Raw genomic sequence first — 127,500 nt, forward strand, 5'->3', positions numbered from 1 at the left:
GTTAAAGTTGTTCTGTAGCATCTCAGTGTGGTTTGGAAGCTGCACAGCCATGGACGTAAGGCCCTACGCAGTGTGGTCAGATCCGCTGAATTCATCATCGGCAGGAAACTCCCCATCCCTTCAGGACATCTACCTCACAAGATGCCTCAGAAGAGCTGGCAGGATCCTAAAAGACTTTCATCACCCATCCTTCAGACTGTTCACCCTCGCTTCCTTCTGGTAGGCGGTTCCGAAGTATCCGGTCTTGCACCCGCAGACTGGAGAACAGTTTCTACCCTAAGGCCATCAGACTCCTTAATGAACAATAATGCACTCCTCACTTTACACTCGCCACTTTACTCTACACAGGCTCACTTTTAGGGAGCGCTACATGTGGCTTGACTATTAACAATCAGTATAATAACCAGTGTGGGTAGAATATTAATGACTTTATTAACCAAGAGTGAGGTTATCTCGGGAAACGTATCGACTGAGCTATAGTGAGGTTGATACGCCAAAGCTGAAGTTTGAAATTTTCCAGCATGACAGAACGATCTAGGTTAGTAAGTTGTTTATTATATGGCTTTAATGGAACTCTGCCGCTGTCTGTTCCTACTGGAATCTGTTTAATTGTGTATGGACTGCCTATTTGTGTGCTGAACACAAAACAGTAAAGAATTTCAATTGCACATACCTTTGGCCACTGAAATCATTACATACCTAAAGGCATGCAAAAACCCTGCAAACATCACCAACAACCACCACCAACAACCCTTTTGTCACTGATAGAAGTTTGCCAACACACTAACTGGTGTCTTTGCCAGCTTTACTGCCAAATATCATGAAAGTGTGGTCAAAATTACTTACAGACAACTGGAGTGGTACTGCAGATTTATTAACGATACCGGGAGCATTGTTACAAGCAACCCATGTTCATGAAATGTCTCTGGGCAAACTCATGTCTTATACCTAACACCCCTCCCTCGGACTAATACAATGTGGCCACCTCTTCTCCCCAGAGATAAGACTATTTACATAGGATCCCCCTACCTCCAAGAGAGACACGCCCTTTCTAATCTGATGATTGTACGACTCACCTCTACCTGCATGGTTCTACGAGGGGATGTGGAGATTACCATCGGTTTATTATGATGTTACAAGGCCATTACATCAACAACAAACTATAAAATAAGAAATTGTTTGTTTTTATCCCGTGTATTTTCAGTTAATGATCAGAGGCTGTTGTTGTGAAATGAATTACTAACGACAATGACCAAGCTCGCGGTTATTGCCGAATATTTTCTATTATTATACCACACAAACAGTTCTGCTTTTTTACGTCTACAATTCAGGTTATTTTACAATTTAATCATTTACACTGCATGCTCTGCTAACTCAAACACAAAGAGGCTGTTCGAAAACCAAGAAATGTTTTATTATTGCTGTTATTAGACGACGTCTCCCTATGCTTTATATGCGGCGAGAGCCACGATAGAGCAAGGAAGAAGGGAGATGTCGGTTTTCCTCCTGCATCGCCGCTGGTGCCCTTCATAGTTTTTTTCATTTTTACAAACTTGTCCCTGATCTTCCTCCAACTCCTAATGCACTCCTAGACCTCCCAGCGATCTCTCAGCGATTTTTTTTAAAACGGAAAGCTGTCATATAGGGAACGAAACAGGAAACGTCATTTTAGCCAGGGGTGTCGGACAGCTCGGATCGGATAGTGAGAAAATTCAAGCGGTGCTCCAGAGGCCATCCGAGCCCGATCGGATAAGCATGTGGGCGCCTTAACTCTCTTAGCTCATCAAACCTTTCACAACAGGTCAGACAGAATACATGGCTAAGTTACCAATTCAATTTGTGTTATACTATGGAATCCTATACTAACCTACTTAATTAAAAGTGAAACATATATTTTTTTTTATCCCACAAAAAGTTTTCAACCTGATACACAGAACAACATAGGGTGTATCCTGGATGGCTAGTGGAAAAGATACAGATGTTTAGGGTGTGAGGGACCTTATTTTGTGTGGATGTTTTATTTCATGTGAAGATTCATGTTCACTATGATGCACAGTTTGCTTCATCTCCATTGTCTGCACCATATTATGAATTGAACATTATTAAACATGAAATGTATCAAGTGAATACAGGTTCTGTCTCTTTTACATCTTTTGGCTACAGCTGTGTCATGTTCAGACTACTCTGTCAATATGCCTTCAACTTTGGAAACAACCCATGGCTCCTGCAGGTTCATCCCGTGCTCCTTCACGGCCAAGGACTCAAGTGTGAGCAGTCCTGCCTCAGCAGTGGGGAGAAACGGCTCCCAGTGGTTCCAAGACGTGCTGATGTGTTCAGTTTGTCTAAAAGTCAAAACAAACTTCACTGTAAGATACTTGTCGACTTCACCCGGGGGAACTGCACCTCACAAATACTTCTTCAGACTGGAGTAGGGAGACGAAAAAGTAACTTTTCCTGAAAATGTTTAGATGAAAGTCAATGGTAAGAAAAATTATTTAACTTCAATAATAAGATCCGAGAAGACTTCTCCATCTTGCTAGGAGTTCTAAAATGAAATAATTGCTGTTTAGGCCTACCTATTTTTAATTCTGCAAAAAAATATATATATATATATATATAGAGAGAGAGAGGAATGGTCAACACATTTTGAATAATCCTATCTTCTGTTTAGTTTTCTTTAAACAATAATATTAGAAGATTACTCGTGATTATTGTTCCAAATACATTTTGAAATTGAGTTGAACGGTTCAATGCAAGAGATGACATTTTATTTAAACTTAATTACAATAACATTTTTGAAGCGAGGAAATTAACCAATTTTTGTCTATTTGCTGTGATTTTTTCTTTTAAATTCTCATTAGTTTGTTTTCTGTGAATTTGAAGTTTAAGTGGGGAGTCAAAAGAAACAAAAATTGCAAAATTTCTCATTTTTTTTCTGGAAAATCAGCACCAACTAACGCTGCAATTTGGATAAAAAAATCTCATACAAATTCTGGAGGGACTGACCAATGTTTCACACTGGCACCCTCTGGTGGGCATAGTTGTCCTGTGCGCAAGGTGTGACTGACGGGTATAAATAGTTTCTTAAAAACACCTTTATTTATCCATTTCAAAGCAGCACACAGCACCTAGTGAGCACTGAGAAAGCATATCTTTGCAAGTTAATAAATAATTGCCTGCTGCATATCTGTATCTACTGTATTTATTTTGCCATATTCTTCATATGGGTACATTATGCAATGCGTTTCACACACTCCATTTGCCTGTCTCATAGATAAAAGGTGATTCAAATAAGCTATAAAGTTATATATGGAAAAATGTCTGGGAGTCGTTTAGACGATTATCAGCGTATGCGATGAATGGATGGACAGCTTTTTAACGTGTAAATCACAGAAACAAAGTCGGATTCATTTTTTTCTTCATGCGACGTCTAGTTGGCATCTATTAAACATCCCTGTGCAATTTCACTCGATTCCACCAAGAGGCGACCGATGTACAGTACATACTGGATGTATCTGTGTGCAGGCAATGCTCGTAATCATAACTGTCATTATTCTATGCCACATACACATAATATGCATATCCAGGCGTGTAGCTTAATTCCCAGAGTCGAATGAAACCTTTCGCAATCATGTGCGATGCTCCTTTGATTTTAAATATTTTTTGTTTTGTTTTAAGCCTTGTAACGACCTTTGTATCCTCATATGCGCTGAAACACCATTAATTGCTTGAAAAACAAGGGAAAAGGCTGCATATTTATTTGTAGAAATGACATATGGCTGTAATTTACACCAAGAAAACTGTTTATTTTATAGTAGGATTATGCATATTTCTTTGTAGAAATTACATATGGCTCTAATTTACACAAAGGAAAACTGTAATACTAGAAGCAATAGTTTAAATGACAACAAGGTGGTGTTAAAATAACATTTTCTGTAAGGTCCATTCTTTCTATAAAATAAACAAAGATCATACCATTATATCGCTCACCATATTCATATGTTAAACTTATTAGCTATTTTTCAACTTCTATTGAGTCAGTGAATCCCCAAATGTATGCAAATTAAAGCCATGTGATAACCAATCAGTTTAGCCTGTGATATAGTAGTTTGGTGTCTATTAAGGCCTAAATACGGACAGACGGAGACACTTTTTAATTTATGGTTCTCTGAAGGTTGTAGGTGCTAAAACAATTTACCACCAGAACAGAAGATTCAATCCCATAGAACTTCTGTTTTCTGAGTCTTTTCTTACCTTGCACGGGAAACTGCCGTAACTAGTTCTAAATGGATGGTTGCTATGGCCAAAGTCCAGTCGTTAGTTCCCTTCCTCTCGCTGCCCAGCTAGCATATCCCAGGATTCTGTTGAGCCTTAGCTTTCTAAAATGGCCAGATTTAACGATACTAAAAGCTATTTCAAACATATGGAACATATTGCTACTTTCTGCACTCCCATCCGTCTGCTTATTTGAAACTTTGAAAACTGCATCCATTTTCCTCCGTTCTATTAACAAAATATTTGACCTTGTCCAAGTACATCAAGTCTTTGATATGACGGGGATACCTGAAAAGTCTGAAATGTTAACCCTTCTTATTCAGACATAAGGTTGAAGGTGTTGGAAACCGGCCTGATCGCGGCCAGTTTTCACCACAGGTTTCCTCCCCTTTCGCACTGAAGTTTGTGGTTATAGCCTATGTGGTGTCTGTGCTGTGTTGGCGATGTAACTAGGACTGGTGCCTTACACCAGCATCTAATGTGTTTGCACAGAGCTGGGTAACTTGAAAAGATGAGAAACATATGAACTGATCTTAAACCCAGTTCACCCTGACACACCATACCCTATTGTACTGTAACGGGTCCCCATGTTCTATGCACCATACACCACATAGTGTAATGATATCTGCTGACACCATAATTAGATAAGTCAAAAAGTAAATAAGAAAAATAGCTGTTTGCACTGAAAGTCGGAGGGCTACTGCAGACCACCACCTCAAACATTTAAACCGACTCCACAATACGAAAGGAATGCTCTGCTGCTCATGGACTTCTGTAATACATTGTCATCTCTAACACAAACGGCATCTTCAGAGTGTGGCCACTAGATGGCCTCAGTCTTCAGTTTGGGCAGGCTTTGCCATCCACTAACAAACATAATCACACACATAAACTGCCTACATCAGTAGCCCCTTATACATGCGTCAATGTAAAGCTGTTACATCACGTCTACCACGATAGAAACTCGCGAACGTGTTACAATTGCCTCATGTATAAGGGGTCTAGATGTGAACTTTTCGTTTTTCCGCCGATCGTCTGAAGCTTTCGAGAGAGGTGGTTTATCACGATCGTTCGGCTTAGAAAAAGGCGTGTCAAATCAGGCCGATGTGTCATGGGGGAGTCGGTGCGTGACTGGGGGGAGACGGTGACAGGAGGCTAGAAAGTTAGAGGCTAGAAAGTTCACTCCATCATCTATTTGAAATTCCTTATTCCACGAGTGGTAGACTACAATGACTGACTGGCTGTTTTAAAATATAACTAATAGCCTAATGAAACAAAATAACCCAAGCAGTTTCATCTTCGAGACGTTAAGGCTTCTTCCAATACTGACAGCTGACTCATAGCTTGCAGGTTTGCGGAAGACGCGACATTTGAGGGATGTCACTTAATTTAAACCTTTTTTGCTTCCGTTTGTGTGTGTGTGTGTGTGTGTGTGTGTGTGATAGAGACAGAGAGGACTCAATAAAACATCGGAAAACACCGTGTCTCGTAAGCCTTAAGCTATCAATCACCCCCACAATGAAATATGCCATTACAGTCGCGACAAACTTCTTGGCATTGTGGTGCGCCCAAAACGCAAGCTATAAACGTAGCCATCCTAATGTAAACAAAATATACCTCTGCTGATATGCCTAACCTTCGTTCTATTTAGAATTTGTCTTAGCACTATGCAGGAATAAAATAGCATCTACAGTGTCAGGATTCAGGTGACTCAGATTCAGTGTCAACTACATAAGCCCTGTTGTCTGTATTGCGTAAAAGACACGTATGTCTTTTCTTCCTGAGCCTCATACATCCCCTCAGCTAGGACAGGTGGTATGCTTTGAACTCTATCTCTTTGCTATTAAGCACCTTGAGCTGCATTGTTTTGCATGAAAGGTGCTTTACAAATAAAGTTTATCATTATTATTATTATTATAGCTCATACATCACTTGTGGAGTGACTGACAGAGCCATGTGTATTTTTTTTTTTTTATTGTTATTCCTTTGATATAAAAAACATAGAGGAAATAGCAATGTAAAAATCCCACTTTTGAAAAGGCACAAGAGATGTCAAGCTACAGAGTGCATCAGTACAACATCACATGAGTTTCCCCAGGAGAGGTATCTGGGGCTTTATAGTGGAACTGAGCAGATATTCTTTGCAGCATTAAGAGATGGCCTACTTGAATCACCTTCTCAAGCTAGGTGAGCAGAGCAAAATCTAATTAGGCTACACCTCTATGAAAAGCAAATTATTCAGGTTAATAATGTCATAGTTCAAGATGTTTCTTGTTTCCACAGCTTGGTTTAAGAAGTATATTTGCATGCTGTGATAAACGGTCTCATTCTTAACTTTAAAAGGCATGTCTCAGTTATTGCATCTCACCTCTGCTACAATCAGATATATGATCAGAATGAGAAGTTGATCAAGTACATGAAAAAAGAATCCACACCAAGTTCAGTGGAAGAGGGAGAAAAAGTCAGACACTTTTCCATCTTCGTTCGCCTCCATCTTGGCGTCCATGCAAAATGGTGGTGGAATGAACACATTGGGGTCCTCCACACCAAGGACGTTGTCGTAGTAGCTGTGGAAAAGAAGATGCAGACAAATGAAGGATTAGTGTTTAAAGACATTTGAGATGCTGTAGAACGCTCACTTTGGGTTGAAATGGGGACCTCTGTTACACAGCTAGAAACATGGTCAGTGTGCTGAAGAAGCTGTCTGCGATTCTGGCGAAAGGTTGTTGATATTTGAGCCCCGTCTTGATCAGGAAACAACATGTTGATTGGCTAGAATTGTGTATGTCTTGGTCCTTTGCTTTTGTTTGTTTCCCAGGACTGTGTATGAACACCAGAGATTGCTTGAGTGCACACGCAAAATGGACAGTTAAAGGACCGTGTGTTGGATGTAGATTAGATTGGATTAGAATTGCAGACTGCACCTTTAACAAATGTAGAAAACAACCTCTGATTTTCACTGACCTCAAACTGACCCATCCCATGTTCTTGTACTTGAAAAAAGCAGAGACGGGCAGGCAACCAAACTCAGTGAAGGACACCATGTTGTCTAGAGAGAAAAGAGAGAAAATTAGAAACGAGGGGAAAAGGGAAAAGGGAGCCTCTCTTCAGTGTCGCTTGAGGAAATAATGTTTTTTATTTGAAAATGTGTTCCTTTTTTCTTACTTTCATTTATGCCGTAGCCTTACTACAGTATTGGTTTGGTACAGAAAGACAGTCACTATATTTAAAACACAGAGGTTGTGTTTACACTGCAGGGTATTTAAAACACAGAGGTCGTGTTTACACTGCAGGGTATTTAAAACACAGAGGTTGTGTTTACACTGCATGGTATTTAAAACACAGAGGTCGTGTTTACACTGCATGGTATTTAAAACACAGAGGTCGTGTTTACACTGCATGGTAAATGTGGCCCATTTCAATTTGAGTTTTTGTCTTATAAGTGGCACAGATCAGATATGTGTCAGGTGTCATGCCACTCTGAAAAGGACAGAAGTGTCAGGTACTAAAGCTAAATATTTGCTAAATAACTAGCATGTCTGATTTGGATTATCGTGCAGGACACAAATCTACACTACAAATCTATGTGTAACCAGACTTGATACAGCATCTGTGTAGATAGTGTGAACAGGGCATCAAGTTCTGTAGAGAAATACTCAATAAAGTAACCAATGTGCACCAATATGAAAATGTAGGGTAAGAATCAAATGCCATTGCAGTCAGGGCTTTTTAAGCGATTTTGGTGCCATGTTTCAAGATTATTTCAGTAATTTCTCAACACTCAAAACCGTAACACTCTCAGATTCTGTGAACAAATTCATATTTTACTATTATATATACTAATATAATATACTATTATTATATTCATAGTTTACTATTTAATGCATTGACTGATGATTTTCTCATCTTTGAGATTGTGCTGTGCACAGGCTCAGGCAAAGCGCTTAAACATGCAGCCTTGCCACTCCTTCACTAGAATACGGCTTTCAATATCACATGGAAACCAGTAATGTCAGTGCCGCTCTAAACAGGTCATGTAAGTCCTAAGACAAAGTAAAAGTCCTGATTTGATACAGGTCTTAATCTGCCTTATCACCTCAGTTCAGTTATATTAGTCATATGTAGATTAACACAAGGGCAAAGATCAATGAAAGGTCAAAGGCACAACGAAAGGATCAACACCAGGCAGGGCCAGATCTTGTCTCACCTTGCCTGTCAGGCATGTCTCCCAACCAGCTGTTGACCAGGAGGCCTTGTCCAGGGCTGGAGGAGGTTCCCAGAACCACCTGATTCACAAAGACGGCCCCCTTAGGAACCTCCATTGTGTGGAAGTCAGACTGCAGGGCCTTCTTCACACAGGTTTTGTTGTGGTGGTAGATCTCGTACATGAGGCCCTTTACAATGTGAAGCGCAAAAGATAATGTGGATTTATATAAGATCGCTTTTCAATGTGGGTTACAGAAGGGAGATGGTTAGCAAAATAGAGTGTGTGTGTGTGTGTGTGTGTGTGTGTGTGTGTGTGTGGTGGGGGTGTATACGTGATTGTTTGTGTGTGTGTGTGCACTTTTGTGTTTGTGAGTGGTGCGGTGTGCAGTTTGCATTTGTTTGAGTGTTTGCTTGTATAGATGGGTTTAGGTAGCCTACCTCTTGATAGAGCAATAGAGCGTTGTAGGTGAAGCTTGCATTGTTAAAAGTTCCTTCTTCTTCCACATGGATGCGCTGGTTAAAGGCATCATAATAATACTTTGTAACAATCCACCACTGTTCATTCTGGGTTCCCTGTAGAGGATGGGTTGGGCGGAAGGGAAATGACGGCAAATCACTTTTTATTGTTTATGGTCATAACTTTGCAACTACATTGATGTACATTGAACACCTTTAGGGAAAGGGGTTCATATGTATTTCAATCAGTTCTACTTTTTTTTAAATCCAAATAAAACTCATATCTTACACCCAAAGAAGTATCTATATAATCAAACACAGATAATGAAATGGGGTTTTACGGTTTGGTATTATGTGAAGATTGTGAAGCTTACCATAGTTAACCTTCCAGTGTAGAGATGTGGAGCCTCTTCACAACGACAGGAATAAAAGTATTTCATTAACTGGAATAGTGAGTCTCAAAAATTGAAATGCACACCACAGAAAGACTCATACACAAATGTACATGCATACACACGCACACACACACTCATTTTCACTCCTCTAAGTCTCTATATCAGACACACACACACACACAAACACACACACATACACACACACATACACACACCTCTCACTCACACACTTCCTCACACACACACCCTCTCTCTCTCTCACACACACACACACTCATTCTCACTCATCTAACTCTCTCACACACACATTCTCACTCCTCTCTCTCACACACTTCCTCACACAGACTCTCGCTCACTGACTAACACTCTCCATTTGAACACTTACGGCAACGCTGGGGTTTCCGTGGCATGCTGAAGCCTGTAGCCAGGCACATCGCCCCCACTGTAATCCAGAATACCGCCTGCATGGTTTAAACCCTTAAACTTGATTCAGAACACTTTCACACCACACAGATCTCTCCCCTCTGCCTCAGCTGTCTGGCTCTCTCCTGCTCGGCTCGCAGCACTACAGGGTAAACAATGACACAGGGACACCGGCAGCCAATCTCTGACACCTGTCCTCCCTCTTACTTTCTTATTTATACAGTCCAAGTCCCTTCCAGAGTGTCACATTGGCAGGTTTTCCCTTTGTCAGTCTTCCCACACGAACCTTGACCCTAGAAGCGTTTTATTGTAAAGTAAGGCTGATGATTGATCATTCTCTTTGAGTTCCCACATTTATTTGTTTTTTGGCATCTCAGTTTATTGTATGTGTATAATACTATCATAGGACACCAAACGATGGAAATAAACTGTGCAACTACTGAATATGAGGCTATGTTTCTCCCTTGTGCTGTAGGGTGGTTTCCTTGTCTCTCTCAGGTTATTGTAGCTGTACAATAAACACTTGAAAATAAAATATAAATAACAATGATATAAAAACTTAAGAAATAAACTCTTCAACTCAGCATTGAAGTTACTTTACTCTGTGTGGTCATAAAAATATGAGGAATGAAACTATAAAACACATTTATGTTCAGAATGTTTGTCCATCAGATTACTCACATCAGGAACATCTGCCTTGCAGTATATTAATATTTATTTGTCCACATTATTTGTTAATTCACCTTGTCTAGTATGGTTTAAAGAAGTGCAAAGTTATCCCATTACATGATTCATTCTCATCCTCCCCCAAACACACAGGGTGCATAGCTATTTTTCCATAACACGGTGAACACAACAGTGTCTTACTCTGTTGCTATTAAACACGTGGCTTAAATGCTCTCTGATCATTCACAAGACCCTATCCTTGAAAACATTCAATTCCACTTCTCATGAAATTACTCTCAAATCAGATCATTCAAAAGACCCTATCCTTGAAAACATTCAATTCCCTTTCTTATGAAATTACTCTCAAATCAGATCATTCAAAAGACCCTATCCTTGAAAACATTCAATTCCCTTTCTTATGAAATTACTCTCAAATCAGAACCTCTGGAGTACAAGACCGTCTAAATAGGACACATGACATCATTCTCCCAAAGGTAACCCCTGGCAACATTTAACTGCTTTAGGCAATAACCTCAAGGTCTTGTAATTGTGTGTGTGTGTGTGTGTGTGTGTGTGTGTGTGTGTGTGTGTGTGTGTGTGTGTGTGTGTGTGTGTGTGTGTGTGTGTGTGTATGTGTGGACAGTTGAAAGCCTCACAAGAGTCACATGAGTGAGTATTGTGTCACTGTCACATGATTGATATCACCTGACCTTCACATATGCACGAGGTCTACTGTGTGTGTTGAGGTAATGATAATAGTCAAGTGGCACTTAGGTCAACTCTTTTATTCAGTTCTCACACATCTTTCTCACCTCCTTCAAGGAGAGGCCCACCCATATAAGCTGTATATACTGTATAAGAGTGTGCAGTCAGGCAAGCTAATGAATGAACTAAATAAACATATTCTCTCATTTTGCCAAGTGGTGTAAACGCAATGAATTCCGTTGTGAAGTTCTTTGCCTCCGCCTCGTCCATTAATGATCCCTTAATTAGTTTAGTTTATTAGTCATAAAGGCAAAATAAATATGTCTTATGCTCTGATATCTTGGAATGCTTCAATGCTTAAACAGACTTGAGAGTATCATTTGGCTTTGAGGGAATTCTTATTCAAAGGAGGAGCACCCCGGTTTTGAGATATTCCTGTCTTGATAAAGGGGGGCCAGTTTACTCCCGTTTACTTATATTGTAAGGCAGGATGGGAATCTTCCGATTGTAAAAACACAAATGGCCATCTTCTAGTCACAATTACTCATACGGTGTGCGTTAGTTGTTGTAAGATTGTGCCTCTAACAACATTCCAGAACTGTACTGTTCCATTTGGTTTGTTTGAAAGTTGTGCTTTGAATTTAACGTTATACTGACAATTATTCTTGGTTATTGTATACATCTGATTGGTGCTTAGGTCCTGTCATTTATGCAGCTTTGTGAGACCGGTGTTTAAATTTAGTAGGTATTTAAATATGGGGGCAGTTTTGTGAGACCGGTGTTTAAATGTAGTAGGTATTTAAATATAGGGGCAGTTCGGTTAGACCGGTGTTTAGATGTACTAGGTATTTAAATATAGGGGCAGTTTTGTGAGACCTGTGTTTAAATGTAGTAGGTATTTAAATATAGGGGCAGTTTTGTGAGACCGGTGTTTAGATGAACTTTGTATTTAAATGTGGGGGCAACAGAGGCTCTTGACTTACTAAGAGGGGAACGTAATTCAATTTAATCCAATTTAATCCAAATCAATTTAATTTATATAGTGCCAAAACAATACAATGGTCTTAAGGCGCTTTACAGAGCCCAGAAGTAGAGGTAGAGGTAGAGATAGAGGGGGCCATCTGCATGGGCCAGGTAGAGAGGTAGAGATAGAGGGGGCCATCTGCATGGGCCAGGTAGAGATAGAGGGTCCATCTGCATGGGCCAGGTAGAGAGGTAGAGATAGAGGGGGCCATCTGCATGGGCCAGGTAGAGATAGAGGGGGCCATCTGCATGGGCCCGGTACAGAGTTAGAGATAGAGGGGGCCATCTGCATGGGCCAGGTAGAGAGGTAGAGATAGAGGGGGGCCATCTGCATGGAGCAGGCCAGGTAGAGAGGTAGAGATAGAGGGGACCATCTGCTGGGGCCAGGTAGAGAGGTAGAGATAGAGGGGGCCATCTGCATGGGCCAGGTAGAGAGGTAGAGATAGAGGGGACCATCTGCTGGGGCCAGGTAGAGAGGTAGAGATAGAGGGGGCCATCTGCATGGGCCAGGTAGAGAGGTAGAGATAGAGGGGACCATCTGCATGGGCCAGGTAGAGAGGTAGAGATAGAGGGGGCCATCTGCTGGGGCCAGGTAGAGAGGTAGAGATAGAGGGGGCCATCTGCATGGGCCAGGTAGAGAGATAGAGATAGAGGGGGCCATCTGCATGGGCCAGGTAGAGAGGTAGAGATAGAGGGGACCATCTGCTGGGGCCAGGTAGAGAGGTAGAGATAGAGGGGGCCATCTGCATGGGCCAGGTAGAGAGGTAGAGATAGAGGGGGCCATCTGCATGGGCCAGGTAGAGAGGTAGAGATAGAGGGGACCATCTGCATGGGCCAGGTAGAGAGATAGAGATAGAGGGGACCATCTGCATGGGCCAGGTAGAGAGGTAGAGATAGAGGGGGCCATCTGCTGGGGCCAGGTAGAGAGGTAGAGATAGAGGGGGCCATCTGCATGGGCCAGGTAGAGAGGTAGAGATAGAGGGGGCCATCTGCATGGGCCAGGTAGAGATAGAGGGGGCCATCTGCATGGGCCCGGTACAGAGTTAGAGATAGAGGGGGCCATCTGCATGGGCCAGGTAGAGAGGTAGAGATAGAGGGGGGTCATCTGCATGGAGCAGGCCAGGTAGAGAGGTAGAGATAGAGGGGACCATCTGCTGGGGCCAGGTAGAGAGGTAGAGATAGAGGGGCCATCTGCATGGGCCAGGTAGAGAGGTAGAGATAGAGGGGACCATCTGCTGGGGCCAGGTAGAGAGGTAGAGATAGAGGGGGCCATCTGCATGGGCCAGGTAGAGAGGTAGAGATAGAGGGGACCATCTGCATGGGCCAGGTAGAGAGGTAGAGATAGAGGGGGCCATCTGCTGGGGCCAGGTAGAGAGGTAGAGATAGAGGGGGCCATCTGCATGGGCCAGGTAGAGAGGTAGAGATAGAGGGGACCATCTGCATGGGCCAGGTAGAGAGGTAGAGATAGAGGGGGCCATCTGCATGGGCCAGGTAGAGAGGTAGAGATAGAGGGGACCATCTGCTGGGGCCAGGTAGAGAGGTAGAGATAGAGGGGGCCATCTGCATGGGCCAGGTAGAGAGGTAGAGATAGAGGGGACCATCTGCATGGGCCAGGTAGAGAGGTAGAGATAGAGGGGGCCATCTGCTGGGGCCAGGTAGAGAGGTAGAGATAGAGGGGGCCATCTGCATGGGCCAGGTAGAGAGATAGAGATAGAGGGGGCCATCTGCATGGGCCAGGTAGAGAGGTAGAGATAGAGGGGGCCATCTGCATGGGCCAGGTAGAGAGGTAGAGATAGAGGGGACCATCTGCTGGGGCCAGGTAGAGAGGTAGAGATAGAGGGGGCCATCTGCATGGGCCAGGTAGAGAGGTAGAGATAGAGGGGACCATCTGCATGGGCCAGGTAGAGAGGTAGAGATAGAGGGGGCCATCTGCTGGGGCCAGGTAGAGAGGTAGAGATAGAGGGGCCATCTGCATGGGCCAGGTAGAGAGGTAGATATAGAGGGGGCCATCTGCATGGGCCAGGTAGAGATAGAGGGGGCCATCTGCATGGGCCAGGTAGAGAGGTAGAGATAGAGGGGGCCATCTGCATGGGCCAGGTAGAGAGGTAGAGATAGAGGGGACCATCTGCTGGGGCCAGGTAGAGAGGTAGAGATAGAGGGGGCCATCTGCATGGGCCAGGTAGAGAGGTAGAGATAGAGGGGGGCCATCTGCATGGAGCAGGCCAGGTAGAGAGGTAGAGATAGAGGGGACCATCTGCTGGGGCCAGGTAGAGAGGTAGAGATAGAGGGGGCCATCTGCATGGGCCAGGTAGAGAGGTAGAGATAGAGGGGGCCATCTGCATGGGCCAGGTAGAGATAGAGGGGGCCATCTGCATGGGCCAGGTAGAGAGGTAGAGATAGAGGGGGGCCATCTGCATGGGCCAGGTAGAGAGGTAGAGATAGAGGGGACCATCTGCATGGGACAGGTAGAGAGATAGAGATAGAGGGGACCATCTGCTGGGGCCAGGTAGAGAGGTAGAGATAGAGGGGGCCATCTGCATGGGCCAGGTAGAGAGGTAGAGATAGAGGGGACCATCTGCATGGGCCAGGTAGAGAGGTAGAGATAGAGGGGGCCATCTGCTGGGGCCAGGTAGAGAGGTAGAGATAGAGGGGGCCATCTGCATGGGCCAGGTAGAGAGATAGAGATAGAGGGGGCCATCTGCATGGGCCAGGTAGAGAGGTAGAGATAGAGGGGGCCATCTGCTGGGGCCAGGTAGAGAGGTAGAGATAGAGGGGGCCATCTGCATGGGCCAGGTAGAGAGATAGAGATAGAGGGGGCCATCTGCATGGGCCAGGTAGAGATAGAGATAGAGGGGGCCATCTGCATGGGCCAGGTAGAGATAGAGGGGGCCATCTGCATGGGCCAGGTAGAGATAGAGGGGGCCATCTGCATGGGCCAGGTAGAGAGGTAGAGATAGAGGGGGGCCATCTGCTGGGGCCAGGTAGAGATAGAGGGGGCCATCTGCATGGGCCAGGTAGAGATAGAGGGGGCCATCTGCATGGGCCAGGTAGAGATAGAGGGGGCCATCTGCATGGGCCAGGTAGAGATAGAGGGGGCCATCTGCATGGGCCAGGTAGAGATAGAGGGGGCCATCTGCGTGGGCCAGGTAGAGAGGTAGAGCTAGAGGGGGGCCATCTGCATGGGCCAGGTAGAGAGGTAGAGATAGAGGGGGCCATCTGCTGGGGCCAGGTAGAGATAGAGGGGGGCCATCTGCTGGGGCCAGGTAGAGAGGTAGAGATAGAGGGGGCCATCTGCTGGGGCCAGGTAGAGAGGTAGAGATAGAGGGGGCCATCTGCATGGGCCAGGTAGAGATAGAGGGGGCCATCTGCATGGGCCAGGTAGAGAGATAGAGATAGAGGGGGCCATCTGCATGGGCCAGGTAGAGATAGAGATAGAGGGGGCCATCTGCTGGGGCCAGGTAGAGAGGTAGAGATAGAGGGGGCCATCTGCATGGGCCAGGTAGAGATAGAGATAGAGGGGGCCATCTGCTGGGGCCAGGTAGAGAGGTAGAGATAGAGGGGGCCATCTGCATGGGCCAGGTAGAGATAGAGGGGGCCATCTGCATGGGCCAGGTAGAGATAGAGGGGGCCATCTGCATGGGCCAGGTAGAGATAGAGGGGGCCATCTGCATGGGCCAGGTAGAGAGGTAGAGATAGAGGGGGCCATCTGCATGGGCCAGGTAGAGATAGAGGGGGCCATCTGCATGGGCCAGGTAGAGAGATAGAGATAGAGGGGGCCATCTGCATGGGCCAGGTAGAGAGGTAGAGATAGAGGGGGCCATCTGCATGGGCCAGGTAGAGATAGAGGGGGCCATCTGCATGGGCCAGGTAGAGAGGTAGAGATAGAGGGGGCCATCTGCATGGGCCAGGTAGAGATAGAGGGGGCCATCTGCATGGGCCAGGTAGAGAGATAGAGATAGAGGGGGCCATCTGCATGGGCCAGGTAGAGAGGTAGAGATAGAGGGGGCCATCTGCTGGGGCCAGGTAGAGAGGTAGAGATAGAGGGGGCCATCTGCATGGGCCAGGTAGAGATAGAGGGGGCCATCTGCATGGGCCAGGTAGAGATAGAGGGGGGCCATCTGCATGGGCCAGGTAGAGATAGAGGGGGCCATCTGCATGGGCCAGGTAGAGAGGTAGAGATAGAGGGGGGCCATCTGCTGGGGCCAGGTAGAGATAGAGGGGGCCATCTGCATGGGCCAGGTAGAGATAGAGGGGGCCATCTGCATGGGCCAGGTAGAGAGGTAGAGATAGAGGGGGCCATCTGAGGTGAACACTCCCTAGGGTTGCACACTGCCTCACATGTTCTGCTTCTCAGAGAGAGGGAGAGGGGGGGATAGAGAGAGAGAGAGAGCGCCACCAAGTTTTACACCTTAGGGTGGCTTTACACGACAACGCTCCCGGGTGAAAACGACAAAATATTTTATCAGATGTGCCTTTCGTTTAGATGGCGACAGCGTTTTGGGGACTTAAAAACGCAAAAAAATGAACCCACCCTCCAGAGTGGAAATCTTTAAAACGCTCCACCGTTGCGTTCCCGTCTAAAGGGTTGAAAACGCAAAAGTGTGCTCTGAGCTGCTCACGCTGGCTATCCTCGCATACGCGTTGACATCATATCCATGTGCAGTACAGCCAAACAACAACAAACATGTCGGATTATTTCCATTACTCGGAGATTCAAGCTGCCTTGATATCTATCCAGGAGTCATTTCAGCAAATAAGCCGAGTAATCACAGATAAAACAGAACAGAGAAGGCGCATTAATTACACTAGGTCTCGTAGCTAGACTGTTCTATCCCTTGTAGCCTACGTCGCTTTGGCCAAAGGCGTCTGCTAATTTAAATGACTAAATGTAAATGTACACGAACACTGCAAATGTAAGTGAATGAATACATAAATAAGCTCCCAATCGCGTTAAAATAGCCATAGTGGAATAGAATGGACACATATACATCCTGCAGTACCTCCACGTCTACACCGGTTAAGTTCAATTTCACACACTTTTGCGTCACCGTCTGCATGCAGATTTCCACCCAAAGACTCTCGTCTAAACGCGAAATTAAAAGTGGGAACGCAACGCCACTTTTGCGGTTTGTGTTCGGATCGTTGTCATGTAAAGCTAGCCTTAGACACTCTGGGCTCCTCCTTACAGGTCTGACATAAAGGTAAGGGCAGAAATAATCAAAGTTCACTTTACAGACTCCATTTTCACAGGAGGAAGAAGATATCTACTTTTAGCTACGCTCAATTTGTAACCTTAAGCTTGGTTATGTTTGATAGAAACATGAGTCTTATCTTGAGAAACATGTTCTGATGTGTGGCTAGTCCACATCCGTGCCGTGATTGATTTATTTAGAAAAGGTTGTATCCCCAGGGGACGTTATACTACAAAATGGCGAAATAGTGAACAGGTCAGTTATTCATCTATCCACACTACTATTCTACTAAAATAATATGTTGTGTTTTCAGTAGTTGTCTTATAGGCCAAATGTCTTGAAAGTTTTGTTTTGAATTTTAGGTGCACACTGACTATTATTCTTGCAAACATTGTTTTTTTAAGTAAGGTAAAATTAAATGCCTTCAGGACGTATTTCTGTCTTTAGAGCGGATATAGAAACAAAACCTTCCACGAAGAGATATATTTAAAAAAATAATTATACACGTCATTGGTGCCTATGACCCCAGGTTCTTTAATGTTGGGGTAGTTTTATCAGACAGGTGTTTTAATGTAGTTCGTATTTAAATGTAAGGGCCATTTTATCAGACAGGTGTTTAAATGTAGTGCGTATTTCACTGTAGGGGCAGTTTTATCAGACAGGTGTTTAAATGTAGTGCGTATTTAAATCCATAATAATCATAATCATTCAATCTTATATAAAGCTTCTCTAAATACCCGAAGTCGCTTTACAGAGTCCAGTAGTAATTCATACACAGTCATACCGGTGGTGCTAAGCTACATCAGTAGACACGTCTGCCATGGGGCAGACTGATAGAAGCGTGGCTGCCAATCAGCGCCTACGGCCCCTCCGACCACCACTAACATTCATACGATGAGATGTATGTCTTTATAATGATAGTGGGGGACATGCAAACTCCTCACAGAAAGGACCTGCAACGACCGGGAGTGGAACCCATGGCCTTCTTGCTATGAGGCGATAGTGCTAACCACTGAGCCACCGTGCTGCCAGCACAGCCCCACGACTTACTAAGAGGGGCAGCAGAATTAAATTCTATTTTATTTACTTAGCACCAAATGACACTTTTGGTAAATACTCCCCAAGGTGGGATACTGCCCCATGTGTTGAGAGAGAGAGAGAGACAGAGACAGAGATAGAGATAGAGATAGAGCTAGAGAGAGAGAGAGAGAGAGAGAGAGAGAGAGAGAGATATGAGTGTGTGTGTTTTTGTGTGTGTGTGTGTGTGTGTGTGTGTGTAAGAAAAAGAGAGAGACAGAATCCTGTGAGTGTATTGAAACTTTATGCTACTGCTCATACTGCTAATCAGTGGTGTCAAAAGTGTCACATTCGTTACTCAAGTAGAAGTATGGCACTTGGCAATGGCACTTTTGGCAAACACAAACAGAGAGAGAGACAGAGAGAAAGAGATGAGTGTGTGTGTGTGTGTGTGTGTGTGTGAAAGATAAAGAGAGAGACAGAATCCTGTGACTGATATCTGAAGTGTTGCTTTAATTACATGATGTCCCTTAAAGGCTCCGATCCCCAGGTAGCAGGTGCATGCAGTGGCTGATATGTTATATTCACAGCATTTTATTCAAACATCGGCCAGTTAGCAAATCCAAATCCATCCATAAGAATGCTAATGTATTGACACTTTATGCTACTGCTCACACTGCCAATGCTACTGGATGGAGAGAGATGGAAATCTCACCTAACCTTTTACTCTGGTACCTTCTTCGTCAGTACGTCTGAGAGATGATGAATGATGCCAGATTAGATCAACAGTGAGGATTTTACGATACCAGCCCTCCCGTAAGGATGGAGGAAACAGCAGCCAAAACAAGACTTTCAGAAGGAGGGAAGGTGAAGGGCTCCTCTTCAAGGTAACTTTGATAAAACTGCATTGCAATTCAGGTAAAGCATGCTCTCCCTTTTATCCAAAGACACATACAGTTCAGGTAAAGCATGCCCTCTCTGGGAGTGACAACATGAGATTGGTGATGTTCATACCTTTCTCTTTCTAACTCAGCATAGGAACACACATTTTGAAATACACATTTGATATAAACTGTGAATTCATAATGTTCTTTACAGGAGCCCATTGCATCAGGGGAGACCTCCATCACCTGCGCCCACTTGTGTGTCCATGAAGAGTGACTAGTCAGAGGGTCGTGGCATCAACTTCCAACATGGAGATGTCACCGATGGATCAATGACTGGAGGGGTAAAAAGGTAAATTCTATCAGCTTACAGCATGATGTAATGAAGGAGTGAATTAAGAGCAAACAGCATAAAGAACGTGACAAGACAAGCAAACTGCATCTCCTTGAGGGAGGATTTTACGCTACTCATCAGGTTCCAGTTTGGAGAAAGAGCGCATAAGATATTCAGTAGGCCTAAATATTGTAGACTAACAAGAGGCTGGATAACTAATCAAAGCTCTGCAATGATAAAAGCCTAACTGGAAATAAGAACAACCTGGATCATCAGTATGTGTCAGGGTTTAGCAGGAAAGGATCCAATGGCAGACCAGATACAGTTGAACTCAGGATTTATTTCCAAAAGGTTAACGCACAGAAGATCCAAGGCAAAAAACTCACAGGGGATCAAAATAGGCAAGACTCAAAAAACAGCAAAGAGACACAACAAGGAAGCTAGGCAGAGAAGGAATACATATAACAGAATCTCTCACCATGCTACTAGAAACTGGGACCACAAGACTTGGACTGACATTGAGTAACGACTCAAAAAAGGACACAGGACACACTGAACTTAAATAGCAGAGGACAACGAGAAACAGGTGAAACAAATCAAGCCGAACAAACAGGGTGATATAGGGAACAGGTGAGGGATGGAGACAGACAACAAGGGAGCACATGGCAACATACACAAACAGGAGGAAGCACATGGACAAGACACAGGAAGTAAACAATGGCACATGTACAAACAAAACACAGGCAGCACAAGTAAAAACTCCAGTTGGCGGCCTCTAGAGGCCCGGAGGTCCCAACTGGTGACACAGGGTGTCAAGTCGTGACAGTATGTATTAAACTAACTTGAGGCTGGGTAACTAATCAAAGCTTATAATGAATAGCTGTGGCACAAAGCTTGACTGGAAAGAATAACCAATGCCAATAAAATGGAGACACTTGTGTGACAGCTTATGATGATCATCACATCTCAGAGTACTATGTAAACAAATAGGAGATGTAGATTATGAAAATAAAACATGGTGTAGAATAACTACAAATCAACACGTATAACATGCCATCTCCCTAGGAAATAATGTATGCTTTTTATACCACAGCCCAATCTATCAGGGGAGACCTCCATCACCTGTGCCCACTTGGGTGTCCATGAAGAGTGACTGGTCAGAGGGTCGTGGCATCAACTTCCAACATGGAGATGACACAGATGGATCAATGACTGGAGGGGTGAAAAGGTAAATTCTATCAGCTTACAGCATGATGTAATGAAGGAGTGGATGTAAGGTGAACATTCTCTCAAGTTATCTCAGGTCTCCGGAGTTGTAGATCAGCATATTTATTCAGTAACAATTGCTATCGGGCTCACTCATAGCACAAGATAGAGTGAAGCAATTTCACAAACATTGCACAAGGTTTATAAAGTTAACATTTATCAAACTCTGACGCCAAAAATGTTTAACTTGTCAGTCAAAAGAATCTTGCTGAGCAGCGTGAGGAATCGTCAAAGCTGTTGGGTTGCAAGTCCATTGTCGGACGAGGCCAGACACCGAGTGAAGGGAGTGAGGGCTTTAAATGTGTGAGTGACAGGTGCTGGTCATCAGTACTCTCAGTGAAGGGAGTGACAGGTAATGGCCATCAGTACTCTCAGTGAAGGGAGTGACAGGTGCTGGTCATCAGTACTCTCAGTGAAGGGAGTAAGTGTGTGAGTGTGTGAGTGACAGGTAATGGCCATCAGTACTCTCAGTGAAGGGAGTGACAGGTGCTGGTCATCAGTACTCTCAGTGAAGGGAGTGAGGGGTTTAAGTGTGTGAGTGACAGGTGCTGGTCATCAGTACTCTCAGTGAAGGGAGTGAGGGGTTTAAGTGTGTGAGTGACAGGTGCTGGCCATCAGTACTCTCAGTGAAGGGAGTGAGTGGTTTAAGTGTGTGAGTGACAGGTGCTGGTCATCAGTACTCTCAGTGAAGGGAGGGAGGGGTTTAAGTGTGTGAGTGACAGGTGCTGGCCATCAGTACTCTCAGTGAAGGGAGTGACAGGTGCTGGTCATCAGTACTCTCAGTGAAGGGAGTGAGGGGTTTAAGTGTGTGAGTGACAGGTGCTGGTCATCAGTACTCTCAGTGAAGGGAGTGAGTGTGTGAGTGTGTGAGTGACAGGTGCTGGTCATCAGTACTCTCAGTGAAGGGAGTGAGTGTGTGAGTGACAGGTGCTGGTCATCAGTACTCTCAGTGAAGGGAGTGACAGGTGCTGGCCATCAGTACTCTCAGTGAAGGGAGTGAGGGGTTTAAGTGTGTGAGTGACAGGTGCTGGTCATCAGTACTCTCAGTGAAGGGAGTAAGTGTGTGAGTGTGTGAGTGACAGGTGCTGGTCATCAGTACTCTCAGTGAAGGGAGTGACAGGTGCTGGCCATCAGTACTCTCAGTGAAGGGAGTGAGGGGTTTAAGTGTGTGAGTGACAGGTGCTGGTCATCAGTACTCTCAGTGAAGGGAGTGACAGGTGCTGGCCATCAGTACTCTCAGTGAAGGGAGTGAGTGTGTGAGTGACAGGTGCTGGTCATCAGTACTCTCAGTGAAGGGAGTGAGTGTGTGAGTGTGTGAGTGACAGGTGCTGGCCATCAGTACTCTCAGTGAAGGGAGTGAGGGGTTTAAGTGTGTGAGTGACAGGTGCTGGCCATCAGTACTCTCAGTGAAGGGAGTGACAGGTGCTGGCCATCAGTACTCTCAGTGAAGGGAGTGACAGGTGCTGGTCATCAGTACTCTCAGTGAAGGGAGTGAGTGTGTGAGTGTGTGAGTGACAGGTGCTGGCCATCAGTACTCTCAGTGAAGGGAGTGAGGGGTTTAGGTGTGTGAGTGACAGGTGCTGGTCATCAGTACTCTCAGTGAAGGGAGTAAGTGTGTGAGTGTGTGAGTGACAGGTGCTGGCCATCAGTACTCTCAGTGTGTGAGTGACAGGTGCTGGTCATCAGTACTCTCAGTGAAGGGAGTGAGGGGTTTAAGTGTGTGAGTGACAGGTGCTGGCCATCAGTACTCTCAGTGAAGGGAGTGACAGGTGCTGGCCATCAGTACTCTCAGTGAAGGGAGTGACAGGTGCTGGTCATCAGTACTCTCAGTGAAGGGAGTGAGTGTGTGAGTGTGTGAGTGACAGGTGCTGGCCATCAGTACTCTCAGTGAAGGGAGTGAGGGGTTTAAGTGTGTGAGTGACAGGTGCTGGTCATCAGTACTCTCAGTGAAGGGAGGGAGGGGTTTAAGTGTGTGAGTGACAGGTGCTGGTCATCAGTACTCTCAGTGAAGGGAGTGAGGGGTTTAAGTGTGTGAGTGACAGGTGCTGGCCATCAGTACTCTCAGTGAAGGGAGTGACAGGTGCTGGTCATCAGTACTCTCAGTGAAGGGAGTGACAGGTGCTGGCCATCAGTACTCTCAGTGAAGGGAGTGAGGGGTTTAAGTGTGTGAGTGACAGGTGCTGGTCATCAGTACTCTCAGTGAAGGGAGGGAGGGGTTTAAGTGTGTGAGTGACAGGTGCTGGTCATCAGTACTCTCAGTGAAGGGAGTGAGGGGTTTAAGTGTGTGAGTGACAGGTGCTGGCCATCAGTACTCTCAGTGAAGGGAGTGACAGGTGCTGGTCATCAGTACTCTCAGTGAAGGGAGTGACAGGTGCTGGCCATCAGTACTCTCAGTGAAGGGAGTGACAGGTGCTGGCCATCAGTACTCTCAGTGAAGGGAGTGAGTGTGTGAGTGTGTGAGTGACAGGTGCCGGCCATCAGTACTCTCAGTGAAGGGAGTGAGGGGTTTAAGTGTGTGAGTGACAGGTGCTGGCCATCAGTACTCTCAGTGAAGGGAGTGACAGGTGCTGGTCATCAGTACTCTCAGTGAAGGGAGTGACAGGTGCTGGCCATCAGTACTCTCAGTGAAGGGAGTGACAGGTGCTGGCCATCAGTACTCTCAGTGAAGGGAGTGAGGGGTTTAAGTGTGTGAGTGACAGGTGCTGGTCATCAGTACTCTCAGTGAAGGGAGTGAGGGGTTTAAGTGTGTGAGTGACAGGTGCTGGCCATCAGTACTCTCAGTGAAGGGAGTGACAGGTGCTGGTCATCAGTACTCTCAGTGAAGGGAGTGACAGGTGCTGGCCATCAGTACTCTCAGTGAAGGGAGTGAGGGGTTTAAGTGTGTGAGTGACAGGTGCTGGTCATCAGTACTCTCAGTGAAGGGAGTAAGGGGTTTAAGTGTGTGAGTGACAGGTGCTGGTCATCAGTACTCTCAGTGAAGGGAGTGACAGGTGCTGGTCATCAGTACTCTCAGTGAAGGGAGTGAGTGTGTGAGTGTGTGAGTGACAGGTGCTGGTCATCAGTACTCTCAGTGAAGGGAGTGAGTGTGTGAGTGACAGGTGCTGGCCATCAGTACTCTCAGTGAAGGGAGTGAGTGGTTTAAGTGTGTGAGTGACAGGTGCTGGTCATCAGTACTCTCAGTGAAGGGAGTGACAGGTGCTGGTCATCAGTACTCTCAGTGAAGGGAGTGAGTGTGTGAGTGTGTGAGTGACAGGTGCTGGTCATCAGTACTCTCAGTGAAGGGAGTGAGTGTGTGAGTGACAGGTGCTGGCCATCAGTACTCTCAATTAAGGGAGGGAGGGGTTTAAGTGTGTGAGTGACAGGTGCTGGTCATCAGTACTCTCAGTGAAGGGAGTGAGTGTGTGAGTGACAGGTGCTGGTCATCAGTACTCTCAGTGAAGGGAGTGACAGGTGCTGGCCATCAGTACTCTCAGTGAAGGGAGTGACAGGTGCTGGTCATCAGTACTCTCAGTGAAGGGAGTGACAGGTGCTGGCCATCAGTACTCTCAGTGAAGGGAGTGACAGGTGCTGGTCATCAGTACTCTCAGTGAAGGGAGTGACAGGTGCTGGCCATCAGTACTCTCAGTGAAGGGAGTGAGGGGTTTAAGTGTGTGAGTGACAGGTGCTGGCCATCAGTACTCTCAGTGAAGGGAGTGACAGGTGCTGGTCATCAGTACTCTCAGTGAAGGGAGTGAGTGTGTGAGTGTGTGAGTGACAGGTGCTGGTCATCAGTACTCTCAGTGAAGGGAGTGAGTGTGTGAGTGTGTGAGTGACAGGTGCTGGTCATCAGTACTCTCAGTGAAGGGAGTGAGTGTGTGAGTGACAGGTGCTGGCCATCAGTACTCTCAGTGAAGGGAGTGAGTGGTTTAAGTGTGTGAGTGACAGGTGCTGGTCATCAGTACTCTCAGTGAAGGGAGTGACAGGTGCTGGTCATCAGTACTCTCAGTGAAGGGAGTGAGTGTGTGAGTGTGTGAGTGACAGGTGCTGGTCATCAGTACTCTCAGTGAAGGGAGTGAGTGTGTGAGTGACAGGTGCTGGCCATCAGTACTCTCAATTAAGGGAGGGAGGGGTTTAAGTGTGTGAGTGACAGGTGCTGGTCATCAGTACTCTCAGTGAAGGGAGTGAGTGTGTGAGTGACAGGTGCTGGTCATCAGTACTCTCAGTGAAGGGAGTGACAGGTGCTGGCCATCAGTACTCTCAGTGAAGGGAGTGACAGCCCCGCAAACAGGGAACGTCCCCAGGACGTTAACAGGACATTCGCAAGGTCCCCAATCGTCCCCAATTGGTCCCCGCCACAACGTTCGCTAGAGGACGTTACCAGAACGTTTTTGACGTTCGTAGCAAGTCTACGTTTGGTCCTTCTGCGACGTTCGCATGAGTCTTAAATCGGACTTTTAGGGAACCTTATAAATTGGTCTGTCAGCACACCTCCCCAGGACGTCATTTAAAAACGTCCCCATAACCTTTACCTGCAGGTCCTCTGCGTAACGTTCGCATGAGCCTTAAAACGGACTATTAAGGAACGTTATAATTTGGTCACTCAGCACACGTCCCCAGGACGTCATTTAAAAACGTCCCGTAACCTTTACCTGCAGGTCCTCTGCGTGACGTTCGCATGAGCCTTAAAACGGACTATTAAGGAACGTTATAATTTGGTCACTTAGCACACGTCCCCAGGACGTCATTTAAAAACGTCCCGTAACCTTTACCTGCAGGTCCTCTGCGTGACGTTCGCATGAGCCTTAAAACGGACTATTAAGGAACGTTATAATTTGGTCACTCAGCACACGTCCCCAGGACGTCATTTAAAAACGTCCCGTAACCTTTACCTGCAGGTCCTCTGCGTGACGTTCGCATGAGCCTTAAAACGGACTATTAAGGAACGTTATAATTTGGTCACTTAGCACACGTCCCCAGGACGTCATTTAAAAACGTCCCGTAACCTTTACCTGCAGGTCCTCTGCGTGACGTTCGCATGAGCCTTAAAACGGACTATTAAGGAACGTTATAATTTGGTAACTCAGCACACATCCCCAGGGCGTCATTTAAAAACGTCCCGTAACCTTTACCTGCAGGTCCTCTGCGTGACGTTCGCATGAGCCTTAAAACGGACTTTTAGGGACCGTTCTTATTTGGTCCTCTGATGGTCCTCTCTGAACCAGAAGTTCCGCTAGAGAAAAATGATTTTCATTTGCCCGACATTTTAATGATAAGCCGGCCAAATATCTAGCCTATTTCTGCTTCTAAATTAGCCAATTGAAGAAAACTGACGGCCTGCATAGCTTAAATAATAACATAATCAGGTAGTTTAGAATGCAACATGTTTATTTTCCTAAGTTTACAATGGGAAACAAAAACATTTATGTCTGATGCGCGTCAATAAGCGCAACCTGCTGTGGCGTTAAAATGAGCGCTGCAACATGGTCATTGCTCTGTTCAATGAGAGCAGAGATTCTTAAATTATTCGACCCTCTTGTGAATCCTTTGCACATTTTACTGTGACTATCAATTACCTCGCACCTGAGCCAAGAGAACTTGTCACTCCATAACGACATAAACGCCCGACATTTCAGCTTTTTCTTTGGTGATGCTGTTCGAACATCTAGGGCTTCAGGTATTCAGTGTTTGGAAAGTTCACTTTCTACATGAACTTGCTCAGTTCATTGTTGATAATTCATAATTTTGAACTACGTTCACAGCTCCAATTTTCAATATGAGGCGAGTGCTATAATTTTTCAAAATCTCTGTCTGCAATACCGCTCTCGGCTCTTCCGCGCGCTCACGCACGGTAATAAAAGGAAACGCGCAACACTGCAGGTATTACAGGTTCATCCTCGTCAGAAGGTTTACCCTCATCAGATGTTTTTGGCCTCTGAAAAAAAGCTTTTAAGGCTAGTCTGCTTGGCCATGTTGGATCCTTCTCACTCAGTTCGCTCCTCGTTTGAAACCGAGGGTTTGCGCTTTAAAATGCAGCATATGCGTGTTGTTAAATAACTTTCTAACGGCAGATTAGCCTGTTCCTTTTAAACATAATAAGGGCAGTGCACGTTTGCTTTATAGGCCTTACGTAATATTAGGATTGTTGTCAAAATTGTGTTTGCGAGACGGGATTTTTAAAGAAATTCCAATCAGACAATTTGACCGGTGAGCTCTTCGTTCTGTTGCACCATCTTTGAAGGCCTGTGGAAAGCTCAATATGTTAAAGCTAGACACTTGGTCACCTTCCTATGTATGCATTGTATTGGAATCATGCAGACATTACATTTATAGCACAGATCAGTACAGAAGCATTCATATTTATTTTATTTCATCATTCTTAGTTTGGCTAGTTATTCTGCCTCCCTGCCCGCACGTCCGTGATGTGCCATGGATGTTAATTAAAAAAGGAATCATTACGGAAAACCCTCAATGCGTAGTGACTGAGATTGCTACAATATGCTTTTCCTCAAAAAAGACTAAGTTTGTTGGCTGTCTCACACTGTGATAAACCTGTTAAAGTGGCACTATAGTAATCAGACAGTGTTAGGACAGTAGGTAGCGATCTCGTTTAGTAATAGGAAGGTTTACGGTTCAATTCCCATGCCCGCAATCAAGTTTGTAATCGTGTGTGTCTGTGTCTATGCATATCATATGAAATGTGTAATATAAATGAACTTGAACTTGTGTGTGTGCGCACTGTAAGCAAAATGACGGCTCCGCGATCTATTATTATTTTATTTTCTTCATTTAGCTCAGCAAAAACGGTCGTGCCTGCTACGTCCGCGGTGCATCCTTGAATAACGTACCCAGGACGTCTAAAATAGGTTTTGTAGATGTCACCACAATGCCCTCAGGACGTTCTTGCAACTTCCTGCAGAACGTCCCCAGGACCTATAGAAACACGTTCCCCAGACGTAACCACAATGCCCTCGGGAGGTGCTTGCAACGTCCTGCATAACGTCCCCAGGACCTATAGAAAACGTTTCTCAGTTGTCACCGCAACGTCCTCGGGACGGTCTTGGAACGTCGTGCAAAACGTCCTAAAGTTGTCACGGGAACCATACACATTTACGTTTTTAGAACGTTCAGAGAGACCATTACGGGACGTCTAGGGGACGTCATTTTGCTTACAGGGAGGTGCTGGTCATCAGTACTCTCAGTGAAGGGAGTGACAGGTGCTGGCCATCAGTACTCTCAGTGAAGGGAGTGACAGGTGCTGGCCATCAGTACTCTCAGTGAAGGGAGTGAGGGGTTTAAGTGTGTGAGTGACAGGTGCTGGCCATCAGTACTCTCAGTGAAGGGAGTGAGGGGTTTAAGTGTGTGAGTGACAGGTGCTGGCCATCAGTACTCTCAGTGAAGGGAGTGAGGGGTTTAAGTGTGTGAGTGACAGGTGCTGGTCATCAGTACTCTCAGTGAAGGGAGTGACAGGTGCTGGCCATCAGTACTCTCAGTGAAGGGAGTGAGGGGTTTAAGTGTGTGAGTGACAGGTGCTGGCCATCAGTACTCTCAGTGAAGGGAGTGAGGGGTTTAAGTGTGTGAGTGACAGGTGCTGGCCATCAGTACTCTCAGTGAAGGGAGTGACAGGTGCTGGCCATCAGTACTCTCAGTGAAGGGAGTGAGGGGTTTAAGTGTGTGAGTGACAGGTGCTGGTCATCAGTACTCTCAGTGAAGGGAGTAAGGGGTTTAAGTGTGTGAGTGACAGGTGCTGGTCATCAGTACTCTCAGTGAAGGGAGTGAGGGGTTTAAGTGTGTGAGTGACAGGTGCTGGTCATCAGTACTCTCAGTGAAGGGAGTAAGGGGTTTAAGTGTGTGAGTGACAGGTGCTGGCCATCAGTACTCTCAGTGAAGGGAGTGACAGGTGCTGGTCATCAGTACTCTCAGTGAAGGGAGTGAGTGTGTGAGTGTGTGAGTGACAGGTGCTGGTCATCAGTACTCTCAGTGAAGGGAGTGAGTGTGTGAGTGACAGGTGCTGGTCATCAGTACTCTCAGTGAAGGGAGTGAGGGGTTTAAGTGTGTGAGTGACAGGTGCTGGCCATCAGTACTCTCAGTGAAGGGAGTGAGGGGTTTAAGTGTGTGAGTGACAGGTGCTGGTCATCAGTACTCTCAGTGAAGGGAGTGAGTGTGTGAGTGACAGGTGCTGGCCATCAGTACTCTCAGTGAAGGGAGTGAGTGTGTGAGTGTGTGAGTGACAGGTGCTGGCCATCAGTACTCTCAGTGAAGGGAGTGAGGGGTTTAAGTGTGTGAGTGACAGGTGCTGGTCATCAGTACTCTCAGTGAAGGGAGTGAGTGGTTTAAGTGTGTGAGTGACAGGTGCTGGCCATCAGTACTCTCAGTGAAGGGAGTAAGGGGTTTAAGTGTGTGAGTGACAGGTGCTGGTCATCAGTACTCTCAGTGAAGGGAGTGACAGGTGCTGGCCATCAGTACTCTCAGTGAAGGGAGTGACAGGTGCTGGCCATCAGTACTCTCATTGAAGGGAGTGACAGGTGCTGGCCATCAGTACTCTCAGTGAAGGGAGTAAGGGGTTTAAGTGTGTGAGTGACAGGTGCTGGCCATCAGTACTCTCAGTGAAGGGAGTGAGTGTGTGAGTGACAGGTGCTGGCCATCAGTACTCTCAGTGAAGGGAGTGAGGGGTTTAAGTGTGTGAGTGACAGGTGCTGGCCATCAGTACTCTCAGTGAAGGGAGTGAGGGGTTTAAGTGTGTGAGTGACAGGTGCTGGCCATCAGTACTCTCATTGAAGGGAGTGACAGGTGCTGGCCATCAGTACTCTCAGTGAAGGGAGTAAGGGGTTTAAGTGTGTGAGTGACAGGTGCTGGTCATCAGTACTCTCAGTGAAGGGAGTGACAGGTGCTGGCCATCAGTACTCTCAGTGAAGGGAGTGACAGGTGCTGGCCATCAGTACTCTCAGTGAAGGGAGTAAGGGGTTTAAGTGTGTGAGTGACAGGTGCTGGCCATCAGTACTCTCAGTGAAGGGAGTGAGTGTGTGAGTGTGTGAGTGACAGGTGCTGGCCATCAGTACTCTCAGTGAAGGGAGTGAGTGTGTGAGTGACAGGTGCTGGCCATCAGTACTCTCAGTGAAGGGAGTGAGGGGTTTAAGTGTGTGAGTGACAGGTGCTGGCCATCAGTACTCTCAGTGAAGGGAGTGAGGGGTTTAAGTGTGTGAGTGACAGGTGCTGGCCATCAGTACTCTCAGTGAAGGGAGTGACAGGTGCTGGCCATCAGTACTCTCAGTGAAGGGAGTGACAGGTGCTGGCCATCAGTACTCTCAGTGAAGGGAGTGACAGGTGCTGGTCATCAGTACTCTCAGTGAAGGGAGTGAGTGTGTGAGTGTGTGAGTGACAGGTGCTGGCCATCAGTACTCTCAGTGAAGGGAGTGAGGGGTTTAAGTGTGTGAGTGACAGGTGCTGGTCATCAGTACTCTCAGTGAAGGGAGTGACAGGTGCTGGCCATCAGTACTCTCAGTGAAGGGAGTGAGGGGTTTAAGTGTGTGAGTGACAGGTGCTGGCCATCAGTACTCTCAGTGAAGGGAGTGACAGGTGCTGGCCATCAGTACTCTCAGTGAAGGGAGTGAGGGGTTTAAGTGTGTGAGTGACAGGTGCTGGCCATCAGTACTCTCAGTGAAGGGAGTGAGTGGTTTAAGTGTGTGAGTGACAGGTGCTGGCCATCAGTACTCTCAGTGAAGGGAGTGACAGGTGCTGGCCATCAGTACTCTCAGTGAAGGGAGTGAGGGGTTTAAGTGTGTGAGTGACAGGTGCTGGCCATCAGTACTCTCAGTGAAGGGAGTGAGGGGTTTAAGTGTGTGAGTGACAGGTGCTGGCCATCAGTACTCTCAGTGAAGGGAGTAAGGGGTTTAAGTGTGTGAGTGACAGGTGCTGGCCATCAGTACTCTCAGTGAAGGGAGTGACAGGTGCTGGCCATCAGTACTCTCAGTGAAGGGAGTGAGTGTGTGAGTGTGTGAGTGACAGGTGCTGAACATCAGTACTCTCAGTGTGTGAGTGACAGGTGCCGGCCATCAGTACTCTCAGTGAAGGGAGTGAGTGGTTTAAGTGTGTGAGTGACAGGTGCTGGCCATCAGTACTCTCAGTGAAGGGAGTGAGGGGTTTAAGTGTGTGAGTGACAGGTGCTGGTCATCAGTACTCTCAGTGAAGGGAGTGAGTGGTTTAAGTGTGTGAGTGAAAGGTGCTGGTCATCAGTACTCTCAGTGAAGGGAGTGAGTGTGTGAGTGTGTGAGTGACAGGTGCTGAACATCAGTACTCTCAGTGTGTGAGTGACAGGTGCCGGCCATCAGTACTCTCAGTGAAGGGAGTGAGTGGTTTAAGTGTGTGAGTGACAGGTGCTGGCCATCAGTACTCTCAGTGAAGGGAGTGAGGGGTTTAAGTGTGTGAGTGACAGGTGCTGGCCATCAGTACTCTCAGTGAAGGGAGTGAGGGGTTTAAGTGTGTGAGTGACAGGTGCTGGTCATCAGTACTCTCAGTGAAGGGAGTGACAGGTGCTGGCCATCAGTACTCTCAGTGAAGGGAGTGAGTGTGTGAGTGTGTGAGTGACAGGTGCTGGCCATCAGTACTCTCAGTGAAGGGAGTGAGTGTGTGAGTGTGTGAGTGACAGGTGCTGAACATCAGTACTCTCAGTGAAGGGAGTGAGGGGTTTAAGTGTGTGAGTGACAGGTGCTGGTCATCAGTACTCTCAGTGAAGGGAGTGAGTGTGTGAGTGACAGGTGCTGGTCATCAGTACTCTCAGTGAAGGGAGTGAGTGTGTGAGTGACAGGTGCTGGTCATCAGTACTCTCAGTGAAGGGAGTGAGTGTGTGAGTGTGTGAGTGACAGGTGCTGAACATCAGTACTCTCAGTGAAGTGAGTGAGGGGTTTAAATGTGGGAGTGACAGGTGCTGGCCATCAGTACTCTCAGTGAAGGGAGTGACAGGTGCTGGCCATCAGTACTCTCAATTAAGGGAGGGAGGGGTTTAAGTGTGTGAGTGACAGGTGCTGGTCATCAGTACTCTCAGTGAAGGGAGTGAGTGTGTGAGTGACAGGTGCTGGTCATCAGTACTCTCAGTGAAGGGAGTGACAGGTGCTGGCCATCAGTACTCTCAGTGAAGGGAGTGAGTGTGTGAGTGTGTGAGTGACAGGTGCTGGCCATCAGTACTCTCAGTGAAGGGAGTGAGTGTGTGAGTGTGTGAGTGACAGGTGCTGGTCATCAGTACTCTCAGTGAAGGGAGTGAGTGTGTGAGTGTGTGAGTGACAGGTGCTGGTCATCAGTACTCTCAGTGAAGGGAGTGAGTATGTGAGTGACAGGTGCCGGCCATCAGTACTCTCAGTGTGTGAGTGACAGGTGCTGGTCATCAGTACTCTCAGTGAAGGGAGTGAGTGGTTTAAGTGTGTGAGTGACAGGTGCTGGCCATCAGTACTCTCAGTGAAGGGAGTGACAGGTGCTGGCCATCAGTACTCTCAGTGAAGGGAGTGACAGGTGCTGGCTATCAGTACTCTCAGTGAAGGGAGTGACAGGTGCTGGCCATCAGTACTCTCAGTGAAGGGAGTAAGTGTGTGAGTGTGTGAGTGACAGGTGCTGGTCATCAGTACTCTCAGTGAAGGGAGTGAGTGTGTGAGTGTGGGAGTGACAGGTGCTGGTCATCAGTACTCTCAGTGAAGGGAGTAAGTGTGTGAGTGTGTGAGTGACAGGTGCTGGTCATCAGTACTCTCAGTGAAGGGAGTGAGTGTGTGAGTGTGGGAGTGACAGGTGCTGGCCATCAGTACTCTCAGTGAAGGGAGTGACAGGTGCTGGTCATCAGTACTCTCAGTGAAGGGAGTGAGTGTGTGAGTGTGTGAGTGACAGGTGATGGTCATCAGTACTCTCAGTGAAGGGAGTGACAGGTGCTGGTCATCAGTACTCTCAGTGAAGGGAGTGAGTGTGTGAGTGTGTGAGTGACAGGTGCTGGTCATCAGTACTCTCAGTGAAGGGAGTGAGTGTGTGAGTGTGTGAGTGACAGGTGCTGGTCATCAGTACTCTCAGTGAAGGGAGTGACAGGTGCTGGTCATCAGTACTCTCAGTGAAGGGAGTGAGTGTGTGAGTGACAGGTGCTGGTCATCAGTACTCTCAGTGAAGGGAGTGAGTGTGTGAGTGTGTGAGTGACAGGTGCTGAACATCAGTACTCTCAGTGAAGGGAGTGAGGGGTTTAAATGTGGGAGTGACAGGTGCTGGCCATCAGTACTCTCAGTGAAGGGAGTGACAGGTGCTGGCCATCAGTACTCTCAATTAAGGGAGGGAGGGGTTTAAGTGTGTGAGTGACAGGTGCTGGTCATCAGTACTCTCAGTGAAGGGAGTGAGTGTGTGAGTGACAGGTGCTGGTCATCAGTACTCTCAGTGAAGGGAGTGACAGGTGCTGGCCATCAGTACTCTCAGTGAAGGGAGTGAGTGTGTGAGTGTGTGAGTGACAGGTGCTGGCCATCAGTACTCTCAGTGAAGGGAGTGAGTGTGTGAGTGTGTGAGTGACAGGTGCTGGTCATCAGTACTCTCAGTGAAGGGAGTGAGTGTGTGAGTGTGTGAGTGACAGGTGCTGGTCATCAGTACTCTCAGTGAAGGGAGTGAGTATGTGAGTGACAGGTGCCGGCCATCAGTACTCTCAGTGTGTGAGTGACAGGTGCTGGCCATCAGTACTCTCAATTAAGGGAGGGAGGGGTTTAAGTGTGTGAGTGACAGGTGCTGGTCATCAGTACTCTCAGTGAAGGGAGTGAGTGTGTGAGTGACAGGTGCTGGTCATCAGTACTCTCAGTGAAGGGAGTGACAGGTGCTGGCCATCAGTACTCTCAATTAAGGGAGGGAGGGGTTTAAGTGTGTGAGTGACAGGTGCTGGTCATCAGTACTCTCAGTGAAGGGAGTGAGTGTGTGAGTGACAGGTGCTGGCCATCAGTACTCTCAGTGAAGGGAGTGACAGGTGCTGGCCATCAGTACTCTCAATTAAGGGAGGGAGGGGTTTAACCTGTTACTGCAGTGGGATATTTCGCCTTAATTTGGAACGATTTGTACTAACACACAATAACACTCAATATCTGAAGTTGTACACATGATACAAAGATCATTCATATCTCAAATTGAAGAAGACAAATGGGCCAAGACATACATTCACCTCCTGACTTTTATTTTCATCATTAAGTATCAATTTCAAAGCATCATATACAGAACAAAATGTAAAAAATGTAAAAAACGCCTTTCATTTTTATGTTTGACAGTGTGTGGATGGTTTCAAGGGAAGAGAATCCTGTCATGTCCTATATTTCCTGATTCACCATGTTCCTGAGAAACCAAGTAAAAATTTTGGAGCAGATATCTAAAAATTTCAAGGTGTTGCACAGCAATATCTAAATGGTGCATTCAGGCGTCTCCAAGTGTCCAAAACCTCTCCAAGCTCTCCAAATGCATACAAAATGTTGTCATTGTATATCATTGTATATCATTGTTTTTTTTCGTTGTACAGACATATATAACTCCATTTTAGACTAATATTATAATTTCTTTTGAGATACTAACATGATGGCTCATTTCAAGGTGTTGCACAGCAATATCTAAATGGTGCATTCAGGCGTCTCCAAGTGTCCAAAACCTCTCCAAGCTCTCCAAATGCATAAAAAATGTTGTCATTGTATATCATTGTATATCATTGTTTTTTTTCGTTGTACAGACATATATAACTCCATTTTAGACTAATATTATGATTTCTTTTGAGATACTAACATGATGGCTCATTGCCTATCCAGGTGTCCAAAACCTCAAAAATGCTGTCACTGTGCATCAGTGTGTGTGTGTGTGTGTGTGTGTTTTGTCATTGTACAGACAATAATAACTCCATCTAAGACATTTCTTTCAAGGAAACCAATATGATGGCTACAAAACAGTCCATACCAGAGCCCCGTTCGCCAGAACATCTGCAAATATGTTTATGCAATGTGCTGTTACCACCTCCTACGACATGGACGAGGGGTTGGATTTTAGGAGGCAAAAACGGAACTGAACAAAAACGGAACTGAACAAGGAACACAGGAAACTATTTACAAATATGTACAAAAGGTGTGCCTCAATGTGTGCTGTTTAGGTCATGCCACTCTGTGAAGCACAGTCTGTCAACAATGATGCAGAGTGGCACTCTGCAAGACCTGCACATGTATATTGTCTTCTGCTTGCAGTGCACACATTTCCTCCTCCCTTGCGAGGCCTTCTGAGACCCGTCAGTGGACACCTCACACACTGGGACAGGGAAGCAGCCCAGTGGTCTGTCCTCCAGGGCAGGACGAGATGAGGAAGATGCCCCACCGGTGAACTCAGATGAGCGAGCAGATGTGGATGCCTCACTCTCTGCAGATGCCTCGCTCACTGGTCGGCCAGCGTCGGCCAGCTCCAGACACAGGAGCTCTCTGAAGCGCTTCTGGGTAAGCGGCTTCTCCCCCCTTGTGATCGCCATCTCTTTGTGGATTATGTAGCTGTTGACCACTGCAATATCCACGAAGTGGAGAAACAGCTTTACATACCACCGCCTGGTCTTCTGTGTTACGGAGTAGTATTTGATGAGGGCGTCCGACAAGTCCACTCCCCCCATGAACTTGTTGTAAGCCCTCACAGGCTCCGGCACACGGATCTGCACAGTGGACCACACCCTCGTTTGCTTGTCTCTGACACGGCGCTGCACAGAATTCCCACTGAAGGCTTTGTGAATTGTGGAGCAGAGAGTGACGTCTCTGGTGTCTCTCCACTTCACAAACAACAATGGGTCATCCCGGATCCACCTTATTTCACCCCGCGGTGAATTCTTGGGCATCGCGTTCACCTCTGCCTTCGGAAAGCCCAGCCTACTCTCACGGATGGTTCCACACGCCCCATAGCCAATGCTGTGGAGATGGCTGAATAGCTTTGAGCTGGTGTAAAAGTTGTCAACGTACACCTTGTACCCTTTGCCCAGATAGGGCACATTGAGCAGATTGACAACAGCATCAAAGCTGAAGCCTTGTCCTGAAGGAGTCCTTGCCTTGCCCTCATAGATGCTGAAATCGCAGGTGTAGCCATTGGAGCTGTCGGCTAGGACGAAGAGCTTGTACCCCCACTTCGTGGGTTTGTCTTTCATGTATTGCTTCATCCCGATTCTCGCTTTGGTGGCCACCATGCGCTCATCTATGGCAAGGTTCTCGTGTGGATGGTACAAGGCCCGGCAGGCGTTCAGAATCTGGTCCTGGAGTGGCTTCAGGCGGCAGAGGCCATCAAACCCAGGCTGACCCCGAAGTTGATCGTTTACTGCATCTGCTGCTGGGTCACTCACATGAAGGTAGGCCATGATGGCCTCAAATCGATGCCCAGGCATCACAGTTGCAGGGAATGGATGGCAATGAAGGCGGTCCTTCCTCCACATATCCCGAATAGCTGAGGACTTCACCAGACCCAGGTAGATGACTAGGCTGAGATACCGGTACATCTCGTCAGCATTGATGTCAGCCCACTGCCTCTTCATGCCTTCTGCCGTCCTCCGTGCAGCATATCGGTTGGTGTTACTGCATAAAGTGCGGATCACCTGCTTGCTGAAGAACATCTGGAACACATCGAGTGGTTTGTAGACCACTTGAAGGTCCAGCTGAGCTCCTGGGGTTCTCCTGGGGTGAAACGGCAGTGAAGGAGGCTGTTCATCCTCTTCCTCTAAGTCATACCATCTATCCTCCGGTCCTGCAACTGGTAGTGGTGGCGACGGGGGTGGGGTTGAGGCTGAAGCTGGAGCTGGACCTTTTTGCCTACGGCCTCTGGCCCTGGATCGCATCACCGTTGGAGGCTGTGCAGATGGTAGTGGTGGCGACGGGGGTGGGGGTGGGGTTGAGGCTGAAGCTGGAGCTGGACCTTTTTGCCCACGGCCTCTGGCCCTGGATCGCGTCGCCGTTGGAGGCTGTGCAGATGGTAGTGGTGGCGACGGGGGTGGGGGTGGGGTTGAGGCTGAAGCTGGAGCTGGACCTTTTTGCCCACGGCCTCTGGCCCTGGATCGCGTCGCCGTTGGAGGCTGTGCAGATGGTAGTGGTGGCGACGGGGGTGGGGATGGGGTTGGGGTTGAGGCTGAAGCTGAAGCTGGACCTGGACCTTTTTGCCTACGGCCTCTGGCCCTGGATCGCGCCACCGTTGGAGGCTGTGCAGATGGTAGTGGTGGTGGCGACGGGGGTGGGGGTGAGGGTGAGTGTGATTCTGGAGCTGGAGCTTGAGCTGGAGCTGGGGCTGGGTCACTGCAAGATAAAAACGTTGGACAATATAAATATTTTGACTGGGTCATGCCTTACAATTAATTTTGCTTCATGTTATTTACTAAGCTAATGCACAAATATGTAAAATGTAAACATATGTAAAAAACACCATAGTCAAGTTGAAGTGTGATAATAACATAGGCATTATGCATTTAGCAGATGTTTTCATTTATATGAGCTTAGCAGTGCAACATTCAAGTAATGAAATATAAATGAGGATGTAGGCAGACTACAACTGAGAAAAGCTACAGAAGCAGAGCTCCTTGCACACCCACAAAGCCCTGCTCTGCATGTTTGAGCAACAGGTGAAATAGAAGAAACCAAAACGGAAAATGTATGCGAGCAATTCTGAAAACAGAATTGAGGACAAATGTTTGTTGAGAGTAGACAAACGATTGGTAACTGATGGCTGATATTGTATGCACAACTTTGATTGTTAGTCACGTTTTGGAGAGCTAGTCGACAGACTGGCTGAAGCAAGCCTGGCTGACTACCGTCATATTAGACTGTGAACGCACATTATTACCAATCAGCCCCTGACTGTATGGAACATCTAGAATCACGATAACCTATATTACAACCATTACTGATAGGCTAGACTAATGTTCTGTATTAAATAAAACATTTCTATGCGTTTTGAGGAAAGAAGCAGGTTGTGCTATGTTAATGCTATGCTAATATGTGTTATGCTACTACAGCAGCAGCATACTAACCACTATCCATTACTAACTACATCCCACAATGATAAAAAAAATAAAGCACTAAAGAGAATAAGGCATATGCATAGCTTACTGGTATGCACTAAAAAGTAGTTGATTTAAATTACTTACGCATCGAGGATGGCATCAATTCCATTCACCAATGCATCCTCTTCCGCTGAGTCCATGCTAGCAGCCATGGATCCAGATTCACTGGCTTCCCCGAAGTCATCGTCATCTTCATCGAAAATCATTCCATGTATCTCACTCATCTGCAATCCTCGTCTTGCCATGATGAATGAGTACAATGATATGCACAAAAATATGCCCTCAGGATCGTGTGTACCAAACCACTTGCTGTGCGCATTTGAATGTAAACAAAATGGCCAATTTACGCACTGGGAGCGCAGAAGAGACACTTGGGTTGCGCATTCAAAAATCTAAACTCCAGGACTGAGCAATCAGGGCAAATGACCTACCTACTTTTTCGTTAGACTCTCTATTATTCGGTAAAACAGGTGTCAATCACTATTGAGAAGACTTACAAGAAGTGTGAAGTGATATGATAGGACATGCCTGAGCAGCTTCAAGATTGAGAGCTGATGCCATTGGTGGTAATGCCTGTCACTCATGACAAACATGTGTTCAACAGCCAATAAAATCCAAAAATTCTGAAAGAGGGGGTCTTAATCTTTGTAACCATATGTGATTCACGTGATAACTTCGTGTAGTGTTTTCAGGAAGAGAGCGAGGAGATCGTCATCAGAAACATACAAGAAAGTGAACGTTTTTTCTCAATGTCGTGAGCAAGTGAATAAACAACTTTATGGACATAACCATGCAGTTCAAGTCTGTTTTTTTAGATGTTTTGAAGGTAAATGAATGTTCTATAACGTTATTTAAGGTACGGATAATGCAGAAACACATTTAAATGGCTTAGTTATGGGAGGAGGCTGCTCCATATGTAAAAAATGAGGATGTGTCATGGTGTGTTTAAAATTTTATTTATTTGTAACGGATGCATGTAGACAACTGAAAATCGGTTTACACATAGTTGGATTACCACAGAAAAATATTAAATGGGAGTTTGAATCATATTTTCAGAAATAGAATTTTCAGGATTTGTTTTGGCGATTTATCCAGTACGGGCCCGCCCCCGGGTCCATTAGGGGGCGTTAAAGCAGTAACAGGTTAAGTGTGTGAGTGACAGGTGCTGGTCATCAGTACTCTCAGTGAAGGGAGTGAGTGTGTGAGTGACAGGTGCTGGTCATCAGTACTCTCAGTGAAGGGAGTGACAGGTGCTGGCCATCAGTACTCTCAGTGAAGGGAGTGAGTGTGTGAGTGACAGGTGCTGGTCATCAGTACTCTCAGTGAAGGGAGTGACAGGTGCTGGCCATCAGTACTCTCAGTGAAGGGAGTGAGTGTGTGAGTGTGTGAGTGACAGGTGCTGGCCATCAGTACTCTCAGTGAAGGGAGTGAGTGTGTGAGTGTGTGAGTGACAGGTGCTGGTCATCAGTACTCTCAGTGAAGGGAGTGAGTGTGTGAGTGTGTGAGTGACAGGTGCTGGTCATCAGTACTCTCAGTGAAGGGAGTGAGTGTGTGAGTGACAGGTGCTGGTCATCAGTACTCTCAGTGAAGGGAGTGAGTGGTTTAAGTGTGTGAGTGACAGGTGCTGGCCATCAGTACTCTCAGTGAAGGGAGTGACAGGTGCTGGCCATCAGTACTCTCAGTGAAGGGAGTGACAGGTGCTGGCTATCAGTACTCTCAGTGAAGGGAGTGACAGGTGCTGGCCATCAGTACTCTCAGTGAAGGGAGTAAGTGTGTGAGTGTGTGAGTGACAGGTGCTGGTCATCAGTACTCTCAGTGAAGGGAGTGAGTGTGTGAGTGTGGGAGTGACAGGTGCTGGTCATCAGTACTCTCAGTGAAGGGAGTAAGTGTGTGAGTGTGTGAGTGACAGGTGCTGGTCATCAGTACTCTCAGTGAAGGGAGTGAGTGTGTGAGTGTGGGAGTGACAGGTGCTGGCCATCAGTACTCTCAGTGAAGGGAGTGACAGGTGCTGGTCATCAGTACTCTCAGTGAAGGGAGTGAGTGTGTGAGTGTGTGAGTGACAGGTGCTGGTCATCAGTACTCTCAGTGAAGGGAGTGACAGGTGCTGGTCATCAGTACTCTCAGTGAAGGGAGTGAGTGTGTGAGTGTGTGAGTGACAGGTGCTGGTCATCAGTACTCTCAGTGAAGGGAGTGAGTGTGTGAGTGTGTGAGTGACAGGTGCCGGCCATCAGTACTCTCAGTGAAGGGAGTGAGGGGTTTAAGTGTGTGAGTGACAGGTGCTGGTCATCAGTACTCTCAGTGAAGGGAGTGAGTGTGTGAGTGACAGGTGCTGGTCATCAGTACTCTCAGTGAAGGGAGTGACAGGTGCTGGTCATCAGTACTCTCAGTGAAGGGAGTGAGTGTGTGAGTGTGTGAGTGACAGGTGCTGGTCATCAGTACTCTCAGTGAAGGGAGTGAGTGTGTGAGTGTGTGAGTGACAGGTGCTGGTCATCAGTACTCTCAGTGAAGGGAGTGAGTATGTGAGTGACAGGTGCCGGCCATCAGTACTCTCAGTGAAGGGAGTGAGGGGTTTAAGTGTGTGAGTGACAGGTGCTGGCCATCAGTACTCTCAGTGTGTGAGTGACAGGTGCTGGCCATCAGTACTCTCAGTGAAGGGAGTGAGGGGTTTAAGTGTGTGAGTGACAGGTGCTGGTCATCAGTACTCTCAGTGAAGGGAGTGACAGGTGCTGGCCATCAGTACTCTCAGTGAAGGGAGTGAGTGGTTTAAGTGTGTGAGTGACAGGTGCTGGCCATCATTACTCTCAGTGAAGGGAGTGACAGGTGCTGGTCATCAGTACTCTCAGTGAAGGGAGTGAGTGTGTGAGTGTGTGAGTGACAGGTGCCGGCCATCAGTACTCTCAGTGAAGGGAGTGAGGGGTTTAAGTGTGTGAGTGACAGGTGCTGGTCATCAGTACTCTCAGTGAAGGGAGTGAGTGGTTTAAGTGTGTGAGTGACAGGTGCTGGCCATCAGTACTCTCAGTGAAGGGAGTGAGGGGTTTAAGTGTGTGAGTGACAGGTGCTGAACATCAGTACTCTCAGTGAAGGGAGTGACAGGTGCTGGCCATCAGTACTCTCAGTGAAGGGAGTAAGGGGTTTAAGTGTGTGAGTGACAGGTGCTGAACATCAGTACTCTCAGTGAAGGGAGTGACAGGTGCTGGCCATCAGTACTCTCAGTGAAGGGAGTGAGTGTGTGAGTGTGTGAGTGACAGGTGCTGGTCATCAGTACTCTCAGTGAAGGGAGTGAGTGTGTGAGTGTGTGAGTGACAGGTGCCGGCCATCAGTACTCTCAGTGAAGGGAGTGAGTGTGTGAGTGACAGGTGCTGGCCATCAGTACTCTCAGTGAAGGGAGTGAGGGGTTTAAGTGTGTGAGTGACAGGTGCTGGTCATCAGTACTCTCAGTGAAGGGAGTGAGTGGTTTAAGTGTGTGAGTGACAGGTGCTGGCCATCAGTACTCTCAGTGAAGGGAGTGAGTGGTTTAAGTGTGTGAGTGACAGGTGCTGGCCATCAGTACTCTCAGTGAAGGGAGTGAGGGGTTTAAGTGTGTGAGTGACAGGTGCTGGCCATCAGTACTCTCAGTGAAGGGAGTGAGTGTGTGAGTGTGTGAGTGACAGGTGCCGGCCATCAGTACTCTCAGTGAAGGGAGTGAGTGTGTGAGTGACAGGTGCTGGCCATCAGTACTCTCAGTGAAGGGAGTGAGGGGTTTAAGTGTGTGAGTGACAGGTGCTGGCCATCAGTACTCTCAGTGAAGGGAGTGAGTGTGTGAGTGACAGGTGCTGGCCATCAGTACTCTCAGTTAAGGGAGTGACAGGTGCTGGTCATCAGTACTCTCAGTGAAGGGAGTGAGTGTGTGAGTGTGTGAGTGACAGGTGCTGGTCATCAGTACTCTCAGTGAAGGGAGTGAGTATGTGAGTGACAGGTGCCGGCCATCAGTACTCTCAGTGTGTGAGTGACAGGTGCTGGTCATCAGTACTCTCAGTGAAGGGAGTGAGTATGTGAGTGACAGGTGCCGGCCATCAGTACTCTCAGTGTGTGAGTGACAGGTGCTGGTCATCAGTACTCTCAGTGAAGGGAGTGAGTGTGTGAGTGTGTGAGTGACAGGTGCTGGTCATCAGTACTCTCAGTGAAGGGAGTGAGTGTGTGAGTGTGTGAGTGACAGGTGCTGGTCATCAGTACTCTCAGTGAAGGGAGTGAGTGTGTGAGTGTGTGAGTGACAGGTGCTGGTCATCAGTACTCTCAGTGAAGGGAGTGTGATAGAGATTATTTCCAAACACTGTTAATGACTTAAGAATATAATAATCAAGTGACTTGTATTAATATATTCCTTGTATGAATTATGTGCTTATGAAAGCAGGAGCATGGCTTTTCTCTCTGTGTGTGTAACTAGAATATTAGGTGCCACTAAGTCTGCATATGAACAAGAGCATGTTTAGACCAGAGGAGATAAGAAAGGAACTGTGCTTCTTCTGACCTTGTGCAAAACTGCCATCCTTGCTAGACAGGGAGCCTCGGACGTGAGAAATCTACCACGTGATCATCCCTGCTCAAAGCTAAACTTCTGACTATATAAACTTGGTGCGAAGAGTTTATCATTGCTTCACTGTCAGCCTCGGCTGGGAGGGGAGCCCAATTGCAATTGTTGTTGTTTGTCTGTCTAATAAATGTACTTTCATGCAGCTACGGAGTCCTGAGGTAACTAGGGTGATTTTTCACCTATCAGAGTGAGTGTGTGAGTCTGTGAGTGACAGGTGCCGGCCATCAGTACTCTCAGTGAAGGGAGTGAGTGTGTGAGTGACAGGTGCTGGTCATCAGTACTCTCAGTGAAGGGAGTGAGTGTGTGAGTGACAGGTGCTGGTCATCAGTACTCTCAGTGAAGGGAGTGACAGGTGCTGGTCATCAGTACTCTCAGTGAAGGGAGTGAGTGTGTGAGTGTGTGAGTGACAGGTGCCGGCCATCAGTACTCTCAGTGAAGGGAGTGAGTGTGTGAGTGACAGGTGCTGGTCATCAGTACTCTCAGTGAAGGGAGTAAGTGTGTGAGTGTGTGAGTGACAGGTGCTGGCCATCAGTACTCTCAGTGAAGGGAGTGACAGGTGCTGGCCATCAGTACTCTCAGTGAAGGGAGTGAGGGGTTTAAGTGTGTGAGTGACAGGTGCTGGTCATCAGTACTCTCAGTGAAGGGAGTGACAGGTGCTGGCCATCAGTACTCTCAGTGAAGGGAGTGAGTGTGTGAGTGTGTGAGTGACAGGTGCTGGTCATCAGTACTCTCAGTGAAGGGAGTGAGTGTGTGAGTGTGTGAGTGACAGGTGCCGGCCATCAGTACTCTCAGTGAAGGGAGTGAGGGGTTTAAGTGTGTGAGTGACAGGTGCTGGTCATCAGTACTCTCAGTGAAGGGAGTGAGTGTGTGAGTGTGTGAGTGACAGGTGCTGGCCATCAGTACTCTCAGTGAAGGGAGTAAGGGGTTTAAGTGTGTGAGTGACAGGTGCTGGTCATCAGTACTCTCAGTGAAGGGAGTGAGTGTGTGAGTGTGTGAGTGACAGGTGCTGGTCATCAGTACTCTCAGTGAAGGGAGTAAGGGGTTTAAGTGTGTGAGTGACAGGTGCTGGCCATCAGTACTCTCAGTGAAGGGAGGGAGGGGTTTAAGTGTGTGAGTGACAGGTGCTGGTCATCAGTACTCTCAGTGAAGGGAGTGAGTGTGTGAGTGTGTGAGTGACAGGTGCTGGTCATCAGTACTCTCAGTGAAGGGAGTGAGGGGTTTAAGTGTGTGAGTGACAGGTGCTGGTCATCAGTACTCTCAGTGAAGGGAGTGAGTGTGTGAGTGTGTGAGTGACAGGTGCTGGCCATCAGTACTCTCAGTGAAGGGAGTAAGGGGTTTAAGTGTGTGAGTGACAGGTGCTGGTCATCAGTACTCTCAGTGAAGGGAGTGAGTGTGTGAGTGTGTGAGTGACAGGTGCTGGTCATCAGTACTCTCAGTGAAGGGAGTGAGTGTGTGAGTGACAGGTGCTGGTCATCAGTACTCTCAGTGAAGGGAGTGAGTGGTTTAAGTGTGTGAGTGACAGGTGCTGGCCATCAGTACTCTCAGTGAAGGGAGTGAGGGGTTTAAGTGTGTGAGTGACAGGTGCTGGTCATCAGTACTCTCAGTGAAGGGAGTGACAGGTGCTGGCCATCAGTACTCTCAGTGAAGGGAGTGAGGGGTTTAAGTGTGTGAGTGACAGGTGCTGGTCATCAGTACTCTCAGTGAAGGGAGTGACAGGTGCTGGTCATCAGTACTCTCAGTGAAGGGAGTGAGGGGTTTAAGTGTGTGAGTGACAGGTGCTGGTCATCAGTACTCTCAGTGAAGGGAGTGACAGGTGCTGGCCATCAGTACTCTCAGTGAAGGGAGTGAGTGTGTGAGTGTGTGAGTGACAGGTGCTGGTCATCAGTACTCTCAGTGAAGGGAGTGAGGGGTTTAAGTGTGTGAGTGACAGGTGCTGGTCATCAGTACTCTCAGTGAAGGGAGTGACAGGTGCTGGCCATCAGTACTCTCAGTGAAGGGAGTGACAGGTGCTGGCCATCAGTACTCTCAGTGAAGGGAGTGAGGGGTTTAAGTTTGGGAGTGACAGGTGCTGGTCATCAGTACTCTCAGTGAAGGGAGTGACAGGTGCTGGCCATCAGTACTCTCAGTGAAGGGAGTGACAGGTGCTGGCCATCAGCACTCTCAGTGAGGGGAGTGAGTGTGTGAGTGACAGGTGCTGGTCATCAGTACTCTCAGTGAAGGGAGTGAGTGGTTTAAGTGTGTGAGTGACAGGTGCTGGTCATCAGTACTCTCAGTGAAGGGAGTGACAGGTGCTGGCCATCAGTACTCTCAGTGAAGGGAGTGACAGGTGCTGGTCATCAGTACTCTCAGTGAAGGGAGTGACAGGTGCTGGTCATCAGTACTCTCAGTGAAGGGAGTGAGTGTGTGAGTGACAGGTGCTGGCCATCAGTACTCTCAGTGTGTGAGTGACAGGTGCTGGCCATCAGTACTCTCAGTGAAGGGAGTGACAGGTGCTGGTCATCAGTACTCTCAGTGAAGGGAGTGACAGGTGCTGGTCATCAGTACTCTCAGTGAAGGGAGTGAGTGTGTGAGTGACAGGTGCTGGCCATCAGTACTCTCAGTGAAGGGAGTGACAGGTGCTGGTCATCAGTACTCTCAGTGAAGGGAGTGAGGGGTTTAAGTGTGTGAGTGACAGGTGCTGGTCATCAGTACTCTCAGTGAAGGGAGTGAGTGTGTGAGTGTGTGAGTGACAGGTGCTGGCCATCAGTACTCTCAGTGAAGGGAGTGAGTGTGTGAGTGTGTGAGTGACAGGTGCTGAACATCAGTACTCTCAGTGAAGGGAGTGAGGGGTTTAAGTGTGTGAGTGACAGGTGCTGGCCATCAGTACTCTCAGTGAAGGGAGTGACAGGTGCTGGCCATCAGTACTCTCAGTGAAGGGAGTGACAGGTGCTGGCCATCAGTACTCTCAGTGAAGGGAGTGACAGGTGCTGGCTATCAGTACTCTCAGTGAAGGGAGTGAGTGTGTGAGTGACAGGTGCTGGCTATCAGTACTCTCAGTGAAGGGAGTGAGTGTGTGAGTGACAGGTGCCGGCCATCAGTACTCTCAGTGAAGGGAGTGACAGGTGCTGGTCATCAGTACTCTCAGTGAAGGGAGTGAGGGGTTTAAGTGTGTGAGTGACAGGTGCTGGCCATCAGTACTCTCAGTGAAGGGAGTGAGTGTGTGAGTGTGTGAGTGACAGGTGCCGGCCATCAGTACTCTCAGTGAAGGGAGTGAGTGTGTGAGTGACAGGTGCCGGTCATCAGTACTCTCAGTGAAGGGAGTGACAGGTGCTGGCCATCAGTACTCTCAGTGAAGGGAGTGAGGGGTTTAAGTGTGTGAGTGACAGGTGCTGGTCATCAGTACTCTCAGTGAAGGGAGTGAGTGTGTGAGTGACAGGTGCCGGCCATCAGTACTCTCAGTGAAGGGAGTGAGTGTGTGAGTGACAGGTGCCGGCCATCAGTACTCTCAGTGAAGGGAGTGAGGGGTTTAAGTGTGTGAGTGACAGGTGCTGGTCATCAGTACTCTCAGTGAAGGGAGTGAGTGTGTGAGTGACAGGTGCTGGTCATCAGTACTCTCAGTGAAGGGAGTGACAGGTGCTGGCTATCAGTACTCTCAGTGAAGGGAGTGAGGGGTTTAAGTGTGTGAGTGACAGGTGCTGGTCATCAGTACTCTCAGTGAAGGGAGTGAGTGTGTGAGTGTGTGAGTGACAGGTGCTGGCCATCAGTACTCTCAGTGAAGGGAGTGAGTGTGTGAGTGACAGGTGCTGGCCATCAGTACTCTCAGTGAAGGGAGTGACAGGTGCTGGCCATCAGTACTCTCAGTGAAGGGAGTGAGTGTGTGAGTGTGTGAGTGACAGGTGCCGGCCATCAGTACTCTCAGTGAAGGGAGTGACAGGTGCTGGTCATCAGTACTCTCAGTGAAGGGAGTGAGTGTGTGAGTGACAGGTGCTGAACATCAGTACTCTCAGTGTGGGAGTGACAGGTGCTGGCCATCAGTACTCTCAGTGAAGGGAGTGACAGGTGCTGGTCATCAGTACTCTCAGTGAAGGGAGTGACAGGTGCTGGCCATCAGTACTCTCAGTGAAGGGAGTGAGTGTGTGAGTGTGTGAGTGACAGGTGCCGGCCATCAGTACTGTCAGGAAAAAATCCTGAACTCTGCTAAGTTGTTAGAATAACTTAGAATAAAATGACACCACAAACCACAGCAAAGTTTATAACAGATCTATTACGCTAAGGCCTTTAGCGGAGAGCAACGGTGTTACACTGCAGTGCAGTGTTACCACTCGTGTCAACTCTGAGCTCTTGCTCCTGGCGCAAGACCATTTATTAGAATTCACAGCATAGGTTACAAAATACATTTTAACCCCTCCTCTGTCCGGAGTTGCCATCTGGCCTCTGTCCTACTAAGATAAGGAACCTTGCTTAATTAAAACAAACAATCACGAAAAGTTTAACAGAACACCTGGCCTCATCAATCGCCATTGCAATCTCAATGTAAACATTCATGACATTAGTTTCAGTTTCAACATAGTTGGTTTTCCCAGGGTTGGAGACGGAAGTTGTAAATACCTTAACTAAACAATGCCTTTCTAAGATAACTTCAACCCCCTCTCTCAAGAGACAGCATTCCATTGAACAAGACAGAGAAACAGGGCACATAACCAACAGCACAGAACACTTTAGAAAATAGCAGTTATAAGAATTTCCTTTAAGTCTAACACTTCATGATAATATTTAATAATTTCCTTCACATTTCCCTCCTTTTTATCATGATGATAACTCTAATAAAGAAATAACCCTATCTCCTTCAGTTGTCTTCATAGGCATCATGACACTAAACATCATCCTCCTGATAAGTCAATGGAGCATCAAATTCCTGTGATAGCATCACACTCTGTACAGAATTACATACTACACTAGAAATGAGAATTTTTACACATGTAGAAATACACCTCATTAAAATACAAAACATACAAAAAATGCAATAACAGTTAACAGACCTTTCAACATAATTTGCAACCATGTACCAAAAGTAAGCAACCCAAATTAAACCACCCAAAAACATCAACCACTTTATAGCATCACAAACAGCCCTCATTTGCTGTAAGGCTTCAGCTACAGATGGATCTCATCAGATATCCAGGTATCATTCAGCACAACACAAACCCCTTCCACTAGCAGCAGTAAGTAAATCTAGCAGTAATCTATTTTTTTCCCTCACCATCAGCAGACTTTGAGAAACCTTGTCCTTAAGGCCTTCCCCGCTGACTAAGGTCAGTCCCGCACATGATGTCATGGTTCTCAACAGCAAATCTCTCCTTACGAGATAACCCTGCCTGTGAGATCGCACTAACACATAAACATGGTCCGTGACCTGAGCGGGGGCGCGTACGCCCCACCAATGTGAAGAGATCTGACTGTACCATCTTTAACCACACACCCACATTACCTCTCCCAACGTAGGAATACCCTTGTATATTCCCATTTACTGACTCTGGATGAGGAAGTGGTGCTTGAGGACACAGTATCCGTAATAATGACACTGTCTCTGTCTCTCATTGTTCCATTATTTGGAACACATAATGGCTATACAGAATAGACTATCACTTAAGGTGACATCAAAAATATAGTATTTAGCTCTACTAGTGGTTGGGTCGTGTTAAACACATCCTGCACCTGGATACCGTTTGCATCACAAGATGTAGTATTGCAGCCCCAGCTGTCTGGGCCACACTTCTCTCCAACACAGATCTTGGCTTGATATGAAAGTGGTCTAACCTTAAGTCTAGGTTGATAGGAAGAATTTGCATTAAGGTACATAATTAGAAATTAGTCTATTACGTCTGCTCGCTTGCATAGATGCATATCTATCCCATGAATCAGTAGACTACACAGGTGAGTAACATTCTCCAGTGCCATATATTCTCTCAATTACACTTGTGGAGGACTATAAACCCAAAAGTACACCTGTAATAATCACTAATAGCAACAGTCTAGACATTGTTGTAACCGAATTACACTATTTATGCAATTTACAGAAAAACAATAAACCATATAAACAAGAAACACAGTAAAACAAAAAATGGATACACCAATACTATATTGAGTAAAATTTCGAATTTGGCACGAATCCGGCACGAATTCGGTGACTATCAGACGGTCAAGAGCTAAATATCTCAACCCCCGGGAGGGAACCACTAAACCTTACTCAAAGCTAGTGGTGTATCCTACTAATAATCTAAGTTAACAGTGTGACAGGTGAATACAGGTGAATACAGGTGGAGCGTTGGCGTTGGCTGTTGGTGTGGCCAGTAGCACTTGGTATGGTCACTCCCACCTTCACCTGGCCTTGTTCCTGTGGGGACACAGAAAAAACTCGAACAGTATGTTGCACTTAACAGTTGGAGTGAGATCTATATTCTGTATAAGTATATCAAAGATTGAGAATGGTAGACCTTGAGCAGGGGTAATGTGCATACTTAAAACTACCAAATCTAAACAATCAGGCCATTGTATACCTCATTCACAAAATGTCAGACCTTATCATTTCACATTGCTTGACTAAAAGACTAAAACAAATTTTTTTTATAGTTTATTAATACATAATAGTTATTATGTATGCACCTCCCCCCTGTTGAGACATGTAAAGTCACATGACTCAAAATTGCTTCCCATTTATATCTATATTTATATCCAAATTGATAGGTAATTGAATTGCTTCAAGTAACACTTGTAACAACTTTTATATTTTAACTAAAATGTGTGAAGCAGCAAAAGCCTTTGCTGTCCATGTATACATTTCCTGCCATTTGAGATAACAGACATGCCCTGATCAATGCAACTATCTCTCTGCTTAAACAAACAAGCTAGACATCAATCACTTCCATTGACAACCTAGAATCTCTGAGCAGAGACCCCTGATATTACCCTGTAGCAGCATTTCCATGCAGTGTATGCCAGCTACGCAAAACTATGGGCTGAAAATCAACAATGAACTCTTTGATTTTCAATCACCCCAAATAAAAAAATAACAGAAAGAATGAAAAACGCGATTTCTCCTAAACCAAAACATCTCTAGACAAAAACAATCGATCCTCAGATAATGGATCAGACAAAACAACTAGAACAAACACACACACAGCCTTCTGCTGCACTATTCCATGGTGTAATATGACCACATACAGCCAGTCACTTAAACAACCTGCATGGGCCTAGATAATACGTCTATAATGTTTCTTATGTTTTTCCCAAAAAAGTATCTTCTTTCCATATAGGCTACCTTAAAAACATACACCCAGGACGAAGACTTTGTCCCATAACAACATGCTCACAATTAGGCCTACTCGTAATTGTAACAACACACACTGATCTTATCTTTTAAAATAAATCATGTAGGCTCAATCTTATATCTCAAGTATTCAGTCCTACTCCATGGCTATTAGGACACCTTACGTGTGAACTAAATGTATGGATCAGATAATACGATTTAATCTTGCGTTTTCGCTTCTGACAGACAAAAGTACCGATTTTAAGAATCTCACTATTAATTTTTACTTGGTTAACCTTCTGGTAATTTAATTTGTTTTGAGAATTTTCCGACAGCGTCGAGTATTTAATTCGGAAAGTAAATGTTGCTAACTTTCCTTCAAGTCAGTCAGCTTTATCCCTGTGTTACTTCTACACAGCCAAGATACTTGGCAGTACCGTCAGCCTGTAGATTAGTCGAAGGTATAGTGATAATTTATCCTTAGTTGTCCCTTTGCTTTATCACTTGTTTGGTGGCGTTGATCAGGGGAATTGTTGACGCTTGAAAGAAAGGTAATCCAGCGAGGTCCGTTTAAAGCTGTTTGCTTTATTAACAAAATGATGGTACAACTTGTTTTGCAAATAAATAAATAAAGTTTAAACACAGAGCAACGAGGCCTATCCTCGCCATCACCGTTGCCAGATACCACAGCCCAAGTTCAAAAAGCTTTGTGCTCCCAATCAGCCGCGTCTACCACCGGGTCACGCTCCTATTTATCCTCCTTTTCACCTGTAGAGGGCACAAATCCTCGCAAAAATAGAAACATTAAAATAACATAAAATGAATACCAAAATGGCTCCTACATAACCGGCCCCTAATTGTATTTGGTGAGCAAAACAATTACTAAATTAAATCAAAATAGGAGCCTTAAAATCATTACGTTTCTATGCATCAAATCAAGCATATTACAGACAAGATAGTGAGAGTACTTGACCATTTTCATCTTGACTCTTCAAGCTTTGTCTTCACCACCCTCAAACAGAGCTTTGTCATGGGTCTTTTATGATGCTGCTTTGGGTCTTGATTGTCACGGTGCACACAAGCCCTTTCTGGTCAGGGAAAACTTCAATTATTCTTCCTACAACGCAGGAGCCTCCTTGTGCAGTTGGGTCCACCCGTAAAGCAACACTGGATCTCCACACTGGAAGTTCCTCCTTTTGGTATTCCACTTTTGGCACTCTGTAGACCCCTCTGGTCATGATTAGACCCCTCTGGTCAGCAGTGATGTGTAGACCCCTCTGGTCAGTGATGTGTAGACCCCTCTGGTCGGTGATGTGTAGACCCCTTTGGTCGATAGTGATGAGACCCCTCTGGTCCGTGCGTAGACCCCTCTGGTCAGTGCGTAGACCCCTCTGGTCAGTGACGAGTAGACCCCTCTGGTCAGTGACGAATAGACCCCTCTGGTCCGTGCGTAGACCCCTCTGGTCCGTGCGTAGACCCCTCTGGTCCGTGCGTAGACCCCTCTGGTCAGTGAGTAGACCCCTCTGGTCAGTGAGTAGACCCCTCTGGTCCGTGCGTAAACCCCTCTGGTCAGTGAGTAGACCCCTCTGGTCCGTGCGTAGACCCCTCTGGTCAGTAATGGTGAGCAGACCCCTCTGTTCAGTAATGATGTGTAGACCCCTATGGTCTATGTCCGCCATTCGTCCTTTTCGTCCTATTGGTTCCTGACGCAAGCTGTTGAGCACATCTACAAGACTGTTGGTTAAGTCAGGCCCTTTGAGCACTTCTGCATTCAATGCTCTTCCACAAAATGATGCTCCACAATCAAACACAACCTTTAATTTTCGTTTCTTTGGGTGGTAAACTTCATGGTGGGACAGGTTCCACACCTTTCTATCCATTCTGGTCAGTTGCCCCTTTGGCACAATTTCTGATTGTCCTTTGCTGGTTGTGTCATTCAAAGCAGCATACACTCCATTCATGACTGACTGTTTCCTGAATTTGAATTTCCTTTTCCGGCTTTGGAGACGTTGTTCTGCAAGGCTACAGTTATTAGGCAATGTACCATGATCCTTCCTAAATGGTAACTTTAGACTGTAATGTCCATCCACAATTTTAGAAGATTCATCTGTGTTTTTCAAAAACTGTTTGTCTTCAATGGACATTTCCTTCACCTCTTCGCACAAATTCGCTGAAATTCGGTTGACTGTATGAGACTGAATTTCATTGGTAGATCCTTTCCCTACTGGGCCATTCACTACCCATCCAAGAAGTGTTTTCATTGCATATGGGCCATCTCCTTCGCTGTTTATGACTTGCCAGGGCTCTATTGCTTTTGGTGCGTTTGTGCCTATCAGCAATTCAATGCCTGCATCAATGGTGGAAAGTTTGACATCTTTAAGATAAGGCCACTTTGATAGAGACTTCTGGTTGGGTATGTTACTCTTTGATACAGGAATCTTTGTTTGTGTGAATGTCTCTGGCAGAGTTATGAACCCATTGTCATGAAGTCCACTTACTTCCAGTCCTGTGATGATGTTAGTAGACATATTTTTCTCCTGGCCCATTGTGCGCAGCATGATGCTTGTTCTTTTTCCTTGTACCTTTAGTTGCCGCATTAATCTATCAGTACAAAATGTGGCAGAGCTGCCGGGGTCAAGAAATGCATAAGCTTTTACAACTGTGCTGCCCTTGTTTGATTTTACCTTTACGGGTACGATGGACATCAGACACCGTTCCTCACCGGCCCCAGTTTGACTGCATGTTTCGAGGGAAACAAGGCCTGTGTTCACCCTGTTGGGTTCCTTGGCGGTTTCCTTATTTGTTTCCTGTTTTCCTGCTCCTTTGTTCTGCTCCACTTGTCCTATGTGCAGTACAGTAGGATGCGCCCTCTTGCAAATGGTGCATGACTGACGCTTGTTGCAGTCCTTACTCATATGGCCTGTTAAGAGACATGCAAAACAGATACCTCTTTCTTTCAAGAATGCAATTTTGTCAGTGTGACGTTTCTTTTTAAACCAAGAGCAGCTTGCCATTAAATGTTCTCCTGCGCAAAACAGACAGTATGGCCTATGTTGGCCTGGTGATGGGCTATTCCACTGTTTGTGATGAGTGGGGATAACATCAATGGTTGCTGCATTGGTTGTGAAGCCCTTGTCACTGAATTTGGTTTTCACGGAACTTGAGTGAATGGGCCTTGGACCTTGTGCTTTTGGTGAGGGATCTTGTATATCACCAAAGACAGGATCTGTCAAGATTTTGACTTCTCTTTCGATAAACTCAACTAAGGTTCCGAATGTGGCTCTGCGGTTTGTAGTTTCTTGAAGCTTGCATACTTCTACTCTCCATCCCCCTCTCAACTTGTAGGGCAATTTGCTGACTAACAACTTCAAATTAGAAGCCAGATTTAGTTCATCCATGTAGGCAATTTCATTCATGCCATTCAAGCAACCTCTGAGGTACAGAGCATAGGATTTCAGGGTTTGCGAATCCTCAGATCGAATGGAGGGCCAGGTCAATGCCTTTTGAATGTATGCATTGGAGACTAAATACTCATTTCCAAAGTGCTCTTGGAGCAATTCTTTGGCTCTTGCAAATCCAATATTTGCGTCTAAGAAGAGACATGTCTTAACTAGCTCTCTGGCCTGTCCAGATGTGTATTGCTCTAGATAAAACAATTTATCCTTTGCATTGTCAATTTTGCTCTCTATAATATGTTCAAATGAACTGATAAAGGATCTGTAGTCAATTGGATCATTACTAAAAACCTTCATCTCCTTTCGTGGCAAGAATGCTTTGTCCTGTTGCCTAATCAAAGATGCTGTGATGTCATTTTGCCTCTGCAGAATTTCATAGACAGCAGTGTCTTGTTCTCCAAGAGAGATCCTAGGTTCATCCCCTTGGGACTGTCGTCCGGAGTGGGGTGCTAAGTGGGGCTGTGATGGACCTTGGGGGTGCAGAGTGGTTTGATGAGAGGACCTATGGTGTGAAGGCTCATAAGTATGGCTTAGGAGTTGTGGCTGAGACTGTCGTTGACTTGGCTGGGCAGTGGATCTGTACAGAGATGGGTCTGGCCAGACAGGGGGCCGCAAAGAAGGAAGGAAATACGGCTCTTTGGCTCTGGCATGAAGTAGCATTGGTTGAGGCGGAAGGGCACTCGATTTAAGTCTAACACTGGCATCTTGCATTCCTTTGCTATGCCCCTGTAATTTAAGCGTTTTCTCCAAATGCTCATTCATTCCATCTCTCTGTGAAACACTGCTTTTTCGATCACTTAATACATCAAGTTTGGCATTGGCTGCATCTAATTCACTTTGGACAGCTAACATTTCCTTTTGTTTTCTCAATTTTTCTTGTCCTTCAGCCAATTCTGCTTGTCTTTGGGCTAATTCTGCTTCCTCGCTCTCTATGGCGTGCTTTTCTTTAAGAGCCGCCAATCTAACTTCTAGCGCAGCCTTGTCCGGTGCTGCGCGACTCAAGGCTGAGGAGGTTGAAGAGACCTTTGATCCCGTATCGTCTACTTTCCTCGCCTGAGTTGCAGAAACACTGTCCTCAGGTCTTATTTCCTCATCATCATCATTATCATCGCACCGTTTGTGTTCAACTAGCCATGCATTCGCCTCCAACAGGAACGATTTATTAATCTCTCCTTTAGGTTGATACCACACGTCATCAGATTCGCGTTCCTTTTCTGCCAATACATGCTGATAATCGTTGTGACTAGCTTCAAATTCACCCAATAAATCATCATATTGTGCTACATTTTCCATCACTTGTTCTACATTTGACGGAACAGTCATCAATTTTTTAATAAAGTTCATCTTGCGTGTAAGCATTCCGAGTTTTATCTTTCTCGCTTTACGCAAATCTTTTGCGGCTTCATTTTCATCCAGCTCAGTTGGCACATTTGTGTCTTCTGGCTTACCGTGTTCACCAGCCATTGTGTAACAAAAAGGGAATTATCTTCACAAAAATCAAAGTATCCTTTCCAAAAATGTTTATGCTCCGTTGCAATTAATCAATCCAGCAAGGGGGCAAATGCGCGCATAAATGAACAAGTAGCGCTTAACTTTCCTCTAGTAACTTAAAGTCTTATCAAACTTGCTCCAAAGGCAATCCATAATTCAAACAAAAATATTATCTAACTAATAAATCCAATCTTCGGCTCCTAGAGCTCTTTGTCCATGAAAACTGTACTTTTTAAAGTTCAGAGGCCTACCGCACTTTCGGGCTTTGTTTGCATCGGCTTTCCTTTGTTCCTTTGCGGCCTGTTCCTGGCGTAGCTTTGGAAATCCAATCCTCGTCGTAATCCAAAGGGTTATCCAGATCCAAAAGCAAGCTTTTTGACTAATATAGTGATAATTTATCCTTAGTTGTCCCTTTGCTTTATCACTTGTTTGGTGGCGTTGATCAGGGGAATTGTTGACGCTTGAAAGAAAGGTAATCCAGCGAGGTCCGTTTAAAGCTGTTTGCTTTATTAACAAAATGATGGTACAACTTGTTTTGCAAATAAATAAATAAAGTTTAAACACAGAGCAACGAGGCCTATCCTCGCCATCACCGTTGCCAGATACCACAGCCCAAGTTCAAAAAGCTTTGTGCTCCCAATCAGCCGCGTCTACCACCGGGTCACGCTCCTATTTATCCTCCTTTTCACCTGTAGAGGGCACAAATCCTCGCAAAAATAGAAACATTAAAATAACATAAAATGAATACCAAAATGGCTCCTACAGAAGGGGAGAACACCCCTTTACCCTGCAAACACGGTCATAGCTTTACCATTAAGGGGACCGCATACTTTGTTTGACTATTAATGCTATAGGTATTTAACCAATTAGATGACTATAGAAGTGACTTTCTAACCTCTACGCTGAGTTTTAAGACAGATCATTCAAATTATGTGTCCATGTGAGTGAAAACACATACCACAAAACCCAGCCATGTAAATAAATTAACCCATGTATAGAAAGTCTCTGAACTTTCCTTTTGCCCTTCTTATATTAATACACGTGCTGTTTAACTATCACATAGCCTTGCCGTCTTACCTACCTACTCCGTGGTATATGGCTAAGCTTAGTTTAGTCATTACATCTTATTCAAGAAGATTTAAACGGACAGAGGATGAACCCGACTTGTGCTTTTAAAAAGTATCCTGTTAGCGAATTATTTATCTGTTGACATTGTTGCCACTGTTATAGTTTCTTTTTTGGATGTTAACTAATGCTGACCTTCTTTTAACTAATTCTCGTGACTATTCGTATTCTCTTTGGCATAAAGACTCATAGTTATTGCTCTTTCAACTCTGACTAAGTTCAATTCATAACTTCTTTACGCTAATAGCTATCCTGAATTCTCTAGTAGGCTATCCACACCCTTTAAGGGATGCGGCACCTCTTATACTAACTTTATCATTTCTGCACTATATTAGGCAAATCCATTATGGAATAGAGACATTTCGGTTGATCAGACCGAAATTCCTAATTCTGTAATCGATCTGCACTTATATTATTTATATCATGTATCAAATAGCATATAGATTTAGCGTCATCATTATCATAATACTCCATACAATTATTGTATGCCTTTTTAATGCTGCGATGATGATGTTCTCTCCCTCGCCTGCGTCTCTATAAGGAGACGGACTTTAGTATTATTTTTACTTTCTTTTATTTCTAGTCCCTACATACTCATCACCCTCTTCAGAGCTTATCAAACTTGCTTTTTCTTTTCTCCCTTCTTCTTTCTCTCCTTCTCCAGCTTTCTATTTAACCTGCTATGTTTCTTTCTTTGCTCTTATAATCCACACTTCTACCTTTCTTATTCTCCCAATAGGGCTTTTTTCAACCGGTGCTCAAATTCTAGGCTTTGGGCTTCAGCGAAGTCTTCTCATACGCTATGATTTCTGAAGACACGTTAGAACCTTTCTCCAAAACTTATTATAATTAGGACGAGCTGTAAACGTATTGCGAACTATAAACATTTGTCATACATTCATTTAAGTAATACATAAGTATGACTTTTCACGGATCGTGGTCAATTTAAATTGTCTGTTAGTGATGACGTCATAACTGCTCGACCAGACCATGTCAATGAAACGAGACACAGTTTTTTTCCGCTCAACGTTTTTCTCTATCCAACCTTCTACGTACTTTGTATGGCTAATTTGGCTATTAGTATGTTTCCTTAACCATGTACTTCTTATTGCCACTACAACATTACTATGGTGAGTTTTTTGGATTAAACAGAATATATCAAATGAATCAGTAAAAGCGTCGGAACACAAAACTCTGCGGTGCCCGGCTTTTCACTGTTTTAATTCTGCTTAATCACTAAACTCCACTCACACACAACATTCATACAGACGTCCATTCACACCGATGCAAATCACTCTACACCATTCAAGTCCCAGACTTGTTAAAAACATGTTTTTGATGTCCCAGACATCGTTAGATTCCCAGAATCTCTTTATAGCTATTGTCTGTTTTTTAATTAAGCAGCCCCAGGCAATGCTTTAACTACTACTCTGTTAGTAAATGACCAGTACACTTACTTATATGTGGGTCAAAGCTGATTCCAGATCCCGTCAGATCCACCTCCCAGGTGCAGAACCGTCAGCTGGCCTATGCAGAATTTCACTACACAGGTCTTTCTGCCGAACCTAGTCGTGGCAGGCGTTGCGCAACGTCGTCAGCTTCCAGGGTCTGCATCTCGGCGGCGATCTTGAGGGATCCAGCTCGTAAGGACCAAGATGTCAGGAAAAAATCCTGAACTCTGCTAAGTTGTTAGAATAACTTAGAATAAAATGACACCACAAACCACAGCAAAGTTTATAACAGATCTATTACGCTAAGGCCTTTAGCGGAGAGCAACGGTGTTACACTGCAGTGCAGTGTTACCACTCGTGTCAACTCTGAGCTCTTGCTCCTGGCGCAAGACCATTTATTAGAATTCACAGCATAGGTTACAAAATACATTTTAACCCCTCCTCTGTCCGGAGTTGCCATCTGGCCTCTGTCCTACTAAGATAAGGAACCTTGCTTAATTAAAACAAACAATCACGAAAAGTTTAACAGAACACCTGGCCTCATCAATCGCCATTGCAATCTCAATGTAAACATTCATGACATTAGTTTCAGTTTCAACATAGTTGGTTTTCCCAGGGTTGGAGACGGAAGTTGTAAATACCTTAACTAAACAATGCCTTTCTAAGATAACTTCAACCCCCTCTCTCAAGAGACAGCATTCCATTGAACAAGACAGAGAAACAGGGCACATAACCAACAGCACAGAACACTTTAGAAAATAGCAGTTATAAGAATTTCCTTTAAGTCTAACACTTCATGATAATATTTAATAATTTCCTTCACAAGTACTCTCAGTGAAGGGAGTGAGTGTGTGAGTGACAGGTGCCGGCCATCAGTACTCTCAGTGAAGGGAGTGACAGGTGCTGGCCATCAGTACTCTCAGTGAAGGGAGTGAGTGTGTGAGTGTGTGAGTGACAGGTGCTGGTCATCAGTACTCTCAGTGAAGGGAGTGACAGGTGCCGGCCATCAGTACTCTCAGTGAAGGGAGTGAGGGGTTTAAGTGTGGGAGTGACAGGTGCTGGTCATCAGTACTCTCAGTGAAGGGAGTGAGTGTGTGAGTGTGTGAGTGACAGGTGCCGGCCATCAGTACTCTCAGTGAAGGGAGTGAGTGTGTGAGTGTGTGAGTGACAGGTGCCGGCCATCAGTACTCTCAGTGAAGGGAGTGAGTGTGTGAGTGTGTGAGTGACAGGTGCTGGTCATCAGTACTCTCAGTGAAGGGAGTGAGTGTGTGAGTGTGTGAGAGACAGGTGCTGGTCATCAGTACTCTCAGTGAAGGGAGTGAGTGTGTGAGTGTGTGAGTGACAGGTGCTGGTCATCAGTACTCTCAGTGAAGGGAGTGAGTGTGTGAGTGTGTGAGTGACAGGTGCTGGTCATCAGTACTCTCAGTGAAGGGAGTGAGTGTGTGAGTGACAGGTGCTGGTCATCAGTACTCTCAGTGAAGGGAGTGAGTGTGTGAGTGTGTGAGTGACAGGTGCTGGTCATCAGTACTCTCAGTGAAGGGAGTGAGTGTGTGAGTGTGTGAGTGACAGGTGCTGGTCATCAGTACTCTCAGTGAAGGGAGTGAGTGTGTGAGTGACAGGTGCCGGCCATCAGTACTCTCAGTGAAGGGAGTGAGTGTGTGAGTGACAGGTGCTGGTCATCAGTACTCTCAGTGAAGGGAGTGACAGGTGCTGGTCATCAGTACTCTCAGTGAAGGGAGTGAGTGTGTGAGTGACAGGTGCCGGCCATCAGTACTCTCAGTGAAGGGAGTGAGTGTGTGAGTGTGTGAGTGACAGGTGCTGGTCATCAGTACTCTCAGTGAAGGGAGTGAGTGTGTGAGTGTGTGAGTGACAGGTGCCGGCCATCAGTACTCTCAGTGAAGGGAGTGAGTGTGTGAGTGTGTGAGTGACAGGTGCCGGCCATCAGTACTCTCAGTGAAGGGAGTGAGTGTGTGAGTGTGTGAGTGACAGGTGCTGGTCATCAGTACTCTCAGTGAAGGGAGTGAGTGTGTGAGTGTGTGAGTGACAGGTGCTGGTCATCAGTACTCTCAGTGAAGGGAGTGAGTGTGTGAGTGTGTGAGTGACAGGTGCTGGTCATCAGTACTCTCAGTGAAGGGAGTGAGTGTGTGAGTGTGTGAGTGACAGGTGCTGGTCATCAGTACTCTCAGTGAAGGGAGTGAGTGTGTGAGTGACAGGTGCTGGTCATCAGTACTCTCAGTGAAGGGAGTGAGTGTGTGAGTGTGTGAGTGACAGGTGCTGGTCATCAGTACTCTCAGTGAAGGGAGTGAGTGTGTGAGTGTGTGAGTGACAGGTGCTGGTCATCAGTACTCTCAGTGAAGGGAGTGAGTGTGTGAGTGACAGGTGCCGGCCATCAGTACTCTCAGTGAAGGGAGTGAGTGTGTGAGTGACAGGTGCTGGTCATCAGTACTCTCAGTGAAGGGAGTGAGTGTGTGAGTGTGTGAGTGACAGGTGCTGGTCATCAGTACTCTCAGTGAAGGGAGTGAGTATGTGAGTGACAGGTGCTGGTCATCAGTACTCTCAGTGTGTGAGTGACAGGTGCTGGTCATCAGTACTCTCAGTGAAGGGAGTGAGTGGTTTAAGTGTGTGAGTGACAGGTGCTGGTCATCAGTACTCTCAGTGAAGGGAGTGACAGGTGCTGGCCATCAGTACTCTCAGTGAAGGGAGTGAGTGGTTTAAGTGTGTGAGTGACAGGTGCTGGTCATCAGTACTCTCAGTGAAGGGAGTGAGTGGTTTAAGTGTGTGAGTGACAGGTGCTGGTCATCAGTACTCTCAGTGAAGGGAGTAAGGGGTTTAGGTGTGTGAGTGACAGGTGCTGGTCATCAGTACTCTCAGTGAAGGGAGTGAGTGTGTGAGTGTGTGAGTGACAGGTGCTGGTCATCAGTACTCTCAGTGAAGGGAGTGAGGGGTTTAGGTGTGTGAGTGACAGGTGCTGGTCATCAGTACTCTCAGTGAAGGGAGTGAGTGTGTGAGTGTGTGAGTGACAGGTGCTGGTCATCAGTACTCTCAGTGAAGGGAGTGACAGGTGCTGGTCATCAGTACTCTCAGTGAAGGGAGTGAGGGGTTTAAGTGTGGGAGTGACAGGTGCTGGTCATCAGTACTCTCAGTGAAGGGAGTGAGTGTGTGAGTGACAGGTGCTGGTCATCAGTACTCTCAGTGAAGGGAGTGAGTGTGTGAGTGACAGGTGCTGGCCATCAGTACTCTCAGTGAAGGGAGTGAGTGTGTGAGTGACAGGTGCCGGCCATCAGTACTCTCAGTGAAGGGAGTGAGGGGTTTAAGTGTGTGAGTGACAGGTGCTGGCCATCAGTACTCTCAGTGAAGGGAGTGACAGGTGCTGGCCATCAGTACTCTCAGTGAAGGGAGTGAGTGTGTGAGTGTGTGAGTGACAGGTGCTGGCCATCAGTACTCTCAGTGAAGGGAGTGACAGGTGCTGGCCATCAGTACTCTCAGTGAAGGGAGTGAGTGGTTTAAGTGTGTGAGTGACAGGTGCTGGCCATCAGTACTCTCAGTGAAGGGAGTGAGGGGTTTAAGTGTGTGAGTGACAGGTGCTGGCCATCAGTACTCTCAGTGAAGGGAGTGACAGGTGCTGGCCATCAGTACTCTCAGTGAAGGGAGTGAGTGTGTGAGTGACAGGTGCTGGTCATCAGTACTCTCAGTGAAGGGAGTGACAGGTGCTGGCCATCAGTACTCTCAGTGAAGGGAGGGAGGGGTTTAAGTGTGTGAGTGACAGGTGCCGGTCATCAGTACTCTCAGTGAAGGGAGTGAGTGGTTTAAGTGTGTGAGTGACAGGTGCTGGTCATCAGTACTCTCAGTGAAGGGAGTGAGGGGTTTAGGTGTGTGAGTGACAGGTGCTGGTCATCATTACTCTCAGTGAAGGGAGTGAGTGTGTGAGTGACAGGTGCTGGCCATCAGTACTCTCAGTGAAGGGAGTGACAGGTGCTGGCCATCAGTACTCTCAGTGAAGGGAGTGAGGGGTTTAAGTGTGTGAGTGACAGGTGCTGGTCATCAGTACTCTCAGTGAAGGGAGTGACAGGTGCTGGTCATCAGTACTCTCAGTGAAGGGAGTGACAGGTGCTGGCCATCAGTACTCTCAGTGAAGGGAGTGAGGGGTTTAAGTGTGTGAGTGACAGGTGCTGGCCATCAGTACTCTCAGTGAAGGGAGTGACAGGTGCTGGCCATCAGTACTCTCAGTGAAGGGAGTGAGGGGTTTAAGTGTGTGAGTGACAGGTGCTGGCCATCAGTACTCTCAGTGAAGGGAGTGACAGGTGCTGGTCATCAGTACTCTCAGTGAAGGGAGTGAGTGTGTGAGTGTGTGAGTGACAGGTGCTGGTCATCAGTACTCTCAGTGAAGGGAGTGAGTGTGTGAGTGTGTGAGTGACAGGTGCTGGTCATCAGTACTCTCAGTGAAGGGAGTGAGTGTGTGAGTGACAGTAGGTCACAGGATCACGCTCTGGTGTGACACCATGACTCTTATCTAATACACCTTTTGTCAAATTCAGAAAATTGCTTTGCACGGTCTTGTAGTTGTCCGTTCTGTGTCTGCGTTCACAAAAGCTCCAGTGTAAGAACACAATGAATGTCAATCAAACACAGGGGTTTGTACAGAGCCATAAATCATTCACGAGACATTTTGCCAGAATTGCTGACTCATTGTCACATAAATGACACATCAATTTGTGTAATATATTCAACATGATAGTTTCAATGATGGAATATGAAATATCACTCGTTGGAAACATTATGCACCAAAGCATTTACTGTAATCCCTAGCTTCCCATTCACTTTGTGGAGTCTCACTAGTAACCTTGTTTTAATGATGGACACAAGCAGTGATCGTGCAATCCATTTTTGCTTTGTCTTTACACCTTGGTTTTCTTTCAACGCACCTGTGAAAACCAAACGCGAGAACTGAGCCATGCACCTGTTGAACCCTTTGTATTGCCCTCACCATATTTGAAGCACTATCTGTCACACCACATTTCACTGCAAATGTCTCATCAGACTCCATAAAACATTATGTATTCTAGGGTTAAATGAATCAGACTCCATAGAACATTATGAATCCTAGGGTTAAATAAATCAGCACAAAGAATGTTGAGAGACTAATTTGACTACAACTAAATTTGATTTAATTTTGCTTTTTAAACAAGGCACCGTACACAGCAGCACTGAATTAACATGGGGCTTGTTGTGCACCTAATGTATCCCACTTTCAGGCTTTAATGCTGTTATCCACTCAATGCTTTATACACAGAGGCCAGATGCAGGAATGGGACCCAGATGCTGTCAGTGACCCGTTTACCAAGTCTCAACAGGAAGACCTCAAACACATATTCCAGGTTTGGATAACAACATACTGCCCACTCTGATCTGAAGTGGGCCAGACCAGTTAAATCATAGCACAATAAGGCATACAAAACAACAATATTTCTCCATGTTTAAATCAGTTGCGAAAGTTTTTGGATGATAAACCCTATTTTAAGTTCATTCTACAATAAACTAGAAACATAAAGACCAAAAACTCAGACATCAGCTGATGGTATCTAATTTTCCACCATATGTTGGAAGACTCAGTTTGTGGATTTGTCAGTCATGTTTCAGGTTTATTCTTGAAACAATGGCGGCCTACCATTGTGAGACAGAGCTTGAGTTCCACTCACCAGCTTCACCTCAAGATTATCTGTCTACTCCTTCTGAGAGAGTTAGCTGTATACACTAATTTTAAGGGGTGTTACCATCTTTTCAAAATAGGCCATTGGGAGAAGGTCCCTTTGTCTCTACCTGGAGGGGGAGGGTGAGAGCAGTCTCACACCTTCCCCCCCAGGTCAAGCCCAAGCAAATTCACCCAAGAAATGCTGGCATTCTAGAAAAGTACAAATAAAATCTTATTTATACTAGATATAAATAAGATGGAATTATTGACTATGGCATATCATTATTAAATATGAATAATACATTACCGGTCCCTTAACAGCCCACTGTTCATCTGCCTGGGCTTTCCTCTGCAGATTCCCTCGCTTTGTGATGCGTTTGACGTCAGAAACGTCACAACGTGATCCGGAGCAGACATCTAATTTACGCTGTTTTTGAAGCAATTACTGGATCGATTCAAAACAATTAAAAAACTTTTGTTCTCATAAACCTCCATATTCTTAAGAGACATTCTGACTCACAACCCTTAAAATGCATTAGGAAAAACAAATGCAATTAGGTTATTATGTTTGACCCCCTGTGCTTTACTGAATATGCCCAGAGTTGACAATACTGAATATAACTGAAGTGATGGGGAATTCAGGGTGTCCGCGGGGTCTTAAAGGCACCCAGTGCAACTTTATGTAAACATTCAATGAAAAATAAACATTCAATTTCTAGTCTTTTTTACACGTAGTAAGTTTCAATAACTCCATACCATTACATATCGACATTCAAGGAGCAAAGATGAGACGTCGTTGTGTGGTGAGAACTGATAGAAAATCGTAAACAACAACAATCGCCGGTGGGGAGAAGCCATTTTTCCATTGACTGGAAGCCTGCTTTATTTATTGCAGGTTAAAAAAAATAAAGAAAATGGCAGCGATGTTGTTGTTATCGATTTTCTATCAGTTCTCACCACACAACGACGTCTCATGTTTGCTGTATGAATGTCGGTATGTAATGGTATGGAGATATTGAAACTTACTACGTGTAAAAAAGACTAGAAATTGAATGTTTATTTTTAAGCCTCGAAAGTTGCACTGGGTGCCTTTAAAAAGTCTTAAAAAGTCTAAAATTACACATTTTCCATTTTAGGCCTTAAAAAGTCTAAAATATAGCGATTTTTTGCACTATATGTCTAAAATTGAGTTGGAGTAATTTAAGACCTACGTTTCAATGCAAAATATCGACCCAAAAAAATTTTTTTTTTACGTCCTTTTCCACGACGTTCTGTTTTTTCTTTTCCTGTAATGGGCGCAGTTATGGTCCGTGTAGTTCTACATGACATGTTGCTGTTAGTGGAACGTAATAAGAAAACTACGGATGTGAAACGGAAATGTACTCTCGTCACTTGCAGTAGCAAGTATTTTGATTCCCTGTGTGCGAGCAAGGCGGGAAGTTATGAAGTAGAAGACAACTAAATGGCAGAAGAAGATGGGGAAATGCAAACTCAATGATAACTGGCTCTCGCGACCGGAATTTTCGGACTGGTTGAAACGCGTTCCCAACGACAGTGAGGCTTACTGCATTCTCTGCAAAAGAACTCTAAAACTCGTCACCCTGGGCATTAAGGCACTGGAATCGCACACAAAGTCAAGTAAGCACCAGGACTCGGCAAATGCGGCGCGACATGGTATAGCCCAGTTTTGTTCTGCAGCTAGCATAAATAATAGCTCTACCGGTAGTACTAGTTCTAGTGCTGCGTCCAGCATTCGCGAACAATTGGGCTCATCTGACACTATGGGCAAGGCTGGCAGCAAAATGGCAGAGCTCCTCTCAAAATCCAATGCTCTGAGGAGGGCTGCTAAAGACAAACTCTCCCAGCTTAAGGTTCTGGAGGATGAAATTGCCACCAAAAGTGCACAGCTTAGAAGCATGTAAAATAATGGATGTATATACAGCCGCGGAAAAAATTAAGAGACCACTTCAAAATTATCAGTTTCCATGCTATTTTGACCAATTGTCATTTTTCTGCAAATAAATGATCTAAATGACAATATTTTTATTTGAAATTTGATAGGAATGTTGCCAGTAGGTTATAGAATAAAACTAAAATGTACGTTTTACTTTAACACATACCAATAAATAGTAAAACCAGAGAAACTGATAATTTTGAAGTGGTCTCTTAATTTTTTCCGCGGCTGTATGTTTGTTTCATTGACAATAAATGTCAATTGGCCGCAGTCTGGCTTTGTTATTTCTTTTTTTTGATACGCCGTGAAGGTCTTAAATTGAACCCATGATGGTCTAAAAAAGGTCTAAAAAAGTCTAAAATTGCACTTGTTAAAACCTGCAGACACCCTGGGAATTGCATGCTGGGAGAAAGAATACAGTTCATATGCAGCAAACGCAGACGTACTCATCAATAATGATAATGAATACAGTTCATATGCAGCAAACACAGACATACTCATCAATAATGATAATGAACACAGTTCATATGCAGCAAACACAGACATACTCATCAATAATGATAATGAACACAGTTCATATGCAGCAAACACAGACATACACTCAGCAATAATGATAATGAATACAGTTCATATGCAGCAAGCACAGACATACTCATCAATAATGATAATGAATACAGTTCATATGCAGCAAGCACAGACATACTCATCAATAATGATAATCAATACAGTTCATATGCAGCAAACACAGACATACACTCATCAATAATGATAATGAATACAGTTCATATGCAGCAAACACAGACATCAGTAGTAGTGATAATGAATACAGTTCATCTGCAGCAAGCACAGACATACTCATCAATAATGATAATGAATACAGTTCATATGCAGCAAACACAGACATACTCATCAATAATGATAATCAATACAGTTCATATGCAGCAAACACAGACATCAGTAGTAATGATAATGAATACAGTTCATATGCAGCAAGCACAGACATACTCATCAATAATGATAATGAATACAGTTCATATGCAGCAAACACAGACATACTCATCAATAATGATAATGAATACAGTTCATATGCAGCAAACACAGACATACTCATCAATAATGATAATCAATACAGTTCATATGCAGCAAACACAGACATCAGTAGTAATGATAATGAATACAGTTCATATGCAGCAAGCACAGACATACTCATCAATAATGATAATGAATACAGTTCATATGCAGCAAACACAGACATACTCATCAATAATGATAATGAATACAGTTCATATGCAGCAAACACAGACATACACTCATCAATAATGATAATGAATACAGTTCATATGCAGCAAACACAGACATACTCATCAATAATGATAATGAATACAGTTCATATGCAGCAAACACAGACATACACTCATCAATAATGATAATGAATACAGTTCATATGCAGCAAACACAGACATACTCATCAATAATGATAATGAATATAGTTCATATGCAGCAAACACAGACATACACTCAGCAATAATGATAATGAACACAGTTCATATGCAGCAAACACAGACATACTCATCAATAATGATAATCAATACAGTTCATCTGCAGCAAACACAGACATACTCATCAATAATGATAATCAATATAGTTCATATGCAGCAAACACAGACATACTCATCAATAATGATAATGAATACAGTTCATATGCAGCAAACACAGACATACTCATCAATAATGATAATGAATATAGTTCATATGCAGCAAACACAGACATACTCATCAATAATGATAATGAATACAGTTCATATGCAGCAAACACAGACATACTCATCAATAATGGTAATGAATACAGTTCATATGCAGCAAACACAGACATACTCATCAATAATGATAATGAATACAGTTCATCTGCAGCAAACACAGACATACTCATCAATAATGATAATGAATACAGTTCATATGCAGCAAACACAGACATACTCATCAATAATGGTAATGAATACAGTTCATATGCAGCAAACACAGACATACTCATCAATAATGATAATGAATACAGTTCATCTGCAGCAAACACAGACATACTCATCAATAATGATAATGAATACAGTTCATATGCAGCAAGCACAGACATACTCATCAATAATGATAATCAATACAGTTCATATGCAGCAAACACAGACATCAGTAGTAATGATAATGAATACAGTTCATATGCAGCAAGCACAGACATACTCATCAATAATGATAATGAATACAGTTCATATGCAGCAAACACAGACATACACTAATCAATAATGATAATGAATACAGTTCATATGCAGCAAACACAGACATACTCATCAATAATGATAATGAATACAGTTCATATGCAGCAAACACAGACATACACTCAGCAATAATGATAATGAATACAGTTCATATGCAGCAAACACAGACATACACTCATCAATAATGATAATCAATACAGTTCATATGCAGCAAACACAGACATACTCATCAATAATGATAATGAATACAGTTCATATGCAGCAAACACAGACATACTCATCAATAATGATAATGAATACAGTTCATATGCAGCAAACACAGACATACTCATCAATAATGATAATGAATACAGTTCATATGCAGCAAACACAGACATACTCATCAATAATGATAATGAATACAGTTCATATGCAGCAAACACAGACATCAGTAGTAATGGTAATGAATACAGTTCATATGCAGCAAACACAGACATACTCATCAATAATGATAATGAATATAGTTCATATGCAGCAAACACAGACATACTCATCAATAATGATAATGAATATAGTTCATATGCAGCAAACACAGACATACTCATCAATAATGATAATGAATACAGTTCATATGCAGCAAACACAGGAATACTCATCAATAATGATAATGAATACAGTTCATATGCAGCAAACACAGACATACACTCATCAATAATGATAATGAATACAGTTCATATGCAGCAAACACAGACATACTCATCAATAATGATAATGAATACAGTTCATATGCAGCAAACACAGACATACACTCATCAATAATGATAATGAATACAGTTCATATGCAGCAAACACAGACATACTCATCAATAATGATAATGAATACAGTTCATATGCAGCAAACACAGACATACACTCATCAATAATGATAATGAATACAGTTCATATGCAGCAAACACAGACATACTCATCAATAATGATAATGAATACAGTTCATATGCAGCAAACACAGACATACACTCATCAATAATGATAATGAATACAGTTCATATGCAGCAAACACAGACATACACTCATCAATAATGATAATGAATACAGTTCATTTGCAGCAAACACAGACATACACTCATCAATAATGATAATGAATACAGTTCATATGCAGCAAACACAGACATACTCAGCAATAATGATAATGAATACAGTTCATATGCAGCAAACACAGACATACACTCAGCAATAATGATAATCAATACAGTTCATATGCAGCAAACACAGACGTACTCATCAATAATGATAATAAATGAAAAATGTAATATGTATATGTGGATGGATACATTAATGAAATAGATATGTTAATATAAAATGTTCCCTTACTGTACACTCATATTTACATATTTACCCTTATCCTTTCCATTTAAGAAGGGTTAAGTCATGTTGTGCAGTTAAAGCACACTTATCTCACATTAAACCCAATGGCTAGTGCTACATCATGTCTCCACTACAAGTCAACCTCTAGAGTAAAAGCAGCAGTTAAAGCAGACTTATCTCACATTTAACCCAATGGCTACTGCTACAGCATAGCATAGATCAATCCCAGTAAAAAGTTGCTTCGCTCTTTACAGAAGCCTTCTAACATTGTAGCAACACTACAAAAGAGCAGTGTTGTATAATTTATCATACTGAGTATCAATTAGTTATAACAACGATACTTATAAACCACAATAACACTTTAGTTGAAGGGTAATTAAATGAGGAATTTAAATCACCTTCATAAACACTGCAAAAATATGTGTTTATGACATTTATATTTACATTTACATTTAGTCATTTGGCAGACGCTTTCATCCAAAGTAACGTATAAAGGAGAGAACAATCAAGCTTCGAGCAATAGAGACCTAGTGAAACAATAAATACTATTTTACTATCTCCACCCGGCCGACCTCAAGCAGATGGGTCCCCCCTTATGTGCCGTGGTTCTGCTTAAGGTTTCTTCCTGCCTAACAGGGAGTTTTTTCTTGCCCCTGTTGCCATTGTGCATGCACTAAGGGGGTCTAGGCTCTGGGCTCTGTTAAGCGCCTAGAGGCAATTGTATTGTTATGGCGTTATACAAATCAAATTGAATTGAATTGAATAAGAAAATGAAAAAAGTGCAGGAATGGAGTTACTGTAAGTGAGAGTTAACTACTAGTTAGAGGAGATAGCATTAGAGGAAAGGGAGAGGAATAGGAAAGGAGGTGCTCTCTGAAGAGTTGTGTCTTCAAGAGCTTCTTAAGGGTAGAGAGGGACGCCCCTGCTCTGGTATTGCTAGGCAGCTTGTTCCACCAACGTGGAACTACGAATGAGAATAGTCTGGATTGTCGTACTTGCACAGCCAGCAGTGCTCAACAACGCTCATTAGACGAGCGCAGCATCCTGGGGGTAACATTTATGAAAAGCATATGTCAGTATTCACTAGGTGTGTGATGATTACCTGTGTGTACTGATGAAACCATAACATGAGTAGATCTTGCTGTCATATTGTCCCCCTTACACAGGCGCGTCGCACCCGTGGGGGATGTGGGTGTTTTAACACCCACACTTTTCCCGGTGAGAGGGTTCAACACCCACACTTTTTCTGCAGTTTTTCCACAGTTTTGCACACTCTAAAGTGTCACACATTGAGCGTGAGAGTCACTAATTTTGGTCTTTAACCACGCACTCCCGCCACACATCGTATTTCTCACGCTGAAAAACAAACTCAGGAATCAAGCACGTCTCCCCGAATCCGGTGCCACTTATCAGCCAATCCAAAAAAACAAATGGGCTAAACAATAGCCAATCAGAAAAGCGTATCTGTTGTATCTGGGTAAGATTTTAACCAGCAACCAATGAAAATAAAGCATCCTGGCATTGCGCGCGACTGATCTTCTGAAAATTTCGTTCACCTGAGGAAACCACTGGAGCGCTGAGCATCTGTCTTCTACAAGGAGTAAGTCGTCTCCTGTTTTAATGTTACGACAAATTCACAATGGTTTGATACAAGCAATGACAACTTGACTGCAGTTGGATAATTTTCCAAGATAATTAGCATCAGTTTGTAATGAGTGTTTGTAGCCAACAGCCTGCCTTTTCAGTAGCCTATAGCTGTCATGGCCCGTCCTGGTTCACGCCCTCTGTGACCTGTATCAGTGCTGTTCCAGGTGCTCTGTGCCAGGTTTTCCCTCTGCCCTGTCTCCTGACTGACAAGCAAGGCACCCAATCACTGGTGAATGCTCTGCCACACCTGACTCCACTCCTCTCGTTTGCACGGCTTTAAAAGCACACCAGGACTGACATTCAGTGTCAGATTGTCGCGTCGTTATCCTGAGCCTTGTTGGAGAGACTACCACTGGACTATCAACCAAGCCTGTTCTCGACCCATGCCTGTTTTTGGACTCTGTTCTTTGCCTAGTGTTTTGGAGACTTTTGCCCATCTGCCTATCTGTTGCTAACCTCTTTTGTAATACCACGTGAGTCAAGTCAAGTCCCTTTTGTACCTCTGCCTGTGTTTTTGCCTACCTGTGTACCAACCTCTCTGCCTGTTTTTGACGACTGGATTTTGCCTGAACCTTACCTGTACCTCTGCTGTGTAGTTTGGATTTTTGCATTCCCTTTTGACTTTTCTGTTGCCTGCTGCTCCTCATTAAATACTCCTCTAACGTTCCTTTGTCTGCTGTTGAGTTCACTTCTTTTACCTGGCCTCACCGGCCCTGACAATAGCTTTGACTCCGAACTTCGTTAATAGGCTATAATAAATTCGATTAGGCCTATTAAAAATATATATAGCCTATAATTCGAACGAATATTAGGCAGACCTTATATTCAATTATTATTATTTTGAAAATGTGTTTGCTTGAGCATTACATTCAGATTCCGAGGCTTCTTCACGCCTGGTGAAGTTGTGAATCGCGAACTCATTAGGCATACTAGCATGTTATAAATATCCTGGCCATGGATGCATTCATCATAGCATCTGTCTTTCAATGATGTCAGTATCACTCATTTAAATGGGATGCTTTTTATATCTTGTATGTTATACATGTTGTACACCTCTGTCATTGTATCCATCGTTTCTATTGTTAACAAAAATGGGAGCATTCAGAGAATGCAAACCTCCGCCTTGTGAACTTGACCTTTGACCTTGACATCTGAAAATCTAATCAATTATTGCCATTATATTAACCAATCTCCCCACAAAGTTTGATGGAAATCGGTCCATGCGTTTCTGCGTAATCCTGCTGACAAACAATCAGACAAACAAACAAACACACAGGGGCGAAAACACAACCTCCTTGGCGGAGGTAGGCTAATAAACAAATCACATCCATCCCCCTCACTTTTGAAAAGCTTGCTACGCCCCTGCCCTTACAGTTACAGTGTAATTTCTTCCATTTAAACATTCAGGGCCCTATCTTGCCGATCAGAAACGCAAGTAGGATGGCGCCAAACGCAAGTAGCTGTGTGGGCGGCTCTATGGCGCAGTTGCTATTTTAACGGCGGAAAAAACAAAGGGTTGGTCCAAAGGAGGTTACTTAGCCATAGGTGTGGTTTGGGCGTAATATGCAATAAACCAATCAGAGCGTCTTCTCACATTCCCTTTAAGAGCGAGGAGCGCATATTGCAAAGCGGCTTGTTATCGTGATGGCGGAATTACCGGGAGGAAGACCGTGAGGCCACCAGAACGGCAATATTTTCCCATGCTTTTTTGGAGAAATGGTTCTACTTTTCATTTCTTGTTTGTATTTTTTCAGTTACTAGCATTCGTTTTTTGGTGGCAACATATTTGAAATAAACGTCACAAAAACATACTTTCCGATGTTTTGGGTTCACCCTCACTGAATCACTAGGTTATGTATGCGTGGTAATAATATTGCACCCATCGGCACATGCAGTTCAACCTCACGTCTTCTAAAGTCCTCTAATCTATCCTCAATTATGTCATTGACACATCCATGATTCATGGCAATGTTGTGTAAAACACTGGGGGGGGGGGGGGGGCGGGGGGGGGGGACGTCTGTGAATATGGGTACAGTCTATAGCGCCAAGGACGCCAGGGATCCCATACTTCAGCACCCTCGCTTGATCGGAAAGGAAACCAGTTCGCCTAAACAAATGCAGGGAAAAATACTATACTACGATTATTTGTGAAAGAGATGGAAGAGAAGAACACAAGTTATTACAGTCTTTAGAACTGTTCTAAAGAGTACAAACAACCGATGTTTTTCTTCCAACAACCTCGGATAATAGCGAACGCAAAAGAACACCTTTTTGTTTGCGTTTCACAAGACTAAATATCGAGGGGGTGCATCTGCTGAATCGGGTACAACACTGCCATTACAATTAACTTGAATCATTTGGGGCAATGTGTACGCTAGATGTATGCCTATTTTTAAAATATCTTGGATATGGATATCACAATGATTTCCTCATGTGGTAAATACTTTATTTTCCTTGTAATTATATATGGCTTGCCAAATAATTGGTATAAATCTCTCGTGTAGACGACAGAAGTAAAGTGTAGCCTATAGGTCCTATACTGTGCGGGCAAGCACATGCGCCCTTAAAATAGCGTTCTGAATACACGTTACAGACTTAAGACATTGCGCCTCTGACATTAGACCAGCTTTTTTTTGGTCAATGGCGCACGGCGCACAGCGTTGTTTTGAAACTGCAAAATACCGCTTGCGCCAGAGAAACGCCTTCTCTGTTCCGCCCCCGCCCATGTCGACGCAAGTTCATTTCGAAGCGCGCCTCTGGAGGGAAAATCGCGCTGTGCGCCAGGTGCAAGATAGGAACGATACATGCGTCGGTGACAATGTCAATTGCGCTGGGTGCAAGATAGGGCCCTCAGTGCTTATGAATGAATTCCTGAATGCTTTTAAGGGAACCTTTTAACTAAAGTGTTCCCATAAGAGTTTAGGTAAACATAAGTGCAGTCAATGTAAGTAGATGTTGTGGTACTTAGGATTTATGGCATAATTACGTTCAAACGTGACCAGATATTTGAACTTTAGGTGTTAGAGGAGAAGATCATCACCTTTGTGAAGAATGAGCTGAAGAGATTCAAGAGGATGCTGAGTCCAGATTACCAAGAGAACTTTGAGAGTAAAGAGGACGATGAGAGTGAAGCCAGAGAAGGGGCTCTGAAGATGGCACTGCACTTCCTTAGGAATATGAAGCGGAGCAATATCGCTGACAAACTGCAACAAAGTAAGACTTCTTCATATTCATTTTCATCAATATGCTTCATCACAAAAAAGAAGCATACACATGATTTTACCTCATTGTTGGTTTCTTAAAAACATGATTATGTGTTTCTTACATAGGGGGGCTGGTTGTTTATCAGACCAAGCTGAAAAGACATCTCAAGAACAAGTACCAGAGTGTTTTTGAAGGTATACCCAAGCAAGGAGGCTCTGCTCTTCTAGAAAAGATCTACACAGAGGTCTACATCACAGAGGGAGGAAGTGGAAAAGTAAATGAAGAGCATGAAGTCAGACAGATTGAGTCAAGATCCAAGAGACCAGCTGGACAGGACACATCAATCAAATGCAGTGACATCTTTAAACCATTACCTGACCAGGTCAAACCAATCAGAAGTGTTGTCACAAAAGGAGTTGCTGGCATTGGTAAAACTTTCTCAGTTCAGAAGTTCATCCTGGACTGGGCAGAGGGAAGGGAAAACCAGGATATCCACTTCATATTTCCACTACTTTTTAGGGAGCTTAACCTCATTAAAACAGACCAGCTCTCTTTGATGGATCTCCTCCACCACTTTTTCACAGAAATAAAGCAGTTCACTTTTCCCAGTCAAGGGAAGTACAAAGCGTTGTTCATCTTTGATGGTCTGGATGAATGTCGACTCCAACTAGACTTTCAGACAAATGAAAGTTTGACTGATGTGACACAGGTTACCTCCTTGGACGTACTCCTGACAAATGTCATCAAGGGTAACCTGCTCCCTTCTGCTTTACTTTGGATTACCTCTCGACCAGCAGCAGCCAATCAAATCCCACCTGAATGTGTTGACCGGGTCACAGAGGTACAAGGGTTCAATGACCCACAGAAGGAGGAGTACTTCACGAAGAGGATCAGTGATCAGAATCTTGCCAGCAATGTCATCTCTCACATCAAATCATCAAGGAGCCTCCACATTATGTGCCACATACCAGTGTTCTGCTGGATTGCTGCTACTGTTCTTGGGGTAATTCTTGGCTCTTCAGGAGGTAGGCAGATTCCAAAGACTTTGACAGAGATGTATACCTATTTCCTCATTTTCCAGACCAAACAGAGAAGTAGCAAGTTTGAAAATGTGCATGACCTTGATCCACAGTGGAACCAGGAAGTTATCCTTGGTCTTGGGAAGTTGGCTTATGAACAGTTAGTGAAGGGAAATCTTATTTTCTATGAAGAAGACCTAAAAGAGTCTGGCATTGATGTCAGAGAGGCAGCAGTATGCTCTGGCATCTGCTCCCAAATCTTTCGAGAAGAATCAGGGCTTTATCAAGGAAAGGTGTTCTGCTTTGTGCATTTAAGTGTCCAGGAGTATCTTGCAGCTTTGTATGTGTTTTTGATGAAAGCAGTTGAAGGGAAAGACATTATATCCAGACACCAAGCTCCTGAAAAATCCCAAAAGCTTTGGAAAAGAATATTGAATGTGTCTTCTTCAATGGAGGAATCCATGATCATCTTACAGAAGAGTGCAGTGGACAAAGCTTTGGAGCATGAAGATGGACGCTTTGACCTATTCCTCCGTTTCCTTCTTGGCCTCTCTCTGGAGTCTAACCAGACACTCCTGCATGGCTTACTACAGAGAGGACGAATTCAGATGGGCAATGAAAAAACAATCAGTTACATTAAAGCAAACACCAGGGAGGTTCCTTCATCAGAAAGAGTCATCAACCTCTTCCACTGTCTGAATGAACTCAATGATCACTCCTTAGTGGAAGAGGTCCAGAGTTTGCTCAGTGCTGGGGCTCTTTCTGGAGCTGAAATCTCACCTGCCCAGTGGTCAGCTCTAGTGTTTGTGCTGCTGACATCAGAACAGAATGTGGATGTGTTTGACTTGAAGAAGTACATCAGATCTGATGAATGTTTCCTAAGGCTGCAGCCAGTAGTGGAGGAATCTCAGAAGGCTCAGTAAGTATGGTGGCAGTGTGTATTCTCAGGATGGGAGGGGTTAATGACACTGTGTTTCCATCCAACTTTTTAATGCACATTTTGACCATTTGAATAATAGAACAACTGAAATTTCTATAAAATCCTTGAATGCAAATTAACATGTGATTGACTAGATGGGATGGATTATCTCACTATTCGCATAGAGTATAATGTGACTACGTTTGAAACAGCATTAAAAACTTTTATCACGTTTTCCTGTGAAAGTTGCCCACAGCTTTTCACAACTCCTGACTGTCCATTTTGAATTCTGATATGTGGAGAAATATTTAATATGATTTTTGAATTGGTTTAGAAGCACAACACTAATATACAGACAGCAGCAGTGTCCTTTTCATTGAGCTTATAGTTACTGGTGGCTGTTTTCCCCTAAAGGCTCAATAGCTGTGGGCTCACTGAAAGGAGCTGTACAGCACTGGCATGTATCCTCAGCAAAGCATCTTCAAAACTGAAAAATGTGGATCTCAGTGTCAACAGTATTGGAGATATTGGGGTCCAAGAACTCTGTAGCGGACTGTAGAACCCAAACTGTGCACTGGAGACACTCAGGTAAGACATTTAGGGCCTGATTTACTAACATGCGACCGCTGCTTAATCTGCGATCGCACATAACGCACAGTGTTTTTGCGCATTTTCCGTGGTCAAACCACATCCGCGCTGGGCAAACTGTGCTTACTCCGCCCTGTAAAGGGCCTGATTTACTAACATTGATTTGCGACCGCAGCTTAATCAGCGCCTTTACCAGGCGCACATTAACGCACAGTGTTTCCCCGCATTTTCCGTGATATTTATCAAGCCAGAATCGCGCTGGGCAATCATTATTTAGGGCACCGTTAAAAGACTGGAGAAATTGCCTGCAAGTTACTGCCACCATGGAGATTCAAGGAAGAAAAAACTAAGGTTCAGCGAAGAGAATATACAGGTGCATCTCAATATATTAGAATATCATCGAAAAGTAGATTTATTTCAGTAATTCTATTCAAAAAGTGAAACTCGTATTTTATATAGACTCATTTCACACAGACTGATATATTTCAAGTGATTATTTCTTTTAAATTTGATGATTATAACTTACAGCTTATGAAAACCCAAAATTTAGTATCTCAGAAAATTAGAATATTACTGTAGACCATGGGTCGGGAACCTGTGGCTCGCGAGCCACCACTGGCTCTTTTGCTGACGGCCGGGGCTCTCGGACGAAATGGGTTGGAGAAAAATACGGGGAAAAAACGTGTAATCAAGGGATCAGCCGAGGCTAAAAGCACAGTCAATACTACTTATATTAAAATAACAAGGCTTTGTGCCAAATACGTAGGTCTATCTGAGTGATTTAATTTAACTTTCCACCTCACTTAACTCTCGTAACGTAACCATAGCCTGCACAATATTGTTACATTCGCGGCAGGTTGCCATGCCAATATCAAACAAAATCACAGATTTCCGTACAGTTTCGTCAACAAGAAAACTTTCAATGTTGAAGTTGAAAGGCTAGAGAAAAATGTCATAAAGGGAAAAAACCTATCGTGCATCCCTGGTGTTTCTATCGGCAATTTCGAAATGGAGGGTGCCAAACTGACCTCATCTGACATAGATGGGCAAGTTCAAAACACTAAACGATCAGCTGGAAGGAATCGCACGTCAGCGAGCACAGCTTGCAAGCGAACACAAGTGGACTAACATGGGAAAGCTTCCATCCGAAGACGAACTGATTCTAAAATCTTGGAATGAACTGCCCATAACATATCGCACATTGCAACGTGTTAGTATTACTGTGTTAACCATGTTCGGTTCCACTTATGCATGTGAGAAATCTATCTTTAAATCTTTCTCACATATGAAAAATATAAAGACGAACCTGCGCTCGCGTTTAAATGATGAAAGCCTCAATGCTTGCATGAAGCTTCACCTCACTGAATATGAGCCAGACTACAAGCCCATCAGCAAGTCTTTGCAGCACCCGAGGTCGCATTAATCTCTGGGTAGGCCTAATTTTCAATTTTGAGTGTTGTGTTGTTAACGTTGTTAATTTCATGTCGTTGTTACATTGTAACGTTGTTAACTTCTGTAATTTCCCATTGCCATTTACATTTCAAGTTACTAGTACCATAACTTTTAAAACAAGTAGAAAATGTATTAAAAACAACTGTGTTGAATAAAAGTAACGGTTAGTTAAATATCCAAACTTTTTCTTGTAACCGTCTTTTTGTGGCTCTTCTAAAATAAAAAAAAAATAAAAAATGGTAAAAGTGGCTCTTCAGGCAAAAAAGGTTCCCGACCCCTGGTATAGTGTGTGTGTAGTGCAGATCAGCATAGTGTGTGTGTAGTGCAGATCAGCATAGTGTGTGTGTAGTGTAAAATGGCAGAAAGGGAGCTGAGGAAGAAATGTGCTGCAGCCAGCCCCAGTAGCTGCAGGACCAGAGCAAGCAGAGAAGAGAGTGAGTTCAACATCAGGAACTGTTTTAAAGTGTCCCGCGAAACGGCTGCCATCTAGCCAAATTGGCCAGACCAGACAGCTCCCCCTGCAGAGCGGAGGGGAGAGAGACAGCTCAAAGGCTAACTATGACAAGGGTTTGAGTGAGGCAGACCCTTCACGGCAAAGCTGGGCATGACACACTCACATATTTACAATTACACACACACACAAACATTCCACACTCACATACTCACAAATACACACTCAGTAAAACACCCACTTCCACATACACACACATGCACACACGTGTGACTCACACACAGAACCTGCACTGCCAAGCCAGGCGTGACACTCTCACACACTTACAAATACACACACACACACACACACACACACACACACACACAGACACACACACACACACACACACACACACACACACACACACACACACGCAGACTTACAAATACATACACTGGTGTGTGTCTGCAAAGCAGACTGTGTATAGATAAATACAGCATTAAACCACTTCTTACCACACTCCCTTCCCATCTTTATCATACACAAATACACATACACACAATATCAAGAAAAAACATTGACCGTAACATTTTATTATCTAAAAGGAAACACAGAATATGTGTAATTTTCTCTTTACTGTCTGTCATGCTAAACTAAAGTGAGTACCACAAGACCAAGTACTGACTGCTGACAGGCAATTTTCATATTCCCTCTCATACGCACACACACACACATGCAACATATCATTTAGAGACACACACACATTTCACATAATTTTGAAACCCAAAAGCATTAACTGTATAACACTCACATACTGTACTTTGTACATTTATACTCTCCCCTTTCACAAATATGGATGTGGTTTACTTTGATGTCTTACATGTCCAGCATGCACAGAACACATGAGGTAATATCTGCTTCTCTCTTTGTCCTCATGTGTGTCCCTCAGCTGATCTAATCAAGTCTTTCCTTCTTTCTCTCTACAGCCTGAGAGACTGCAGTATTACAGATGAAGGCCTCAGATCTTTACTATCAGCAGTGAGATCAAACCCATCAGCCCTCAGAGTGCTTTATCTGGGTGGGAATCATCCTGGACCCTCAACACTGCAGCTGATCTCTGAACTTCAGAAAGATCCAAACTGTAAACATATCAGCATATACAGTATGTACTATGATTAATCCATTCACATTTTGTTCCAAATTAAATATTCCTTAACATTGTGTATAAACCAATTAATTCAATCTGATACAAACATCACTGGAATGATTAGTGACATTATTAAGTCACTGCATGTGTGATATATATTAGTTGTCCAAAAGCTCCTTTCCACTGTACATGTCTTTATTTAGGAAGAAATTATGTTACTCCTATATCTGTACTCATCTTGACTGTAAATATATTTCCCTCTCCCTTGTATACTACTTGCATCACAATACCATTCGAAGCAATATGTATGTTTTTTAAAGTAACCAAACTAATAGTGATTTATAAAGAATGTTTTCATTCATATTCCCTTAATTCTAATATTGATAATAAACATAACCAATAAGAACAGATTAATGTTTAATGTTCAATGACTCTATATTTGTGGTCATTTGGAGTTCACATTGAAAATAGTCTGCGTGTGATTCCACTGTGTGCTCTTCAGCACCGCCTGCAGGACACCCGAGGTAAGTGCACTTACAGAGGGTAAAGTTTTGGAGTCAGTGGAACAAGCATTTCACTACATTTATAGGCTACCTATACTGTATATGTAAGTGACAAATAAAAATACTTTGACTTTGGTGTATGTCTGCAAAGCAGACTGTGTGTAGAGCAGTACAAACAGCAGTAAAACACTTCTTACCACACTCCCTTCCCATCTTTATCATACATACATACATACACATACACACAATATGAAAAAAAAACATTGACCTAACTTTTTATAACTGGAATTTTTATGTTCCCTCTCTCAAACTCACACACACACATGCAACATATAATTTAGAGACACACACACATTTCACATAATTATGAAACCCAAAAGCATTAACTGTATAACACTCACATACTGTACTTTGTACATTTATACTCTCCCCTTTCACAAATATGGATGTGGTTTATTTTGATGTCTTACATGTCCAGCATGCACAGAACACATGAGGTAATATCTGCTTCTCTCTTTGTCCTCATGTGTGTCCCTCAGCTGATCTAATCAAGTCTTTCCTTCTTTCTCTCTACAGCCTGAGAGACTGCAGTATTACAGATGAAGGCCTCAGATCTTTACTATCAGCAGTGAGATCAAACCCATCAGCCCTCAGAGAGCTTTTTCTGGTTGGGAATCATCCTGGACACGCAGCACGGCAGCTGTTCTCTGAACTTCAGAAAGATCCAAACTGTAAACATATCTACATACATATCTAGACTTCACATTGAATATTCCTCTACATTATGTATAAAACAAATACTTCAATCTTATTAACAATGATTTCTATTTAGTTCCTGGAATGATTAGTGACATGTTGTAGTCACTGCATATATGATATATAGTAGATGTCTAACAGCTCCTTTCCATTGAACCTGTCTTTGTTTAGGAAGAAATTATGTTACTCCTATATCTGTACTCCACTGGACTGTAAATATATTTTCCTCACGATACTATTTGAAGCAATATGTTTGTTTTTTAAAGTAACCAAAGGAATCTAGAAAAATATATTGTCCGTAGTGTTTTATAAAGAACGCTTTAATTAATATTCCCTTAATTATAATATTGGTAATAAACATAACCAATGAGAACAGATTAATGTTTATTGTTGTTAATGATTATATATTTGTGGTCATTTGGAGTTCACAATGAAAATAGATCACGCTAGTTCACGCTCTTCAGCACCGCCTGCAGGAGACCAGAGGTAAGTGCACTTACATAGGGTAAAGCAGCAGGGCAGTGCAATACCAACAATGTACACCAGAGGGCATAAAAGAGCAAAAAGGAATTGTGGAGTAAATGAGGCACCACCTTTGCCTGCAACATCACCAGTTCAATGAGATAAATGTGGAATAAACAAACAAAAAAAGGGTTGAGATACAATCGAAGCCATGCAAACAAGCAACACCAAGTCAAACTACTGGATGTAATGCTAAAATTGTAGGCTTCATGATACAATACATACTTAACAAAAGTGTCGGATAACCTTTTAGCACACAATATAGATGTAGGCAACAGACTTCAGTTTTTATCTGACAATCCTAACCCTAACCCTGGCAGACGCCCTGTGACCGCGGTGGTCTTACCCTCCGGTAACTTGAAGGCGTCAGTGTTTTCCATTACTGCAGAGAGCCTTAGTCAGAACCATACGGCCTACGTGCTTTGTGTTCTATCGCACTGGAACCAAGGATCCATCCGCTGGTAGAACACCACATCCCTGTTCACCTGAGGGTCACAGCTTATTCTGAGTGCAATCAGTATTAGTGGTTTAGCACCTCAGTGTTTGGCAGTGTTAGGCACACTAGAATGGAACTAGTAATGTTGGTACACAATGGAAATGCCTTTGGCTAAGACTAACCCATGTGTCTTGAAAATGACTTGTGAAATGTGGGCTAATGTTTAAGAATGTTTTAAGCTGAAGTGATCTAGATGTGTTCTTACCTCTGCAGACTAAAAAGGGGAGTCAAATGGGTAGCAGATCATGCCGTGTTTAAGGAGTTCATATACACAAACACAAACACAAACACACACACAGGACCACACACACACACATACAAAGGACCACAGCAGGGGGCAGGGTCTTGCGTATTTGTTTGTGTGTGATTACATGTGCGTGTCTGAGTGTGTGTGTGTGTTACCATCACTAGTCTCCAGAGGTGTGGCATCCATCACCTTCCAGCCCCAAAGCCATCAGGGAGGTCAGGCCGGGATAGTTCTTGACAACACACTCACACTCACACTCACACACACACACACACACACACACACACACACACACACACACACACACACACACACACACACACACACACACACAGACACACAGAGATTTCCTTTAAACTTAGAAACACAGAGCAAGCTGGTCTGGAATAGAGATGATAAGTGTGTTGTCACTCTGTTGTCATCTTTATCATGAAGCAACACTGCCTCATATGTTATTGCCTCTCAGAATATGATGGACGTCAGGCAAGACACAGACCTAACGATGATGGAGTTTAGTCAGGCTAGACACAGACTTAACGATGATGGAGTTTAGTCAGGCTAGACACAGACCTAACGATGATGGAGTTTAGTCAGGCTAGACACAGACCTAACGATGATGGAGTTTAGTCAGGCTAGACACAGACTTAACGATGATGGAGTTTAGTCAGGCTAGACACAGACCTAACGATGATGGAGTTTAGTCAGGCTAGACACAGACCTAACGATGATGGAGTTTAGTCAGGCTAGACACAGACCTAACGATGATGGAGTTTAGTCAGGCTAGACACAGACCTAACGATGATGGAGTTTAGTCAGGCTAGACACAGACTTAAATATGATAGAGTTTAGTCAGGATGGACACAGACCTAACGATGATGGAGTTTAATGAGGCTAGACACAGACTTAACGATGACGGAGTTTAGTCAGGCTAGACACAAACCTAACGATGATGGAGTTTAATGAGGCTAGACACAGACTTAACGATGACGGAGTTTAGTCAAGCTAGACACAGACCTAACGATGATGGAGTTTAGTCAGGCTAGACACAGACCTAACGATGATGGAGTTTAGTCAGGATGGACACAGACCTAACGATGATGGAGTTTAGTCAGGATGGACACAGACCTAACGATGATGGAGTTTAGTCAGGCTAAACACAGACCTAACGATGATGGAGTTTAGTCAGGCTAGACACAGACTTAAATATGATGGAGTTTAGTCAGGCTAGACACAGACCTAACGATGATGGAGTTTAGTCAGGCTAGACACAGACCTAACGATGATGGAGTTTAGTCAGGATGGACACAGACCTAACGATGATGGAGTTTAGTCAGGCTAAACACAGACCTAACGATGATGGAGTTTAGTCAGGCTAGACACAGACCTAACGATGATGGAGTTTAGTCAGGCTAGACACAGACCTAACGATGATGGAGTTTAGTCAGGCTAGACACAGACCTAACGATGATGGAGTTTAGTCAGGCTAGACACAGACTTAAATATGATGGAGTTTAGTCAGGCTAGACACCAGGCCCGGCGCCACGGGGGGGCGAAAGGGGGCGGCGCCCCCTCTAGGTGACATCCCCGCCCCCTCTGCTGAGACTCAGTGATCACTCCAATTTTTTAATTTTTTTAATGATTTATTGCCTATTAGACACATTTATAATTCGTTAATTCATGTGAAATATGAACAGGTATCCATACTTCTACATTGGCATGGTATTCTTGGCTACATTTCAAATCTGATTGATTGTCTCAGTCAGCGGGAGCAAGCTGTCATAACGTCGATTGTTGTGTTGCACATTGTTACTCTTGTTGTGCACACTGCACAGGCTAACGTTTTTTTTCCGGGAGAGTGTTAGCTAGTAGCTAGTCTGTATCCTACTTTAAAATGGACAGCTTTAGACACTGGCAGTGATGATTTTCTAAATCCTGAAAAAGTTAAACCATTACTGGATTTAACCAAGACCGAAATTATTGAGGCCCAGTTCACTTTTGCGTGTCACTTTGTGAAGAGCCTGGATTGCGAGAAAGTGACATTAAGCCAACTTGTCTCCAGCCATAAAGATGTGTTGAGTGCGATGCCTGTGGTTCTGAGTGCGTTTAAACATGCGCTGTCATTCGGGGCATCAACTGCCATGTGTGAGCATAGTTTCTCAACATTAAAAAATGTGTTCAGTGAGCACCGACGCAGCATGTTGCACGGACGAAAAGCGAACCTGATCAGGCTGGCGTTCGAGAATGACCTGACCAGAAAATGTTCAGGAGAATGGAGGGATCGCCTTCTTAGGAGATTCAACGCAACCCCCAATCGAATACTTCAGCTGTATTAAGGTAGGATTATTTAAAATAGTTTTTGAAGTGGTGAGCGTATAGGTTATAGCCTTCGTTTAATATTAACCATGTGAAAGAGGTTTTGCAACGTTATGGATTTCTGGACCTGGTGATGTTTCATGGCCTATGCCACATGTTGGCAACCTTATTGACTGTTGAAATCGAGCTCGGTGTGTTGTGTGATGTGTTTGGACAGTCTGGGCTGATTTTGTTGATCTTCTTTTATATGTGGGCTTTGTATGTGTAATGTAGGCTATGTAGTAGGCTACGTGTTGGCCTTATTGCAAGTGCGTTTTTATTTATTTTTTGTCACCGCCCCCTCTCTGCACGTCTTTCGCCCCCTGAGTCATTTAATGCTGGCGCCGGGCCTGCTAGACACAGACCTAACGATGATGGAGTTTAGTCAGGCTAGACACAGACTTAAATATGATGGAGTTTAGTCAGGCTAGACACAGACCTAATGATGATGGAGTTTAGTGAGGTTAGACACAGACCTAACGATGATGGAGTTTAGTCAGGCTAGACACAGACTTAAATATGATGGAGTTTAGTCAGGCTAGACACAGACCTAACGATGATGGAGTTTAGTCAGGCTAGACACAGACCTAACGATGATGGAGTTTAGTCAGGCTAAACACAGACTTAAATATGATGGAGTTTAGTCAGGCTAGACACAGACTTAAATATGATGAAGTTTAGTCAGGCTAGACACAGACCTAACGATGATGGAGTTTAGTCAGGCTAGACACAGACCTAACGATGATGGAGTTTAGTCAGGATGGACACAGACCTAACGATGATGGAGTTTAGTCAGGCTAAACACAGACCTAACGATGATGGAGTTTAGTCAGGATGGACACAGACCTAACGATGATGGAGTTTAGTCAGGCTAGACACAGACCTAACGATGATGGAGTTTAGTCAGGATGGACACAGACCTAACGATGATGGAGTTTAGTCAGGCTAAACACAGACCTAACGATGATGGAGTTTAGTCAGGCTAGACACAGACCTAACGATGATGGAGTTTAGTGAGGTTAGACACAGACCTAACGATGATGGAGTTTAGTCAGGCTAAACACAGACTTAACGATGACGGAGTTTAGTCAGGCTAGACACAGACTTAATGATGATGAAGTTTAGTCAGGCTAAACACAGACTTAATGATGATGAAGTTTAGTCAGGCTAGACACAGACCTAACGATGATGGAGTTAAGTCAGGCTAGACACAGACCTAACGATGATGGAGTTTAGTCAGGCTAGACACAGACTTAAATATGATGGAGTTTAGTCAGGCTAGACACAGACCTAACGATGATGGAGTTTAGTGAGGTTAGACACAGACCTAACGATGATGGAGTTTAGTCAGGCTAGACACAGACTTAAATATGATGGAGTTTAGTCAGGATGGACATAGACCTAACGATGATGGAGTTTAGTCAGGCTAGACACAGACCTAACGATGATGGAGTTTAGTCAGGCTAAACACAGACCTAACGATGATGGAGTTTAGTCAGGCTAGACACAGACTTAAATATGATGGAGTTTAGTCAGGCTAGACACAGACCTAACGATGATGGAGTTTAGTGAGGTTAGACACAGACCTAACGATGATGGAGTTTAGTCAGGCTAGACACAGACTTAAATATGATGGAGTTTAGTCAGGATGGACATAGACCTAACGATGATGGAGTTTAGTCAGGCTAGACACAGACCTAACGATGATGGAGTTTAGTCAGGCTAAACACAGACCTAACGATGATGGAGTTTAGTCAGGCTAGACACAGACCTAACGATGATGGAGTTTAGTCAGGCTAAACACAGACTTAAATATGATGGAGTTTAGTCAGGCTAAACACAGACCTAACGATGATGGAGTTTAGTCAGGCTAGTCACAGACCTAACGATGATGGAGTTTAGTCAGGCTAGACACAGACTTAAATATGATGGAGTTTAGTCAGGCTAGACACAGACCTAACGATGATGGAGTTTAGTCAGGCTAGACACAGACTTAATGATGATGAAGTTTAGTCAGGCTAAACACAGACTTAATGATGATGAAGTTTAGTCAGGTTAGACACAGACCTAACGATGATGGAGTTTAGTCAGGCTAGACACAGACCTAACGATGATGGAGTTTAGTCAGGATGGACACAGACCTAACGATGATGGAGTTTAGTCAGGATGGACACAGACCTAACGATGATGGAGTTTAGTCAGGTTAGACACAGACCTAACGATGATGGAGTTTAGTCAGGCTAGACACAGACCTAGAGTCAAGATTCAAATGGCCCCGCCCCTTCAGGGCGATCTTGGACGAAATGAAAATCGCCCCAGACCTCTCCCATTGACTCCCATGTTAAATGCGTTTTTTTCACAAAACAGAGCTCTCAATGCATTCTCTATGGCTTCCGGGAGGGCTCGCCCCTCCAAGTCTAGTCATAAGTAAGCGACGCAAAAGCCTATGGTAAACGCTAATGAGGACGTCACGCAGCTTCGACAAAGGCATGTCAAGATGGCACCTGTTCAGCACAACAATTCCATCCGCTCTTTGACAGAAACTTCTTTTTAGTCAGCGAGCGTAATAATGAAGATAAATTGACCAAAAAAACAATTAGGACTTCCTAGACCAAAAGTATCCATTCAACAGTTTTCTACAAAGGGAGGGAAATTGGAACAAAAGAAAATCGCGGTCGTGAAGTGGCTAACGCGGTCTGTATTTCTATTTACCACTGTCACTTTTCATAGGTTTCACAGTGTGAACTATCTTTGAATAATTTTTTATGTGATGACTTATTTTGCTTTTGTAAGCCAATACTTTCAAGATCAGTCAATAAATATTGTTGGTTTTGACTTATGTTGCCCCCTTCTTTATGTTGTTAGTGGACATATCATGTGTCCTGTTCAGCTATGTTACAACATACAACATTTGAGACGTGTGGATAATGAAAAAGTGGGATCATTTAATGTGGAGCCACATCATGTTTGCTTATGAAGGCTCCTGAATGTAACTTTCTTCCATAGCGTTCCACTTGTATCTTGCTACTCTAGCTATGTAGAAAGAGGGGAGATATTACTGTTGGTTGCTGCCAATAGTGGACAAAGAGGTATTGCTGCATGAGTAAATCGGATAACTTAATGTACCTACTGAATGGGTCGCCTTAATCATCAAAAAAAATTGCCCCCCCTGAGAATTTTTTCAGAAGCCGCCACTGGTGTTAATACTGTAAGCCAATCACTTTAACTACATTGGGCCTAATGTAGAAAAAAAAAAAAAAAACAGTTAAATGACTGAGACAGTTATTTTGTGTTAAGTTAAGTGTTAAAAGGGACTTTTGTACTACTGCTTGATTTGAAGGCATGTTGCCCTGTTGTTTAAAATAATTAGGTAAAAAATATATATGTTTATTGGGTTTGACTGTTCAGTACTGTTCATATTCATTGTATTAAACGCAGATATAAAAGTAACTTAAAAGTTACTTTCCCTAGTAACTAATTACTTTTGATATACAGTAACTGGGAAGTAATTCAATTACCTTTAAAAGAAGTAACTAGTAACTGTAACTAAGTACTAATTTTCAGTAACTTGCCCAACACTGGCTAACAGTGAATAAATGATAAGGGATCGTGTGGTGTTCAGAGTACATTCACATAAAGTTCATGTTATCTCAGTCACTCGTTCTGTGTGAATGAGTGTATAGTTATCTCGGTCACCCCTTCAGTGTGCATGAGTGTAGATAGTTATCTCGGTCACCCCTTCAGTGTGCATGAGTGTAGATAGTTATCTCGGTCACCCCTTCAGTGTGCATGAGTGTAGATAGTTATCTCGGTCACCCCTTCAGTGGGCATGACTGTAGATAGTTATCTCGGTCACCCCTTCAGTGTGCATGACTGTAGATAGTTATCTCGGTCACCCCTTCAGTGTGCATGAGTGTAGATAGTTATCTCGGTCACCCCTTCAGTGTGCATGACTGTAGATAGTTATCTCGGTCACCCCTTCAGTGGGCATGACTGTAGATAGTTAACTCGGTCACTCCTTCAGTGTGCATGACTGTAGATAGTTAACTCGGTCACCCCTTCACTGGGCATGACTGTAGATAGTTATCTCGGTCACCCCTTCATGACTGTAGATAGTTATCTCGGTCACTCCTTCAGCGTGCATGAGTGTAGATAGTTATTTCGGTCACTCCTTCAGTGTGCATGAGTGTAGATAGTTATCTCGGTCGCCCCTAAGGCCCCTCACATATCCCTAGGCCCAGGCTTGATGCATATTTAAACAGAGAAAAAAGTAACTCATATCAATAGTGTCAATCATTTTTTAGTAGTAGTACAGTAGTCTTAATAGCTTGTTATCATGAATATCCTAGTGTTTATCCTGATTGTTAATATTCTACCCACACTGGTTATTATACTGATTGTATATAGTCAAGCCACAGAAGCCCTTCCAGCTCCATAAACTAATATGAGACTACGGCAGGGGTAACGTGCCTGTATGACCGGCCCGATTGTGACAGGCACAGTTTGGTCAGTCTGTTGGCAAAGGGCTAACCGATGATGACACTCTGTGTTGAAGTAAAACTGGTGAAAATGCCTAATGTCTTTCTCCACTGGTGACCAGAAGAAAATCCACATAAAACAAAATGGTCAACAGACACTGGGTTAAAAACTCCTTGATTTACTATTGAATTTATAAAGTGCATAAAAATACATAATCAGTTGCAGTAAAACATTACGAAGCTGATATTTTCTTCATTATTTGACATTCCTGAAAATAAAACATATGAATTTCTTTGGAAAGAGGCCTGAGCAAATAAATGTTAATTCAGATATAAAGAGTCACTGGCGTTTCAAACTTCTCAAACAACTTCTCTTTATCCATCTGCTGGGGCCATTTTTATATTTGTATGACAAATCTATACACAGTTGCCGCTAATATAATTGCTTGGATAATGAAAATCTGCGTGGATAACAGATCTGCTTTAAGCATATCAGGGAAATCAGAGTTAGCAATCTCAGTCACAATCCTTATAATGCACAAAACAGTGCGGAAGAATAAGATACGAATAACCCGGAACATGACAACATGACTCTGGGCTGGTTCAGAGGTCAGGGAAGATCTCTGACAGCTTGGAAGAGTCTCTATGGTGATGAGCGGGAGTGGTATTGGGGCGGTTCAGAGGTCAGGGAAGATCTGACAGCTTGGAAGAGTGTCTCTGGTGTTGAGCAGGGGTGGTGTTGGGGTGGTTCAGAGGTCAGGGAAGATCTCTGACAGCTTGTAAGACTGTCGCTGCTCTGTGGGCTCTTCATCATCCTTACAATACTTCAGCTCCTCCTCCAGCTGTGGCAGGGTCTTCTCGTACAGGAAATCAATGATGTCTGCCATCAGAGACAGAGGGAGGTTAGAGAAGGGGACAGACAGAGAGACAATGCCATCAGAGACAGAGGGAGGTTAGAGAAGGGGACAGACAGAGAGACAATGCCATCATAGACAGAGGGAGGTTAGAGAAGGGGACAGACAGAGAGACAATGCAGCAGAGGAAAAAAAGCAAAACAGAAGAAAGGAGAAGATGGAGAAGCAGAGGACAAGGGAAGACATTGTGAAATTGTTGTTTTCGTGATGTAGTGCTTTTCTCAAACCAGAGGTCACTTTTGCAAACTCCACCAGAAAACAGACTACAGTATTAACACTTCCAACCCAGAGGGCTTTTTTTTACTCTGTTAGGTAGTCTGCCATACCTGATATTTTTGTATATTTCACCTAACTAAAAACCATTAGGCAAAAGTGGAATTTATGATTATATTCTAGAACAACTCAGCAATAATAAAATGAGAGTAAAAGAAATGTAGTAAAAAAAGTTTTGTATTAAAATTAAATCTAAAGACACTCAAATTAACTCTAGCTTTAGAGGTGCTCAGACTTTTTACAAAAAACACATTCTGAATATTTTGGAAGTTTTCTTTTTTACTCTGAACCTTGTAAACATATGTGTTTGCTCCACATAGGTGAGTTTAGCATTCAGAAAGTGTGTGTGATTTCTACACTAATTATAAGAATTTTACAAGGTGGCACTTTTTTCCACCTAGACCACTATGCATATTGATGAAAGAGGTGTAAACTGCCCTGTGAGTGCCCCTCCCCAGTATGGCTCACCTGTCAATGGCCCTGGACTGTCATTGTGGCTATCTCTCCCCCACAACCATCAGCTTTGAAAGTACATACAAGAAATTGCAAACAAGTTTGGTGCATAAGAAGGTGAATTTAATAAGGTGCATAAAAGTAAAGGCATAGTAGGTACATAAAATAAGGTGCATAAAAGTAGGAACATAAAGGTAGGCATCATTCACCATGTCCTCGCTTGGGTCACTCATGTGCACATTCCATGATATGGTTTGGTACCGGTCTCTTACCATCACATCTGCCACAAAAGGGATGGACAAGATGGTGTTTCTCCTCCAGTAGTCAGAAATGTGATCCAGCTTGATCATGCACATGTAGAAACCAGTCCAATGTATCTGTAGAATTCAGCAACTCCAACATCCACCCATTTGTACTTTACACCTCTGGCAATGCTCCTAGCAGCTTGCTTGTTGGTGTTCTGGCAGAGGGTTTCCACAGCATCCTCTGAAAAGAACAACTTGAAGAGGTCTAGAGGAGTGTGGTTGTCTGCTGCATTCAGTGCTGATGGAGTTGCATCATTGTCACCCTCTGACTTCCATGACAACAGATCTGGGTTAGGCTGACAGCGTGCTCTCTTCCTTGGCGGTGTAGGTGCAATGTTCTCCAAGTTTCTGTAATAAAGTAAAATAAAATTAACTGTTGCTCTTTCATTTTATGTTCGGGCATTGTAACACATAATCACTTTAGCGCTCTAACAACTACAGTTTCGATCACAAACACCTCCTAGTTTTGATTCACACCTACCATACGCGTCATAATAACACTAACGACTACCCACAGTAGTAAGACACGTTTTTAGCGATTGCAATTTATATCATCCGCTGCAATATAGTCACCATGTAGTTCTATGTTTTACTAATCTCAGAACAGACAACAATCGTTTATATGTGTAGCCTGTTATCATTTACCCAACTCTGTTAATTAAATATGTTTTCTACTACAATAGTCTTAGCGACATAAAGTGATTGAATCGCTCTGCAAATAGTAGCATACTAAACATTCCATTCAACTCATAGCATACCGACGTGCATTTTACTCACTATAACAGTAAGACACGTTTGCATTTTTACATCAATGGCTGCAATATAGTCACCAAGTATGTTTTACTTATCAGCACAGACAACCAACTCGAAACGTCAACAACAATCGTTGATATAGCCTAACATCATTAACGCAACTCTGAGAATTATATCCATACATAGTCTTAGAAGCATAAAGTAATTTATTCACTATGCAAACAGTAGCATACTAAAATATTTCGTTCAACTCAGAGGAGCATTTTACTCCTGATGGATTGTAACAATTAAGTAAGAAGAAATATAGCAAATCATTGAATTAGTTCAAGGGGTTTTTAGTCACACACACACAGCAAACGGTTTAAGATGAGTGAGAAGGGGAGGGTCGTTAGACTTAGGTTATAAGCCTTCTGATTGGTTGGAGTTAGAGTACAGGAGGTCATTTTATTGGGTGAGGAGTTCAACCACTCCTGAGGAAGATGGGAGTGTCGTTCATGTTTTTAAATATGAGCCCGCGAACGCAGCACTGCAGAATTGCTGCCGGTGGTATTTCTCTAATTGTGGCTTAAAGATCTGCAATTAAACCGCACTGAAACCAGCATTTGTAATCCATCTTCTTATTGTGAATTAGTTTATAATACTAAGAATTGGCCACAAAATATTGGTGACGGCCCGATGTGATAGCAAAAAGATTGAAAACTGTGAGTTTCAGCCTTGATTCAACTTTGTCCGAGAGGCCTCGTATAAAAAAGTAAGTGAATTCTGCTTATTAATGGATGTAAGTTGAGTCGGAACTGAACTCTCTTCTGTTAGTCTTTGCTAAAACGAACACAGATTGGATTGTAGATGGGAAGTTTCAGTGGGGTTGTAGTTTTTTATTCTTGGGTTTGTTTTGTTTGACGGTAAAAAGGGAAAGTAATAGGCCTACAGCCACGGAGGCTGGTAGTAAGTCCTAAGCCAGGAAGGCTAAATCTCACGGGAGATAGGATTTTTTTTATTATCTACGCGTTGTGTGAGTGTGTGACTGCGAGGGTTGAAAAAGGAACGTTTGTTTGGGATTTGTGTGATAGGGATATTTCACTGTTATGAGATAATTAAAGATCTCTGTAAAAAGCAGTGCTTAAAACGGAGTATTTAGGGATTGCTCCATAGTGTGCATGTGTGTGAATGATAGTTAATTGTATTCCTAGCTTGCAGTTAAGATCTAGCAGCCTACTCGTGTGGATGACGAACGCTGTGAAAATCTTTCTGGTAATTATATTAATATCACATCGCCATATTTTGCATTTAACTTGATAAACTTACTGAAGGGATTCAGGAGCCAAGTCATTTTGAATTGTTATTAGAATATTTTGACAGTATATGAACGCAACGAGATTTCAGTTCATTCCAGGTAAAAATCTGGGTGGATGGCTAGTTGTAATGAGCTTGTAAATTGCCGTTGTAATCCTTATTGAAACCATAGAACACAGTTCGGGTTAATTCGTCTTGTTTATGGGTAGGAATTGGTTGATTTCGTGATTATTCAGGACGAAGGCTTGAATTTGTGGTATTAAAACACGAGCGACGTACTGTTTAACGTGTTTATTATTCTAATACATTGATATTAGTACCGGCGACGCATATTGACACTTTGTAGACACGAAGGAGATTTGTGTTGTTGGATTATAACAATACTAAGGCTGGCTTTCATTGTTTGGTGAGGAGGTAAGCATTTTGTACACACGTGGGGTTAAAAACGGAGACTCGACTTGTAATGTTGGCTGAAGGCTTGATTTAGATTGGAATACTGTGAATAGTGTGGTTGGATTATTATTAGGAGACGTGGTAACTATATGTACTTTAAAAACGAAAGTTCATAGTTATATAAACTTTGTAGTTGGAGAATATATATTATTGCGAAGTGGGGTGTATTTGCATTTCTTTGTTGTCCACGTGGAGGTGTGTTGTATACTCCTTTGTTTAGGAAAGGTGGGATTTTGAATCCAAGGAAGCATTTCTTTGTGAGTCTGTGTTTCTGTAAGGGGGGAAGGTGGTTCCTCAGATCTCACGTGCAGTTGTTAAAAGTTCAATTGATAGTTTTATTTTGAGATGGCTTCAGTGGAAGTAAAACATACGCCTTTAGAGGTAGTAATTGAATTATATCCATTAGATGGAAAGTTGGTAAGGCATCACTGTAAAAAATGGTCAAAGAGAACTGAAAATCACAACATTTCATGGCCTAATCAGGGTTCATTTGATATAAAGCTTTTAACTCAGATGGAGGGTAAAATCTTGGATTACAAAATTAAGGATAAAAGTAGAAAGAGGAAAATGAAAAGACAGAAGGAGTTATATACTTTAACATTGTTTATGACAGTTGCTAAAGAAAAGGAAATTAAGCACAGGCAAGATTTATCACAATCTACAGAAGGGACTGAAAGAGCTGAAGGTGATATGGGGGCTGGAGAAGAGTGGATGACCCGGGAATTGTTTGATCTGGAGGAATGCGTGAGCAAGACAGAGGACAGTTTGCCAGGCCACATGTCTGAGAGGAGTGAAAATGTTAATTTAGAAGTGGGGGTAGTTCCTCTGTTATCAGAAGATGTGGAGGGAGATGAGGATGATGGTCAGTTAACAGCAGGGGCACAGGAGATGCTTAGAATGGAATTGCATTTGGAGAAACAAATGGCCGAAATGAGGAAGATCAAACACAAGGTTAAACAGTTAGAACATTTGGTGATGGAGAAGGAGAAGGAAGAAAGGGAGAGAGATTGTATGAAGTCACCAGTCAGGAAAGTGGATTTGATTATGCCTTTAATTACAAAGGGAACTGGTTCTCAGTACCAGCCATTCGGGCACACAGATTTGGACGGTTTACTATTACGGCTTCCTACTTTACAAGAGGGAGCGGGGATGTGGATAAGAAAGTTTGAAGCGGAGATGATTGGGAAGCGTTTAGCTATAGGAGACATTAAGATGTTACTAAATCAGATTCTCAATAAAAAGACGGCTACCGAGGTGTTGGATAGAGTGGGACTAGGAAGCATTATGGGGGACTCACTGGTGAATGAGGCATCATTCGATAATTACAGAAACAATGTGTGGAGAGCTCTGAGAGTGGCGTACCCGAATAAGTTGTCTCTGTCAAGTTTGTCTATTAACAGGTTAAGATCAGATGAAACTCCCGCTGCATTTTTGGAAGGGGCTGAGGCGTACTGGCGTGTGCAAATGGAGACAGACGTACATATTGATAAGGGGATGCAGCAATTAATGAGGAAGGCCATTATTGAAGCACTTCCAGTGTTGGTGAGAGAAAAACTGGAGAAAAACGATCGGATTGCAATTATGTCAAAGGCTGAATTTAGAGATACTGTTACTCATTTTGTTAATGCACAGAGGAAGATTGATGCTGAGTTGAAAAAACAAGCTGGTGAAAGACAGAGGAAGTGGGTTCAGAACCAGTTGAAAGAGGAGGAAGGGATAAAAAAGGGTCAAGTACAGGCACTGCGAATAGGCATATTTGCCCAGGCACAGCGGACAACACCATTTTCACAAATAGTACATGATCCATCACCGCAAATACATAGGCAGCCATATTGGGAACGGCCACCTCAGCCTCATCTTAAGAATCAGGCCAAAGAGTGGGGAGATAGTCAGGTAAGACACAGAGGGGGTGGAGCAGGCAGCAGCAGCAGGCCAGGCATTGGAATGGGACAGAGAAAAAGAGATGAGCCCCGGAAGTGTTGGGTTTGTGGCCAAATGGGACATATTTCTAGACATTGTGTTAACAGACAGGAGGTGGGAGAACAGAGAGACATTAAGCCACAGGTGGGTAAACCCGGTGGTTTTGGCTCCATGTATTAAGGGTCATTGTTAAATTCAGGTTTAATTCAGTTTGATGGGAGAGAGAAACAACACCAGGTTATTGATTTGAAAGAACCCATTTCATCTGAAGTTAAATAGATTTATTGGATAGGTTTGTTTGGCTTAGAATGGGAAGAAAAGAATGAGTGGGGACCTGTTATTTATAAGTGGCATGGGAGTCTCAGAAATCCTTGTGTTCAAATACATTGTGCTGTTATGGTAAAGGATGTTATGGATACAGGAGGGAATGATGAGTACAATGAGAAATGGAGAGAGGCGTTATATGGAAGGACAGTGGTTTGGCTAAAGGTTAAGTGTATAGTTGTGGGACCTGAAGGCGTGGCAGCATTGGTAAGATTGGACCCATCGTTGTACACTTTAGCCCGTGATGTTGGAAACATAACACCACACGTTACACTTAAAGTGGGTCTTGGGTTTAAGGAGAGCGATGTTGGTAAAATGATGAAGAGAGCCATTGCCAGCATGTGGCTGCCTTTGAATGGATTAGGAAAAGGTGACGTGAAAGTGTCACAGGATAACACCTTAATGCAAATCAGACATTCAGGTCGCTTAACGGGGGAGCCTCAAGAAGTCAGAGTGATTGAGTGAGAGAGTCGGGGGAGGAATATACAATGAGTGAACTTTGCAGGAATCTATACTGTATATATGATGGTTATGAAGGAATAGGTTTTAGTTATTAAAATGTTAATTACATGGGTGTTGATTGAGGATTGTAGATTGGTAGAATGAAAGTAGGGGTTTATCTTAAGGTATAGTGATTGGAATTGGATTATGAATAGGACTTAGTGGGAATAAATAATTGAATAGTTGGATAAAGTATGGCTATATGAATATTGGATAATGAACTATAAGGGTTGGTGATTGCTCCTTGCTAGTGGTATGTATTGAGTTTCACACATGGGATTATTAACAGTTTAAGAATATGAAATTAGGTTTACTGGGGAAATACATTTCAATGATGAAATGCATATTGGGTTGAAAAATGGATTTTATATTGGATAAATGCTGGAAGTTGGATAGTTGCAGCTAGAATACAAGAATGTGATTCTAATTACAATATAAATATTGTGGTATATAGTTAGTTAGGTTAGGGGTTCTGGTTTAAAACTGTTTGATAATGATCTGTGTTGAAATCTCTTTGTTGCAGGCCAAACAGCAGGAGAGAGAGTGAAGGAGATTAGAATATGCGAGGGCATCGGGGGTTGTAGAAGAATGCTGTGGAAATGATTGATGAGACAGAAGGGTTTAATTATAAGCAAGGATAGGAATTATATGAATTATGCTATGGTGTAAGAAGTTGATGTTAGAATATGAACTAGGAATAAAAGATGTAATAAATAAGGGGGTAACACATAAGATAAATCCTGAAATAACATTAAGAACAGGGAAATTAGATGTGCATTTAAAGATAGAAGAAAGTGGACAATGGGTAGACGAAGAAAGTAAGAATGAGAGGGTAATGTAAAGTAAGAATGGGAAGGTAAATGGAAAGTTAAAAGAGATATAGAGAAAGAGGAATAGGAGATGTAATGTTTCGCTTAGTTTTCACATACAGATGAGAGGAGTGACAGAGAGAGAAGCTGTGCGCAAGCACAGTGGAACCTGGAACCAGGTTGCGGGATGGATTGAAAATATTTAAGGTTGTTGTGAGGAAATATGTATGTGAAAATAACAGTGATTTTAAGTGTCTTACAGGATTGGTGAAAAGAATCTCAAGAAAGTGGAGAGACATGGTTTGTGTTTTCGTTGGTTGATGGGAAGTAGGGAAGAAATGGTTTGATTATTGATCCAGGTGTGAGTGGGGTACTTTAGTATTCGAGCCTACCAACGTCAGCCTTTGTAATTATAATGTAACTAAGGGGGGTGTGCCTTCATGCTTTGAAAGGCCATGTGTGCATGATGTCTTGCTAAAACAGTGTCCTCAACAATTCAGTTAAAGCCAAGCTTAGTAGTAAATGATATTGGTACGTATGTGATGACATTAGGTCAGGGGAATAGACCAAACATATTTCAAAAGGGTTAAAAAAGCAGGCGTGTTAAAATATGGAGTTGCTATTGTGGCCACATGGCAACTTCATACATGTTATCTGCCTTGTCTATTTACACACTTTTAGTTTTAAGTGTGTAAGGGGGGAGGATACAGAAAATTAGATTTATGGGTTTTTGGTCATTCATGTATGGGAAGTAAAATTTTGCATAATGCTACGGTTGTAGCATCTATATTGATGAATAAAGGAGTAAAGATCGACCTTGGGGCATGTTATGGGGTGTGAGTACAGGTAATACTCACTGATATGCTTCTTTATTCTTTTTATGGTTCAGGAATTTGATTACCTGAGCTCAGCGGTAAAATAAAGGTGAAAGCCCTGGATTGGGCCGCTGAATTTCATTGTTTCCTGGATGTATTATACTGAAAGGTATAAGTGTACAGGTAGTGTACTATATATGATAAGGTATAACTAACATAGACATTACAGAAGAGTGATGGATATATTTATATGATGGGTAAAGGTATGTCTGATGACAGAACTGAAGCCAAGAGATGGTAAGTGTCATGAGCTGTGGGGGAGATACTGTAGCTAAACTGATGGTAGTTTATTTGAGGAACTGAAGTTATGGTGAGTAGAGAATAATTATGGATAAGATGAAATGGTTTATATTTATATGTAAGGTAACTAGGTAAACTACTGGGAAGTTTTTCAGTCTACACGGAGCAGTCATGCTGGGACACGAGAGTTAATTGAAGGAGCATGTGAGTGGATGAACTGAATGTTTGTCAGCTGCATATAACAGAAGTGTGAATGGAGAGGAAATGCAGCTGGAAGTGTGAATGTCAAGGAAGGAATGGGGGTGTGAGTGTGCGAAGGGAGTTACTGAAGAATGGTTCAGCACACTTGCAGGTAAGTATATGTTTTATGTGAAATCTTTGTTTGTGGAATCTTTGTTTTATTCAAGCAGTTTGGGAATATTATAGTATAGCAATAATACATTTATGGGAAATATGCAGTAAAGTAATGCAAGCTCTGGATATTGTACAACACACTTTTGAAGTATGTCTAGGAAATATGTGAAAATAATGTGTATAGATTGTTTTTAATCTTTGAAATTATGTATACACAGGTGGACGCATATGGACTGGTCCAGTCGGGAGACTGTTTATGGGTTAGGGTTCTTAAAACCGTGGAGCCTCCAGCCAATAGGGCTGGGAGGTAGAAGGATTAATTGTGTTGTACTGTGTCAACTGTTTTGCAGGGCGTAGGATCACTAGGCGGTGGGACGACCACGATTCAAAGGAGCTGATGCTCTATTGGGGACCATTTGGATGCAACTCGACCTGGCTGAGAGGTTGCCAAGGTCATGGATATGCTGCAGAAGATGGATGGGTCCCATCCTTGAGGGAAGGAGCCTGATGGGACATCTTCAGAGAATGCTCTCTGGCGGAATCAGATGGAAGGCCTCATCAGTGGAACTTGAAGGAGATGCTTGTTGTGGGACATCTACAACAATTCTACAACGGCGCAGAACATACATACATATTAGGACGGATCATCTGCATAATATTGCATTCACAACTGGAGCTGAATTGTTTATTCCTATATGTTTTTAAGTTTTGTTTGTATTGGTTTAATGAAGGATATTCTATAGACTTCGTGATACTGGTGTAGTTTTTTTCTGTTTGGTTTTCAGAAAAGTAGCAGAGAGAGGACAAGGAACGCAAGGGAGCCAGTGACATGATGCAAGGACCAGGCCATCATCATCATCGCCGTTGAGATTCATCTTACCGGTTGGACGGCAGTGACAGCAAGACATGAATGGGACTTTCATGTTATACACAACTGTATCAGAAATGAGAATAAGAGATGCATGATGTCACTCACAGCTCGCGAAAAGGGGTGTCGTCGTACGAAGACGAGGCAGCAAGAGAATTTCCCCAAGATATAAATTTGAAGATTGAAGAAAAAGGGGTTTTCGCTCTTGCCTGTGAGGTCAAGGAAATGCCATCTAGGATGTCAAGAATACCAGAAAGGACATTCATACACATAAGGACTGTTTCAAAGGCACAACACTGCATACATGACTGGATGTTTATTGTTTTGTATTGTATGTTTTTATGTGAACGTATATTGCCCACCTGAGACTGTAAACATTACTGTGTGCTCATTTAGGACTGCCCTAATGAGACTGTGGTATAGTATAGGGGGTTTTAGTTAAATTTTGTTTAGAGGGAGTGAATGGACTGTTTAAAATAATGCTAAAAATGGGTTTTGATTTATAGGTAATTGTTTCATCATATAGGGGATTGATAGTGTGTATTTGATAGAGTAATGAAGATTATGTTTAGTGTGTCTGGTCAGACACAAAGGGGGGAATTATGATGGATTGTAACAATTAAGTAAGAAGAAATATAGCAAATCATTGAATTAGTTCAAGGGGTTTTTAGTCACACACACACAGCAAACGGTTTAAGATGAGTGAGAAGGGGAGGGTCGTTAGACTTAGGTTATAAGCCTTCTGATTGGTTGGAGTTAGAGTACAGGAGGTCATTTTATTGGGTGAGGAGTTCAACCACTCCTGAGGAAGATGGGAGTGTCGTTCATGTTTTTAAATATGAGCCCGCGAACGCAGCACTGCAGAATTGCTGCCGGTGGTATTTCTCTAATTGTGGCTTAAAGATCTGCAATTAAACCGCACTGAAACCAGCATTTGTAATCCATCTTCTTATTGTGAATTAGTTTATAATACTAAGAATTGGCCACAAAATTCCCTATAAGTTAATCAACAGCATTCATTACAAGAGCTAGGTGAACAAATAAACAAATAAAACTTACTCAACAGGGATATCTTCAACGGGGTAAAGACGAAGCTCAAAGTGCATGTGTTCATCTTCCATATCGTCATCGCTCTCATCCGAGGATGTGGTTTCCTCCTCGCTGACTAGGTCTTCTTGAATTTGGCGCAAGGCTTCGGCAGCAGAGAAGGAGTTCGCCATCACGTATCTCTTCAGTCCAAATGTAAACATCCTTACATGCTGCCTTGTTTATACGGAAAAATGGGGCGTTTTCTCACGTTTTACTGCAACGCCATTACCCAATAGCGATCGGAGATTTACCATGATCTTATCATATGAATAGCCCTAATCTGCTAATGGGTGGGCAATCACCGGTTGCTTATACACTCTGAGAGAGAAATATGCAAGGCTTTACCTGTATTCTCCTTACAAAGTGCTCATTCATTTGTTTGTTTCAAACTGGATATATTTGAAAACTAGAAGATTCAAGCTCTCAGGGTGTTAGTTTTATGTTTGGAGGACAAAAACTCGCGGAGATTTTACATTCTATTAATAGAAATACCACCAAACGACCCACGGGCGCACATCGTTTTGGAAGGGTTAAACATGACCGAGAGAGATACATGAACCAGCAGGGGGCAGTACTCACCACAGAAAGACTTCCTGTTCCAGTGTGGAACATTGGTCACCTTAAGCTGGTGGAACTTCATTTGGAGGTAGTAAGGTGGGCTGTTGCTTCATAGAGAAATCACAGGAAACTTTCACTCAACATCACACTTACACACAACTCACTAAAATATCACACTAACACACAACTCACTCAAATATCATACTTACACACAATTCACTCAAATATCACACTAACACACAACTCACTCAAATATCACACTAACACACAATCACTCAAATATCACACTAACACACAACTCACTCAAATATCACACTAACACACAACTCACTCAAATATCACACTAACACACAATCACTCAAATATCACACTAATACACTATTCTTGTGACTAACAGCCAGGTGAAACAGTAGGTCCAATACCAATAGGCCAACTCATATTGATTATGACCTTAGCAGGACGGAAAGTAATCAGCACTCAAGAACAGAAGCGTTGTACTTGTCAGTCTCCCATGTACTTGCTAACATGAGCCCCTTACCCAAAAAGATGAGTGAGGTCATCCCAGACTATGTCTGAAGATTCCTCCACAGCCATGTCATTGATCCTGGTCGGGGCACACAGAAACTGGGTTAATTTGGTTAAAATTCTCACACAAGTGGGATTTCTTGAATGTTCAGACGGAGATATTTCAATAGAAAATCAAATCTTGAGTATTACTTAAAGCAGCTGTTTGGAAAACAGAGTGAAGTTAGAGAGAGACAGGTGAAGCTTGAGAAGTGAGGCTTAAGGAAGTTGCCATTTGGATGAGAGGTAGTGGTTATCTGTCTTTGCCTACCAGACAGAGGCAAGGAGGGAGAGGCAGAGGACCAGGACAAGATGGCAGACAGGTAACCATAGTAACAGTCTAAAACATTCACTTTGATCAGCTGATCTACACGTAACCATAGTTACAGTATTAAACATACGCTTTGATCAGCTGGATCTACACGTAACCAGAGTTACAGTCTGAAATATACGCTTTGATCAGCTGGTTCTACACGTAACCATAGTAACAGTCTGAAACCTACGCTTTGATCAGCTGGATCTACACGTAACCATAGTTACAGTCTGAAATATACGCTTTGATCAGCTGGTTCTACACGTAACCAGAGTTACAGTCTGAAACATACGCTTTGATCAGCTGGATCTACACGTAACCATAGTTACAGTATGAAACATACGCTTTGATCAGCTGGATCTACACGTAACCATAGTAACAGTATGAAACATACGCTTTGATCAGCTGGATCTTCCCTTCTATGTTCTTCCTCCCGTTGATCTTTCCACCGGTCTTCATTTTACCATTTAGGTAAGTAAACCTACAAAAGACAGGCAGGGAGAGCATCAACACGGTTTCTCTTAGTTCACAAAGGCAAGGCTACATACAGACAAACACACAGACACAGACACACACACACACACACACATCAAAGCTGTGACAAACAGAAGCAGGATCTGCATATGGTCTCTGTGTTGAAGGAAAACTCTTCCCTGCTAGTGTTGTCTATGTTCTGATGGATTATTCAGCCGGTCAGAGAAAAATGTACCTTAACTGAACATGTTTTGTGTGCAATGTGATGTGACTGTCACATGAACTCACCACTTCTTCCTGCACTGCGTCCAGCTGCGAGTCTTGACCTGCTTGGCCACACGAATCCAGGGCAGTTTGTTATACAAGTCCATCTTCTGGATGACCGCAGACCCATCACCCCCCTCTCCTCCAGGCTCAGCCTCCTTCAGCAGCTGCTGGTGTAAACATGTCAGGAGGACCTTCAACTCTGGCTCTGACCATGCCCCATAATTCTCAGCTAAGGGACAGAAGGTGTCAAAGCATAAAACAAGACTGGGTCAGTATTCACAGACCTCATTCGTCTGCATTAGTTTTAATGGCTACCTACCCTGTGTCTTTCAGTTTATGTACTGTCCATCTAGCTGGCTGCCAATCACACAATTAGCCTAAAGGTACAAATACAATTCTGGAAAATATTAAATTAATATTTAAGCTTAACCGCCAGTCACATTACACCCCTCCCTTTCAGCCTAACCCTGAAGTAATGGATTGATTGCCTGGAAATGATTTATGGCTGGAATTCAGTTTGCCACAAATTACTCTGTACAAACATCACATTTCTTTTCAGAGCAAACACTGAAAGGACAGCTATTGGACCATGAAGAGCAATTAACTGAAATTGACAATAGGTGTATGGGATTAGATTTCGCGGACTGAACCTTTATCACTATGCATGTTCTGGTGTGCATATGATCACTCACACATCATGACAAAGCGATTCCTCACGGCTCTACAACTGCGGCCCATCTTGTCTGATATGGTCGTCCAGTTTGGCCCATGCTGCCTATACAGTTTCTTCAAGTCCTTGTTTTCATCTTCTGTAAACCTGCAGATGAGGGACAGTCATAACACTGAAAATACCCCTAACATGATGCTACACACACACACACACACACACACACACACACGCACTGAACCCCACTGTGCTGCTCACCTGGTGGTGGAACTTTAAGTTACCTTGGGCCACAGTAAAATGTCTGTCTGGGCACATTTCTTTATAAAGAGAACCAGTTGTTAAGAAGCTTGTGTTTACCTCCCCTTGTAACTCTCCCTGTTGCAGTACCTCCTGGCTCTTTCGAGTATATTACTCCAGGAACGAGGGATCCCAGCACCTGTTCAGGCACAGGACACCATTCACTGCTGCACTGCAGGCTGCACTGATGTACACGTCTATGTTCCAGTCACTTGATACAATTTGACAAATCACATAATTTTTTTTTTTTTATGTCGGCATGCCAGCAAACTCAGCCTGTGTCACTCACTCACATGTCTCATGCTCATACATGTCATGACATCATATATCTATACTCACATATACTCCTGACGAAGTGGAACTTCCTCTTCAGCCTTTTGATGGTAACCATCTCATCTGGGAAGCGTTGGGGTCTGAAAAGCTTGATCTCGCTGTCGATCCCGGAAACGTCCAGGAAGTCCTTCACGTTCTGTTTCAGCTGCTTGTTCTCGGCTGAGGTGAACCGCCCCATTCGCAGAGGGAACCCTGTGGCATGGTGGGGGCAGAGGGAAAGCAGTAAACCCAAAAACCCTGGATCACATGACTGAAGTTATCCATGAAGTGGTCAGTGGTCCTTCAACTTCTCAAACACAGTCTACCAAAAAATCTAAATGATGATGGACAACACATGAACCCAGTATGACATGTTTAACTCAGGATGTCATAACATACCATACCAGAATCATGCAACTATGACAGGGTACCCCCAGGATTTTTCATCTCAAATTTAAGACCTTTTCAAGACCACTTTAAATAAAATTTAAGACCAACATCGCACCTTTCCTGATATGCATATGAATAAAATATTTTTTTTTTTATCATAAGACAGAACCATTTAAAACAATAACTGTGAGGGGTGGACGTGTGAGTGTGTGTTTGTGTACGTGTGTGTGTGTGTGTGTGTGTGCATGCGTGTCTGTGGGTGAACCTGTGTGCACTTGTAATACAACAGATCCTACAGCCTTTGGACCTCTGCGCTTTTGGCAGCAATCTGTTCATCCAGTTTGATGAGTTCAGCCAACTTATTATAGCGGGAGCTTTTCCATAAAAGTTGCTGTGTTTTTTAGGTGTTTGTTGCAATTACAGTACCTTGCGTAAGTATTCACCCCCTTGGATGTTTTACCCTTTTATGGCTTTTATAAATCAGTCATGGTCAATATAAGTTGGCTTTTTGGACAAAAAAAAATCACAAAATAGCTCTCTTTAATGTCAAAGTGAAAATATATTTCTACACAGTAATGTAAATTAAATACAAATATGTAATGAAAATAAGTGCTTGCATAAGTATTCACCCCCTTTATCACCCCCTTTGTATAGACTGACCTAATTCAACAGAGGTCCAGCCAATTGGTGCTAGAAGTCTCACAATTTGTGTAATGGGGGTCAGTGTGCAGTGAATGTGTCTCAAGTGATTGTAGTATAACGACACCTGTGTCTGGAAGGTCCATTCACTGGTCAGTATTCAGTAATCAGTATTACTGGCTATTGTTAAACCATTAAGACCCAAGATCACTCTAAGCAACTCAGAGAAAAGGTTGTTGAAAAGTATAAGTCAGGAGAAGGATACAAAAAAATGTCCAAGGCACTAAACATCCCCTGGAATTCTGTTCAATCCATCATCAAGAAATGGATGGATTGTGGCACATGTGTAAATCTGCCTAGATCAGGCCGTCCTCACAAACTGAGGGGCCGTTCAAGAAGGAGACTAGTAAGATAAGCCACCAATAGACCTATGACTACTCTGAAGAAGTTTCAAGCTTCAGCAGTTGAGATTGGAGAAACTCTGCATACCACCACTGTTGCCTTGGTTCTTCACCAATCTAAGCTTTATGGAAGAGAGCCACTGTTGAAAAAAAGGATCGACTACAGTTCGCCAAAAGGCATGTGGAAGTCTCCATGGTCAAGTGGAAGAAGGTTCTGTGGTTTGATGAGACCAAAGTGGAGCATTTTTTCAACAGTGGCTCTCTTCAATGAAGCTTTGATTGGTGAAGAACCAAGGCAACAGTGGTGGTATGCAGGGTCTCTCCCATACCAGCTGCTGAAGCTTGAAACTTCTTCAGAGTAGTCATAGGTGTCTTGGTGGCCTCTCTTACTAGTTTCCTTCTTGCATGGTCACTCAGTTTGTAAGGACGGCCTGATCTAGGCAGATTTACACATGTGCCATATTCCTTCCATTTCTTGATGATGGATTGAACAGAATTTCAGGGGATGTTAAGTGCCTTGGACATTTTTTTGTATCCTTCCCCTGACCTGTACTTTTCAATAACCTTTTCTCTGAGTTTCTTAGGGTGATCTGTGGTCTTCATGTTGTAACAGTAGCCAGGAATACTGACCAGTGAATAGACCTTCCAGACACAGGTGTCGTTATACTACAATCACTTGAGACACATTTACTGAACACTGATCCCCATATCACTAATTGTGAGACTTCTAGCACCAATTGGCTGGACCTCTGTTGAATTAGGTCAGTCTATATAAAGGGGGTGAATACTTATGCAATCACTTATTTTCATTACATATTTGTATTTAATTTACATGACTGTAGAAATATATTTTCACTTTGACATTAAAGAGAGCTATTTTGTGATTTTTTTTGTCCAAAAAGCCAACTTATATTGACCATGACTGATTTATAAAAGCCATAAAAGGGTAAAACATCCAAGGGGGTGAATACTTATGCAAGGCACTGTAAATTGCGGGAGCAAGTGGAAGTTGTGATAGAGTTGCTAATTTCCCTCTTTGTAATTATAATTGAGTTATTTGTTAAAAATAAGTTATAAATAAACAAACATTCATTAAATAACAAAACCATTGAGAAATGGTCCTCTAAATAACCTCACCAACATGCCAAATAAAAGATTACCGGGACTACAAAAATGTAGCAAAATAAGCAGAGGCCAGAACAGCCTATTCAGGTCAGTAAATGTATATTACTTGTATTGTTGTTATGGAAACAAACACCGTTTAGTATTGGACTTTTACTTTGACATCATTCAAATGTTCCTCTCGTGGAAATGGCAGCAGCTGTTATCAAGAAACAGTTATGCGATGTGATGCTAAACACGTAGTGAGAACAGTACATAGGCAACAACGAAGTGCCCCTGTTGGTATTACAAAAGGACCACCAGTAAGACTGAATAAAGTGTTATGAATATCTCAGCTTTCACATATAATGGGAAAAAAACAGCCTGTGTCACTGTGATCTGACGTCCTGTCCTGCACGCCTTTCTTCCGTTATCAATCGGTTTTGGTATCCATGTTAATTTATTTTATCTGTATAGGTGTTTATGTTGTTCAATCTCATATATTAATTTTAAAAAGTTAAAATCTCAATTTCAACAGCTTTCGAGGAAATGGGAAATAATCGCTGCTGATTTGCTGACTTCTTATTTACATGTTTGTTGGAGTCAATCCAGAATTAGTGTTGATGAAATTATAATCAAGTAACCCAAACTGCCGTGAAAACAACGGGAGTCGCCGAAACTGTTGTTGCATCCCTGTACAACAGTGTGTTCTTTAATGTTAGACGTTTCAATTTCTTTCTTCACCCAAAAGCCCCGCTCAACTGCTGCCTGTGATATCAGAAGCTTATTAACTAGCATTACCCTGTCCCTGACAGGGCAGTGTCCTAGATAACTGTCTAGCTAGCTAGCGCAGTTAGTGAATAGCTAATGTTAGCTAGTTTTATCCTTTATATCGTGTCAGCATCTCAGCCAGTTCAGAGCCATATACAGGTTTGCCTGGTATTTTGGATGCGACGTTTGGGTGTACTAAGATTCGTTGTCACAACGAACAATAAACAAATGTGGACTTGATGAACTAAATTTAAGACCTGTTGACGAAATTTAAGACCTGTTGACAAAATATAATACCTTTTCAAGGCCTTAAATTATGAACACTAAATTTAAGTCTTTTTCAAGTTTTTAAGACCTCGCGGGTACCCTGTATGAACTGAGAAAACATCCTGGGCAACATATACATAACACTGCTGCAGGCCTCACATATTCCCTATGGCCTGAATGGAGATAAACTCATTCGCCCCAAAATGTAAACTTAATCACCCTGTTTCACAGTGGACAGCAGGCTTTGGATACTCCCAATGGCTAAAATAAAGCTTGCTTACTCACCTTGCTTCTTGTATACCCTGAAGCGGGGCAGGTCGTACCAGATGACCCTCTGAACCATGTCGGTGTTGCGAAACGTGAAATGAGGCAGGAACTCTAGGATCTCCTGCCGGATGGCATCGTGCCTTTCCATCACATGCGCTTCAGGCACATAATCTGGGTGAAGCTGTGCGTCTGTGGGAGAGTGTGTGTCTGCAGCAGGCTGTGTGTGTGTCTTTCTGACCTTTGCCTTGCGCTTCACTCGTTTCTGGGGGACTGGTTCACGGTTGGTTAGCACTGCTGTGAGTGCCGCCTCTGCTTCTGTCGTCTCTCCAGGACGGTCTGGCTCTTCAATTCCCCCCTTCTTCTTTTTCTTCACCTCTCTCTCCAGAGCAGCAGCAGCATCTGCAGCCTCTGACACACTTACGTTCTCTGCATCGTGCTTTCTTTTCTTTTTGTTTTGCCCTTCTCTTGTGTCACACTGGCCCTCGACGGGTCTACAGTCATCTTTCTCACTCTTTGTTTTCTTCTTTTTGTGTTTATGTTTCTTATGAGAGTCGACTTCCGTAGTGGTTGTCTCTGGCATCGCCTCTAAAAGTTGTTTCTTGCTCTTGTTCTTCTTTTTATGGAAGACCAGCTCTTCCTCCATCATGGTCACCTCAAGTAGGTTTTCCCCCTTTAACAGCGTGAATAAAGGAACATGGACATGCATGTGTCTTCACTGAATCTTTGTGCCACTTAAAACGGATCTGTATTTTACTTCAAAATATAGAGGAAAAATCATCTGAAAATGTATTTCATTGTGAGAATACGTATCTTATATGAAAATTAAATACATTAAATTAATTAAATCAGTATTTCGATGAAATCTACACATATGTTTTTTCTCCTCGAGCAACATATGCTTGTTCAATGGCTGGGCATGTACAGTAATTTGAACGTAGCTAGCTAGCTAATGTTCAGGCTAAAGTTAAACCAGTTTGGAATTTACAGACAGTAGGTAGGCATATGTTAACGCACACAATGTAAGCGTCATTTTACAATGTTGTAAACTAAACTAGCATAGCCAGTGTGTTGTTAAATATATAAAGCATTGTTGTTTTGCCCAGACAACCTAAACAGACCAATAGAACTTAACCCATGTAAATTTGTGTTTCTCGGCGATGACTCTGAATTGGCACATTTTCACAAAGATGTATCTTACCGCCATCTCGTGGTTTGGAGTTGGTCCTGGGGCACAAAGAATCAAAAGGAAGCAGATTCATATCATCAGTCATCAGCGGCTCAGACATATGTATATGGTTTAGACCCTTAAGTACCATTTCAACAATGTAACAAAGTTAAAGTCCTGAATGAAAAAGCCTAGTTAAGTCAAAGTATATTAGCCTCAAAATGTAGTTTCGGAATTAAAAATTATTAGTGAAAGTACTAGTTTGGTCGCTCTGAGCGATATGATAATAAACAACATTTTAGATTATGATACTGAAGCACCAGTGTGTAAGCAGCATGTTAATGTTGTAGCTTTTGGTCTCAGCAGTGGGGAGAATGTTTTTGTATTTAGTCATGGCACTGAACGGTCAGGAGGGGTTGCAATTTTACTAAATAACTGCTCTGGGAAATCAACTGAAGTTAAGGTAGACGACCATGAACACTGGCTGGTAGCTGTAATGAATTTTAACAACTCACATTTGATTTTGATGAATGTATATGGGTACAATAGCCAAAAGAATATAGATTTACTGGAAGGCATTACACAGGAAATTCAAAGATGTAAACTGTTATATCAATGTGAAGATGTAGTAGGAGGTTTATATGAACTTGGTGAATGATGATTGGTTTGACAGATTTCCTCCAAGATGACAGAACCACAACCCCAATAAGCTATTTCATCAATTGTGTCATAAACATGACATACAAGATGCATTGGGACATTATAATAATAATTAATCAAGATATGCGTTACCTGTAGCAAAACAGACAAAAAGATGTGTGCCTGTATAGCAGAATCACATCTTTCCCGCCATCTTGGATGAGCGCGCGCACGGGTGCACGACCACAAGTCTTTTTTTCTGTTTTGCTACTTAAAGGGACATTTGTTTAAACTAGTGCAAATCAAAATCAAAACAGGAAAACACAAACATGCATAAATAACTGCTTTATTACTTTGGTAAGCATTTCTAGGCAAAATGACCGTTTTGAAAATCGTACCACAGGTAACGCATATCTTGATTTAGGTCAAAACTTAAAATGTCATTAAAACGAAAAAATGAGCAGTTTCACTTGGGCATAGGGGTGGGCGATATAAGCTAAAATTCATATCACGATATTTTCCACTGTTCAGACGATATCGATATGATATATGAGGGTAAAACTTTTTTTTATAACATTTTAATAGCCATTATTAGCTTAATGTCTAGTTAAGACAAAATATGTCATCATGAAAAGTAAAAATCGAATAATGATCAAATACAATCTATATTTATCTACTGATATACTACAGCTGTAATTTATGTATGATCATTTCAAGCAATTGTATTATCAGAAATTGCCGAATTTGCGCATTTATTGTTCAAACAGAGGGGAGGACATGTGAGGTGAGGCAGCGACGAGCAGTGCCTCATCTCAGATTGTGCAATCCCTCACTAACTGGGTTGAGCGCATGCCTTTTGATTTCTCATTGTTTGTCATCACTGTAGTATTTGTGGACACTTGTATTATATGTCCTTTCTATCCATAGAATAGGTAATGTATTACACGTAATAGATTTGGCTTTGGACGAATAGCTGGGCCTAAATATTAGCATGAGCAATATTTTCTTATATAAATATCATTTCACATAAGGAGATCTTACTGGTTGTTTATCATGGTTAAAGAAATATATTTCAAGTGGTGACGCAGACTTCGATAGCGCGTTGTCGTGTCCCTATACTTTTAACAGCAAGGGGAAGTTTTTAATTTCAACCCAATACCAGATATGTCTAATTCGGGGGAAAAAACACATAGTGTTGCCACTAGCCAGGTAGCAACACAATAACGTACTAAATACTAATTGCATAAGGTAACTTAGGTAGCCCATGCATCGCTGTCACGCCAAATTCGAAAATGGCCAACTACCTTTTTTTGTTCGACAAATCTAAACATATCCTGCTAATTGCATAACCTAAGCTAACTTAGATGTGCATGCTTGTCAGCGTTTGATGGACAACACACCCTACCGAATAGCTAACACTGATGCCTAGTATCTGCTCCCAAAACTAGCTGATAACGAATATCAAGCGGCCAACTGACTATCGGAGTCAGCGGCATGGACATGTCGGTCCATCCTAAAAATGATCGATTTCGATTAAAAACCGTAAGTTCATTACCTGGTGAGGTCTTGCCAACTTCTTTTGATTAGGCTCCTTCAGTATTATGCTATGGTTCCATGTGCAGGAAAGCAACTGTTTGTTAGCTATGAGCACATGTCGCCTACGTCTACCCACACCATTTTAATACAGCACTTTTACAAGACACTTTGTGGCTAAGATATATTAGCATACACAGTTAACTAAGAAAATATGTCGACGGACTCCATGTATTACCTTTCTTTCCTATGACTGTTTTTTCCCCAATGCTGTCCACTCTTCACCTCTCAGCGAGTTACAGAGGAAAGGTTGTGGCAGTTGAGCGCAATCAAACTATTCTAAGCGTTGCTGTGTGGGAGGTTTGAAAAAGGAACGTGACATGGGCCAAAAATCTGACCAATCGGAATTTCCGGAGTTAATCACTTCCAACCAGAGAGAAAGACGTCAATTGTAGTTAGGTGAAATGCCACTAAACAGGTGTTCTTAATGTTTTAGTTTTTCAGCCAAAGGGTTTGTCTGTACCACCTGGTCCACAGTGCTGTTTGGAGTGGTACACCACATTAGAGTTAGAATAGAAATAATTGCATTGCATTGCTGGTAGCTTTATGTGTGTTATTATGTCAGCTGTCCAAGCCATCCATCCATTTATGTGTGAATAGGTGAACATGTGCCATTCCAAATAAAACAGCTGGAGTACTACACAAGTACTATAAGAGTGTATTACGTGGGGAATGTGTTACAAGCAGTGAAATTTAAGTGTTTATTCAAATTCAAACAATGTGCTTTTACATTGTTTTCAATGCTATACAGGTCAAAGTGAATTACAAATAACTTTTTTTTCTTTTTTTTTATTGCGAGTGAAGATGCCAGAATCTTGAGCAGCCTACGGATGCTTTAATCTCCGTTGTCTCAAAACGAGAAGCATTGGGATCACCTTTCACGTGTAAGATATTACAATATATTGACACAAGGCTTTTTTAGAACATGTTTGTTTACACCCCCAAAAATATGATAATTTAGGTGTGTATTTGTGTCCTTACCCTTAATGTAAATGGACATACGTTGAAAATGTTGACAATAATTTACATTTTTGGGTACATTTCTCACTTTTTTAAGGTTTTCCAAAAACAGTGAGAGGAGGAGGACGTGGGAAGTTGCCCTAAGAAGGGACGGTTTTGCTGCCTCTGACTGTTCACTGCTCTGCAGTGAGCACTTCAGGAGTGAGGACTTTAGATAGATTTGGTCTATTCTTTGACCACAGCATCTAAATACACTGTTTTTAGCACAGGGCTAGATTATCAGCTTGGGCTTGGACCTAAAATAAACGGTTTGTTCTTTTGAATTTTGAAAACAATCCTATTTGATAGAGTGTGTCATTTCATCTCAAACATCAACATCATCTTGTCTGTCTTTTCGTCTGACTAGTATACTACATTACTGGTCAAAGTGTTTTTGAACACCCCCATTTTCCCAGTTTTATTGCCTTATTTGGGCAATATTCCCTGTAGGAAGTAGTATTATTGCCATCATAATGGCAAGAAAAAAGGCAATTAGCAAAGGAAGACAGACAGAGCATTCTAACCCTTAAAAGTGTATGTATTTCCTGTAGTGAAATTGCAAAGAAAGACAAATTGTCAGTGAGAAGAGTTCCCTACACTTTTGTCACCTCAGTTCAAAGTCAAAACAGACGTTTCTGAGAGTCTACAGCTCTTGTGGCAAGTGGTTCACAGGACAACAGCTTCAAACACAACTTAACACTGATCAAAGTAAGGACCTCTCATTTTAAACTGTGGAGAGAAGATCACGGAATGGTGTGCCGTTTCCAGACTTCAAAAGATTATACCTATGAGATAGGCAAATGGAGTGTGTGAAACAGAAAAATTCCATTATTTATTTTTATATCCAATTGTGTTTTTTACGCATTGCATAATGTACCCATATGAAGAATATGGCAAAATAAATAAAGTAGATACAGATATGCAGCAGGCAATTATTTATTAACTTGCAAAGATATGCTTTCTCAATGCTCACTAGGTGCTGTGTGCTGCTTTGAAATGGATAAATAAAGGTGTTTTTAAGAAACTATTTATACCCGTCAGTCACACATTGCACACAGGACAACTATGCCCACCAGAGGGTGCCAGTGTGAAGCCCTCCAGAATTTTTAAGAGATTTTTTAATATAAAATGGCAGCGTTAGCTGGTGCTGATTTTCCAGGAAAAAATTAGAAATTTTGCAATTTTTGTTTCTTTTTACTCCCCACTTAAACTTCACATTCACAGAAAAACGAACTAATGAGAATTCAAATAAAACAATCACAGCAAATAGACAAAGATTGGTCATTTCCTCGCTTCAAAAATTGTATTGTAATTACGTTTAAATAAAATGTCTTCTCTTGCATTGAACTCGGTTCAAAAATGTATTTGGATTGGAACAATAATCACGAGTAATCTTCTAATATTATTGTATAAAGAAAACTAAACAGAAGATATGATTATTCAAAATGTGTTGACCATTCCTGGCCTTAATTCACAGATATTCTATATAAATATATATATTATATATTTGCAGAATTAAAAATAGGTAGGCCTAAACAGGAATTATTTCATTTTAGAACTCCTAGCAAGATGGAGAAGTCTTCTCGGATCTCATCTTATTATTGGAGTTAAAAAAACATTCTTACCATTGACTTTTATCTAACCATTTTCAGGAAAAGTTACTTTAGAAGGTCGGTATACGAGCAGGCAGTCGATGATGGAGCAGGGCATCCAGAAAGGGAAAGGCAGAGGCGTAGTCCGTTAAACAGGCAAAGATCGGCAACAAGAGATCAATCAACACGGAGAATCGCTGGAACGCTAGAGACATAGTTTCTTTCTAAGACAAACTGGCAACGAGTAGACAGGAACACACAGACTAGATACACAAGGTGATGAGACAGGTGAAAACAATCAAGGCGGGGCACATGCACACACACACAGGTAGGGTATGACGTGTGTGAAACGAGAGGAGAGATGAGGGGAGATGAGTAGACTACACAACACAGAACATAAATAATGACAACACAGGGGAAACATAAACTATCGGACAGGACGGGACAGGGTAGTTATCTTGCTAGTTTTGAAAGAGCTCCTTATTGCTGCTTTATCAAATGAGGACTGGATACTCAAAACGCCACAAGTTCTATGACGTTCAATTGCAGATATGGTGCTCTAGCATATAAGTGTGACAAATATGCAAAAAAATCTTATAGGGCCTCCAGCGCAACCAAGTAACAGAAGCCCTTACAGCTCCACCAAGAGTTGTGTCTGATTTTGTAGGTTTGTGATAGAGAAAAACATTAATCTCCGGTCAATACGGATCCGTAACACAATGAGCGAAAGCATCAGTCTGAGTTTTACTATCCAGACAAAAATGAAAACATCAATAGCCATGAGGAAATTCAGAAGTGATGATGAAAACTAGAAACTATAGTTTGAATCACTTGTTACTTCTTACATATTGTGTCGTGAGACTTGACAGCAAAACAAAACTTAATTCTCAAATAACCATTTCTTTTCATTTACAAAATGAAAGGAGCGATTAAAGCCATATAATAAACAACTTACTAACCTCGACCGTTCCGTCATGCTGGAAAATTTCAAACTTCACCTTTGGCGTATCAACCTCACTATAGCTCGGTCGATACGTTAAAGACTCAGTTTGATATTTCCCAAGATAACCTCACTCTTGGTTAATTAATATTCTACCCACACTGGTGATTATACTGATTGTTAAAAGTCAAGCCACATGTAGCGCTCCCTTCACTCCATATTATTCAATCAGGGAGAAGTCAAGTCAAGTCAAGTCAAGTCTTTTATTGTCAGATACACAGAACAACAGAGTTGGACTGGGCACTGAAATGCTTAGGACAGGACACAATACCACACAACCATAACCTAACAAGACATAACATAACATGTAAACATAAAAACAAATAAGTACTCCAACATTATATAACATAACTTAATAGTAATTATTGAAAATAAGATTTAAGATAAACATATGAAGAGACAGGGTAGTAGACCTACTAGGCAAACAATACATATACAATATAGATACTAAACATAAATACACATACTAAACAAATAAACATACCTACATGAGCTAAACTGAACATGAGCTGAACTGAAAATGTGGTGCAAACAGCAGTTAAAGTGAGCCTGTGTAGAGTAAAGTGGCGAGTGTAAGGTGAGGAGTGCATTATTGTTCATTAAGGAGTCTGGTGGCCTTAGGGTAGAAACTGTTCTCCAGTCTGAGGGTGCGAGACCGGATACTTCGGAACCGCCTACCAGAAGGCAGCAGGGTGAACAGTCTGAAGGATGGGTGATGACAGTCTTTTAGGATCCTGCCAGCTCTTCGGGGGCATCTTGTGAGGTAGATGTCCTGAAGGGATGGGAGTTTCCAGCCGATGATGAACTCAGCGGATCTGACCACACTGTGTAGGTCCTTACGGTCCATGGCTTTGCAGCTTCCAAACCACACAGAGATGCTACCAGAACAACTTTAACGTTCGTTTACCTTGGGTTCCCTTTCCCCATAAGAAGATAAATGAAAACCAAAACAAGTGCTTTATCTAGTTAGTATAATCAAATGCAACATACAAGTCAAACACATTCAGAACACAGACTCCTCAACTCAAAGTTGCCGACAAAAAGGTCACTTTAAAGGTCACTTTCAAAATGAAAATATACGTTCGAACAAACAAACATTTACCCACCCCCACAAAGCTACCGCAAACCTGGTAGGCGGTTGGCGTACCTAGGCAATAGCTACGCACAAACACAATGTCCACAAAAACAACGTCCCCACCACACAATGTCCACACCGTGCCAACCCTTCTCCTAACTCCACCAACGTAGCAGGCCTGAAGCGTGGCTAGCGTGCGTTGACTGACTGCTTCACTCCTGGAGCAGCAAAATAATAATACGGCACTCTACCTTTGTGTAGATGAATATTCCATGCGATTTCTCCGATCAGTTACCGTCAGTGTTTCCTCCGAGGCCGTTTGGCCAACAAGCCGTATAGTCCACTGCACGAATACAAAGTCCTAGTGAGAAAGCGCGTTGCCTCTCTTTCCTCCTCGTCACACCTGGGGTTTCCTCTCTCCGGATTCCAGGGTTACCCTCTCCTCTCCCGTTCTCACTCAAACAGCATTAACTAGCTCCTCCACCAATCAGCACTCACTGACATCACTGGTTACTACACAGACTAGCACAGAAAAAAATGAGTAAGCATTGTGGTATTTGCAGTTCCAACCATTAAGAGAAACATATCAACAGCAGCAATGGAAACCATAACACACACAACAGGTATTAGAAAAATAAATATCTTATGGAAATAAACATGTATTTTTTAACCCTGTTACACACAGAAGGCCTTACAGCTACAACCACTAACATGAGATTACGGCGGAGGTTATATGCTTACTGTATATGACAAACACAATTGTGACAGACACAGTTTGACCAGTCTGATGGGCTAACCTGTGATGAAACTCTGTGATGAAGTTAAACTCTGGTGAAAATGCCAAATGTCTTTCTCTACTGCTGACCAGACTAAAATCCACATAAAACAAAGTGGTCAACAGACACTGGGTATAAAACTCCTAAATTTACTTTTGAACTTATATACTGCATAAATATACATTCAGTTTCAGGTTAAATTTTTAAAAAAATAAAAAATAAATTAAAAATGTACTCTTTCTAGCTGTCAGAGATCTTCCCTGGTCTCAAAAAATCCCCAATCCTGACCCCACTCACCTAACCTCCTCACCGGAGGTTGGGTGAACATTTTGAAACGCCAGTGACTGAATTAACATTTATTTGCTCAAGCCTTTCCCAAAGAAGTTCAGATATTTTCAGGAATGTAAATGTTTCAAGAAAAATATTTGCTGTCACTTTTTTTTTTTACAGTAAAACTCTGGTGAAAATGCCTAATGTCTTTCTCAACTGGTAAGCTAAAGAAAATCCACAGCAAACAAAATGGCCAGCAGACACTGGGCTTAAAACTCCTAAATGTACTAATGAACTTAAAAAGGTGCATACAAATACATAATCGGTTTAAAGAAAAGTTAAAAAAAAAAATACAAAGCTAATATTTTTCTTCAATCATTTATATATTCCTGAAAACATCTGAACTTCTTTGGAAATGGCCTGAGCAAATAAATGTTAATTCAGTCACTAGTGTTTCAAACTTCACACGGCCCCTAGTGTGAATGTTAGATGAGTGCGGTCAGGGTTGGGGATTCTCCGAGACCAGGGAAGATCTCTGAAAGCTAGTAAGTGTGACTTGTCTCTCTGGTGATGAGCGGGGGGTGGTGTTGTGGTGGTTCAGAGGTCAGGGAAGATCTCTGACAGCTTGTAAGAGTCTCGCTGCTCTGTGGGCTCTTCATCATCCTCACAATCTTTCAGCTCCTCCTCCAGCTTTGGCAGGGTCTGCTCATACAGGAAATCAATGATGTCTGCCATCAGAGACAGAGGGAGGTTAGAGAAGGGGACAGACAGAGAAACAAGGCCATCATAGACAGAGGGAGGTTAGAGAAGGGGACAGACAGAGAGACACTGCGGCAGAGGAAGAAGAGCAAGACAGAAGCAGAGGAGAAGCAGAGGAGAAGGGAAGAAGACAACAAAAGTGAAGTTGTTGTTTTCCCTGATTTCCTGCTTTTCTCAAACCCAAGGTCACGTTTGCATACTCCACCAGAAAACACACAACAGTATTAAACATGACCGAGAGAGATACATGAACCAGCAAGGAGCAGTACTCACCACAGAAAGACTTTCTGTTAAAGTCTGTTACATTGGTCACCTTCAGCTGGTGGAATTTCATTTGGAGGTAGGCAGGTATGCTGTTGCTTCATAGAGAAATCACAGGAAACTTTCACTCAACATCACACTTACACACAACATACACAAACATCACACTCAATATCATACTAACACCAATTCACTCAAATATCACAACGACACACAATTCACTCAATATCACATTTACACACAATTCACTCCAATATTACACTAGCACACAATTCACTCAATGTCATACTAACACATGAGTCACTCAAATATCACACTGACACACGATTCACTCAATATCACACTGTCACACGATGCTTGTGCATAAACAGGTAGTCTAAGAGTAGTTTCAATGCAAACGCATATTTAAGGCCAATAGGTCAACCCATATTGATTATGACCTTAACAGCACAGGAAGTAGCCAGCATTCAAGAACCTAAGCTTTGTACTTGTCAGTCTTCCATGTACTTGCTTACATGAGCCTCTTACCCAAACAGATGAGTGAGGTCTTCCCAGACAATGTCTGCAGATTCCTTCACATCCATTTCTTTGATCCTGGTCGTGGCACACAGAAACTGGGTTAACTTCAGAAATAAGGTCATCACAGGAGACTCTCACTTAAGCAGGATTTCTTGAATGTCCAGACGGAGGTATTTGAATAGACAATGCCATCCGGAGTACTACTCAAAGTAGCTGTTTCAGAGTGAAGTTAGAGACACGTGAAGATGCTTTGATTAGCTGGATCTACACGTTACCAGAGTAACAGTTTGAAATCGATGCTTTGATCAGCTGTACTTAGAGGTAACCAGAGTACCAGTTTGAAACATACTCTTTGATCAGCTGGATCTGTCCCTCTATGCTCTTCCTCCCGTAGATCTTTCCACCAGTCTTCATTTTACCCATCAGGTAACTCATCCTACACAACACAGGCAGAGACAGGATCAACAGGGTATATCTTAGCTCACAAAGGCAAGAATACACGCAGACACACACAGACCACACACACCCACACAGATCAAAGCTGTGACAGACAGAAGCAGGATCTGCATATGGTCTCCGTGTTAAGGAAACTGTCCCAGCAAGCAAGCCTTCACAGGGCCTGTACGGGCTCCTGCACTCTTTTTTATATATTACGGTGGCCGAGAGGTGCAAACCAACATTACAAAATCTGAAACACTTTAACAAAGCTTGAGACAAATTTACATTTTGGATTTTTGTTTTTTTTACATATTATAAAACAAAATAATATTACCACAACACATTAGGTCCCGAAACAAATGAACACTTCACAAAACAAATTAACAGGACGCGAAACAAATTAACACTTCACAAAACAAATTAACAGGACGCGAAACACTTTCACAAGTCCTGAAACACATTAACAAGTCCCAAAACACATTAACAAGTGGTGAAACAAATTAAAAAAATTACATTTCAGAAAACAAAGGACGCGAAACACTTTAACAAGTCCCGAAAGGCCTTGTGGCAAACATTTGAGCCAATTAACGAAATTTAGTTTTTCGTGTGGTCGGTCTTTATTGTTTTTAAATGGAGCAAACCAGACTGAAGGACCAGATATTCTATAGCATTGCATACAATATTTTAATGAGGGACACTCGTACGCTGTAACCGTGGATATGTCGTCATGTTTACACGGTGTACACATCAGCTTGAGGTCTTTTGAGCATTTGCACCCTTGATGATTGAGCTCCTGGAGCAAATTCATTACATGATCCCTCTTCACTCGCAGATTGTACTTTAGTTTGAGCACCTGCCACAACATGCGGTAACCAAACAGCTGTCCAGGTCCACAAAGTTCCAGTCGTATTGCCCTGATTATGACTATGTTTGTAGAGGAGAAATCCTTTCTGCGATATAACCAGCATCATTCAGTTAGCTTTTTCACCACGAGCTCCACAAACTCAAATTGAGCACTTCCGTTATCACTACCACGTCCATAGACATGAATGTACGTTTATATGTCTATGTCCACATCAATCACGGAGTTAGTACATTCCCTTTCCGGTTAATGTCATTTGTTAAAGTGTTTCAGGACTTGCTAAAGTGTTTCACATCTTGTTAATTTGTTTTCTGAAATGTAAATTGGTTTCGGGACTTGTTAATGTGTTGTGGTAATGTATTTTTGTTTTATGATATGTAGAAATGTTTTCCAAAATGTAAATGTTTCTCAAGCTTTGTTAAAGTGTTTCAGATTTTGTAATGTTGATTTGCACCTCTCGGCCACCGTAATATAAAAATATTTTCAATAAATAAATAAGCTAAAAATGAGTGCAGGCTCTGTGTGGGCCTAGTTAGGGCTCCTGTGGGCTATGTTAAGGCTGCCCACGCAGGGCCAGCACTGAGGGGCCAGCACTTTGCCAATGAGCAAAAGCTCAGGGGGAGGGGCACTGCGTGGGCAGCCCTCAAAGGGCCCTTGTGCCGGCCCTAAGGGGGCCCGTACAGCCTTGCTTGCTGGGTCTAGAATCTTTTGTTGGGCTCTTCGGTGACAGCCCGCAGTGACCCAAAGCTGCAGGTCTCGCTTGGGCAAGCCCACACCGGGCCTGTGTAGGATTGCTGGCTGGGGTTCCTTGCCAGTGTCGTCTATGTTCTCATGGATTATTCAGCCCGTCACAGAAAAATGTACCTGAACTAAACATGTTTTGTGTGCAACGTGATGTGACTGTGGCATGAGCTTTCTCACCACTTCGCCCTGCACTTCAACGAGCTTCGAGTCCAGACCTGCTCGGCCACACGCCTCCAGGCCAGTTTCTTATGCAAGTCCTTCTTCTGGATGACCGCAGACCTGTCACCGCCCTCTCCTCCGGGCTCAGCCCTCTCAAGCAGCTGCTGGTGTACGCACGTCAGGAGGACCTTAATCTCTGCCTCGGACCATGCCCCATGAGCCTCAGCTGAGGGACAGGAAGTGACAAAGCATAAAACAAGACTGGGTCAGTATTCATAGACCTCAGTCGTCTGCATTAGTTTTAATGTCTACCTACCCTGTGTCTATCAATTTACTAACTGTCCGTCTAGCTGGCCAATCACAAAATTAGCTTTAAGGTCAAGTCCATGATTCTGGCAAAAAGTTATTAATATTTAAGCTTGATCGCCAGTCACATTTTACTCCTCCCTTCCAGCCTACCCCTGAAGTAATGCAGTGATTGCCTGGACATGTTTTATGGCTGGAATTCACAGTTTGTTTTCAAATCAGATTTATTTTGAGAGCAAACACTGAACGGACTAGCCTGGTGACACCAGCCTACGTATTTCCGCCTGAATTGATTTCAAGCTCATACTCAGTCTGGCCCAGCCCCATTGACAATCGTTTCCAGAACTCAAAATTTTGCCGGACCAATCAGCGAACAGTTCAGAGCTGTGACGCAAAACTCCTTGCCGAGTTGCATGTAGTCCAGCCGAGTTTGTAGTTTAACAGTATAGCAAAAATTGCTACGGAGGAAGAGACACGAAAAGCTAAGTTGTCTCAACTCTCGAGAACATCAGAAAATTAAAAGGAGAACAAGAGTATTTTCTTGTAAGTTTTATGATTGGAAAGGACGTCGTAGCTCTTCTCCCAACTCGCTTTGGGAAGAGTTTAATCTACTGAATGCTTACTAAACGTTGCTGATTGGTTAAGGGAACTCCAATGATTTTAAACCTCAAGATAAGCACCCGCCCATCTCGGAAACCAAAATGCATTGGGTTGGCCCAGACTGACTGACGGAATTAAATGGAGTCACAGTCTGGTAACGGCCAGGCTATGAACGGACAGCTAGAGGACCATGAAGAGCAATTAAATGTTTTGATAAAAAAACAAATTTGGGATTACAATTGCGGACACTGTGGTTGTTCTGATGTAAATCTGATCACTTACACATCCCGTCAAAGTGATTCCTCACGGCTGAACAACTGCGACCCATCTTGTCTGATATGGCCGTCCACTTTGACCCATGCTGCCTATACAGATCTATCAAGTGTTTGTCCTCATCTTCTTTAAACCTGCGGAAAGGCGGAACAGTTAAAACACTAATGAAACACCCCCAAACTGATGCTGCTCTCACACACACACACACACACACACACACACATAACTGTTAGGTGAATATTCACTCAAGTTACCTCAGGGAGTTGCATATAAGTATATGAATTAAACCACAACAACAAGCTCACCAACGTCACAGCAGGTCGGAGAGAAGCACGGGCTAACTCCCAGACTGCAGCAGACGAGAGATAAGCAATATTAAACCCATCGCAGAAGGTTTATATAGATAGAAGTTTAGTGATTTTTGGCACCAAATTAATACTGTACGTCAGCAGGGATAACCACATGGTGGGTCTTTGACGTCCGTGGATTTCTAACTTTGCTTTCTGTCTTGTAAAGATGTCAGTTTAGACCCTTCTTATCACATCTGGTCCAAAACATCCTTTTATGCAGACTAAGTGGCACCTTATAATCTAAGTTACACACACACAGAAACACAGAAAAGCCATGTCCCTGCTGACATAAACACATGATTCATGCAAGGCAATTATTAACACAGACACTTGGTTTAATATATTCTTAAGTCATTAATAGTGTTTTCGAAATTATCTGTCAATAAAACTGATGAAACACCCCAAACATAACCACACACACACACACACACACACACACACACACACACACCTTTATAAAGACAACCCATTTTTGAGAAGCTTGTGTTTACCTCCCCTTGTAATTTTCGCTGTTGCACATCCTCCTGGCTCTATTAAGGATAGAGTTCCAGGATCGAGGGATCCCGGCGCCTGTTCAGGAACAGGATACAATTCACTGCTGCACTGCAGGCTGCACTGATGTACACCTCTAACTTCCAGTCACTTGATACAATTTGACAAATAACATCTAAAAAAAAGGTATGTAGGTATGACAGCAGTGGGCACACTCACAGCACAAAACTCAGCCTGTGTCACTCACTCACATGTCTCATACTTATTCATGACATGACATCTGATATCTATACTCACATAAACACCAGAGGAAGTTGAACTTCCTCTTCAGCCTTTGGATGGTTTTCTTCTTATCTGGGAAGCGTGTGGGTCTGAAAAGCTTTAACTCGCTGTCAATACCGGAAAGGGCCAGAAAGTCCTTCACATTCCGATTCAGCTGCTCGTTCTCGGCCGTGCTGAACCGCCCCGTTCGCAGAGGGATCCCTGTGGAATGGTGGGGGCGGAGGAAGAGCGGTAAAAACAAAAACCCTGGATCACATGACTGAATTTATCCCTCAAGTGGTCAGTGGTCCTTCAACTTCTCAAACACAGTCCACCCAAAAATCTAAAATGTTGTTTAACTCAGAATGTCATAACAAACCATACCAGAATCATAAGGAAAGGTCCTGGGCAATATATACATAACACTGCTGCAGGCCTCACATATTCCCTATGGCCTGAATGAAGATAAACTCCTCCCCTCTGAAAATGCAAACTTATTCACCCTGTTTTACAGTGCACTGCTGGCTTTGGATACTCCCAATGGCTAAAATCAACTTGCTTACTCACCTTGCTTCTTGTACATTCTGTAGCGTGGTAGGTCATATCTGACGATATTCTTCACATCCTCAGTGTTGGTAAACTTGTATTGAGGCAGGAACTCTTTGATCTCCTTCCTGATGGCATCGTCAATGTCCAGCACATCTGGGTGAAGCTGAGCGTCTGTGGGACAGTGTGTGTCTGCAGCAGGCTGTGTGGGTGTCTTTCTGACCTTCGCTACAGGACGGTCTGGCTCTTCAAGTCTCCTTTTCTTCTTCTTCTTCTTCTTCACCTCTCTCTCCAGAGCAGCAGCATCATCTGCAGACTCTTGTTCCACACTTACCTTCTCTGCATCGCGTTTTCTTTTCTTTTTGATTTGCCCTTCTCTTGTGTCACACTGGCTCTCGACGTGTCTACAGTCATCTTTCTCACTCTTTGTTTTCTTCTTTTTGTGTTTATGTGTCTTTTGAGAGTCAACTTTCGTTGTGGTTGTCTCGGGAGGACTGCCGGTCTCTGGCATCGCGTCTAAAAGTTGCTTCTTGCTCTTGTTCTTGTTATGAAAGAACAGCTCTGCCTCAGTCATGGTCACCAAGTAGGTTTCCCACCTATAACAGCGTGAATAAAGGAACATATATTTAACAGAATACATATTTACTGGAAGACATTACACAGGAAATTCAAAGATGTAAACTGTTATATCAATATGAAAATGTAGGAGATTTTTATATGAACTTGGAGGAAATCTGTCAAACCAATCATCATTCACCAAGATGACAGAACAACAACCCCAATAAGCTATTTCATCAATTGTGTCATAAATTAACAAGATGCATGGAGACATTATAATTATAATAATAATAATGATAATAATAATAATAATAAATACTGTTTTCTTGGTTTCAATACTGTTTTCTTGACTAGACTATTGTTAAGTATCAGACTCCATTCTAGGAGAAGTCTATGAAGTTAGTATGTCTGCAGCTCCCTTAAAGACCACTCCATTATTTATATTACGCTTAGGCTAAGGTGAATTCCCCTTTCCACCGTGAGCAGTAGCATGGACTATATTTATCACTTTGCCCGCAAAACCGGGAGAAAGAAACTTTACACTCGTTGCCCCGCAGGAGCGTGAGAGAGAGAGAGACATTGGACTCACGGATGCGCGCACGCACACACACGCACGCACACACACGCACACACACACACACACGTACCAATTTTCAGGTGTTCATTAATAAGGTGGAGATATTTTCTTACGTTGAAGTCCGTAAAACATTTAAGTGAAAAAAATCAAATCGAAAAAGAGTCACCATAAGTGTGAATACAGATCGCGAGTAGTTTTATAAACATCAGTCAGTGCTTCTACAAGGTTCCATTTCCTAGAGAAAACTAGACTTGCGTTGTCTTCAACGGCTTAAATAATGTTGTTATTTATAACTTATTTGCTCCACACACAGCCAGGCAGGTGTGCATGCTGTGAGGATGTCATCGCATGATTTAGACTCGACGATTTCGGGGATTTTTTTCGGTCGCAATGGGTTTGCACATTTTTAAGTGGTGGCGACAAAATTCAAATTATGAATAGTGGTGGGGGACATGTTTCCCCCGTCCCCCCGTAATCTACGCCTATGTGTAGGCTATGTCACTGCCATTGCGGAGTTAGACCTGACACGAACGCCATTACATGGCTGCAACTTTCCCGTGGTAGAACACAACATACCTACATCATCACAGTACACCTGTTGTATTAACATTACAATCCATGCAGAGCCGGTTCAGACCTCCATAGGGCCCTAGGCAAAATTCTGCCAAGGGGCCCTCCTAACTGAACCCCCAAAATGTTCACAAAAACACAAAGACCTAAAAATCTTTAAAAGGCAGCCTATTTACAATCAACAGTTAATTTACCAGCTCCCATGCTAACATGAAAACACACACATTGGTTGTAACTTTCAAATCTTCAATGGTCCAGTAAAAAATATGCCAAGGTTCTCAGAAGCAACTATTTGTTATAGAAAGACTACAAACTCTGAATCACTTGTGTTGGAATTAAAACCATTTTATTTAGCAGATCCATATTGTCCGTTTTCTGTTGAAGTGGTTGCTAGGCAAACAAATTGAGTCGTGAGAAGACTTGAGCTTAACAAAACGGCATGTTTTTGATTTACAATGACCGTGTCTTTATAAAATGAAAGGAGAGTAAAATGCCATAATAAACAACGTACTAACCTCGAAACATCAAACCAATACTTCAAGCAACAGTTTGATATTTCTCGGTATGATCTCACTCTATTAATAAGTGTTTATTATTGTCATAATATTTCACGAAATAAATCGTATCTGCGTCTATATTTGCCTGTGGGCTATCCAAGCAAACAAACTTCAATCTTAGTCAATATGTATCCATTACTTTCCATTTTGTTAAGTGCAATTGTAACTATACAAGGCTACAACTAAAATTATAGAAGCTAGCAAGACGCACACAGAGACCGGGGATCCCCAAGGGCTCACCGCCCTGTTGATGTAGGTCTAACACGGACTGTCCCTCCCTCTCTCCCACCAGGAGAGGAGAGTTAAAGGCTTTACCTGACTGCTGGTCCCGCAGTTCATTTTCAAGTTCCTTCCTCTTCCTTTTTTCATTCCCCGAGGGATAGCGCCGCTTCATCTTTCTACACTGATGATGCAATGATGCGCATGGCTATCTGACGTCCGCGACGGACAGTTACGTTGTCACGTTTTTTTTTTTTCCCCACGGGGCCTTTATTAAATAATACATTTGCGGGGCCCTACGCAACGTGCGTAGTGTGCGTGTTGAAAGAACCGGTACTGAATCCATGTCCTAGTGCGGTACCCACTTCGTCATCACATATACTCTCTGTTACAGTATACAACACCGGTTGGTTAATTAATTTATACACACCAACATACATACATACATACTCACACCTTCCGTACCTGTTTGTTTGCGAAAGCGTAAGCTGCTGACAGAGGAGCGGTACTATTTATCCACGTCCCTCGAGGGAGGGAGATGGGAATTGGCATGATAGGCCGTAAGGTGAACACTGTTTTCGTTTCAACCCGTTCCACTCACTGGCATCTACACAATCTTTAGCTTATAAAACAGAACGAGTCGTGGTTAGTTACAAAAAAAAAGTTCGTCGCTGAAATTCCAGTCGATTGTCTATATGGCTTTGTTTTATGCAGAACTAGAGTCTTCAGAGCGTAATAAGATTTTGTTCGGGAGTCGTGCCACGGTTTGACACGTGATCATGATCATGATCATGCATCAACAGCGTGGCAAGATGGCGACTCCCGTGTGGTTAGCTTCAACGTTACCGAAAGAGGAAGACATCCTCAAAAGTGGGCTAAATTCATTCTAATTAGTGCTGTATACATAGCCGCGTCCAAGAAGAACAATGAGGCACGATAATGTTATGTTTATGTTAAGTCATTTAGATCAAGTTTGACATGGGAATACACCTTACTGACGACATGGACTGTTAACACTCAGCACACCGAAGAAATAAAGGCAAAGACTGTACTTCCTACGTCAGCTGAGGAAGTTCAGAGCATCCGCACCCATCAGCTGTGTGTCCTGACAGCATCACTTGGTATGGGAACTGTAGGCTACAGCCTGTGACTGCAGCACCGCATCATCAGAGCATCTCTCCATATTCTGCAGGAGACCTACAGGAAAAGACTACCTACCAGGGCCCAAGGTATAGTAAAGGATTCCTAACATCCTGACCATGGACTTTTCAAAACACTGAGGTCAGGCAACCGTCTCTGCTGCTACAAGACCAGAACAGACAGACTGAGGAGGAGCTTCTTTCCTCAAGCATTCTGTATCCTGAACACACAATGACTATTAACATCAATTACACCTTTTTTCACACTTGCACATGGACTGTACACACACTGCACTTTAAACATCCTCTTGCTATTTATGAAAAATATTTCTTGATCTTTCTTTCTTCCCAGAAAAAACAGCAGTATTTCTATGTATGTGACAAATAAACCTCCGTCATTGTATCAATAAAAGGCACTAATTGTACTTATATCAATGACCATCTGTTTGTTCATTCATTCTTCCAAAAATGAAAACAACACTGATGAACCATAAAAACACTCCTTATGAAACATGAAACATGATTATAAAACTGTAAAAATCTGAATAAGAAATAACAGATTAAGTACACTCAGTCCTCACTGTCAGTGTCAGGACAGTTATCTTCAGTTCCTCAGATTCTTTTGTGTTGGCACAATTACAGCCTCCTCTTCAACATATCCTGTCTGCAATACAACAAAACATTGACAATTAAGAGTCACAGGAGTATCATGAAAAGTGAGTGGTGGAGTGGAACAAGACATTACAGGCTAGAACCTATCTGCCATACAGCACATTTAACAGCAAAGATGCCCAAGAAAGGCACAAAAGATCACAAACCCCATCACACACACACATCAGCTGTTCTCTTGGTTGCCAACTGGTACATGTATGTGCAAACAGCAGACTTAAAAACTGTTTCTCATGCCTGTCACTCACAAGTTTTGTAAAGCTGGACTTGCATATGACAAATAATAAGACTTGAGGAAAAATGCATTGCAGTTACCTGTAGTTTGAAGCATCAAGACCTTAATTTGCTTTCACAAGTTCAATGAAGGCCTTCCTCAGCTGGTCCATTCTGAGCACCTCCTGGTTGACAAGCAGCCTTTGGCCAATGATCCTCTCACATAATACCTTAAAGCTGACATCAAACATGGGCTCATTCCTAAAACACATATGAATGAGAAGTAAAGAAATGAATACGTGTTGTGATTGTGTGCACATACAACAGAATGCAGATGAAATGTTAAGTTAGTAGCTC

General features: G+C 43.3%; 5 protein-coding genes across 5 annotated transcripts; 1 reads left to right on the plus strand and 4 right to left on the minus strand.

Moving 5' to 3' along the window:
- Positions 1-6,715: 6,715 nt before the first annotated feature.
- LOC308382637 (ependymin-like) lies at positions 6,716-9,799 on the minus strand (the record flags this gene model as incomplete). Its single annotated transcript, XM_080861028.1, has 6 exons — positions 6,716-6,842; positions 7,240-7,324; positions 8,483-8,669; positions 8,920-9,054; positions 9,312-9,346; positions 9,718-9,799. The coding sequence occupies 6 exons, from the start codon at positions 9,797-9,799 to the stop codon at positions 6,716-6,718; spliced, it is 651 nt and encodes a 216-aa protein (XP_080717154.1).
- Positions 9,800-34,922: 25,123 nt separating this feature from the next.
- Positions 34,923-36,644, minus strand: LOC308382636 (piggyBac transposable element-derived protein 4-like; the record flags this gene model as incomplete). Its single annotated transcript, XM_080861027.1, has 1 exon — positions 34,923-36,644. The coding sequence occupies one exon, from the start codon at positions 36,642-36,644 to the stop codon at positions 34,923-34,925; it is 1,722 nt and encodes a 573-aa protein (XP_080717153.1).
- A 20-nt stretch (positions 36,645-36,664) lies between these two features.
- LOC308382633 (NLR family CARD domain-containing protein 3-like) lies at positions 36,665-75,280 on the plus strand (the record flags this gene model as incomplete). The annotated part of the gene is made up of 3 exons (XM_080861025.1): positions 36,665-37,012; positions 73,152-73,347; positions 73,464-75,280. 3 exons carry the CDS (start codon positions 36,665-36,667, stop codon positions 75,278-75,280), a joined length of 2,361 nt encoding a protein of 786 aa, XP_080717151.1.
- A 13,719-nt stretch (positions 75,281-88,999) lies between these two features.
- On the minus strand, positions 89,000-107,658 carry LOC308382634 (transcription termination factor 1-like; the record flags this gene model as incomplete). Its single annotated transcript, XM_080861026.1, is given in 10 exon segments — positions 89,000-89,130; positions 100,254-100,339; positions 100,771-100,836; positions 101,504-101,590; positions 101,872-102,079; positions 102,543-102,667; positions 102,875-102,953; positions 103,154-103,339; positions 106,981-107,637; positions 107,640-107,658. Coding segments are annotated over 10 exon segments (1,644 nt in total).
- A 9,010-nt stretch (positions 107,659-116,668) lies between these two features.
- LOC308382632 (transcription termination factor 1-like) lies at positions 116,669-123,263 on the minus strand (the record flags this gene model as incomplete). Its single annotated transcript, XM_080861024.1, has 9 exons — positions 116,669-116,799; positions 117,104-117,189; positions 117,620-117,685; positions 117,960-118,046; positions 119,832-120,039; positions 121,002-121,126; positions 121,834-121,912; positions 122,132-122,317; positions 122,663-123,263. The coding sequence occupies 9 exons, from the start codon at positions 123,261-123,263 to the stop codon at positions 116,669-116,671; spliced, it is 1,569 nt and encodes a 522-aa protein (XP_080717150.1).
- Positions 123,264-127,500: the final 4,237 nt, after the last annotated feature.

Source organism: Sprattus sprattus, assembly GCF_963457725.1.
Source record: "Sprattus sprattus genome assembly, contig: scaffold_53, whole genome shotgun sequence".
In the NCBI taxonomy this organism is placed as follows: domain Eukaryota; kingdom Metazoa; phylum Chordata; class Actinopteri; order Clupeiformes; family Clupeidae; genus Sprattus; species Sprattus sprattus.